This window comes from Bufo gargarizans, chromosome 2, assembly GCF_014858855.1.
Source record: "Bufo gargarizans isolate SCDJY-AF-19 chromosome 2, ASM1485885v1, whole genome shotgun sequence".
In the NCBI taxonomy this organism is placed as follows: Eukaryota; Metazoa; Chordata; class Amphibia; order Anura; family Bufonidae; genus Bufo; species Bufo gargarizans.
The window spans coordinates 591,961,458-592,089,324 of NC_058081.1; the positions used below are offsets into that span (position 1 = coordinate 591,961,458).

General features: G+C 44.6%; 1 protein-coding gene across 2 annotated transcripts; it reads right to left on the reverse strand.

Annotated features, from left to right (window-relative positions):
- Nucleotides 1-10,518: 10,518 nt before the first annotated feature.
- Nucleotides 10,519-105,776, reverse strand: LOC122928721 (coiled-coil domain-containing protein 50-like). 2 transcript variants are annotated; one of them, XM_044281864.1, is made up of 13 exons: nucleotides 105,619-105,776; nucleotides 93,985-94,104; nucleotides 69,247-69,309; nucleotides 68,438-68,567; nucleotides 66,634-66,724; nucleotides 35,446-35,518; nucleotides 31,031-31,627; nucleotides 27,474-27,610; nucleotides 27,318-27,380; nucleotides 24,793-24,924; nucleotides 17,598-17,719; nucleotides 12,632-12,720; nucleotides 10,519-11,556 (listed from the first exon to the last, which is right to left on the reverse strand). In XM_044281864.1, exons 2-13 carry the CDS (start codon nucleotides 94,031-94,033, stop codon nucleotides 11,384-11,386), a joined length of 1,719 nt encoding a protein of 572 aa, XP_044137799.1. In that variant the 5' UTR covers nucleotides 94,034-94,104; nucleotides 105,619-105,776; the 3' UTR covers nucleotides 10,519-11,383. The 2 variants fall into 2 exon arrangements, with proteins under 2 accessions (XP_044137799.1, XP_044137800.1); XM_044281865.1 differs by lacking the exon at nucleotides 105,619-105,776 and adding an exon at nucleotides 105,442-105,459.
- Between the last annotated feature and the right edge of the window lie 22,091 nt (nucleotides 105,777-127,867).

A 127,867-nucleotide genomic window follows, 5' to 3' on the forward strand; every position in this document is an offset into this window, starting at 1 on the left:
TTAGGTTCCTACTTTTCCAACATCCTCCTACCTTCTTAACAACTCACCTGCCACCTTCAATAATAATAATAATAATGTGCACTAGTTCAAAAATGCTCCCATTCTGTGTGCCAGTACAAGAAAATTCCCTCAGTGCCCCCAGTTGAGCCAATGTCCCCATAGTGCCCCCATAATGTGTGCAAGTATAAAATACCCCTATATAATGTCCATAGTAAATGCCCACATAGTGCTCCTCTTCTCTTCCCCATAATGTGCCATTATAAGATTCCCCCATAGTGTCCCCCAGAATGTGCCAGTTTAATGCCCCTTCTTAGTGCCCCCATGTGCCTATATAATATGCCCCCAGTGTTCTTCCCCTCCTCCAACACCCGTGTCCCCATAATGTGCCAGTATAAGATGCCCCCATAAGTGTCCCCCATGTGCCAGTAATGCCCCCATATGGCAGCAATTCCCCCAGTAGATGCCCCCATATTGTCCCCATGTGTCAGCAATGCCCCCATGTGCCAGCAATGTCCCCAGTAGATGCCCACAGTGTCCCCCATATGCCAGCAATGCCCCAGTAGATACTCCCATAGTGTCCCCCATTTGCCAGCATGCCACCAGTAGATACCCCCATAGTGTGCCCCATGTGCCAACAATGCCCCCAGTGCGCCACAAAAAAAAACAACACTTACCTCCACGCTGTCACGATGCAATGCAGGCCTCTTCCGGCCTAGTGTCTGCAGCCTATCAGAGGAACAGGGAAGGGCAACGCCTCTCCCTTACCCTGGTGCTCAGGGCCGGTGCAACGATTTTTGCCAACACAAGTGAAACTACATTTTGCCCCCCCCCCCCCCCCCCCCCCCCCCGAACTCAGTGGGGGTGATGTGACATGGAGGGGGAGAAAAGCGACATGGAGAGGAAGAAATGTGACATAGGGCAGTGTGGTGACATGGAGGGTGAGAAATGTGACATAGGGGGAGAAATATGACATGGGGGGATGAAGTGCCATGGGGGGGGGGAAGAAATGTGACACAGAGGGGGAGAAATGTGACATGGGGGGGGAAGAAATGTGACACAGAGAGGGTGATGTAAAAAGGAGACACATTGCTGACACATGGGGACACTATGGGGGCATCTACTGGGGGAATTGCTGCCAAATGGGGGACACTATCGGGGCATTGCTGGCACATCATGGGGGACACTATGGGGGCATCTTATACTTGCACATTATGGGATGGAGAATGGATGGAGAGTGGGGCTGGATGAGAAATGGAACATAGAGGGGAGAGAAATGGGACATAGGGGGGTGATGTGACATGGAGGAGAAGAAATGTGACATGGAGGGGGAAAAATGTGACATTTCTCCCCCTCCATGTCACATTTCTCCCCCTCCATGTCACCCCCCTCTATTAATGTTGTGTAAAAAACATTACGCTCACCTGGCCCTGGTCCCGTCTGCAGCAGCTTTCCTTCTCCTATGTGTGGTCCTAATATCTTCTCTCTGGGCTCCCGACAAGTTTGAGGACCTTTCCCACTCAGCCAATCAGTGGCCGCAGCTGTGTCACGTGTCAGGCCAGTGATTGGCTCAGCGGGAAATCACTGGTCTGACACGCGACACAGCTGCGGCCACTGATTGGCTGGGTGGGAAAGGTCCTCAAACTTGTCAGGAGCCCAGAGAGAAAATACCAGGACCACACAGAGAAGAACAGCCGCGGGCGGGTGATACAGATACAGTGATACAGATGAATGTAGGGAGATGAGCGCTTCCACAATGCAAGCGCTCATCTCCCGCCGCACTGGATGGGGATTCAGCCGGTAACACAGTTCTCCGATCCGGCTGTAATTTTAACAACCGGATCTGGAGAACCGGCTGAATCCCATGCTTTTATGTTATTCGACATCACCACCTTCCTTCGTCTTCCTTTCTGGCACATTGTGGTCAGTATTGGCTCCTTAAATGAGAGATTATGGGGGAGATTTATCAAACTGGTGTAAAGTAGAACTGTCTTAGTTGCCCATAGCAACCAATCAGATTCCACCTTTCATTTTCCAAAGGAGCTGTGAAAAATGAAAGGTGGAATCTGATTGGTTCTACTTTACACCAGTTTGATAAATCTCCCCCTATGTGCCTAGGTTTACAGTTTGTGGTCTATTAAAATATTTACCAGGTTACATATAGGATACCAAATTAGTTATTCCAATTGGATAAAATCAAGTGGCACTCAGATTATCTGTTGATCACAGCAGATGTTCATTCTTTATATACCGTCATCCTGCATGATCTGGTAAATGAGGTGTTAAAGTGGTTCCTGGATCCGCAAAAAACGCTAGTGTTAAAGTTGCCTAATCTGCAAACGCCATAGGCACTAATACGAACCCATACCATCAGAGATGCAGGCTTTTCAATTGTGCACTGATAACAAGCTGGATGGTTCCTCTCCTCTTGAGTGCGCAGAACATGGCGTTTGTGGTTTCCAAAAAGAATTTCACATTTTGATTCATTTGACCACAGAAGAGTTTTCCATTTTGACTCAGTCCATTTTAACCGCCTCCGGACCGCCTAACGCAGATGTGCGGTCCGGAGGCGGCAGCGCTGCGCACAGTCACGCATATACGCGTCATCTCGCGAGACGCGAGATGACGCGAATATGCGCGCGCGCATGCGCAGTTCGCGCCGGCATTTCGTAGAGGGGGGTCGGGTCACCAGCCTGTCAGCCAATGATCGCGGCTGGCAGGCTGGCGATTTTTAAAAAAACCAATCAAAGGCCAGATATCAGATCATATTAGTAAATATGATCTGATATATGGCTGCCTGCTCCTCTGCTGGTTCTTTTCGTCGGTTGGATCCAGCAGAGGAGCAGGCTTCACAGTGAGTACACCAAACACTACACTATAGCCCCTGATCACCCCCCTGAACCCCAATTAACCCTTTGATCACCCCATTGTCAATCACTAGTGAAAGGAAAAAAGTGATCAGTGCAAACTGTCACTTTTTTTTTTCACTGTTATTGACCGTTAGGTTTTAGGTATAGTTTAGGTCCCTTGGTTAGGTAGTTAGCGATCAGTTAGCGCCCAGCCCACCGCACCGCAGTCCGTTATTCGCTGATTAGCGTATCGCTAATCAGCATTTGTACTTTTATAGTATCTGGAAGTGATCAAAACTGATCACGGTCAGATCTATAATTGTATTAGTGTCACTTTAGTTCGCCCTCCACCCAAAACGCAGTGTTTGCCCGATCAGGCCTGATCGGTCGCCCACACGTGCGTTCGCCCACACCCGCCCCACCGCCACAGTGACAAAAAAAAATTTTTTTTTGGTTCACTGCACAATCACTTTACACGCACTGCGGCGATAAAAAAAATCAGTTTTGATATTTTTTATCAACCGCAGCGGCCTCCGGTACTTCGCTAGCCTCCCCTTTGTAAGACAGGCTTGCTTTTTTTTTCTTGGGTAGTCTCAGGGAATACCCCTAAATTTAGTTGCCCAAATGTCTAACAGGGGGTATTCTTCTGAAGAGGCCTACAGGCTTCTGACCCAGTCAGATGAGGAGTGGGAACCCTCATCTGATGAATCCAGCGGGTCAGAATACGAACCTGTAGAAAGCAGTGGCTCTCTGACCCAAAGTTCAGACGAGGAGGCTGAGGTCCCTGATACCACCAGGCGTACCCGGCCCTGTTTCGCTAGACCACAGGTTGCGCAGGATCCGCTTCAAGAGCAGCAGAGTGGGGCTGGTGCTGTCGGATTACGTGGTGAGGCATACACCAGCAGCCCAGCCCTCCCTGGACCTAGTACCAGCACTGCCGTACAACCTGGTGAAGTAGCGAGCACCAGAAGGGCAGTTGAAGCTGGTACGGTGGCACGTGCAGTAGTGACCCCGTCGCAGCCACCGCAAAGACGTGCCCGTAGAGCCCCTAGAATCCCAGAGGTGCTGGCAAACCCTGATTGGCAGTCCCCAACTTCAGCCGCACCCGTAGTTTTCCCTTTCACTGCCCAGTCTGGAGTTCGGGTTGAGACAGCTCAGATCGGTTCGGCCCTGGGATTTTTTGAGCTGTTCTTGACTGCGGAGCTTTTAGACATAGTTGTGGCCGAAACAAACAGATATGCCACACAATTTATCACCGCTAACCCGGGAAGCTTTTATGCCCAGCCTTTCCGGTGGAAACCAGTCCAAGTTTCCGAAATTAAAACTTTTCTGGGCCTCCTCCTCAACATGGGCCTGACAAAAAAGCATGAATTGCGGTCATATTGGTCCACGAACCCGATTCATCACATGCCCATGTTCTCTGCTGCTATGTCCAGGGCACGTTTTGAGGCCATCCTGCGTTTCCTGCACTTTAGTGACAACACCGCCTCCCGTCCCAGGGGCCACCCTGCTTTTGACCGGCTCCACAAAATTCGGCCCCTCATAGACCATTTCAACCAGAAATTTGCAGATATTTATACCCCAGAGCAAAACATCTGCGTAGACGAGTCCCTGATACATTTTACCGGGCGCCTTGGCTTCAAACAATACATCCCAAGCAAGCGCGCCCGGTATGGGGTCAAATTGTATAAGCTCTGTGAAAGGGCCACAGGCTATACCCACAAATTTCGGATCTATGAGGGAAAAGATCAGACCCTGGAGCCGGTCGGTTGCCCTGACTACCTGGGGAGCAGTGGGAAGACAGTTTGGGACTTGGTGTCACCCTTATTCGGCAAGGGGTACCATCTTTATGTGGACAATTTTTACACAAGTGTGGCCCTCTTTAGGCATTTGTTTCTAGAACGGATTGGCGCCTGTGGTACCGCGTGAACTAGTCACGCGGGCTTCCCCCAACGGCTCGTTACCACCCGTCTTGCAAGGAGGCAGAGGGCCGCACTGTGTAACGAAGAACTGCTCGCGGTGAAATGGAGAGACAAGCGTGACGTTTACATGCTCTCCTCCATTCACGCAGACACGACAATACAAATTGAGCGAGCAACCCGTGTCATTGAAAAGCCCCTCTCAGTCCACGACTATAACCTCCACATGGGAGGGGTGGACTTCAATGACCAGATGTTGTCTCCGTATTTAGTTTCCCGCAGAACCAGACGCTGGTATAAGAAGGTGTCTGTATATTTAATTCAATTGGCTCTGTACAATAGTTTTGTTCTCTACAGTAAGGCTGGGAGAACTGGATCCTTCCTCAAATTTCAGGAAGAGATCATCGAGAACCTCCTGTACCCAGGAGGTTCCGTGGCCCCATCCACCAGTGTAGTTAGCCGTCTACACGAGCGACATTTCCCCAATGTCGTTCCTGGTACCTCAACCCAACCGTCACCCCGAAAAAGATGTCGTGTCTGTAGCAGGAGTGGAATAAGGCGTGACACCCGCTATTTCTGTCCTGACTGTCCCGACCACCCTGCCCTATGCTTTGGAGAGTGTTTCCGGAAGTACCACTCACAGGTACACTATTAGCATAGGGATCATCTCACCAGGATAGGCACACAGGGCTATTAGGGCCCATTCACTCACTGCTGCTGCAAACGTCTCCTTTCACATGGGACAAAGTGCATAACGCACTTCGCCACATCTTTGGGCGATTTGCGCTTTGCACATTGACCCATGGGGAAGGAGAGGTTTGTTCTATAAAGGTAAAAAAACAAAAAAAACAAAAAAAAAAACACCAGTAAGCAAAAAGGTTAATGTTCAGTTAAAAAGTTAAAGTTACATGTTCTGTTGCAAAGTTAATAAAATTATTGCGTTGCGGCCTGGTTTTTTCATTTATATTTTTTTTGTCTTTTTACCTTCCAGGTGGACCAACCGATCGACCAGCTGCAGCACCGATGTGCATTCTGACAGAAGCATTGCGCTGCTGTCAGATTACACGCAAGTCGGTGTATGCGGCGCTGCAAGACGGGATTTTCTCCTCTGCAGTAACAGATATGTTTGCCGAGGCATACAAGCTGAGGAGGAGGCGGCGTTCCTATGCTTTGGCAAACACTTTGTGTGTGTGTATATATATATATATATATATATATATATAAAAATATAAAAAATCCCGGCAATGATTTATTCATCCACATCGATTGATGTGAATGGAGAAATCTGGTTTGCCAGGGCATACGAGCTAAGTGGGTATGGATGTAGGGCGGAGCTCCTTTGTCCTGGCAGACGCCTTTCCCCTCCATCTTTTTTTTTTGGCAGAGATTTTTTCATCCACATTGATCGATGCGAATGAAGAAATCTGTGCCGTTCATTTTTTTCTTTCAGCCCAGAGGCTGAACGGAAAAAAAAATCTCATTACCTGTATGCTCAATATAAGGAGAATAGCAGAAACTCCTAATGCTGGCCATACATGTAATGATTGCGGAGACCCTCAAATGCCAGGGCAGTACAAACACCCCACAACTGACCCCATTTTGGAAAGAAGACACCCCAAGGTATTTGCTGAGGGGCATATTGAGTCCATGAAAGATTTAAATTTTTGTCCTAAGTTAGCGGAAAGTGAGACTTTGTGAGAAAAAACAAAAAAATAAAAATCAATTTCCGCTAACTTATGCGAAAAAAAAAAAATTCTATGAACTTGCCAGGCCCCTCATTGGATACCTTGGGGTGTCTTCTTTCCAAAGTGGGGTCACATGTGGGGTATTTATACTGCCCTGGCTTTTTAGGGGCCCTAAAGTGTGAGAAGAAGTCTGGGATCCAAATGTCTAAAAATGCCCTCCTAAAAGGAATTTGGACACCTTTGCGCATCTAGGCTGCAAAAAAGTGTCACACATCTGGTATCGCCGTACTCAGGAGAAGTTGGGGAATGTGTTTTGGGGTGTCATTTTACATATACCCATGCTGGATGAGAGAAATATCTTGGCAAAAGACAACTTTTCCCATTTTTTTATACAAAGTTGGCATTTGACCAAGATATATTTCTCACCCAGCATGGGTATATGTAAAATGACACCCCAAAACACATTCCCCAACTTCTCCTGAGTACGGCGATACCAGATGTGTCACACTTTTTTGCTGCCAAGGTGGGCAAAGGGGCACATATTCCAAAGTGCACCTTTTGGATTTCACCGGTCATTTTTTACACATTTTGATTGCAAAGTTCTTCTCACACATTTGGGCCCCTAAATTGCCAGGGCAGTATAACTACCCCACAAGTGACCCCATTTTGGAAAGAAGACACCCCAAGGTATTCTGTGAGGGGCATGGTGAGTTCCTAGAATTTTTTATTTTTTGTCGCAAGTTAGTGGAATATGAGACTTTGTAAGAAAAATAAAAAATAAAAAATCATCATCATTTTCCGCTAACTTGTGACAAAAAATAAAAAGTTCTATGAACTCACTATGCCCATCAGCGAATACCTTAGGGTGTCTACTTTCCGAAATGGGGTCATTTGTGGGGGTTTTCTACTGTTTGGGCATTGTAGAACCTCAGGAATCATGACAGGTGCTCAGAAAGTCAGAGCTGTTTCAAAAAGCGGAAATTCACATTTTTGTACCATAGTTTGTAAATGCTATAACTTTTACCCAAACCATTTTTTTTTTTTGCCCAAACATTTTTTTTTTATCAAAAAACAATATATTTGGCGAAAAATGTATATATGGATGTCGTTTTTTTTGAAAAATTTTACAGCTGAAAGTGAAAAATGTCATTTTTTTGCAAAAAAATCGTTACATTTTGATTAATAACAAAAAAAGTAAAAATGTCAGCAGCAATAAAATACCACCAAATGAAAGCTCCATTAGTGAGAAGAAAAGGAGGTAAAATTCATTTGGGTGGTAAGTTGCATGACCGAGCGATAAACGGTGAAAGGAGTGTAGTGCCAAAGTGTAAAAAGTGCTCTGGTCATTAAGGGGGTTTCACCTAGCGGGGCTGAAGTGGTTAAATTAACTCTGGCACAGAAAAGATAGCAGCGTTGCTCGATACAGCTTTAACTTGCATTTGTGGATTGGATAGCGAACTGTGTTCACAGACAGTGATTCTGGAAGTGTTCCTGAGCCCATGCAGTGATTTCCCGTACAGAGTCATACCTGTTTGTAATGCAGTGCCACCTGAGGGCCTTAAATCATGAACATTTAGGACTGTTTGTTCTCTTTAATGTTTTTAAAATATCAATAAAAACTATCTGATTTAAAAAAATAAATCACGAGCATCCAATATTGACTGCTGTCCTTATCCCTTGCGCACATGGATTTCTCCAGCTTCTCTGCATCTTTTGTGATAATGCGGATGGTGGAATATTTAAATTTTATGTTAAGGAACATTTTTCTGAAATCGTTCCACAATTTTAAAGACGATTTTCGTCAGATTGCTGAACCTATGACCATCTTTGCTTCTGAGAAACTCTGCCTCTCTTAAATGCTCTTTTTATACCCAGTCATTTGTCTTAGTATTGGATATGTGGTTCATGTTATTGCGTGATATACTGTAGAGTTACATTTTTGGTTGGTGCTTATTAGTAGCAAATTTCTCCTCCAGCTGTGTTTTATTAGTACCCCTTACTTTTCAAGCCTTTGTTGCTCCTAGCCCAACATTTTAAGACATGTTGCTGCCATGAAGATCTAAAAGGGTAAATTTTTTCATGAAATGGTAAAACATGTGATACGTGCTATGCTTTATTGTGAATAAAATGTAGGTTTATAAGATTTTAAAATCATTGCATTCTGCTTTGATTTATATTTCTTTACATTTTACACAGCACCCCACTTTTTTTTTTTTTTTTTAGAATAGGGGGTTGTATATTTTCTGTGATCTAATCCATATGTGGGATGTTCTGCCTGGTATGGCCGTTACATTGCCGATCTGCTTCCTATCAGGATTGCCAATGTAATGACTCTGTCTGCAGTTCAGCCTTATTTTAATTCTAAGTATATTAACTTACGTCTCTTTCACATAACATCCTTCCAAGACACAGTTCCTTGATCTCTCATTGTTAGGTCAATTTTCAGCCAGCTGTCTACATACTGATGTGCATCAAAGTAAACTGCTCGCACTACCATCTTACAGGCCACATCGTGCCACCCCCTACATACAGTAAAAAGTATTACAATTGGCGAACTTATTAGAGCCCAATGTAATTATTCTTCCACTCTCTTTTCATAAACAGAGTTGAAGGCAAAAATCGAGCTGATACGATTGACCCCATTATACAAAATGATACCAATGATGTCACTCAATCCACACCAGCTGTTTTCTCTACCACATATAGTTTCTCTTCTATTTGTAACTTCATAAAGAAGCATGTCCCTATGTTACATCAAGAACCACAATTCTCATGTGTATTGACTTCGGGATACAAATGTGAGGCTAATGCCGGGTTCACATCTGCGTTGTGAAGTCTGGCACTGTGATCTGGTCACTGTATGTGGTGTACATGCTTTCAGCCAGACAAAAAAAATAATATAAGCAGCATTTTTCAGTTTGGCCGAAAGCCAGCATATATTCTGGAAAGCTACTAGATCCCATTACAGTGAATGGGGACCCGGTAGTACGCGGTGGTATCTGGCTGTGCCGGACACTGTGAACTCCGGCAGTCTGTTTTGGCGGAGGAACAGACTGCTGGAGTTCACAGTGTGCGGCATAGCCAAATACCACCGTGTACTACCGGATCCCCATTCACTGTAATGGGATCTAGTCGCTTTCTGGAGTTCACAGCGCAGATGTGACCCCAGCCTAAATCAGCTCCAACACTGGGACAATTGTTATCCCCCGGCTTGTTTTTTTGCCTTCCTCTGGATCAACTTGCAGGATGACAGGCCGAACTGGATGGACAAATGTCTTTTTTCGGCCTTATGTACTACGTTACTTGTTTCATATGCAAGATTCCTCTTGTAAGTCCTGGCTCTCACAAAAGGGTACTTATAAATATGATCCTAATAAGTGTATTTCTTGTAATGTTATTCACACAACTAAGACTTTCTCCTCTTGCGTTAATGCACAGCAATGCAATATGCACGGATTCCAATATTATAGACATATTTCTGTAGTCTCTTTCCATGTGTCACATGTACATGATAGGAGTTCATCAGGTTATTGAGAACGTTTTGTGCCCCATCAAAAGAGGTGATTACCAACAAAAACTATTTAATAGTTTACTCCAGAAACTTTTTGGATGTCTATTCTGAAAACATGTGCTCCTATGGGTTTATATTGTAAATCAGATTTCATTTTGCATTATTAAAATCATTTGTTCCTTTCTTTATTCTTCAGATTTAATTTGTTGTAATCTTTGCTATAATGTTTGCATCTCTTGAAGCCAATTGTGATTAGGTAATCACATCTTCAGGAAACATTTTTTTTCCATGTATTTTAACCCCTGATTATTTTAATGTATTTTTATGCTATGACTAAGACTTTTTCATAGGTTGAAATGCGTCAGTGATACTATAATTTCTTTAATGGATTTGATGCTATTTTCAATAAAGTTCCCAAGTTTTAATGGACGCTGGATTCCTCCCTTTATCTGCTTGCATTGTGTTTCCTGCATGTCCGTGCATCCACATGTGGAGGTGAGCTAGTTACTTATCTAAAGGCTAGAACCTTAACCAAAACAGGACAGATTTTGGGCAACGCTCCCCTTTAATTCCAATAGTGCTTCCTGTTTTGTAAAATGAATCAGACCAACTGAAAATGCAAATAATACTTCTTGTATTTCATATATATATTTATATATAAAAAAAATCCTTTAAAGTAAAATTCTAAAGGCATTTGGGATCTATACACAAAAAGCACCAGAAATTATTATTGAAATTAAAAAGAACAAAAAAAATCATCAGTGCAAAAATCTTTAAAAAAATATTTGACTTCTATCAAACACTGCATTTTGCCACAATACAAAGTTTGATAAACACTTAACGTGTGTACAGTAAGTAAAACTAAAGAAAAAGATAAAAAAAAGTAAAAATTAATAAAACAAGCAAACTAGTGAAATCGATATGGGAATAACTGCAAATAATAATTAATTAGATTAGTAGTTGTAAGGAGTTGAAAGTCACCTCTGTAGATTAATACAATTTCAGAATTTATATTATTTTCATTTCAGTTCAACGGGCAAAAAAAATAATAATAAAAAAAAAAATCCACGTAGTCAATGAGTTAGATGAATAAGCCACGATGCTTGTCATACGCAGATTCAACAGCACACAGCTAATATTGTTCTAATAGACTGGACAATAGGTTACTAAAATGTGCTTTTCCATTGCCGAACCGGGACGTTCAGCTCTATATTATTAAAACAGCCATTCTCTAGAGTCAAAAAAATGCCTAAGGCACCTGAATGCGAGAAAATCAGATTATCGTCTTCATCCCTGAATGAGTTAATACCACTTGTGTTGACGCACGTTGAAGATCGTCCACAATGATGAGTTGACACTGAACACAAAACGTTTGGCAAGAAGATGACTGCTACAAATTATAATACGACTGGAGAACACAGGTCACTGCTGCTTGCATCCCTCCTTCTTGTCTTTGGGTTTACTGCGTCCCAATTTCTCCGGCTGCCGCTTAGTTGGTGGTATAAATATTGGTTCAGTGCCATCATCCATGAAGTCATAGAATCCGTCGACAGGGACAGGCTGGGTCTGAGTTGAGAGAGTTGATACTGGAAATTCTGGAATTATAAGAAGCAGTGTAGTGACTAGACTAAAATGACACTTTTAAAGACAACATGTCCATATCGGAACCAATGAGAAAGTTAGAGGTAGTTGGAGCATCCTTAAAAATTATTTTAGGGATTTAGGTCATAAGCTCAGGGCAAGGACCTCAAAAACGAGTGTTTTCCAAAATACTACCTGTACTAAGAGCCACACAAGAAAGGAAGCGGGAGGTTAGGGAGGTTAACAAGTGACTCAAGAACCTCCATGGCAACAGACTGCAATCAAGCCCTCCATGGCAACAGACTGCAATCAAGCCCTCCATGGCAACAGACTGCAATCAAGCCCTCCATGGCAACAGACTGCAATCAAGCCCTCCATGGCAACAGACTGCAATCAAGCCCTCCATGGCAACAGACTGCAATCAAGCCCTCCATGGCAACAGACTGCAATCAAGCCCTCCATAGTTACAGACTGCAATCAAGCCCTCCATGGCAACAGACTGCAATCAAGCCCTCCATGGCAACAGACTACAAACATGCCCTGTGTTGTCTGATCCCAGAGTCATACTATCAACAAAAAGAGAAAATCCGGCTGTTGAACAACAGGAGACACTTTATTTAGCGGTAAAACTTCCAATCCTCATAGGCAAGAGTATAGTCAACGCGCTTCGGACCTTCGTGTATCAGTCCTTAATCATGATTAAGGACTGATACACGAAGGTCTGAAACGCGTTTGACTATACCCTTGCCTATGAGGATTGGAAGTTTTACCGCTAAATAAAGTGTCTCCTGTTGTTCAACAGCCGGATTTTCTCTTTTTGTTGATTTGCTGCTACGGCTGTGTCCAGGCTGGTACCGTGCTCACCACAGGTGCAGCAGGTGAGAGCAGCTCAATCTCTTCATTTACTCCTTCTACCACAGTCATACTATGTTCTGTCTGTCCAGTACTTGTTATTAACATACATGTGTCAGGTGGGTGAGCAAAAACTAATGGACAGATGGAAGTATTTCAATCACTTTTGCCTAATACTATGATCGTTGGTTGCTCCTATGTGAAATTGCAGAGTGGGAAGCATAAGGCTGGTGGTACCTTGTGGGCAAACAGCAAACACTTCAGACTGGGACTCCTTCTTGAATGTGGGATCAAGTTCTTCGGCAATGTTCCTGGGTGAACAAAGTCTACAAAACAAAAATCATCTCAAAGTTAAGGTGGCATAAATAAAAATAAAAAAAATAAAATGACATTTAAAATAAAAATTATTATGTACTGCATACAACGAATATGCAATTAATTCGTCTAGTCTAAATAGTGGTAAGAAAACTAATCTGTGGAATTATTAATAATAATGAAAGGGGGTCACTGCTTTGTAGAATCCCTTTTTGTTAGAGAAGACCAACTGCAAAAAGAGAGAACACCAGAAGCCAACTGAAATCTAGGTGGGAACCTGACAAGTGTTCGATTCCCCTGCAGCGCCGCCACAGGTGACACAAAGCATTACAAAGTTTTCATTGAAATCAATCTGCTGTCTGTGAAATGCAGGGCTGTGCTGGGTCCAGCCGAGAGAGAAAGAATCTTACTCCAGCTAACAGATGAGGGCCTGGAAAGAGAGAGAAACATAGAATGTGTCTGCAGATAAGAACCATTTGGCCCATCTAGTCTGCCCAATATACTGAATACTATGGGTAGCCCCTGGCCCTATCTTATATGAAGGTTGGCCTTATGCCTATCCCATGCATGCTTAAACTCCTTCACTGTATTTGCAGCTACCACTTCTGCAGGAAGGCTATTCCATGCATCCACTACTCTCTCACTATTCTCTCCTCTTTTACCTTGTTGATTCCCTTTATGTATTTAAAAGTTTCTAAAATATCCCCTGTGTTTCGTCTTTCTTCCAAGCTATACATGTTAAGGTCCTTTAATCTTTCCTGGTAAGTTTTATCCTGCAATCCATGTACCAGTTTAGTAGGTCTTCTCTGAACTCTCTCTAGAGTATCTATATCCTTCTGGAGATATGGTCTCCAGTACTGAGCACAATACTCCAAATGAGGTCTCACTAGTGCTCTGTAGAGCGGCATGAGCACCTCCCTCTTTCTACTGTTAATGCTTCTCCCTATACACCCAAGCATTTTGCTAGCATTTCAGGCTGCTCTATGACATTGTCTGCCTACCTTTAAGTCTTCTGAAATAATGACCCCTAAATCCCTTTCCTCAGATACTGAGGTTAGGACTGTATCACTGATTTTATATTCTGCTCTTGGGTTTTTACGTCCCAGGTGCATTATCTTGCACTTATCAACATTAAATTTTAGTTGCCAGATTTTTGGAGACAAGCAACATGCAGTACAGATCACTTTGAGGCTGTCACCTAGCTTTTCAAGTCCTCTGCATTACAAGTCTGCCCATTTAACATAAGGACATGCCCCATTTCTTTATGACTGCTCAGCTAATATTTGCCAAGTTGTAACCACCTGCAGTGTCGGACTGGGGTACCTGAGGCCCAACAGTAAAATTTATTTTGGGGGCCCACCGTACGGATACATTCAAATATAATAAATAATGTAACAAGTTTTTTTATATGAACATCGGCTGGTTGAGGTGCTGCACGTTGAATATATGTATGTAGTGCAGTAAATCTAATGTTTTATGTACCACTTGAGCAGGGGGTGGGATACTAGGGGCCCAGCTTGCTCAGGGGCCCACCGGAGGATTCCCCTGTACCCCTGTGGGACAGTCCGACCCTGACCACAAGCATAATGATTGATATTTTCCTTGAGTTTCAGTCCATGCAGATGTACAATTTATGAAAAATCTGGGCAGAAATCTTAAGCGTCTCACGTCTTTGATGACTACCACAGCGTCACTCTGAGTGATTTGGGGAACACAGCCTACAACATGTGCGTCTACATCACCGTTATTTTTAGAACTTGATGAAAAGACAGTAAGCAATGCTGCGTGGTACAGAAGATACTAAAGCAAATCAGTCACCAATGGAAAAAGAAGAAGAAGCAGCAGCAGCAGATCTAAGATGATGAGAGGAGATAACAGACGTCAGAGATGGGGAAAACAGGAAACAGAGTCAGCACTGAAATACGACCACTACACCCAACGTGATCCAATCACAAATAAACTACAGTCATTACACAAGTTTACATTGACTACTGCACTGTGTAAGATTCAGACAAACTGACGTCAGTCTCAAAATGTTCCAGATTCATCACAATGGCTGATGCTGGATGATAAATCTGACACTTTGACTCTCTAGTCCAGGGATCAGCAAGCTCCGGCACTCCAGGTGTTCAGAAACTACAACTCCCAGAATGCTTCATTCACTTCTATGGAAGTAAGAAGAACAGCCAAGCATGTTTGCATGCATGGAGTTGTAGTTTCACAGCAGCTGGAGTGCTAGTTGCTGATCCCTGCTCTAGTCTAAGGCCTCATGCACACGACCGTTGTGTGCATCCGTGGCCGTTGTGCCGTTTTCCGTTTTTTTTCACGGACCCATTGACTTTCAATGGGTCCGTGGAAAAATCGGAAAATGCACCGTTTGGCAGCCGCATCCGTGAGCCGTGTTTCCTGGCCGTGAAAAAAATATGACCTGTCCTATTTTTTTCACGGCCAACGGTTCACGGACCCATTCAAGTCAATGGGTCCGTGAAAGAACACGGATGCACACAAGATTGGCATCCGTGTCCGTGATCCGTGGCCGTAGGTTAGTTTCATACAGACGGATCCGAAGATCCGTCTGCATAAAAGCTTTTTCAGAGCTGAGTTTTCACTTCGTGAAAACTCAGATCCGACAGTATATTCTAACACAGAGGCGTTCCCATGGTGATGGGACGCTTCTAGTTAGAATACACTACAAACTGTGTACAAGACTGCCCCCTGCTGCTTGGCAGCACCCGATCTCTTACAGGGGGATATGATAGTACAATTAACCCCATCATATCCCCCTGTAAGAGATCAGGGCTGCCAGGCAGCAGGGGGCAGACCCCCCCCCCTCCCCAGTTTGAATATCATTGTGCGGCCCCCCCTCCCCTGTTGTTAACTGTTGGTGGCACAGTGTGCGCACCCCCCTCCCTCCCTCCCTCTATTGTTTTAATACATTGGGGCCAGTGTGCGCGCGCCCCCCAACCCCCCCTCCCTCCCTCTATTGTTTTAATACATTGGGGCCAGTGTGCGCGCGCCCCCCCAACCCCCCCTCCCTCCCTCTATTGTTTTAATACATTGGGGCCAGTGTGCGCACCCCCCCCCAACCCCCCCCCCCCCCCCCCCCTCCCTCTATTGTAATCATCATCGGTGGCAGCGGAGTAGAAGATTTTCATACTTACCTGGCTGCTGGCTGCTGCGATGTCTGCGTCCGGCCGGGAGCTCCTCCTACTGGTAAGTGACAGGTCTGTGCGGCGCATTGCTGTCACTTACCAGTAGGAGGAGCTCCCGGCCGGACGCAGACATCGCAGCAGCCAGCAGCCAGGTAAGTATGAAAATCTTCTACTCCGCTGCCACCGATGATGATTACAATGGGGGGAGGGAGGGGGGTGGGGGCTTGCGCACACTGGCCCCAATGTATTAAAACAATAGAGGGAGGGAGGGGGGGTTGGGGGGGCGCGCGCACACTGGCCCCAATGTATTAAAACAATAGAGGGAGGGAGGGGGGTTGGGGGGGCGCGCGCACACTGGCCCCAATGTATTAAAACAAGAGAGGGAGGGAGGGAGGGGGGGTTGGGGGGCGCACGCACACTGGCCCCAATGTATTAAAACAATAGAGGGAGGGAGGGAGGGGGGTGCGCACACTGGCCACCAACGAGTTAACAACAGGGGAGGGGGGGCCCACTGGCCACCAATGAGTTAAAAACAGGGGGGGGGGGTCTGCCCCCTGCTGCCTGGCAGGGAGGCAGTCATGTACACAGTTTTTTTGTATATTCTAACCTGAAGCGTCTCCATCACCATGGGAACGCCTCTGTGTTAGAATATACTGTCGGAAATGAGTTTCACGATGTAGCTCATATCCGACAGTATATTCTAACATAGAGGCGTTCCCATGGTGATGGGGACGCTACAAGTTAAAATATACCATCGGATTGGAGAAAACTCCAATCCGATGGTATAACAGAACTCCAGACTTTACATTGAAAGTCAATGGGGACGGATCCGTTTGAAATGGCACCATATTGTGTCAACATCAAACGGATCCGTCCCCATTGACTTGCATTGTAATTCAGGACGGATCCGTTTGGCTCCGCACGGCCAGGCGGACACCAAAATGACTTTTTTTTCATGTCCGTGGATCCTCCAAAAATCAAGGAAGACCCACGGACGGAAAAACGGTCACGGATCACGGACCAACGGAACCCCGTTTTGCGGACCGTGAAAAAAAACGTCCGTGTGCATGAGGCCTAAGTTTAAGAATGTTGCGCAATATCATGGCACAATCTTGGCACAATCTTTAGCAACACCCTCTGCCAGAAAGCTATGCCCGTTCCTTGGGTGAGGCAAGGAAATCAAAAACTATGTCTAAGACACACAATAAATGCAGCACAGCTTGCGCTTGCAATAGTAAAGCTGCCAAATTGTGTTTCAACTTGTCACCAAGATCACAGCTTTCTGTCAATGAATTGAAGCACTATTTATTTACATTTATTTAAATCCAAAGTTGGAAAATCAATCTTCATCATGCCTAATGGATCCAGGTACTTAAAAGGGTGTGTCCGAGAGTCTGACATTTAGGACTTATCCTGTCCAACACTGAATGCTGGAATAAGTTCAGCTCTAAAGCATGCAGAACTGTAAATGCAGCTCTGGAGCATAATACAACAATGTAACTCAGGACAAGTAATGAAATGTATTTACCAAGTGACTCAACATTTTTGGGCAAGTCTTCAGGAGCAGAGGCTATATTTTAACAGAACCCATAAGCACTATTTGTCCTTCTCTATCGGATTATCTAGTGGTCTCCTGAAATAAGGGCAGACCTCAGACCAGAAGTCTCCTGCACATCCTGGAGTAAATGTCACCGTAAACTAGAACTAGAGAGAGTATGGTACAACTGATCATGTACTTAGTCTGGTCAAGAGTTCCTTCCAATGCTGAAAATTCCATTTTCTCAGGTGTGCGACACTCAGTTGGTGATGCTAGGCCCTCAGAGTCCAGTGGTCCTTGGTTAGAAGAAGGCACATCGTTCTAAGACAGTGGAAACAAATTTTGCTTAATTATATATTCAATAGCAGATTCACAGGCAGACATGGAATTGGTATGTTTGCTGTTGGCACCATTTAGTGGGCACATCGTTACATGTTGTAGTTGGAGTCAATGCAAACTAGGGGTGGGTTCTCTGCAAATATATCATCCAGCTCACCAACTTGCCACCCTTTGGCACAAGTGACTTATCACGCAACATTCACATGGGATGCGAATACCAGTAAGATCATGTGACACAGTGACTACAAATGCTGCCAAGAGGCGGGCAATTACAGCTACAGGTCTGAACTGTGTGCAAGTACATAAAGAATTTGGTATGGTTCATGAAATAAGTGCAGCCACCGCTTCATTTGCTTCTACAGGACTGCCGGAGATAAACCAGCACTTGGCTATTTTCTACAGTCACACAGAAATGAATGCGTGACCTCTTTCCACTCCCTTTGGGGGTCCCATTCTGGAGATAGGTACAGGTCTGAGAGGTGGGACCTGCCCTGAGCTAGGATATGCCTCCAATGTCTAAGATGAGAATACCCCGTTAAGTTGTTGTTCTTCCTGGAAATGTATAAATAACTAAGAGTTACCCTTGTCAATAGGGTGTGCCCCTCAGGGCCGTCTTTAACGCAAAAAGGACAGCTGCCCCAGGCCCAGTTGCTCTTGGGGGGCCCAAAGCAACTGCCTCTTGAGCCCAGCTGGCCACTGGTGACGTCGGAGGCGGTGGCAGGGCACACGGAGATGAGCGCTTCCATTATGGAAGCGCTCATCTCCATAGTCATCTGTATCGCCGTCCTCAGGACAGCAATACAGATGGCTGTGCTGTGGGGCAGGGGAGGGAGAGGTGTGTCCCTTCTTCGTTCCTCTGATAGGCTGCAGGCACTAGGCTTGCAGCCTATCAGAGGCCAGTGCAGGCGGCGCGATGATGTCATCACGCCTCCTGAGCCGTACAGCGCGGGACACAGGGCCGGAAGAGGCCTGCATTACATCACTGCCAGCCTTATGGAGGTAAGTATAAGTGTTTATTTTTTTATATGGTACTACTACTGGCACATGATGGGGGGGCATCTATGGGGGCACCCTTGTTACTGGCACATGATTGAAGGGCATCTATGGGGCACCCTTGTTACTGGCACATGATTGGGGGGCATCTATGGGCGCACATCTTACTGGCACATTATTGGTGGCACTTTTTACTGGCACATTATTGGGTGGCACTATGGGGGCACTTCTTACTGGCACATTATTGGGTGGCACTATGGGGGCACTTCTTACTGGCACATTATTGGGGGCATCTACTGAGGCCACAAAGGAGGGGTATTTTATATGAGGGGGCTCCGTATAGGGATATTTTATACTGGGGCACATTATGGTGGGTACTATGGGGAAGGGGAGAGAGGAGTACTATGGGCTCATCTATGGGGGAGCACTAAGAAGGTGTATTTTATACTTGCAAATTATGGGGGACACTGAGGGCATCTACTGGGGCACTACATATGGGGCATTTTATACTGGTAACTTATAGGGGGGCACTAGGAAGAAGGAGAGGAGCACTATGGGGCATTTACGGGGGCACTATATAGGGGTATTTTATACTGGCACATTATAAGGATTATTACTACTACTGGGGGGCAATATGATGGCTTTATTACTACTGGGGGTCTATGGGAAACATGATTACTAGTATGGGCACTAAGGGAGCATTATTACTTCTGGGGCACAGTGGAGACATGTTGGGGGCACTCTAGGAGCATTATTACTACCATGTGTGCTCTAGCAAAGAATTATTCCTATTGGTGGGACATAAGGGAGCACTATTACTGTGGGGGCACCTTGGCACAGTATCAGCTTACCACAATTAATTTTGGGGGACGTTATGTTTACACTATTAGTGTTAGGGGCACTATTTACTAGGCGCAGTTATTTTAGGGCACTGTGTGCCAATAATTATTGAAGGGCAATATTTGCATGGTACTACTATTATCAGGGGGTTTATCTGTTTCTGCAGTATAGTATTGGGGAGCACAGCGGCACAGTATCGGGGGTGGTAGGATGATTTGTCCAGAGGATGGGAGGATGATGGAAAAGTAGTAAACTAAAATTTTGTTCGTCAAACTGCAGAGACGAGAAATGGCTGAAAAATGGTGGTCTGGTCTGAAGGTCTGAAAGGAGAAGATGAGAAAAGAACATCTACATCAAAGAGACGTCACTGGATGTAAGAGGTATGTGGCGCTATATTACCCTGTATGTAGGGGTGGATGGAGGGGTTAGTAGTACAGTACTATCTGCACATTGTAAAAATCTGCTAAATACTATATATTTGTTTCAGAAGTTGTGCTTTTTTAATTTTTTTGAATAATGATACAGCCATTTTATTTGATACTTTGGTGCTGATTCTCCCCCCCCCCCCCTCTATATTAAGGGACACTATAGTCACCAGAACCACAACAGCTAAACGTAGTAGTTCTGGTGTCTATAGAAAGCCTCTGCAAGCTTTTTAATGTAAGCACTGAAAAAAATTACTGCCAAGGAACTCCTCTAGTGGCCACTCATCATTATATAAGTTTACTACTCTACCAGATGTGTGGATTATTTTTTTGTGTGTGTGTTGTGGTGGAGGGTGAGATTGCATGCTAGGGTGTAGGAAGGCGGGATCCAGGGGGCCCAAGTAAATTCTTGCCTAGGGTCCAATCAATATTAAAGACGGCCCTGGTGCCCCTACATAGTGTAATATGGTCAAGCACTGACTGGACTATGTCAGACTGTGCAGGGACAAGTCTTATTGGCTTATTATAAGGGAATTATACCAGCCATTACAATTCAGGATTTGGGGAAAGCTATTCCTGTGGCAGTGGTAACTGTGGCCGTGTTGCTTACCATCCAGCTTTCCAAGAAACAGCTAAACGTAATATATACAACCTTAGGGGGGAAATTAAAAATGTAAAAAAAAAAAAAAAAAAAAAAAAAAAAAAAAAAGGACAACATATGGATCTCCAATTCTCATCAATGTTGAGGTGACCCTCATGTTTAGAATATTAGTTAGATTCATTGTAAGGATAAAAACCTAAAAAATATAAAATAAAATAAATGCAAGAAATATTAATAAGCAGGCATGTGTGCAGCTTTGCAGAGTCACAACTAGCTGCCTATCTCCGCTCAGCAATGTGGCCATTCAGTAATGTAACCACAGCAGAGTTCTTCACAACAACTCTGCCCCTGAAGATAAAGGCTGCTGAGAAAACAGTGGCGGCTTCTTCTGGTAAGGGAAGTAAATGTGCGCAATGACGAGGCTAGAAATAAATGCAAATGAGGAAATATTGAGGTATTTTTATACCACTGGCCAGTGCATCATATCATAGACAGTATATAGCCTCTGAAAGACGCAGCGCCAGGAAACAGAGACCCTCCCAAAAGCCACTGAGCCCACCATGATCACTACTGGATTAACTGCATCAAACATACTCCACACCACTGGATGATGAGCGACTAGGGAGATCTGTGTAGTCACATAGGGGAAATTTATCAAACCCTGTACTCTAGAAATCTGATTTCAAAAGTTAAAAAATTTGTAACATACAGTATTTACACCACTCACACCAGTTTTTAAAAGAGAGTTGGAAACCCGGCATGGTTAGCCTGTCGAGCTGATTTAAACCAGAAAATAATCTTACTCTTGTAAAGGGGTGTTACTAACATCTCAAGACAGAAGTGATGGACGTAAAGAGTTTTTTCCATAGTATAGTACAGTGATGGCTATCCTCCAGCTGTGGTGAAGCATACGACTCCCAGCATGTTCCATTCATTTCTATGGAGTTCTGAGAACAGCCAGGCAAGTGTGCATCTTGGGAGTTGTAGTTTTATCCAATCTGGAGTGACGGACGTTAGCCATCACAGGTATAGTATCATCATTATCAGATCGGTGGGATCCAACACCGGGTACCCTCACTGATCAGCTGTAACCTGCAGCTGCAGTCCCAGGAAGTGAACAGTGTACGAAGCCAGAACCCCACAGCTCTGTACACTGTATAGGGCATTCTCAAGTACAGAGGCTCAACGCCTATTCAAGTCAATAGTCCAATTCGCAGTGTATGGAGCTGTGTTCTTCCGGTTCGGTACACAGTTTACATGCTGGAATTATGGCTGCAGGTAACAGCTGATCAGTATGGGGGCAGGCGTTGGACCTCTAAAGATCCAATATTAGGAAAGGTTATCAACAGCTTAGCCCTGGATAAATCTTTTGCATCAAATTTATTCCCGGACAGTTGATACATTTGGCACAAATTACAGCAGTGCATGCTGCTGCAAAACGGACTTTAAAAATTCCCCTCATGATCAATCTCTCCCATAGGATTGTATAGTGTCTGTAATCTGTAGCTGGGATCCTTGAGCTTTACTCTATGGGACCTATATGCACAACAAGCATTAGTCATAGAACGCCCCTTTAAGGACAGCATTTTCGCATCTACATGGCTGGTTACACAGAAAACTAACATGTCATCAGCTAGATCACAAATACAATACAATCTGGTTTAAAAGGAAAACGCTATTTCCAGCAGTTACCCAGCAACTGACCGGCTGGCCAGAAGTATTCACACCCCATGTAGACTCAATAGCATTAAAATTAAGTTCCCTATGGGTCAATTTCATATCTGTTCAGAACGTGGCAGCAATAAATAGAGGTTTTCTTCAACCGGCTGTGGACACTAGGTTACTAATTTACAGTGGTATGCACCAGTCTGGACACCCACAGTCAAAATTACTGTTACTATTGTGACAAAGTGAGGGGTTGTGTCTGGCAAGGAAGGTATTTTCCTCCCAGCATGAGCGGCTGGGCTGGTTTCCAGCCAGGTGAGGTTAAATACCGGACCGCAGTTTAAGTGCCCGTCCGAGTTTTGGCAACACCTGGCTGTCCTTAAATAGGCAACTGGGCTCAGCAGAGATGTCTCTGTTTTGGGGAATCTGAGGCTTTGTGCCGTGCTGGAGGGCTGAGAGCCGCACACTGGGGAAACAGGCACCCTAAAGCCTGCTGTGGACTACTGGAGGCAGAATTGCCAGCAAGGTGACTTGTGCTATATGAACTTTCCATTGTGTGAATAAACACTGACGTTTTGAGTTAACAACTTGTATTTTGCCTCTGTACTGCGCCTGTTTACCATATCTACCCCACACTGTGAACAGATTGAATCATCTCCAAAAGACATACAGTTAAAGATTACACATTCCATTAGTATTTTAAGCAAAAACTTTTTTTTATTTTCATCTTTTACATTTTCAAAATAACAAAAAAGGAAGAGGCCTCAAAGCAAAAATGTGGGCATCCTGGATGGTTAGTATCACAGCTTGTAAACACATTTTGTAGCCAGTCAAGCATCTTTCAATTTTTGTGTGAGTTATTTTCATCCATTCTTCCTAGCAAAAGTCTTCCAGTTCTGTGAGATTCCTGGGCCGTCTTGCATGCACTTTTGAGGTCTATCCATAGATTTTCAATGATGTTCAGATCAGGGGACTGTCAGGGCCATGGTAAAATCTTCAGCTTGTGCCTTTTTGAGGTAGTTTCAGGTTGCCATTTCCGCAGTTTAAATTGCAATAGCAGTTAACAAGAACAGGGGAGGTCAAGAGAATGTCTGGAAGACTAAGAAAAGTGACAGAGACAGCTGCTCATAAGATTGCTGGAAGGGCAAAGGACAATCCCCACTTTACTGTAAAAGACCTTCAGGAAGATTTAGCAGACTCTTGAGTTGTGGTCCATTTTTCATGGCCTTCAATGAACAGTCATAGAAGAAAACCTCTCCTGCATCCTCACCACAAAATTCAGCGTCAGAAGTAAAAACATCTAAACAAGCCCGATGTATTTTGGAAACAAGTCCTGTTGGCTGATAAGGTTAAAATAGTACTCTTTGGGACAGTTTACACGGCTGATTTTTAAAAGGCAAGTGTAAATAATCAGCATTGAATCCAAGCAGATTTTTACGCCTCAAATTTTTACACTTTTTTTTTAGGCAGATCTTTACTTTATTAAATTCTATACTACTTTTCCCACAAGCATTCTCTGATGGGTTCCTTGGGCGTGTTTACACCCGAAAGAAACACACATATGCACATCTCAAATGGCACGTTTTTTTCTACTTCCCATTAATTTGAATGGGAAAATCAGTGCAAATTCTGCCCCGAAAATAGGACATGCTGCTTCTTTTTTTAACATGTGTGAAAAAAAAGCAAGTGCTGCTTCCCATTGAAATGAATGGGAGGCTGTTTTGAGGCGAAACACTCCAAAATCCGTGCAAAAAAACTGTGTGAACTGACCCTTTGGTCACAATCAGCAGAGGTATGTATGGAGAAAAACTGGCACAGAATTTCATGAAAAGAACACCTCTCCAACCATTAAGCGTGGGAGCGGATCAACACAACATGGGTTGTGTTGTAGCCAGTGGCACAAGGAACATTCCATTAACAGGGGAAAGAATGGATTCAATGAAATTCCAGAAAACATAACACCAACTGTAAAAAAGTTGAAGTTGAAAAAAGGATAGCTTCTACAAATGTATAATGATCCTAAACACACCTCAAAATCCACCACAGACTACCACAAAAGGTGAACGCTGAAGTTTTGACCATGCCCTCTGTGTACAGACCTCAAAAGAGCAGTGCATGCAAGACGGTCCAAGAATCTCAGAACTGAAATACTTTTGCAAAGAAGAATGGATGCAAATCCTTCAAACAAGAATTGAAAGATTCTTGGCTGGCTACAAAAAGCGTTTACAAGCTGTGATACTTACCAAAGGGGGTGCTACTAGGTAATAACCATGCGTGTCCAAATGTTTGTTTTGGGCCCTTTGGGTTATTTTGAAAATGTAACAGATGAATTTTTTATTTTATTTTAGTTTTTGCTTAAAATATAAAGGGAATGTGTCATCTTTAACTTTATGCCTTTTGGAGATCATTTCATCTCAACTTGCTTAACTGTTGGCAGTAACTAATTTTGTCCAGGCGTGCCCCAACTTTTGTATACCCACTGTATACAATGTATTTTAGATATAATTCCCCTTTAAGTCTGGTGTACTTGCCTTTATCCCTATGCTCCTCCTGTCAGTAAAGCTACAAACACTTCCATCATCATCGCTGTCTCCGGGCAGGTCCAGCTCCTCAGATCTCCTGTGAGCTCTCAGCTCCTGCTGCTGAATGTACTTGGCTATTTCCTGCAGTGAGTTGAGGACAGATAAGCAAAAGGATGAGTTGCTGCACATAAAAAGATGGTGTCATTAGTAATGTCAGCCACCGACGAGAAATACAGGGAATCATCATAAGAATATATGACAGTCCCATTACATGCTGTGCCCCAAAATCCATCAGAAGTTATTACAGGTCCACCTTGGCTTCTAGCGCTATTACTATGGAAGCCAAATACTTCAAACAAAAGATATGTTGACCACTCCCTTCTGTTGCAAACTCTCTCATCTCTTGGCATCACTGACCTGGCCCTCTCCTGGATCACATCATACCTCACAGACCGGATGCTTAGCGTCTCCTACTCCCGCACCACCTCCTCGTCTCATTCCCTCTCTGTTGGTGTCCCGCAAGGCTCTGTCCTAGGACCCCTGCTCTTCTCTATCTACACTTTTGGCCTGGGACAGCTCATAGAGTCCCATGGCTTTCAGTATCACTCCTACGCTGACGACACACAAATCTACCTCTCTGGTCCAGACATCACCACCTTACTATCAAGAATCCCACAATGTCTATCTTCTATATCATCCTTCTTCGCCTCTCGCTTTCTTAAACTTAACATGGATAAGACAGAATTCATAATCTTTCCCCATCTTGTTCAACCCCCCCAACAGACCTATCTATCATGATCAATGGCTGCACACTCTCCCCAGTCAACAAAGCCCGCTGCCTTGGAGTGACCTTGGATTCTGCCCTTTCCTTCTGACCGCACATCCAAGCCCTTTCCACCACCTGCCGCCTCCAACTCAAAAACATCTCCCGCATCCGTGCTTTCCTTAACTTTGAATCTGCGAAAATGCTTGTACATGGGGCAGGTATTATCTCCCGCCTAGACTACTGCAACATTCTCCTCTGTGGCCTTCCATCTAGCACTCTCGCACCCCTCCAATCTATCCTCAACTCTGCTGCCCGACTAATCCACCTTTCACCCTATTACTCCTCTGCCTCTCCCCTCTGCCAATCCCTTCACTGGCTCCCCATTGCCAAACAAATTCACTTCAAAGTACTAACAAATACATACAAGGCTGTCCATAACCTGTCCCCTCCCTACATCTCTGAGCTGCTTTCCTGATACACCCCCACACGCACGCACTCTCCGATCCTCACAAGACCTCCTTCGCTCCTCTCCTCTTATTGCCTCTTCCCACAATCGGCTCCAAGATTTCTCCCGCACATCCCCACACTCTGGAACTCGCTACCCCAACATATCAGACTCCCCCCTACAGTGGAATCCTTCAAAAGAAACCTGAAAACCCACCTCTTCAGACAAGCCTCCAATCAGTGACCCTGCTGCCTCTATACCGCCATGACCAACTTAACCCGCACCTACTGTGTCCTTCTCCCATACCATGTAGATTGTAAGCCCTCACAGGCAGTGCCCTCTCTCCTTCTGTACCAGTTTGTAACTCATCTTGTTTATGATTAGTGCAATTGTCTGTATTATGTATGTGCACCCCTTATCATATGTACAGCGCTATGGAATGAAGGGCGCTCTTAATAATAAAGTATATCTAACAAGAACCCCAAGGTCAGGGCTAGAAAGTAACTTCTGAACAGGCCTAGAGGAAAGCGCTAAATCACGTAGGGTACGACTGTTGACAGGACAGTTGCATTTAGTTCATCAGTTGCAGTAATAAAAATGATACATTTATTGTGGTATTGTACTTCATGCAGAGGTGTAACTTAAAAGGGAACCTGTCATCAACTTTATGCTGACCGCACTGAGGGCACCATAAAATAGTGACAGAAATGCTGATGTCAGCGGTGTGTCACCTATGAGCTACAAGTAAGTGGTTGCTGAGAACCAGCATCATAATCATTGCAGCCCAGGCCTTGAAAAGAGTCAAATCTACCTGAGAAGAGTCCTGGTTATACATAATCTCCTGCACTCTCGCCCATCTGCTGATGACTGGCAGTTCTCTCCTAGAGAGAAAGGTAGAAAACTAGGTAGAAGACCAGTCATCAGCAGGTGGGCAGGGAGAGCCGGAATTCATGAATAACCATGACTCTTCTCAGGTGGCCGTGACTCTTTTCCAGGCCCAGTCCGCAATGATTGTGATGTTGGTTCTCGGTAACAACTTACTTTTAACTTTTAAATGACAGATTGCTGAAACTCACCTGTCTCTACTTTATACTGCCGTTAGTATGGGCAGCATAAAGTTGATGACAGATTCCCTTTAAGGCTCCTGGGCCCCACCAACCACGTGCCATTTATGGTACTGTTGTCCTATGTGGTAGAGGGTGCCCAGTAGGCCATACCAGGGCCCAGGTGTGACTGCAGTCTCTAGTCTTCACCCTCTATAGTTACACCTCTGGGTATAAGATGTATCTAGTTGCTATATAGAGCCAGTTATCTTAATCTTACTTCATCTTGTGCAACCTGAGCTGCTCGGAAGTCCTCATTTTGGTCATGACGTTTCAGCTTGGCCTGTAGAAGAAATACATTAAGAACAAATCAAACTATCTATCTAATTTGGTCTCCCCATCAACCTTCTCAATATACAGGAACTGTTGAACTTACGATTCGTTTCTCCTCTTCTTCCTGAAGCCGGCGAGCTAACTCTTCATCCTTTACGAGCTGGTCAGAGCTTTGGACATGAAGTTCTGCCATCTTCCTGTCAAGTGGTTCTATACCATAGGTTGGCCTGGTTTCTTCACCTTGCCAAAAAAACAGAATAGCATCAGTATAAAAACTACTGGGTTCTGGGAGATACTAGTTAGGCAAGTCAAAGTAATGTAGTCGCGCAGTTATGCAATTAACTACGTTGGGTTTAAAGGAGTTTTCTCATCTCCCCACGATGTCCATATGGCAGTGTATGTGATCAGGGGTCATTTTCATGATTTTACACAGGACTGGCACATTCATCTCTTAAAAACTCTATGCTACTGGTGGAATATTGTTTCCAACAGAAGTCTGTGACCTCCAATTAATTTCAGTTCCCCTCTTCATATTATTACACTGCTTTACAAACAGCATTGTCTTCAGATATATATAGAACATAAATTAACTGGTCATTGCCACCCACTACAACAAAATTATATTGCCTTGATGTTAAGACCTTAACAGTCTTCTATGGGATGTTCTAATTAGATTAAAACGGCACATAATCAATCAACATATAAGCACATAGATGTCAGGAAAGTTTTTCAACCACACTTTCTACAACCTGGACCGCATATGGGATTATATGAGTGTAATTCACTGACAAAGAGCTGACTTTCTGGAAATGGCAATTGTCATACATCATTTCTCCTAAAGGGAAATCTCTTAGAATATTTCCATGACAAAACTCTCCCTAACCCTTAGCACTAACGTAGCAAATATTCACCCACAACAGACAAAAGTCAACTAATTGGTAAGGGTACATTCACACTTGCGTTTTTCCTTTCCGTCGCCGAGTTCCGTCCTAGGGGCTCTATACCGGAAAAGAACTGATCAGTTTTATCCCTATGCATTCTGAATGGGGAGAAATCCGTTCAGGATGCATCAGGATGTCTTCAGTTCAGTCCTTTTGACTAGTCTGGACAGAAATAATACCGCAATATGCTACGGTTTTATCTCCGGCCAAAAAAACGGAACACTTGCCTGAAATCCGGCATTTTTTTTCCATAGGAATGTATTAGTGCCGGATCCGGCATTCAAAATACCGGAATGCTGGATCCGTTCTTCCAGACCGAAAGATTATGTGAATTTTTTTTATGCCAGATATGTTTTTCCGGATGACACCGGAAAGACGGATCCAGTATTTCAATGCATTTGTAAGACGGATCAGGATCCTGATTAGTCTTACAAATGACATGAGTTGGCATACGTTTTGACGGATCCGGCAGGCAGTTCCGGCAACTGAACTGTTTGCGGGATCACTCTGCCGCAAGGGTGAAAGTACCCTAACAGAAAACTTTCTATTGGCTATGAGACAGGTGGTGGAAACATAGTGTACGAATTCAGCATGGCAGAGATCAATTTATGCCATTTTTAAAAGAACTCTGTTCACGCCATGGTCAGGGACTTGGTACGTAACTGAGCCATGAGTGGATTGATCCAGTTGATCACAGTGAAATATAATGGAGTTTATCAAGGATTCTGGCATTTTTATGTCTCTGAAGACCACTAAAACTACTGGAACCTGATGCGACACCGTTCAGGGTATATCTTAATGCGTATACATTTCACGGTGCACCATTAGAAACTAGAAGGGAGTGGACAATGAGACATAACTCACACTACCTGATAAAGACCTGTTGGGTATAGGGCCTAGACAACAATATGATGATGTATTAAAGAGGTCTTGGAGTCTAAGAAGAAGACCAAGAGACCACATGACAGTCCCATGATATATCAATTGTATAATTACTGTGGCCACAACATTCATGTAAGTGAATTAGGGATTTTGCTGGGTGCAAGTCTTTTGGGGGATCACTCTCCACCTCAGGATCCTTCAGAACATAAACTATTTATGACAGCCCATCAGAAGTGTTTGAGTTATTCAAGTCAGCCATGTGGCAGCCACTAACCCTGATTGAGGTGCTTGAAAAAGGGACCACACATTAAGGACCCAAAACGTTGCTATGTTTGCACCATACTGAATCTAATAAAGTATATATTGTCCAAGCAAAGGAATGTCTACACCTCTATACGGCTGACTGTTCTGAATAACTCAAATACTTCTGGTGTGCTTTCATAAGTAGTTTAAGTCCCATAAAATATCAAGTTTGACACACACATCAAAGTTTTGCATAACCAGACTTTGACAGGTCTTGGGGAAATTTTTTTTTAACTTTGAAACTACTTCAGATACATGTGTGGAATCAATAACAAACCACTTCACTTTTCTTGATGTAGGAACCCACCAGTGTGCCCTATAAGTTGAAAGATATGCCCGGCAGGCTCCAGTCAGACTCCCATCTAGAATTACTATCTTTGACAACTCTCTAACATGCCATCACGTTCATAAGACAATTCTGACTCATGTAATGTTGTATTAGCCAATGACAAGTCAATAACACACAAGGCTAATGTTTGGTATGTTGGCACTTTCCATAGTGTAGACACAGGTTATATTAAAGCGGTCAAGCTGGATTTATCTCAAGCAAACAACGTACAATGAGACTCACAAAATCCCTTCTATTTTGGATATATTTCAGTACTTGCTGTTTTCTCTGGAAATTCCACTGCTCAATTTCATGGAATTTATATTGTAAGGAGTTTGCAAAACAAAACCCAAAAAGGAATTAAAACAATCCTGCAAATGATGCACATATGAAGTCATTGCTATTACAAAAATAACAGACCAAAGATAACAAAAAAAAATAATTACAAAACATTTCAGTCCACCAGACAGCTGTCCAATGGAGACACCTATAAACAATAATGCCACATACACATCCGTGTAGACAAACTATTTTGGCAGATAGAAAAACTTAGAAACCCCCTGGTATTCTCTTGTATCATCCTAACAAGCTTTCTGTCTCACTTTACTAGAAAATCTTATCAGCTGCCTGGTAATGGGCAGGAAATACCCATTGCGTCTGAGGATCAATATGACAGATGCTTTGCCAAGTTCATCCCTCACAGTTGAGAAACATTGTTTGCGCCCAAAACGTCAAATTAGACACTTAGTCTGAATCATCAGTCATTTGATTATATTTCTATATAACATATGGGCATCCTAAGAGTACAAAAAAAAAAAAAAACTTTCAAGTGTATTTTCTACCACATCCCTGTTCCTTGTTTCTCATGCTACTTCCTCAGTCTCTTAGTGCTCGACAATATCTTCCTTGCACACTAATTTTTATCCCTGCTATCGCCTCCATATAAAGGGGTCTTCCATCTTCCAGTTACAAGTTATTGTCCTTCGCCTTCAGTTTACCAGAAGTGGTGGGAACTACTGGGCCCCATAGTTGATACCATAGCAGCTATGAAGTTGCTTCTATTGCACAAAGACTCTCCACATGAATCAATCACAATCAAATCACACACACAACATGCACTGTGTTGCAAGCCAAAAATTATGATATGGATGTACTGCCTCCCTAATTCCTAGTGATTATATAGGACCACCGAAAGTACCATTATACCTGTGCTCAGAACGTGACTTGGTATCCTACATGAAGGCTTGTTAGATGGTCGATGGTGGCGAAGATCATGGTTTTGGTTCCACTGTGAGCGTCGACTCCTCTTATCCCTAGCACAATGTTCTGGGCAGTCATCACTGTCTGAGCTGGAGCGTCTGCATCGGTCAGAGTGATGCCTGCAATGTTTATCTCGATGACCTCTTACTTTCTCCTCTTTTCGACCCATGTCACGCTCATGACTAGAAGTTCCCTCTGAGCTACTAGGATGACACGGACTTCTTTCTGAGGAACTTTTATGATTCCTGTAAGAAAACTGCACTTGCTGATCTTTACGGCTGGGCTCCTTCCAAACGTCTGGCGTTTTGGAATTTTTAGAGTTGTTACTGTCATAATAGACTTGGCCAAAGGAGACCCGGTTGGGGATCATTCTTCCAGGATGATCTTCTGGGTTTTTTGAGCTATGGTCCCTCTCAGAGCTTCTGTGCCCTCGCCTGTAATCTGAGGCATTATGGTGCTTAGAACTATCATTTCGGAAGGGATAGCCTTCCTCCTCCTCATTGTCCAAAGACGTCAGGTATTGCCGCTGCCGGCTGCTGTGTTCTTGTGTATACATGCAACAACACAAAGCCGAGGTTAGTAAGCGTGCACATAGAGTACAACAGGTACAACTGCTTAAGGCATATAAAGACCTATGCATCATCTAGTAACTTCTGACACAGAACAGGTTTGACTACACAGAAAAGCATTCAAGTGGGTGAGTGAGGCGAGCAGAAGACAAATCTCACTGCACAAGACACAAATTAAAGACATATATTTCAACGTATGTGTGTGCTGCCCAAAGGGGTTATGGTTGAAGAAGGTTAGAGCCTACTGGTAACACGGTTATGCTAAGACCTCCTTTAAAACTACATTATGCAACACAAGTACCTAAAGCTATATTGTTAATTGCATAGTTAGAGGAACTGAATTAGCCCTGACCACTGGAGAAAAGCAGACCACCCTTGCTTGCAGCTGGAACTTTACTTAGTCTTGCTTTGGAATTGAGGATTGATAGAACAGAACACCTGTTTGATGATTCTCAATACAATTCAATAGACCCCCAATGAATTGGTCACAGGACCCCCATTCTACTAAAAGGTAAGGGTCCAGGAATTGAGACTCAGACTTATCAAGCATTAATTACATATCTTGTGGAATGCCTATAATGGAAACACCCCCTTGATCCCCATTTATTTAAATGGAGACTGTCCACACATGTGCCACCTGTGCTCTACTGGGGGCTGAGGCTAAGAAATGTCAGACAAGATCCTCCAATTATTATGAAAATAAGGCCAAAAGTGCACATTATTTTGTGAGGAGAAGAGTGCAGCTACACAGGACAGCTACACTTTCCCAAGAGTTGATCCCGAAACCTATAGTCCAGAGAGGTATGCCAACTCATATAGATATTGCATAATTGGCAGATCGCAAGAGGCAGGAACTGCCAACTAACTTTGAAGGTCTATGGCCTACTTTAGCCACCATAGACCAGACTTTGATAGAGTAATGAGCCCCAAAATTCCAGCAGAAGACAACCCTATTTGGAGGTGACTTTGTAACAATCACCCATCAGGGTCTTTTTCTTACTGATGATCCGCCCCATGTGTACAATGATAAGAAGGATTACAATACAGTTAATAGTGGACCGTTCGAATCGTTTCATCTGGTGGGCCCAAGATGTGTCCACCAATGAACACAATTTCATAGCTTACATAAAGAAGAAATTTACTTACAAAGTTCAGTAACTTGTATAGGATGGCCCACAAAAAAGTAGCCTGCCTCCAACATCTCCAAATCAAATTGTCTAATAGTAAGTCTGTCCTGTAGGCAGTTTGATTTGGAGATACTGGAGGCGGGCTACTTTTTCGTGGGCCACCTTGTATAACTGACCTCGCTCTAGAGTTACAGCCTGTATTATACTCCAGAGCTGCTTTCACAATTCTGCTGGCTTCAGAACTGAAACCTCCCAGCAGTCCTTGATGGTTTAATGTTGAAACATAGCTTGCTTTGGTCATTTGCTTTATACAAGGTGTCCGAGGTGTCCACGTTACACAAAGCCCTGTATAGTGATCTGATTGGAGTGATCTGTCCCAATTACATTATAGGATCTCAGGTAAGCTGTTAGGACTTTGATGACCAACAGTATTGTGAATGCAGCTCTGGAGTATAATATATAGGCTGCAACTTAGGATCATTACAAGATAAGTAATGTGATGCACTTACAAAAGGTACTCAACCATTTATGTTTGCTCCAGTGGGTACCTGACTTACTATGCTGAACATAAAAGTGAAAATTTCACTTCTCGAGGTAGTATCACAGTCCTAAATATAGAGCCCAGGTAAAAATGGCATATACTCAATGGGAACTGTCCCACTGTATATATAGATATTTCCATCAAGGCTCGGTAACACTTACATGACACAGACCTCTTGTACTCTCTAATTATCTTGTAGAATTTTCCAGAGCCATGACCGCCTTTCATAACTTTTTTCTATTATTATGGCCTCGCCCTAACAGTAATATTATGTATAGACAAAGCAGAATAGGCAGATATAATATTATAAGTAACAAGACATTATAGGCAGCAACAGTGACATGCAAAGCAGACATTATTATGTGATGGGTGTGGGATACCTGAACACGTAGGGCCGGCCTTTATTACTCGTATGGACGCCTTGTCAATGGTGGCATATTATTAGGGAAAACTATAGTTAACCCTATGAGTTCTCATCTCTTATCACTATGTCTAATGCCACTGCAGATTCATAAGTTTCTAAATAATAAAATATCAAGCACAATGCGTTGGGCTGATGTACTGCAGCATTGCAATGGATGACTACCACAGAACTGCATAATCTTATGTATTCTGCTGTGGTGACTGAATCTCATCCAGTTGGTAAAGAAAGTCTAATGTCAACATTTCTCTCCCTCCCTCCAGCGAGTTTGTACACAGCTTGTGACATGCTGCATGCTGCTGCACTGAGCACAGTAAGTAGCCTCTCCTGTGCCTCTTCAGCTTTTTCCTCACAACTTGGAATGATCTATACAACTATAGATACGATACGATCAGGCCACAACTAACATGGGACCTGTAGTTACCAGAGCTACTGCTTGCAGTTATTTTTACACTCAAGATGGTGGACAGAAGCTGGACTGCACTCTTCTAAATAGAAAACTAGAAGTTTATTGGGGAGAAAAGAAAAACATTGCTATAATCTTGACAAGATTAGTGGATTAAGGGCATCATTTCTTGTCTCTGTCGGAGTTCTCTCTTTAAAGGGAGTCTGTCACCTCCATATGGCCATATACAGTGCTTACATGGCTCTGTAGCACACCTATACAGGGTTGTAACGGTACCTTTGTGCTTTTCTTTAGACTTGCACCGGCAGGAAAAACAAAGTTTAATTCATATGCAAATGAGCAATCGCAAGTACCCAGGGGCGGCGTTCAGTGTGTGGGTGCCCAGGGGCGGCGTTCAGTGTGTGGGTGCCCAGGGGCGGCGTTCAGTGTGTGGGTGCCCAGGGGCGGCGTTCAGTGTGTGGGTGCCCAGGGGCGGCGTTCAGTGTGTAAGTGCCCAGGCTGCTCTGCCTTCTTTTCACTTTACTCCTCCCCAGTCTCTGCCTTTGCCCTATCGATGAGGCAAGAGACTTGGAGGGCGGGCAAAGGAAGAGACTGGGGAGGAGTAAAGTGAAAAGAAGGCAGAGCAGCCTGGGCACCTACGAGTGCTCATTTGCATATGAATTAAACTTCGTTTTTCCTGCTGGTGCAAGTCTAAAGAAAAGCACAAAGGTACTGTTACAATCCTGTATAGGTGTGCTACAGAGCCATGTAAGCACTGTATATGGCCATCTGGAGGTGACAGACTCCCTTTAAAGCTCTGGCTTGAAAGGTCACCAACAGCATCCACCTCTTTCATCAAATACTCAGCACCCACCCAGATTCCTCCTACGAGCACGCATGTTGACTTCCACAGACTAGAATTCAAGTCCATGAGTGATAAAGCTGTGGAGCCCTCCAACAAGCGCTTTCGTTGCTACATTCTGGCAACTAGGAGGGGCCATAGAGCCCATTTAAAATGCTTAGGCTAAAGGCAGCATATACTATGTGCGTTAAAATTTAGGTTTTGCCCCACTTTTTTTTTCTGTAGGTGCAGTCGCGGTGTTACTTTTTTTTTATAAAATGGCACAAAACAAGGTGTTGCCACTTGTGAGAAATTCCAGTGAGTCAGTGCCGTACTTGCCTTCAGCACCCTCCTTCACAAAAACAGCTTGAATCTATATAATTACTGAAAGACGAACGCAGTTTGTACTAAGTTTCAGAACAAGTTGTCCTGTAAAGCCACCCTGAGGGCACTGTACAGATAGCGTAGGCTTCATACCTCCCCGGGTCCTCTCCTGTACATTTCTCTGCAGCTCTTCCTCCTCCAGCTGCTGTAACCGTTTAGCAATTTCCTATAAGAGAAGAAGAAAAGGAAAGATGGGACATTTCAATTACTGGAAATTAGTTGCCAAATTTCAATAGACTGTAAACTAGTGATGAGCAAACTTGTGTTTCAAGTTCGGCGTACAAGGTTCGGGTTATCTAACTTCTAGTCCGTGGTAGCGGAATCCATAACGGAATTCTTAGATAACCCGAACCTTGTGCACTGCACTTGAAACACAAGTTCGCTCATTCCTACTGTTGAGCTCAGAGAAAATCAGGAAGCAGCAACATTTTAGGGATGTTCCATTGCCCACAGATCAACCTCCAGATCCATAGACTACACAAAGTATAAAAAGTTGTAGCAACAGGTTTGAGAATAAATACAACACGCTCCATACTGCCCCTTGTGGCTGCTATGATAAACTGTGTTTATTGCAACCGTTTTTCATGTAATGAACTGGCAAATGCTAACTGGAAGCTCTCCAGGTGTTGGAAAAAAAAATATTTAAAATCTCACTTCCCGGCACACTGAGAGTTGTACTGTCACCTCAACAGGACAGCCACTTCCCTAGATACTATATACCAAACTAAGTGAAGGGGATTTAATTAAAACAAAGCATCTGGCAGAAGTAATAAAATACAGTAAATCCTGGAAAGCTCCCACTACTCATACTGCACTGCTCACTGTGTCATGGTCCCTCAGCCCTGTGGATCCTGCATAGGGAGTAGAATCATACGTAATCACCCATGTGGTGGCAATGTTTCAGTTCTTCCATAGAGTCTTTGTCAAGCTTGAGATTATATATATGATTATATATGCATAATGAATGCAGACCATAAGACTGCTATGTGGTCCATACAGAATTGGGGTCACAGCACAGGTAAGTTCATTATATCACTCAATGGGCATCTTGATCCCACCCTAAGAACTACATCTCCACAACAGTAACACACAAGTGTCTTTTCCCTTTTAGGCTGCCTGTACATGGTTAGGTTTTTATCAGGTTTTTAGACTCAGTAGTAAAGTTAGGTCATAAAGGAAGAGATGGTATAAGGGCTCACACACAAGGCCTTAAATGTTTTGAGGTCCGCAAATCACAGATCCGCAAAACATCGATCCTGGTCGAGGGCATACCACCATTTATTTTTTAACTTCTTTCGAAATGTCCTTTCCTTGTCTGCTAAACGGACAAGAATAGGACATGCTCTATCTTTTTTGTGGGGCTGTGGAACGGATCAGCACACTGTGTGCTGTCCACATCTTTTGTGGCCACATCCGAACTGCAAAACAAAAATGCATCTGAAAATCTGATCAAAACAGGGGTAGACTGGGAACCAAAAAAGTGATCATGGAAAAAAAAAAAAAAAAAGATAAAAGTGGCCCCAAGTCGTAGGCGGGTGCAAACTGACAGAATGCAGGACAATAGAGGTAGGTAGGCCAGCAATACCATAGTGCAGAATAAAATACAGCCCCAGCATAACCAAATACCACAGTGCAGCATTAAATACTACCTCAGCAGAACCAAATACCACAGTGCCGCACAAAATACTGCCTCAACAGAACCAAATACCACAGTGCCGCACAAAATACTGCCTCAACAGAACCAAATACCTCAGTGCAGCACACAATACTGCCCCAGTAGAACCAAATACCACAGTGCGGCAAATACACTGCTACCCACTACACAGTATGAAACTGCATCATCCTCCTTAGCATGGACATGCAGTAAAATTCAGGAGGGCACCTACGGCCGTTGCTCCTACATTAATGCTGAGAGCATCAGATCTTTCTGTACCTGGCTGGCGGCCATGCAGAGGGTTTGGGCGGCCCCCTGAGCATCGGCCCTCCAGGAAATTTCCCTGAAGGTTCTATGTCCAGTCTGCTTATGGATCAAAACCTGAACATGTACGGGCAGCCTTAGAGAAAAGGATAAGGGAGAGAGCACTCTTGGTCCTGTAGTCTTGGAAAGTCTCAAACTATAATTATAGGGTATCCCTATTTTGATCTTTTGCTATGGTGCCCCATCTCCTCCATTAAATACCCATCAGCCGAATTAAATACCATATACAGACAGCAGGCGCTGCTGGGAAATGTAGTACTACGTGGCAAGCATTTAAATGGGTTTTTGTCAGGCTAACAGCCGGCATTTGTGCCGAATCAGGCAGCCAGATCTGCTTGACGGAAATGTGAATCAGGACTTAGACATTCTACATTTGCTTATTGGTTGTCCATGGAATTTCTGACTCATCAAGTGGTGAATAACTATTTCAACCCAAGATCTCTGATGGACAAATAAACTTTCTGGAGTCACAAATAGTCATGTCATGGAGTACCTCAGAATATGTAGTAACTTGATTTCCCATACTCAGCATTTTCATACGCATTGGAAAGGTCAATGGGACTAAAAGGAGACATCTGTTATGGGTGCTATTTTTGTTGGGCCTAAAAGGTATAACCTAGCCCCCCCCCCCCCCCCCCATTCTTTATACTACTCACTGAGGGAAATCCTTCAAGATCTCAAAAAACAAACATACATAGAGAACATAACTTATATAAACCGGTGAACCTTTGTGTGCGTCGTTATTGATCTGCTACTAGGGAGGGTGCATGCCCGTTTGCTTTTTTCTTCTGTGCGGAAACTGACCTATCATGCATTTATTGAAATCTGCTGCATGTCAAGTATTTGTGCGATTTTTTAAAATGCGGATTTCAACCTTTGCAAAACATCAAATGCACACCAAAAACTGCAAGTAACACATACAGTTTTGGTGCGGTGTGCAATGGCTAGATATTGATGACCTATCTTCATGATAGGTTACCAATATCAGATAGGCGAGGGTCCGACACCCGACACTCCTGCCGCTCAGCTGTTTGAAGAGGAGGTGGCATTTGTGCAAGAGCTGCTTCCTCTTCAACATTACACTGCGCATTGTCTCGGTGGCGCAGAGTAATGGGAAGAGAATGTGAAGAACCGTTGTAATTATATCGTATGAGCGAGAGCGCTGCCTCCTCTTCAAACAGCTGATCGGCGGGAGTGTCGGGTGTCAGACCATTGCCTATCTGATATTGATGACCTATTATGAGAATAGCAAACGAAAAGAGGCAACAGCAGCATCTTCAGTGAATTCTTTATTGGACGAGCATGTAGCCAAAATGTTGCTGTCTGGTTTTTATGGTACACTTTCTGTGAAGCTCGTCCAATAAAGAATTAACTGAAGATGCTGCCGTTGTGTTTGTTGGATTGCTGAGGATCTGCAGTCGTGTGTGGTCACGAGGTCCGTGAGTGCTGCTCCACAATTGGTTTTTACACTATTCTGAGAATAGGTCAACAATATCTGCCCAACTCAACCTCTTTAATAAATGTATGATAGGTGTGAATGTCACTTCCCAAGCCACAAATGTTTGGCCATCCCTCCTTTAACCGCTATGGGACTTCCAAAAACAGCCAAATGTGCTGGGTGACTTACTGAAGAAAAAGGGGCCAATGTTCACCCCTTTCATTTGTCCTATGCCAATGGTGTTGGGAGTCAGACCAGCAACAATCAACTGATCAGCAGCTCCCATATGTAAGGGGGTGGTTCTGGTAAAATAACCCCTAGAAGAGAACAAGGACAACCAAGTCTAACGTTTATGGTGAAGATATAGAAGTCAAAGACTTGGTACAATCTAATTATACCAAACGGTCAAGCTGTAAGAAATATGAAGTAGAAATAAGAAGAAGTGGACTGACAAGCAGCAGGACAACATGAAAGAAATTCAGAGTAAGCATTTTTTTTTTAGCTTACAATTGAGTTGACAGATGAATAACACTATTGATGTCCATCGTCTTTGTCGGTTTGAGGTGACTTGAATTCGGTCTTTCACAAAATCCCTAATAAAGCTTTACAATATATTGGCTATAAATATAAACCTTTTTCTGCCTCACAGACATAGATTCCTCGCAACCCATGCAGATTTTTCATGAAGAGCGCCACCTATGGCTGTGTATCATATTGGGCTCTGGACCATAAACATTCCTAATGTACACTTTACTACAATAGTCATCTTATTACAAGACTCCAGGGGTGGATATCCCCTATAATTAGTGTGAAGAGCGTTTGTCATGCTGCGTTTATTCACCCAGTAACTTCCATGCTTTATCATACTACTGAGGAAAAGATGACTTGTTCATATGAGGAAGGGTCAAATGACCTTCTGCTTTTTAAACATCATCTTTTGTCAGCAGAACATGTAATAAAACCATATGAAAAGAGGAAACTGCAATTTCACGTGCACAAACGATATTCTAATGTTAGAGGTAACATCCTTTTCTATTGAGCAGTTCACGTCCAATAGGTTGAGATGATACTGGCCACAGCAGTGACCCAGTAAAGACTGCTGGAGGACCCAGGAAGTGTAGGAGAATAGCAGATCGGTGAGCAGAGTAGGACTTTTTTAATTTTAAGTCATTTTGTTTCTTTAAAAAATAAATAAATAAATTACTGGCTACACAACCCCTTTAACCCACTCTAGTGGTGGGTGCAGGTAGTCAAAATGTTTTAATTTTAATGGATTTTCTGAGATTTTTATACTGGTGACCTTTCCTTAGGATAGCTCATCAGTATCTGATCTATAGGAGTCCAACACCCGGGACCCCCACCGATTAGCTGTTTGAGGAGGTGGCGGCTCTCCCATGAGTGCCGTGGCCTTCTCTCAGCTTTTCCTAGGCTAGTGACAGCATGTTCATCAGTCACGTGGCCTAGGAGCAGCTCAGCCCCAGTCAAGTGAATAGGGATGAGCATGATACCAAGCACAGCCACTAAACAATGTATGACACTGTGCTTGGGTCAGCTGTGAGAAGGCAACGGCACGCACAGGAAAGCTGCTACCTTCTCAAACAGCTAATCGGCGGGGGTCTCTGGTGGAGGATGAGGATAGGTCCTCAGTAAAAAAAAAAAAAAAAAAAACTCAGAAAACCCTTTTAATGCTGAGGCCAAGTAGGGGATTTGGAGCTCTTGGAGCTATAAAGGTATAGAAACTGAATCAAACACAGAATCCGGCAACTGAACTTGAGATGGTTTAGTCTTCTAAGATTTTCACTGACCACACAAGAATGGGAAACACCTTCCTTGAGGTTATCTAAGCGCAGGCTGTAAGCTCATCACATGCAGCTCACATGTTACAACTGTATGATCTTGATCTACCACAAGACTATTATTGTATTTTCCAGTCACTTCCTCACAAGAAGGAAAAAAGGCCTGCTCCCCCCCCCCCCCAAAACAATACCGCATAAACGGATATCTAGAGAAAAAAAAGCATATTTTTTCTAACCTTGGACCATTTATTTACTTCTATAGGAGACTGTTGTGAGCATGCTCAGTGACATGTGAGGAGGACACAGTACAAGGAGACAAAGAAGGAGCTGGTGTTGGGCTGTCCCCATCATCTAATATCAATGTTGTCACCCTGCGTTATCTACTTTATACAACAATATGTCTCTGTTTGAGTAGACATTTTTATGTTCTAGGATGCCAGAATAATAAAACTTTACTGAACATTACCTTGCATCACCTCTTGATAAAGATAAGCAGCTGCCCCAATATATCTGTTTACTAACCAGCAATGCTAGCACTAATAAAAGAAATGTTATCACAGCTCTACCCCTGCAGCGGGAACCTCCCCCCATGGCCCTTTAATAGAAAAAAAAAAAAAAAAAAAAAAAAAGTAGTACTTGTTTCGCGACGCCAGTTGCAATGAAGCAACAAGGGCACAGGGCCCCTTTTAGTGATACTGTGGATGGTACCCAAGTGTAGGAATGCCAGAGTGGTATAGGGTAGCCTATAATGTCCCTTAATGTTGGTGCACGTGTCACGGTGCTCCTACCTGGACACGCTGGACCCTAGGCGTTGGCTTCGCAGCAATGAAAGGGGGTTTGTTGATGAAGGGGAGGAGGAAATAAATGGAGTCCAGACCTTGTGATGAAGTTGATAACAGCTGTACTTTGCATAAATATTTCTCCAAACATTTCCAGGCTTCATCTTGGTTCCCAGCAGGCTTTGGCATTAACTGTGGCAGGCAAACTCCTCTCTGCTACATCTGTTGCTCTTTGGCTCTGTTGTGCTGACAGGATAACTGTATAACTTAGCTTTAGCTGTAGGCTGCAACTTCTTTCTTGGTAGTCTGTCTCTAAACTGGTCCAGGGAACTTGACTCGTGGCTTCTGTGGCTTCAAGCTGTGGGGTGTTAGAATGGAATAGAAAGCCCTATTTTATGTACCTGTAGCTCTGCCATTTATGCTGCCACCTGCTGGTGAACCGGGCATATTAAATGTAAACATAACAGTTGCATAACATTAGAAACGCACAGTGTGAATGTCCTGCAATAAATACCCAGAAAGACAATTAGGTTAACCATAGGAGATACACCCCTATAACATTTTTTTTTCTTTAGGATGAGCCGTCTGGCTTAGAAAACACATCTACAAATACCATATTAGTGAATTCTGGGTTGACAGAGTAAAGAATAGGAACAAAGAGTGTCTATTGCTCTGGAGGACCCAACATGTCCATGCATTATATGAACAGCTCATTGACTTCAATAGGAACTGTGTAATGTTTCAATTCCCCTGTGGTGGCGCTGTGGGGTAACAGAACACCTGCTGCCAGGTTCCATCACAGACTACATATGATTAGTTGGGCTCAGTGTGACAATCTACAAGTATGATCAGCTTATTGTCAGGGGATCCTACTAACAAAATGGGATTGAGAACACATTTAATGTGTTCATGCGACAACAATACCATTTTTTCTATTTTGTAGTCAGCCTTTAAATATCTAAACGGGCCTTTAATTCTGAATTCTGGTTTCAAAAAGTCGCAAAATGGGGCTTTTACGACTTTTTGGATTTACTGGTGCAAAAATTTTGTTTTGAAATATGGGTGCGAAAGTGGGTGTGGTAACCTATGTTAATGAGTTTTCACTCCAGATTTATCACTGAGACTTTATTTTTTAGGAGGGTGGAGTAGACAAACTGGAGGAGCTTTTCTAGACAGAAGTGTTAGGTCTAACGATCAGCCAAATTTATCAAGTAACATGTGACATTAGATAAATGTGGCATAAAGTACACCAACACAGACTCAAGCCACACTGACTTCAAATATTCCCATGATAAATTCCCCTATATAAATGTAATATTTTTTCAATTTTTGTGGAGCAGAAGGCTGTCTATATTTGTTTACAATGGCTTAAGTAAAAATAAGAAAAAAAAAAAAGGTATACAAAAATTCCCATAAATGGTGTAAAAACGAAACCACCACAGAATAGTGGAGATGGTGTCATAAATAGTTATGCGATGCCCTCTAGTGGACAGCTGTCGCTTTCATAACAGGATGTAGTTCATGTTCTCATCTGAACTCTTGTTTCTGTTTCATTTCTAACTCGGCTTTAGGATCTAGAACTGTGCCAAGAATTAAGCGACTGCCCAGTTTAGACAACATAGTGCATTTCCATTTACCAATGGGAGTTTTTTTTTCCTTTAGCTATCTTACGTCTATACTGACATATGGTCATTTGACAATACAAACCCAAAGCTTGAGGCTGCACTACTGAAAAGAGTCTGATGACAACATGAACATGTCAGGTGCAGTATTGTCATGAAAACCTACATGTCAAGATAAATGCACAAGGTCTCCATGACAACAATAAGAAGGGACCACGGTGTCATCAGAATCTCTCAGTAGTGTAGCCTCAGGCTTTGGGTTTTTAACATCGAGTGATCATATCTCAGCTTAGATGATCATAAAAATGTTTACTGTATTTGCAATAAGCCCGTAAAGCCCTTTCATTTTCTGACGGTAAGCCTCCTTTTTGGGACTTTTTTTCTTAAAGTAAGCTCTACCTCAGTCAACGTTGCAAATTCAAACAATGTCTCTATACTCCTACTGATGACACGATTTTAGCAAAAGAAAGACCGATGTGAACTCATGTTTCCTGTGTTTGTACGTCGAAGCTGAAAGGCCCAACACCCCCGGTGGAATTTTAAAATGACCTTTGCAGTTTGCAAAAGGTGCACATGTAATACTGCATGAAGCGTGGCAAAATGTGATTATAATAGAATTAAATAAAAGCAAAACACCATGTAATTTTATATCTGACACCCTGGAAATTCCCCTGAAGACGCAAGCTGTCATTTAACTACTTCAACCCCGCTAGCTGAAACCCCCTTAATGACCAGGCCACTTTTTACACTTCTGCACTACACTACTTTCACCGTTTATTGCTCGGTCATGCAACTTACCACCCAAATGAATTTTACCTCCTTTTCTTCTCACTAATAGAGCTTTCATTTGGTGGTATTTCATTGCTGCTGACATTTTTACTTTTTTAGTTATTAATTGAAATTTAACGTTTTTTTTGCAAAAAAATGAAATTTTTCACTTTCAGTTGTAAAATTTTGCAAAAAAAAACGACATCCATATATAATTTTTTCGCTAAAATTATTGTTCTACATGTCTTTGATAAAAAAAAAATGTTTGGGTAAAAAAAAAAGAAAAATGGTTTGGGTAAACGTTAGAGCATTTACAAACTATGGTACAAAAATGTGACTTTCCGCTTTTTGAAGCAGCTCTGACTTTGAGCACCTGTCATGTTTCCTGAGGTTTTACAATGGCCAGACAGTACAAACACCCCACAAATGACCCCGTTTCGGAAAGTAGAAACCCCTAAGGTATTCACTGATGGGCATAGTGAGTTTATTTTTTGTCACAAGTTAGCGGAAAAAGATGATTTTTTTTTTTTTTTTTTACAAAGTCTCATATTCCACTAACTTGTGACAAAAAAATAAAAACTTCCATGAACTCACTATGCCCATCACAAAATACCTTGGGGTGTCTTCTTTCCAAAATGGGGTCACTTGTGGGGTAGTTATACTGCCCTGGCATTCTAGGGGCCCAGATGTGTGAGAAGAAGTTTGCAATCAAAATCTGTAAAAAATGACCGGTGAAATCCGAAAGGTGCACTTTGGAATGTGTGCCCCTTTGCCCACCTAGGCTGCAAAAAGGTGTCACACATGTGGTATCGCCGTACTCGGGAGAAGTTGGGGAATGTGTTTTGGGGTGTCATTTTACATATACCCATGCTGGGTGAGAGAAATATCATGGCAAAAGACAACTTTTCCCATTTTTTTATACAAAGTTGGCATTTGACCAAGATATTTATCTCACCCAGCATGGGTATATGTAAAATGACACCCCAAAACACATTTCCCAACTTCTCCTGAGTATGGCGATACCACATGTGTGACACTTTTTTGCAGACTAAATGCGCAAAGCGGCCCAAATTCCTTTTAGGTGGGCATTTTTAGACATTTGGATCCCAGACTTCTTCTCACGCTTTAGGGCCCCTAAAAAGCCAGGGCAGTATAAATACCCCACATGTGACCCCACTTTGGAAAGGAGACACCCCAAGGTATTCAATGAGGGGCATGGCGAGTTAATAGAAATTTTTTTTTTTGGGCATAAGTTAGCGGAAATTGATTTATTTTATTTTTTTCTCACAAAGTCTCACTTTCCGCTAACTTGGAACAAAAATGTCAATCTTTCATGGACTCAATATGCCCTCACGGAATACCTTGGGGTGTCTTCTTTCCGAAATGGGGTCACATGTGGGGTATTTATACTGCCCTGGCATTTTAGGGGCCCTAAAGCGTGAGAAGAAGTCTGGAATATAAATGTCTAAAAATTTTTACGCATTTGGATTCCGTGAGGGGTATGGTGCGTCCATGTGAGATTTTATTTTTTGACACAAGTTAGTGGAATATGAGACTTTGTAAGAAAAAACAAACAAAAAATAAATAAAAATATTTCCGCTAACTTGGGCCAAAAGAATGTCTGAATGGAGCCTTACAGGGGGTGATCAATGACAGGGGGGTGATCACCCATATAGACTCCCTGATCACCCCCCTGTCATTGATCACCCCCCTGTAAAGCTCCATTCAGATGTCCGTATGATTTTTACGGATCCACGGATCGGATCCGCAAAACACATACGGACGTCTGAATGGAGCCTTACAGGGGGGTGATCAATGACAGGGGGGTGATCAGGGAGTCTATATGGGTGATCACCCCCCGGTCATTGATCACCCCCCTGTAAGGCTCCATTCAGACGTCCGTATGTGTTTTGCGGATCCGATCCATGTATCCGTGGATCCGTAAAAATCATACGGACATCTGAATGGAGCCTTACAGGGGGGTGATCAATGACAGGGGGTGATCAGGAAGTCTATATGGGTGATCACCCCCTTGTCATTGATCACCCGCCTGTAAGGCTCCATTCAGACGTCCGTATGCGTTTTGCGGATCCGATCCATGTATCCGTGGATCCGTAAAAATCATACGGACGTCTGAATGGAGCCTTACAGGGGGGGGGGGTGATCAATGACAGGGGGGTGATCAATGACAGGGGGGTGATCAGGGAGTCTGTATGGGGTGATCAGTGGTTCATAAAGGGTTAATAAGTGACAGGAGGGGGGTGTAGTGTAGTGTAGTGGTGTTTGGTGCTACTTTACTGAGCTGCCTGTGTCCTCTGGTGGTCGATCCAAGCAAAAGGGACCACCAGAGGACCAGGTAGCAGGTATATTAGACGCTGTTATCAAAACAGCGTCTAATATACCTGTTAGGGGTTAAAAAAAATCTCCAGTCTGCCAGCGAACGATCGCCGCTGGCAGGCTGGAGATCCACTCGCTTATCTTCCGTTCCTGTGAACGCGCGCGCCTGTGTGCGCGCGCGTTCACAGGAAATCTCGGCTATCGCGGGAGGACGCGTATATGCGTCCACCCAGAAGAGCAGAGCCGCCGCCAGGACGCAATCATGCGTACAGCGGTCCTGTAGCGGTTGAAGGGCCACTGAACGCAGAATTAGGCCGAATGCACACGGCCGTGTGCGGTCCGTGGTATGCCAGCCTGGATTCCTGCTGACAGCAGGAGCGCACAGCGTCATTGGTTGCTATGGCTCATGCGCTTCATGCCGCCGTTGCACTACAGTAATACACTTGTATGATCTATACGAGTGTATTACTGTAGCGCAGCGGAGGCATGAAACGCATGGAGTCATAGCAACTAATGACGCCGTGCGCTCCTGCTGTCAGCAGGAATCCAGGCTGGCATACCACGGACGGCTCACAGGCGCGTGCATTCGGCCTTAAAGGGAACCTGTCACCGGGATTTTGGGTATAGAGCTGAGGACATGGGTTGCTAGATGGCCGCTAGCACATCCGCAATACCCAGTCCCCCTAGCTCTGTGTGCTTTTATTGTGTGAAAAAAACGATTTGATACATATGCAAATTAACCTGAGATGAGTCAGAGCTTGAAACTATGACTCTTCTCTGGTCACACAAGTAAGCCATCTCTTATGTTAATTTGCATCAAATCGTTTTTTTTACACAATAAAAGCACACAAAGCTATGGGGACTGGGGACTGGGTACTGCAGATGTGCTAGCGGCCATCTAGCAACCCATGTCCTCAGCTCTATACCCCAAATCCCGGTGACAGGTTCCCTTTAAGGAAAAATTTATAGGAAACATTCTTTCCTGTATATTTACTTGTATATAAAGTGCAAGTGCTGCCAAAAATTACAAGGAAAAGGGGCACTCCGATACAACCTGTATATCACATAAAGGAGGGCCTCATTTATATTGTGGTACAATTTATGAATGTAGGAGTCCCACTACATGAACAAGCCTAGGCACTAAGTGAAAGGCCTGCCAAAAATTACAATGAACCGGCACTCCAATACACCCTTTGTTACACATAAAGGAGGGCATCATAATCAGCCTTGAAAAATTATGATTATGATTGATGGCCTGCTGGTGACCCTCAAAAACATTTGGATCAAGGGATTGCTGATCTGACCATGTAAAACATTATGGATGAGGGCCTGCTGCCGCTTTGGTGACTCTAGTTAACTTGGGGCCGATTACACATCCCGCTTTCCTCTGGTGGAGTAGAGAAGTCAGGGGCAATCCAGGCCTTGTTCATTTTTATAAGAGTCAACCTGTCAGCATTTTCAGTTGACAGGCGGATACGCTTCTCATAATGCCACCAGCAGCACTAAATACCCGCTCAGATAAAACGCTGGAGCAGGGCAGGCCAGCACCTCCAAGGCGTAGAGCGCCAGTTCGTGCCACGTGTCCAGCTTGGACACCCAGTAGTTGTAAGGCACTGAGGGATCATTGAGGACGCTGACACGGTCTGCCATGTACTCCTTCACCATCTTCCAAAAATGTTCTCTCCTTGTGACAGTGGGCCGTGCATCAGGGTGAGGGTGTCATGAAAATGTCCCAGGCTTTGGAGAGTGTTGCCCTGCCTCTGTTGGTGAAACTGCTGTGTATTCCCCTTGTCTCCCCTCCTCGGTTGGCCAAAGAACTACGGACTCTGCCGCCAGCCTGGTCAGATTGAAATTTTTGGAGCAATTTTTCAACAAGGACTTTCTAGTATTGCACTGTTTTGCTCGTCCTCTCCACCAGAGGAATGAGATGAGAAGTTCTCTTTGTAGCAGGGGTCCAGAAGGGTGAACAACCAGTAATCCGTGTTGTCTAAAATGCGTATAACGTGCGGGTCGTGGGAAAGGCAGCCTAACATGAGGTCAGCCATGTGTGCAAGAGTACCAACAGCCAAGACTTCGCTGTTGTCATCAGGAGGATCACTCTCAATCTCCTCATCCTCTTCTGCCCACCCACGCTGAACAGATGGAATTAAACTTCCATGGGTACTACCCTCTGTAGCGGAGGCAACCGTCTCCTGCTACTCATCCTCTTCATCGTCCAATTCACGCTGAGAAGACGAACTGAGTGTGGTCTGGGTATCACCCTGCGTAATGTCTTCCCCCATTTCCACCTCTTCCACATGCAAAGCGTCGTCCTTAATTGTGAGCAGCGAGCGTTTGAGAAGACACAGAAGTAAGATGGTTACGCCGATAATAGCATTATCGCCGCTCACCATCTGGGTTGATTCCTCAAAGTTTCTTAAAACCTCACAGAGGTCAAACATCCATGCCCATCCTCACTTGTGAATAGCGGAAGCTGACTGGAAAGGCGACAACCATGTTGCAGCTGGTATTCCACTACTGCCCTTTGCTGCTCACAAAGCCTGGCCAATATGTGAAACATGGAGTTCCAGCGCATGCTCACGTCGCACAACAGCCGGTGAGCTGGCAATTTCAAGCGCTGCTGCAGCACAACAGACCAGCTGAAGCGGTCAGTGACTTGCGGAAATATGCACACAAGTGGCACACCTTCACCAGTAGCTCAGGAAATTTTTAGAAACCACTGAACCACAAAGGTTGAACACGTGGCCTAGGCATGGTCTAAGCTTGCCGAGCTCCAAAGCCCCTACCAAGTTACGGCCATTATCAGACACAACATGCCTGGTTCTAGGTTGAGTGGAGAGAGCCACAGCTCAGTCTGGTCTCCTATCCCCTGCCACAGCTCTGCGGCGGTGTGTGGTTTGTGCCCTAAGTATATCAGCTTCAGCACGGCCTATTGCCGCTTTCCCACTGCAGTGCTACACTGCTTCCAGCAACCGACTGATGACTGACTGGTGCTGCACGTAGATAATTCAGAGGTGGAAGTGGAGGAGAAGTGGGGGGTTGGAGCCACTAACGTAGGTGCTGGTGGAAACCCTGATCGACGTAGGGTCTGCAATCCTTGGCGCCGGATTGCAGCTTTCCCAGCTTTCCCAGACTGCAGAATGTCAGATCAGCCAGTTTATGAATCTGTAAATCCCCAGTCATGTATAATACCTAGCTGGATTTGCTAGCCAGGATCCTGGAAAAGCTGAATAAGCTTACCAGTGAAAAATCCTCCATACTGTAGCATTGCTAGACAGATTTGTCATTCAGGGTAATGTGAAATCTGAGTAACAAATTAATATTATATATATATATATATATATATATATATATATATATATATATATATATATACACACACATACATACATACATACATACATACATACATACATATACACATACACACATATACACACACACACACACAGTACAGACCAAAAGTTTGGACACCTTCTCATTCAAAGAGTTTTCTTTATTTTCATGACTATGAAAATTGTAGATTCACACTGAAGGCTTCAAAACTATGAATTAACACATGTGGAATTATATACATAACAAAAAAGTGTGAAACAACTGAAAATATGTCATATTCTAGGTTCTTCAAAGTAGCCATCTTTTGCTTCGATTACTGCTTTGCACACTCTTGGCATTCTCTTGATGAGCTTCAAGAGGTAGTCACCTGAAATGGTCTTCCAACAGACTTGAAGGAGTACCCAGAGATGCTTAGCACTTGTTGGCCCTTTTGCCTTCACTCTGCGGTCCAGCTCACCCCAAACCGTCTCGATTGGGTTCAGGTCCGGTGACTGGAGGCCAGGTCATCTGGCGCAGCACCCCATCACTCTCCTTCGTGGTCAAATAGCCCTTACACAGCCTGGAGGTGTGTTTGGGGTCATTGTCCTGTTGAAAAATAAAATGATGGTCCAACTAAACGCAAACCGGATGGAATAGCATGCCGCTGCAAGATGCTGTGGTAGCCATGCTGGTTCAGTATGCCTTCAATTTTAAATAAATCCCCAACAGTGTCAACAGCAAAGCACCCCCACACCATCACACCTCCTCCTCCATGCTTCACGGTGGGAACCAGGCATGTAGAGTCCATTCATTCACCTTTTCTGCGTCGCACAAAGACACGGTGGTTGGAACCAAAGATCTCAAATTTGGACTCATCAGACCAAAGCACAGATTTCCACTGGTCTAATGTCCATTCCTTGTGTTCTTTAGCCCAAACAAATCTCTTCTGCTTGTTGCCTGTCCTTAGTAGTGGTTTCCTAGCAGATATTCTACCATGAAGGCCTTATTCACACAGTCTCCTCTTAACAGTTGTTCTAGAGATGTGTCTGCTGCTAGAACTCTGTGTGGCATTGACCTGGTCTCTAATCAGAGCTGCTGTTAACCTGCGATTTCTGAGGCTGGTGACTCGGATGAATTTATCCTCCGCAGCAGAGGTGACTCTTGGTCTTCCTTTCCTGGGGCGGTCCGCATGTGAGCCAGTTTCTTTGTAGCGCTTGATGGTTTTTGTGACTGCACTTGGGGACACTTTCAAAGTTTTCCCAATTTTTCGGACTGACTGACCTTCATTTCTTAAAGTAATGATAGCCACTCGTTTTTCTTTACTTAGCTGCTTTTTTCTTGCCATTATACAAATTCGAACAGTCTATTCAGTAGGACTATCAGCTGTGTATCCACCTGACTTCTCCACAACGCAACTGATGGTCCCAACCCCAATTTATAAGGCAAGAAATCCCACTTATTAAACCTGACAGGGCACACCTGTGAAGTGAAAACCATTTCAGGTGACTACCTCTTGAAGCTCATCAAGAGAATGCCAAGAGTGTGCAAAGCAGTAATCAAAGCAAAAGGTGGCTACTTTGAAGAACCTAGAATATGACATATTTTCAGTTGTTTCACACTTTTTTGTTATGTATATAATTCCACATGTGTTAATTCATAGTTTTGATGCCTTCAGTGTGAATCTACAATTTTAATAGTCAGTCATGAAAATAAAGAAAACTCTTTGAATGAGAAGGTGTGTCCAAACTTTTGTATATATATGTAAAACAAATAAACGATATGGACTTGTAGTAGGGACTGCTAAATAACCGCAATGTTAGCTCCTGAAACAGGGAGCGCCGATGTGCTTAGCTGTTTCCCGGCCAGCTGGTGGTCGGGGCAGTGTCTCATTGCGCCTTAGTAACGGCTAGATGAGACAACCCGTTTAAGGTCTGCCTTAGCAACCCATGCTGAAAATGGGGCCTCAGGAGCACCTAATGGGTGTTTTTTATTACCTCCCCAAATCCTAATATTAAAATCTCTTAGAATTTTTCTTACGTTACTTTATGTATGCAGTTGTTATTTGGGCACTGTGTGTGTTGGTGTTACTTGAATACTGTGTGGTGGTAGCATGGTGTGGCACTGTATATATACTATTATAGGGTGTAGTGCTGGAGGTGTCAGCTCTCTATAGTATTGATATTTGGGCACCTGTAATACGTGATTTGTATATGATATAGCGGAGAGAGGGTGCCAACAGAGGGTATCACCAAGGCACCATCCAATGCAAGTCTCACAGCAGCTAGAAAACAAGCAGCTCATATAACTACGCAATATAATAGTAAAACTTCCCCATGACAGTCATTCAAAAGAATCAAACATTGTCCTAATTCCTAGCAGGAAGCAGGAAATATTTCACAATTAACCACATGGTGGTTTACGAGGGAATTGTACCGCTATGTCAGTGAGTGACAAGTGCTAGCGCAAGGTGATGCATTAGCTTTCTGGTGGACCAATCTCTATGTATGATATCCTGCATACCCTTGGCTTTGTGGTGGCAGTACAGGTACTCTACAGTGGCTCTGGCAACCTCAATAGCTATATAACAGTATAATAAGGCTGGGATTCATATATCGATGGCCAGTCTTCCGGGTAGCTCACCAATATCAAATTGGAGGGTGTCAAACTCCTGGCACACCTGCCGATCAGCTGGCTGAAGAAGCCACGGCACTCTGTGAGGTATATTGTAGAGCGGCTCTGCCTGATATTGCAGCTTAGGCCTGTTCAATGGGACCGAGCAGCAACTACAAGTTATGTGACCAATGAACATGACATCACTGACTTAGGAAGTGGCCGCAGCGCTCACCAGGGCACCACAGCCTCTTCACACAGCTCATCATGGGGGTGTCATAAGTCAGACCCCCACCTATCAGATATTGATGACCTATACCTATACTCCCTGTTAGGCATATGGACATTACAGAAGGGTTTCCTGTCCTTCTATGAGCCACAGTGGAAAACTACTGGCTCCCACTTTGGTATATCTGTACCATTTATGTATTAGGTTGGCCATTTATTTGGAAGGTCAACACTAAGGCTGGCCCTGACCGTATCAATGTATTGTTTGGGGACATGTGACCTCTATGGCCAGTTACTGGCTGCAGAGGCGCACCCTTGTCCATGGTGGAAAATGCTAAGCCTGTTGTACTTTCCACTAGTTTGATAAATGACCCAATATGTCTTTAGACATAGAAGTAACACATTACGACTGCTGCCCATGGCCATTTATGGAGAGGGATGGGGGAGGAGTGAACACCTGCTGAGTGAGAGAGGCACAGAGATGCCACTTGTGCTTCTATTACGTATTCCAATGTCTCACTCCAGTGCTGGAATCCCAGCTACTCTGTACTGTTGCATAATGCTCTTCATGTTGCTGCCGCTTCTGGGGCCATGCTACAGAAAGATAGGGGAGCAGGATTTACTCTTCTCTACGTGTGCTTTGTATGGGAGACATCATAGCAACTAGTGTATACCCACTAACTCAGACAAAACTGACAATTGGAGATGGAGAGGGGAAAACTTGGGAGAAATGGAGAATACAAAGTCATTTAAAGGGGTTGTCCGGGTTTAGAGCTGAACCCGGACAAACTTATATTTTCACCCAGGCAGCCCCCCTGACAAGAGCATCTGAGCATTTCATGCTCTGATGCTCTCCCTTGCCCTGCACAGGATCGTGCGACAACACACTGCTAGGTGGAGGCTATTGCCCAGCAGTGTGTTTGGTATCGGCACCGTCACCGTTTTACAGGCTAGGGCAGTGCTAAAGCCTGCCCATCGGTGACATCAGCCTCCGCCTGGCAGCCCTAAGGAGAGCCTGGGACGTCACCGGATCCCCATGAAAATGCCTTTACCCTATGCGATTCTGTGCAGGGCAAAGGAGAGCATCGGAGCTCTTTTCAGGGGGGCTGCCTGGGTGAAAATATGGGTAAGTCCAGGTTCAGAGCTTAAAGGGGTATTCTGGTTACATTAAGTTATCCCCTATCCACAGATCTTGGTCATTTCTATGGGAGATCCATATTCCCATAGAAATGAATGGAGTGGTCACACGCATGCCCAACCAGCTGCTCCGCTCATTTCAGGGGGCTGCAGGGAGTACTTGGCCCCTGTTCTCGTGATCAGTAGAAGTCCCAGTGGTAGGACCACCACTGATCTAATTGTTATCCTCTATTCCCAAACATGGAAGTCACTTTCAAATCAAAATGGAAGTCACAATCAAAATCAAAATGCAAAATCTGCCATGTGAACAAGCTCTAATTTTTTTCAGATATAGCGCTCCTCATTTACTCACATGACAAGTTTATTTCTAAAAGTCACCTGAAACTAGAGTTACACTTGAATAACACGGCAAAAGAAAGCTGGAAGGGAATGCTGCAGACAGCAAAGTGATATTACATGGTGCCCATTCAAACAGATGGCCGACCATGGTTTCCCCAATTTCTGCAGATCGGATGTAGCTTTTTGTTATCAGCGGTCCGCTTTGGCCAATAGAGGAGGGTCCTCTCCCCCACAGCGTCCATATGTTCCATTGAGGTGTATGCTCCGAGGTTTCGCTAATTGGACAATCCCTTTAACAGATGAAGAAAGAGTGCTTTGCCCACGGGCCATTCTTTTGCTTATTTTACCAAACCTTAAAGCCACAATATTTCTGTAAACTACAATTTGCAGACATTAGGAAGTGTGACTGAATACGACAATAAGAAAACTCGGCAACTCCAGTCTCACATCAGCGTAAGTCACAACTTCCAGAGTAATACAACTATTATCAGGTTTCGCAACCGTGAGTCATAATTTGGTTAACCATAGTGGTTATGTAGGACTACGGACAACCGCTGTGACTTGGCAAATGTGACTGGATTTTACATAGGACAAAAGTAAGAAAAAATAGTAACCAGAGAAGCTTTTATGTGATCGATGTTTTGAAATAAAATGCCAGAATTACAGTACAGACTGTCACATGTGAATAAATGCAGCAGGAGGGAAGAGTCCTCAGTGACCAGGTCTGGATGTCAACCGGTCTCTGAATAAGCACCACAATTTTAGAAGTTAATTTTCTTATACAATGTCCATGTATGTTGGAGACGTTAGACCGTTACTTTTAAAAACAATACTGCTTGTGACCACTAGGTGGCAATGCAGGCCTCATACAGTTTTTTCATAGCATACAAGGGCTCATGCACATGAACGTAAGGGCTCAGTGTCAGTACTACTGGCCGCGTGCACTCTGTGCTGCAGATGGGGACCCACTGACTTGAATGGGTCCGCGATCCGCAATATACGACGAAAGATAGGACTTCACCTATCTTTTGTGGAGCAGAGGCACGGATTAGAAGCCCACGGAAATACTACAAAGCTCTCCTGGGTCCGTGCCTCCATATGTTTTATCTTTGGCCATACCTTGCATATCACGGACCCATATAAGTCAGTGGGTCCGCACCGCAATACAGAGTGCACATGGCCGGTGCCCGAGCATTTTGGACCGCTGAGCCAGTACGGTCGTGTGCATGAGCCCTAAGGATAGAAATGGCTCGTTCTACTGTGCAGATAGGAATCCGAGAGAAGGTAAAGCTTGGCCACTACACTGACCTACAGTTACACTTCAGGAACAGGACTGTTACAGTTTTGCAGATTGCATAATAATAATATTAATAATAATAACAATAATAATAAGTGTTTTTAAAAAGGGGCTTCTTGTTTTATGGAAATATACTAGTCAGCCATAACATGCAGGCTGAGGGCTACATAGCCATGCTGACCGCTGTCTACTCTTAAATGAGCCTTCAAAAGGCATGTGGGCACCAGAAATGGAACAAGGAGCAATGAAAGTAGGTGGCACAGTCTTTTTCTTTTACATTATGGGTGTGTACGTTGCTTACCTAAGGAAGAGATGGCACCAGGATGCACTATGGGAAGAAGGCAAGCTGGCGGAGGCAGTGTGATGCTCTGGGCAATGTTTTTTAGGCTACTTTCACACTAGAATTTTTGCTGGATGCGGCAGTGTTCAGCAAAAACCCTTCCGTTACTGATAATACAACCATCTGCATCTGTTATGAACGGATCCGGTTGTATTATCTTTAACATACTCAAAACAGATCAGTCATGAGCTCTATTGAAAGTCAATGGGGGGCGGATCAGTTTTCTATTGTGTCAGAGAAAACGGATCCATCCCCATTGACTTGCATTGTGGGTCTTGCTCCGCACCCCAGGATGGAAAGCGAAACCGCAGCATGCTGCAGTTTGCTCTCCGGTATAAGAACGGAACGGAATGCATTTTGGAGCATTCCGTTCAGTTACGTTTTGTCCCCATTGACAATAAATGGGGACAAAGCGGAAGCGTTTTTTTCCGGTATTGAGACCCTCTGACGGATCTCAATACCGGAAAATATTAACGCTAGTGTGAAAGTAGCCTTACTGGGAAACCTTGGGTCTTGACATTCATCTGGATGTTACACAATGTTAGTTTTAATGTTATGGAGGATTGGGGTAGGTATTATGATGAATTCTGCAACGTCCTAACATATCATGGGATGTTAACGGTCATTATATAACAAAAGAGAGCTCAAGTGGAACGATTACTTTAAAAGAACCCTTTAAATTCTGTATACTGGGCAGAGCTGGAACTGGCTGCACAGTGACCGGGATGTGAGAGACAAGAATTCGGCTTCCTTTCACACCGTGCTCCAAAAACAACAACTGTTCAGGATGGAGGGTCCTGGGACAACGGTCACAGCCAGGATTATTAGAATATGTTCCCACAGCATATTCCGCCCTGAAATCCATGTGGAAACCATGGTAAATCAGTGTTCCACTGTTCCCAATAGGAATCACATTGTGGTTTATACACTAGCAGATTATGTCCCTTATTGGCACTGAAGCCGTGGTGGATATCCACACATGGTATGGTCGGATTCACGGGATAAATTACAAATCTGCAGCAGAAATCAGAGGGCAAATTTTCTGGCACCAAGCCCACTGCAAATATAATCCCATAATCCTGCACAGCTTGGTTTACATTTAGGAGTCTGGAAAAGTCGTGTCACGGCCACTTTGTGAAATAAAATGGCACATGCAGAGCCAGCATCTTCAGCAGGAAGACCTGGGCAGATCTTAGAGCCTACTGGACTTGAGGGACCCTATGGTGATTCGGGAAAATCTGGGGCTCACTGTGACTGTAACCCACAGGACTGCATATACTTGGAGCCAGCCGTGGTCATATTGGTGGTCCCCCACCACTAAAAAATTTCCCCCTCTGTAAAAATGCTTTTAACACCTCAATTTTATCATTAGATAAGACTGACTGAAGTTTAAGGCTTAACGTACTTGGCAATCTCAGTCCCATATACAGTGAATGGATCAGTAGTGCACAATTGCGTGATCATAACTCCAATCGGAGGGGTGAGGGACTCTGATTCTCCTGATCAGTGGTCAGACACTCAGCAATCAGACATTTATCAATCCAGCTGAAGCACATGGTTTGTGGGCCAAACCCTTTAAAACCACATCTACCAACAAAAGTTACGACAAGAAACTGGCAGCAGCAGGTTAGTCAATGCGGTAATGAATTCTCTCCTGCAAGGCAATAATATAATTACAAGGCATCTGGTAGAAGTTTTGACCATGCAAAACTGCTGACTACACCAGGTAGCTGCTGGGTTGAGAAGGGCAAACATACTTTTTTTGCAGAGTATTTATTATCAGGAGCAGTATGAATATGAACTTTTATTCCAGCAGGTTCTGCTTCTACAAGTGCACTGGAGATGGAGCTGTGAAGTCTTCTCTGCAGTGAGCTGCTTCACAGCCATGCCCATCTGGTTTGAGTGACAGCTGTAGCATCCAATCAGGAGACCAATACTCCTAACCAAGAGCAGACAGCAGAACCTGCCAGAATAAGTTTATATTCTCAATACTCCTGATAACCCCCCCCCGCACACACACACACACAGTACAGTTATCTCAGCATGGTTGGCTCTCCTGCTGTGACTCCTGTTGTTACTTCTGAACTTTTGCTGGGAGTAGTACTTCCATGGAGAACATGATAACATTCAAATCACCGCCCATATGAATGCACATATACAAACAAACCAAATAGGATGTAGATATTGATGGAGATGATGATTTGGATCCACACAAGGTCTCTATGACAGCACTGCAAATTACAAAAATTTTAAAATGGCATGTTGTCATCAGAACAAACTTCTGGAAAGTCCCCTGTAAAAAGAAAAACCACAATAATAATCTACAGCTTCATGAATATGACTTAAGAGCGCAAATAACTAAACACACCTTATGATCTATTTCAAGCAAAAAAATCCCAGTAAAACAATTACAGGAAACCAAAGCAAAATAAATAGTGAATCTCGTTCTCGAATCCTGCTGATAACGTCTCCAAAAGGGAAGGAGAGGAAGCATGCGACAGTCTGGCGGCACCTCTCACCGTTTTCAAGGAGACCGGTTATTAATAGTAGAGAATCGCTTGTTCCACTGCAGGTTATAAAAATATCTACAATAAGCGTTGATGTCTTTCCAGGTCCCTCAAAACTGTGCATTCCTAATAATGTTGTGTAACTGTTCATGTAATTTGCCTGGTTCACCAGCAGGTGGCAGGAAACACAGCAGAGCTATAGTTAGATAGAATGGAACTCACCATTCCATTCTCCATCCCTTTGGGCAGAAGTGGGACAGTCCTGCTTTCTACAAGAAAGAGGTGGAGCAGTTCTGGTTTGTTCTAGTTGAGACTCCATGTTGGAGCTGCCAGGATTTTAACCTACTTTTAGGCGGAACATAAGTCCGACTACAAGAGTGAAGTGCAGCATAAAGAGGAAATAAAGACACCAAGTTAGGCTACTTTCACACTAGCGTTTTGGCTTTCCGTTTCTGAGATCCGTCATGGGCTCTCAAAAGCAGTCCAAAACGGATCAGTTTTGACCTAATGCATTCGGAATGGAAAAGGATCCGGGCAGAATGCATCAGTTTGCCTCCGTTCAGTCACCATTCCACTCCTGCCTGCAGCGTTTTGTTGTCCGCTTGATAAAACTGAGCCAAACTGATACAATAGAAAACTGATCAGTCCCCCATTGACTTTCAGTGGTGTTCAAGACAGACCATCATGGCTATAAAAGACATAATACAACCGGATCCATTCATGACTGATGCATGCGGTTGTATTTTTGTAACTGAAGCGTTTTTGCAGATCCATGACGGATCCCAAAAAAATGCTAGTGTGAAAGTAGCCTTAGCTTGTCAGTACAGCACAGAGTGAGGGAAAGATATAGCAGAATTGAGTTTGCCTGCCAGTTTGATGCTAAAGCCTTCTGGGACTAAGACAAAGCTTGAAGACTGTTTCTGATGAATGTTTATTCAAGTAAAGCTGCTGTTCAACTACATACAAGGTCTGGACTCAATCTTTCTTTCTAATCCCTCAATTATTCCCTCTATTTATTGCTTCGGAGTCAAAGCCTGGGGTTCAGCCGTATCCAGGTAGGAGCACCATGACACACAGCGAGACATTTATGGCCACACTATACTACTTGGCATTTCCTAAACCTTGGACGTTATATAGATGGCCCTAGGGGGAGGTGCCCGGTGCAGACACCCGAGTCTGTAGAATAGTAACAAAATGTGTGCCCATACAAAGAGGAGGCAGCCAGGCTGAATTTTGACCAACGTGGTCTTATACATCACCAATGGCTCCACAAAAATGTGCCCTTGTTTATCAAAGCAAACAATGAGATGATGGCACACCCCCATAATACAGTGACTTTTTAATATACTCCAATAAAAAAAAATATATATATTATATATATTTTTTATTTATTTATGTTTTATATATGTTTCCTTGTTCTAAAAAAGTCTGAAAAGAAAGATTGTCTATAATCAGGATTTTTCCTATTAACGGGCTGTGCCTGGTATTGCAACTCATTCGATACAGTCAGATATCGGCCCCTTCCATGAGCTCAGATTTAAGATGTATAAATAATTAAAAAAACATGGTCATAAAACAGTCAACCCTTTGGGCCACGGCGCCAGTTGATGTACAATTAACTCTCCATTAACATTAATTAATTATCTCTGAAGCTCAGAACAAAGACCGCACAGTACAATCCTCCTAACAAGAGCAGAACTTCTGATGTGCATGGTAAATGGACCTGGAACAAACACTAGTCTGTGACGTGCCTAATGCCAATATAACTTCAGAGTTTTATTGCTTGAAATCATGCAGGGCACCATTATACCTAAAATCAGACACGAAGCTATAAAGTGACTTTAACCATTATTATAGTTGGCACCAATAATGGAACCAAGGTACTGAAAGCATTTGTCGCCCAGCTTTCCTCGAGTCTCCACCCAAACTAAAAGTGCATTTTCACTGGATGACTCTGTATGGAAGAGTGTAGTATGCTGCGCTATTCTATGCGGTAAAAAAAAAAAAAAAAGGCAGAAGTCCTGGCAGATGTTACCGACCACAAGCATTATTTTGACCCTCCGTTTGTATAATTGAGGCCTATGGGTCCATTAAACCTATGGGAGCTCTGTTGGAAAAGAGACCACTATTAGGTAGGCGGAGTTCTGACCACTGGGACCCCCACAATCATGAGAATGAATGAGTGAGCGGCAGGTTGAGCATCTGCTATGCTGCTCCATTTGTTCTCTGTGAGACTGTCGGGGATAGCTTAGTACAGCGCCGCCCAACTAGTTTAGGCAGTCCCATAGAGATGAATGAAGTGGCAGTGCGCATGCTCAACCTGCTGCTCCGTTCATTTCGGGAAGCCCATGTGGTGTATTGCCCCTATTCCCGTGATTTGTCTCATGGATAGGGGAAAAGCTGATATAACCAGACTACCCCATTAACTAAGTGTCCATTCTTGGCTGCCAGCAATATGGCTTTGACATCAGTGTAAAAAAGATCTCTGGTTTGCTCGCTGGCATTAGGAATGTCTCATGCATACTCCAATGATGCAATGAAACCTCAGGAATTAGGTCACAGTTATGACGAGACATGCTAAACTGCTGTCAGATTCCAAGAGCCGCCATAGAGAGAACATAAAAACACAAGACATATAGAAAACTAGAACGCTAAATAACTCCTTTTTGAAGAGATTAAGTCTTTGGTTTAAAGTGTTACCATCATTCCATCCATCATGCCATCATTATCAGACAGGTGCGGGTCCCAGACATGGGAGCCATCTCTAGAATGGGACCTCTGAACATACCCAAGTGCTTGCCCGTCTATTTCCAGCAGTCCTGTAATAGAGAGGTGGCTGCACATGCTTAGTGCGATCCCCTTCACTTCGGGAACCTTGTTCTCTAGCTTGGAGCAGGTCCCAGAAGTGGGATCCACACCTATTAGCCATTCATTGCATAGCCTAGCGATATGCCATCAATGTGCCAGATGGGCCAACCTCTTTAATGGTGAGTTTTTGTCATGGTAAAATCACGCCATTACTGTGGTGATGCTACTTCATTGTTCTCCTGCAAAAAACAAAGTCACAATAATACCGTGACTGTGGATCACCAAAACTCCCCGTGTAGCACTAACAGCATTACCATGTATTAATGCTATAATAGAAGTTCCGCCAAATGCCATTCGATTTTTTTGCAGGTAAACACGATAATCCCAGAACAGGGTGGCATTTCAAAAATGCAGCCTGACTCAGACGCTGGCAGCTGCTTGACCTACTCCATAGAGCAACACCCACGCTCTGCCAAGACTCATCCACCCTCAAAAAAATAAAATAAAGTTAACACTAAATTTGGAAAAATTTTCAAAATGTGCGTCTCGGAAGACTGAACACACAAAAGAGGAGACCGTACTCCTAAATCACAGCACAAACTCAATGTCCATCACTGCAGAAATAGCTACTGGCAGGCCTCAAAGGGCAAAAAAAAGTTAAGTTGGCCATTTTGTACCATTTGCTAAATTTTTGTTACGACTGTACTCAGGAAATGTAGAAGGACTCAACAGCTTTAAGGGGGGTTCCAACTAAATACACTTTCTGTTCTGATATACAGACACAGAGGGGGGTTGTCAATGACCAAATCCAAAAGGCTGCTATGCTTTATAGAACGTAGAACCCCTGCTAGTGCTGAGAATTCAGTTACTGGAAACCAGTAACCAAGTCCTTTAAATCCTAGTGCCTAGATGTTTGGCGCTCCTTAAAAAGGGATTTTTTAAAATCATATATTAAAGGAAATCTGTCACCAGGATAAATCGCTATTGAAGTAAAGCCATGGCCTAATAGCACTTAGTACCTTATTTCCAGATGTGTCTTTGTTCCAGCAATAGATGTTTTTATCCTCTGAAAATCCAGTTTATTTGGTATGCAAATGAGCCAGTAAGGTGCCCAGAGGGGCGTCACTCTTTCAGGAAAGAGCCCAGACACACCCCCTGCCGCAATGTGTCCACCCACCCCTCCTACATCACATTCAAGCCATAACTCCGCCCCCCTTTTCCCTGCTCCCAGTATGAGGACGGGCTTGGCACTAGCAGGGGGCGTGCCTGGGCTCCTTCCTGCAAGAGTGACGTCCCTCTGGGCACCTTACTGGATCATTTGCATAAAAAATTAGGCTACTTTCACACTTGCGTTTTGGCTTTCCGTTTGTGAGATCCGTTCAGGGCTCTCACAAGCGGTCCTAAATGGATCAGTTTTGACCTAATGCATTCTGAATGGAGAAGGATCCGCTCAGAATACATCAGTTTGCCTCCGTTCCGTCTCCATTCCGCTTTGGAGGCGGACACTGCCTGCAGCGTTTTGGTGTCCGTCTGATGAAACTGAGCCACAATGGCACACAATGTAAGTCAATGAGGACGGATCCGTTTTCTGTGACACAATCTGGCACAATAGAAACGGATCCGTCCTCCATTGACTTTCAATGGTGTTGACGACGGATCCGTCTTGGCTATGTTAAAGATAATACAAACGGATCTGTTCTAAACGGATGCAGACGGTTGTATTATCTGAACGGATCTCGCACAAAACGCGAGTGTGAAAGTAGCCTAAACTGGATTTTCAGAAGATAGAAAACATCTATTGTTGAAACAAAGGCACATCTACAAATAAGGTACTGAGTGCTATTAGGCTATGGCTTTACTAAATAGTGACAGCCTGTGTGTGAATACTCTATGTGTGTGTGTGTGTATATATATATATATATATATATATATATATATATAGTAAAAAGAGAGAGCAGCAGCACTACTTATGGATGAAGCCGGGTGCAAGATCCTCTGACCTTAGGCTGTTCGGTCAATGATTGTAGATATCTCAAAGAAGAGGCAGCACTCCAGGATAAAATGAAACAGTGGCCCGCTTTATTTCCCCTGTGCAACGTTTCAACTGCTCATTGCAGTCTTTCTCAAGATCTGTGTGTGTATGTATATATATATAAATAATTTATTTTTTTCATAAAAAACAGGTGGTTTTCTGGATATCATTTTATGAAGTCACTCCATGTATTCTACTTCCTATATTGGCTCTTTAACTTCCTCTTTGTTGGAACTTTTAGCATGGCAAACAGCCTCTCCTAACTTTTCCACTCAAACCATCGGTGAGACCAAAGAGGGAAAGGGATGAGTGAATTAAGTAGAGCCTCATACCTTATTACACTGATAAGTGCAATGCTCTTCTGTGTTCATCTATATCTAGGCCTATTGAGAGAACAATAGAGCTGTCATACTGTTATCCCAACTGTACACCTACTATTATCATGAGGATTACCCTTCAGATAACAGCTTCCCCTAGCAGCAATGATAAACTGACAATAGATTTCCTGTCTATATAGGAGGTCTTATCATTTGCCTTGCCTGCTACAGAAGAACATTTTGTTTTTAGTTTTCAATGGCACAGTACTGACAAAATAAAAAAGAGAAACTGACAATATGGAGTTTAAAAAAATAAAATAAAATTCTGATGGAATTGCCTTTTTAAAGTTTATCTCAGCACCTATGTAGGGGGTCCGGATGAAATATCCCCCACCAATATTATCTTCTTGCTTGTACAAATGACAGGGAAGCAATCGAACCAGAACCCAGCATCTGGGATCAGGCAAATACGATTCCCTTTTTCTAAAATTTGTGTCCCCTCCCATCCCTTGGCTGAACTTGATAGACTTATGTCTTTTTTTTTTCAACCGTATTAACTATGATAAATATTCGGCCACACTGTGGGGTCTGTAGAAAAGCTCTACAAAAGCAAGCAACCCCTTTAAAAAAAAATATTGTGGTTATCCCCCAATAAACTGTAGGGAAATAGCAATGGGAATAATCCAACCAAGAATGCAACATTTATAAAGAGATCTGCTAATGAGTCATGTGTTGGATTTCATGAACACATTCCATGCTTGGTAATCTATTCATTCAGAGATTTGGATACCGATTATAGCAAACAAAACTGTATTTGTCGCAGTGAACAGTGTTTGTAATTAAAGGGAATCCGTTACACCGATTTTGGACTATTATCTAGAGCAATACATGAGTAGTCCTGCAGATATGGAATCCGGATCACTATTTATTTTTTTCCTACTGCCCCCTGTTCCCCTCCACTGTCAGCATTCAAAGCTGCACTGAAACACACATTCTGAACTGCTGTGCTAACATAATGGAGGGGACTCATGCGCATGCACAGCAGTCCTGGCAATGTACTTCAATGTAGCTCTGGGCGCTGACAATGGAAGGGGAACAGGGGGCAGTAGGAAAATAAAAAGTAGCAATCTGGACTCCACACCTGCAGTACAACTGATTTATTACTGTAGATGATGGTCCAAAATTGGAGTGACAGATTCCCTTTAAAAAGAGAGTCTATCACCAGTTCCCCTTACATTGGGGCATCAATAATGGTTTCGAACAGATCCACCAAAAGCCACAAGAAAGCATGTTCTAGAGTTGCAAACCAATCACAGAGCATCTTACTGTGCTATTCCATCTGGAACGCCACAAAAATGCCACGAAATGCCTCTTTGGGCTAAATGAGCATAAAACCGCCTGGTTGGTGGGATTGTTGGCAACTATGCTGTATGTTACAGGATTAAAAAAAAAAAAAAAGGGTACTTTCATACTTGCGGCAGAGGATTCCGGCAATCTGGACGCAAACGGATGCATTTGTGAGACTGATCCGGATGCGGATCCATCTCACGAATGCATTGCAATACCGGATCCGTCTTTCCAGTTGTCATCTGGAAAAACGGATCCGGTATTACGGTATAAATTTTGTTTTTACAAATTTAATGGTCTGCGCTTGCGCGGACGGAAAAAACTGATCCGTTTTGCCAGAACACTTGGGGCTGGATCCGGCATTAATACGTTTAAATGAAAATTAATGCCGGATCCGGCATTCCGGCAAGTGTTCAGGACTTTTGGCCAGAGAGAAAACTGCAGCATGCTGTGGTATTTTCTCCGGCCAAAAAACGTAAGAGGGACTGAACTGATGCATCCTGATACATACTGAACGGATTGCTCTCCATTCAGAATGCATTAGGATAAAACTGATCAGTTCTTTTCTGGTATTAAGCCCCTAGGACGGAACTCAATACCGGAAAACTACACGCTAGTGTGAAAGTACCCTAAATAAATAAAAACCAACCACAGGCTGTATGTGGTAATACATCTCAGCTTAATTCATTTCAGTGGAGCTTAGCTGCAATGCCAACACCTCTCTGTGGGGCGATTGACCGAGAGGAGTCATAAGACCAGCAGAGTCCATCATTATAAGATCAGAGTTGTATTACAAAGGGATTTATTCCTTAGAGTAAAGAAGCATCTACAGTAACAAATGAAAAGCTCTGTTGCATAGAGATAGAGCCAACCATGATGCCATGTTGTCAATGTACCCAACTCACATTATTGAGAAGAAGCCTCAGCAATAAAATTGACCAAACAAATGACTGTTTAGCCATAGTCTCATGATGGGGGTGTAAAATATGGACATCACTGCTTCTCTGTTTTCTACACCTTACGTACGTATATACACAGCTATTGGTTTGGGGCATTTTGAGGATGGACAACTTGTTGAAAGTTGCAGTACAAGTATGTTCCTTCAAGAAAAAAAAAAAAAGACATACAACTTTATATTTTCTTGGCTCACAATTAAGAAACACGATCATTCGAGAAGAACATGCTTAATTTCATATGGACTTCAGGATGGGCAGAAACCAATGATATGATGGTGGCCCAAAAAAAAAAAGAAAAAAAGTCTTAACCCATTATTTCTCTAGCATCTCTGTTTTGGAGAACCTCCAGCAAGATTTACATCCATGTGTGTAGCTGCTCTTTTTCACAGTTTGTACTTTAAAGGGGTTGTCTCACCTAAAACATTGGTGGAATATCACTTGGATATTCCACCAATGTCAGATAGGTTCACGTCCTAGAGGTGGGACCCTCTCTTATCTCCAGAACAGGACACCTCGAAGTGAACAGCGGACAGCCATGCATGTGCGGCCACCCTCCATTTATTTCTATGGGAGTATGGGTCTGCTTTCCCATAGAGGTGAATGAAGCAGTGGCCGCGCTTGCTCAGTGCACTCTCCATTTATGTCTATGGGAATTCCAAAAATAGCCAAGCGAATTTGCTTGGATATTTTCGTAACTCCCACAGAAATTAATGAAGAGCACTCTGTGCATGCCCGTGCATATGGGTGGGCATTTCAGGGGTGGGATAACCCCTTTAACTGTAAAGCTTCACATCAGCAACTGGTATTCATCATGTAGATGCAGTAAAAAGAAGGCACTTACTAATGTATTGTGATTGTCCATATTGCCTCCTTTACTTTTTCCCATCCCATGGCATTTTATACCGCTCGTTTCCAGGGATTATGGCCACTCTGCAATCCAGCAACAGTGGCTGTGCTTACACACTCTAGGAAAAAGCACCGGCCTATAGTCTGCAAGCACGACCACCGCTGCTAGATTACAGGGTGGTCATAACCCCAGGATACGAAAAGTGTATGATGTAATGGAAAAATGAATAAAGCCAGCAAAGGAAATATGGACAATCACAATACATTAGTAAGTGTCTTGTATTGCCTTTGTCTACATGATAAATGCCATTTACTGAAGTGAGACAACCCCTTTAAGGTTGACTGGCCCTTTAATTAGTCCTCTTAATAACAGATCTGTCATTAGTTAATGGGGAAACGGAATGTGTTCCTTTGTATTCTTTATCAAACCTGCTGCACAAGGACAACAAATACATGGTTTGTGTGCAGCTCCTGCGGGGGTTACCTTGTCTTGCTCTTCCCTCTGCAGGCACTCCTGAGCCTTCCTCTGCAGCTCTTCCTGAACAGCCCGGGCGTATTCAGAATCTAACTCCTCTCTACAGCCACAAAAACAAAACCAATGATTCATCCACAGCAAAGTATCAAAAGTATCTCCATCGGTGGAAAACTTTAAAAATCAACTACTGAACTTATTCAACAAAGTCACGTGCGACTTCATAAACAACTTACTTCGGCTCATCAGAGCCCGTACATTCTAACACTATACAGAGACGAATCTTTGTACAGTATTATTCCAAAGTTTTGAACGAAGCGACTTTGTATTGAGCATCCGAAGCTCACTTCGCTCAACTCTAGAATTAACCCACAAGTAAATAACTGTGTACTCAGAAGACAGAGCATTTCTTTCAGATGGAATCATTTAAATAAATGCCGCCCTGTATATACAGTACATTTTATGTGTACACTGTTTATGGTTTTCTAGGGCATAAAGGCTGAAACTGAGTGTGGATCAATAAGTGGACATTACTTATTAGGGGGGTATGCAGAGGCATTATTACTGTGTAGAGCACTATCACTCTGTGGGCTGCAAAACCTGGCACTTTTACTATGTGGTGCACTGTAACCATCTGGGCAATTATAGTTATGACCTTATTTATAAAGCACAGTTTATAGTGGCATCTTGCCACACAGCAGTAGGTACAGTAAAAGGCAATGGAAACATGCAGGAGAGAGAGCATGTGTAGTTTAGGGAAAGTTATGGTGGGTGCTGACATAGTGAAGAGCCTCTGCTGCAAACTCTGCAGAAGTCATGGATGGAAGAAGTCATCATGGTGGTCTGGGCCAGATGGAAAAGAAGGGAAACGTGAATGACTCCAGTCAGAGAACATGTGAATCAAATGTAAGTCACTGTACTGTAATCCCATATATGGTGTGCTGAGCTCTGTATAACCTGTATCTACCACTATATGGTCACTGTGTAGTGGCAATACTGGTCTTTGTATGGTATGTTTTTCAGTAAAAGCATGGTAATATTAAGTCCATATTTAGTGATAATGGTAGTGGTGATACTTTGTTGGGGCCCATTCAGGCCACTGATATGTTTAGCTGTCCATTTCACATAACCCCTAGCTATGCCTTTGGGTATATACTTTTATCCATAAACAGCACCACGTGTGTCTATAGGCTGCGCCTGGTATTGCAGCTGAGCCCAATAACTTTAATGCTGCAATATCATAAAAGGCCTATGAACACAAGTGGCACTAAAAAGCCCTTTCTTCTGATTTTATAAAACTCCTTTAAAGGGAACCCATCAACTTTATGCTGACCTCACTGAGGGAAGCATAAAATAGTGACAGAAATGCTGATTTCAGCGATGTGTCAATGATGAGCTACAAGTAAGTGGTTGCTGAGAACCAGCATCATAATCGCTGCAGCCCAGGCCTTGAAAAGAGTCAAATCTACCTGAGAAGAGTCCTGGTTATACATAATCTCCTGCTCTCTCGCCCATCTGCTGATGGTTGGCAGTTCTCTCCTAGAGAGAAAGGGAGAAAACTAGGTAGAAGACTGTCAGTCATCAGCAGGTGGCAGGAGAGCAGGAATCCATGAATAACCAGGACTCTTCTCAGGCGGCTGGGACTCTTTGCCAGGGCCAGTCTGCAATCATTGTGATGTTGGTTCTCGGCAACCACTTACTGTTAACTTATAAATGACAGACCGCTGAAATCAACTCACCTGTCTGTACTTTATACTGCCGTTAGTATGGGCAGCATTAAGTTGATGACAGGTTCCCTTTAAAGTTATCAACTCACATTTGCTTCTGTTGTTCGAGGCTGAAGACTTTGCTCTGTTGATCTTCTTCATCCTGAAGCTTCTTAGCTATTCGGATGTCCTTTTGCACCAGCTTATTCTTCCGGACGTTGAAGGCATAGTGCTGCTCAACTGAGAATTATACAGACATGTACAGAGGTGAGGCGAGAGGCATCACTCCAAAATAAAAATACAGTTCTAATGTGTAGTCGTCATGAGGCAACTAATTAGAGGGGGGATTTAAAAGTAATTTGCCCAGCCCCCCGAGGATAGGAACCCCAGGATCTACTTCAAACTACTCAGCATAACTTTATATGGGAATTCACATACACATAGTAAACTAAAAATTATGTAATTTAATATTTTTTTCTACATACTACTATATATTACTCTATAATATGTGACTTCAAATATCTGCTTGTGCCTTGAGAGCCAACATTGTAGCGATTTCGTTTTGTACTTTACTTTTATCCCAGTGGGTATAGGTGCGGGTTCAGTGCACGCGACACAATTGCATTGCTGGCTGAGAATTTTATATATTTTTTATATTATATGGGAATAGAAACTTATGTGGTTTCCCCTCTATGGTGACGATAGGAGTCTTGTATATGTCAGTACCATCTTGTAACTATATGTCGGTATTATGTGGGCTGAAATGATAAGAAAAACAAGCAGGGAGGAGGGCACCATGCTTCTTGCCTTGGGCGAAATTTTGTTTAAAACCTGCCCTGAACACGGACAGTCAGGATTAGTTAATTTGTGCAAGATATCTGATTTTATTACCGAACTATCTTGGTTTCTTACAACTTACTTTCTTGTTCTTGCAGGCAATGAGCCAGTGCACCATCTTCAAGAACGGCAAAATCCCGGCAAACTAAAACAATACAAAAGAGAGGAAAAACAAAATCAGAATAATACACTATTCCACAAAAGAGGATTATGAAACAAAAAGCCTCTAAATCTAAATGAGCAGCCTCGATGACTGGCCACAGACTAGTCTGCATATCAGATTGAGCCTTTAAAGTCAGCCTATAGTGCCTACACCAATCTGCAATACAGTGCAGAGCTGGCTGGTATTGGAAACAATCAACAAGCTTGCTGTCAGACACTATGCAGTGGAACAGTTGCTTTTTTCCCCCATACATTCTAGCTCCGTAAAGACAATGCAGAGAATGTTGGGAGTTTCAGCTCTGACACCGGCAGAATTGGGAATGGTGTCTGGAGTGTAATACCGGCTGCAGATCATAAGTAACCTATTTACAAAGAGAGGCTTTACCTACCTATCCTTCTGTCGCACCACTGATTCCGCAATCTCGGTTGTGATCAAGTGACTGTTCGACTGACTAATGTACAAGCAGCTGAACAGGAAGAAACAGGAGCACATTCGGTTGGGACGGGTGGTCACACGATCACGGAATCGGAAGAACGTCGGAAAGGCAAATACCGCCGAAACTATCTCCCTTACACAGGTTAGCTGAAACAGATTAATTAGGTAAAACCCAGGAGGACCTCTTGAACCCCATGTTCAAACTGTTGCCTAAAGATGAAGATTCACTTTAATACCAAGGGTCAGGAATACAATGGCCAAGTGCAGCGATCAAGAGTGGAAAAAACATGCAAGAGATAAATGTGGCTCATATGCCATGTGAGAACCCAGGTCAAGTCTATCATCAATGGTGGTGTTAGGAGGTCTTACCAGCTGATGTGAAACTACAGCTCAGTATGTCCAGACAGGCTTGGAGTTGTAGTTTCCCCAACTGCTGGAAACCACTGTTGCAGATCTACAGCTTTACTTTAACCAAAGTTTTTTTTTTGAGAAATTCGGACTACAGAAAAAAAAAAAGTCTAAGTTGGTTTCTATGGTGTAGTACACACAACTTCAAGCAATGTTAGTGGCCTGCGCCCTGGCACAAAAAGAAAAAAAACTTGCAATGGAGTTGGAATGAAAACAAGCAGAAGCAAAGGAGGAATGTTCCCACTGTGCTCAAACAATGGAGAAGATAAAATACAAGAGCAGGCAAGCGATCTCCTGCGGTGTTAAAGGCCATTTATAGGACGGTGTGAAGGTCCGCACTGCACGTATTGGCTCCACTACATACAGCTGCTTAGTCAAGGACATAATAATGTTATATATATATATATATATATATATATATATATGTGTAGAGAGAGATAGATAGATAGATAGATAGATAGATAGATGTCCAGTGGGAGCACCAGGTTATGACCACCCAACAATCCAGCAGCGGTGGTCGTGCATGCACACTATAGGAAAAAGCACCAGCCTCTCTGGTGGCCAGGAGTGTGCATAGGCCGGCACCTTTTCCTATAGTGTACAAACAGGAGGACCACGCTGCTGGATTTCTGGGTGGTCGCAGCTCCTAGATATGAACAGTGTATAATGTGATGGAAAAATGAATCCAGCCATCAAAGGAGGCAATATGGATAATTATACGTAGGTAAGTGGCTTGTATTAACTTAACTGCCTTCATGATAAGTGTCTTCTGCTGAAGTGACACAACCCCTTTAAGGCTAGGTTCAAATCTGTGTTGAGTAAATCGGATAGTCTGTTCCGGAAGAGGAGCAGATTACCAGAATTACCGTATCCAGTATAGCCAGACATCGCCAGGGCCCACTGGATCTCCTTTCACTATAATGGGATGCTGAAGTCACACCGGAAAAGGGGCGGATTATAGTGAATGGGGGTTAGGACGGGCCCTAGCAGTGTTCAGCGATTTGGTAATTCCAATTGTCAGCTCCTCTGCTGGAACCAGGGGCGGAATGGCCATAGACCGCCTGAGCCCTCCTTGCGCCCAGCCAGTGGAAGTTTTTGGGGATGTATTTTGTGCTTTTGGCCTCAGTATTTTGTGATGGACTGTGGTATTTGGCTCTGTTGGGGTGGTATAATGTGCCACAATAAAGGTATTGCTGGCCCTGCTTTCCATCAATTTGGACAAGGCTACAAAACAGGGCCACTTTTAGTATTTTTTTCAGGGCCACTTTAAATTCCCAGTCCACCCCTGGCCAGAACAGACTACCAGATTTACAGAACGCAGATGTAGGCTTAATCCCAATTGTAACTGAACCTCATTTAACATATCAAAAGGTCTTGATAAGTGGGTGTGCAAATGCTGAGACCCCCCTCCCTTCCCCGGACAATCGCTAAAAGCCCTCACATGAAGTGCTTGTTGCTGAAGACTATCAACAGAAAGTTTAGGAGCCCATCTCCATTCTTCAGCAGCAAAGAGAGACAGTGCCCTATCTGAGCCCTTCCAACTCCATAGTTTAGCGATCAGTGGGGACCTCTGCACTCAGACCCTCACCGATCATAACCTTTGATCTGTCACTATGATATTTAAAATTTTAAGAGGACTTTTCACAACTCCTGACATGTCTGTTTTAATAGCTTCATGCATTCCCCACATATTAACAGTTCTGCATCATCTATTCTTATGTCTGTATGTTGTCCCATTCCTCCCATTATTTTTACTAGAAGTTAAGAATAATTGCTAGCAGTCTGCAGTAAGGGTACAGAGGGGAGGTAACCAGTTGGGGGTGTGAACCTGCACAGTCTGAAAATGGCAGCACTGATTGGATAGAGCGAGTCTGTGCAGGTTCAAAACCCCAACTTGTTACCTCCCCTTTGTACCCTTACTAAAGGCTAATAGCAATTCAGTCATAACTTCTAGTAGAAATAATAAAGAAATGGCACAACATAGAGCCATAAGAACAGAGGCTCCAGAATTGTTATTGCATGGGGAATGCATGGAGCTATTAAAACAGACATGTCAGGAGAGGTGAAAGGTGCTCTTTAACCTCCTCAGGACCGCTGTACGCAGGATTGCGTCCTGGCGGCGGCCCTGCTATTCTGGGTGGACGCATATACGCGTCCTCTCGCGAGAACCGGGATTTCCTGTGAACGCGCACACACAGGCGCGCGCGTTCACAGGATCGGAAGGTAAGCGAGTGGATCTCCAACCTGCCAGCGGCGATCGTTCGCTGGCAGGCTGGAGATGCGATTTTTTTTTAACCCTTAACAGGTATATTAGACGCTGTTTTGATAACAGCGTCTAATATACCTGCTACCTGGTCCTCTGGTGGTCCCTTTTGTTTGGATCGACCACCAGAGGACACAGGTAGCTGTGTAAAGTAGCACCAAACACCACTACACTACACCCCCCCTGTCACTTATTAACCCCTTATTCACCCCTGATCACCCCATATAGACTCCCTGATCACCCCCCTGTCATTGATCACCCCCCAGTAAGGCTCCATTCAGACGTCCGTATGTTTTTTACGGATCAACGGATACATGGATCGGATCCGCAAAACACATACGGACATCTGAATGGAGCCTTACAGGGGGGTGATCAATGACAGGGGGGTGATCAGGGAGTCTATATGGGGTGATCACCCCCTTGTCATTGATCACCCCCTTGTAAGGCTCCATTCAGACGTCCGTATGTGTTTTGCGGATCCGATCCATGTATCCGTGGACCCGTAAAAATCATATGGATGTCTGAATGGAGCCTTACAGGGGGGGGGTGATCAATGACAGGGGGGTGATCAGGAAGTCTATATGGGTGATCATTCAGCCTGTAAGGCTCCATTCAGACTTTTTTTGGCCCAAGTTAGCGGAAATAGTTTCATATTCCACTAACTTGTGTCAAAAAATAAAATCTCACATGAACTCACCATACCCCTCACGGAATCCCAATGCGTAAAAATTTTTTGACATTTATATTCCAGACTTCTTCTCACGCTTTAGGGCCCCTAAAATGCCAGGGCAGTATAAATACCCCACATGTGACCCCCATTTCAGAAAGAAGACACCCCAAGGTATTCGCTGAGGGGCATATTGAGTCCATGAAAGATTGAAATTTTTGTCCCAAGTTAGCGGAAAGGGAGACTTTGTGAGAAAATACAAAAAAATCAATTTCTGCTAACTTGTGCCAAAAAAAATAAAAAATGCGATGAACTCGCCATGCCCTTCATTGAATACCTTGGGGTGTCTTCTTTCCAAAATGGGGTCACATGTGGGGTATTTATACTGCCCTGGCATTTTAGGGGCCCGAAAGCGTAAGAAGTCTGGGATCCAAATGTCTAAAAATGCCCTCCTAAAAGGAATTTGGGCCGCTTTGCGCATCTAGGCTGCAAAAAAGTGTCACACAAGTAGTATCGCCGTACTCGGGAGAAGTTGAGGAATGTGTTTTGGGGTGTCATTTTACATATACCCATGCTGGGTGAGAGAAATATCTTGGTCAAATGCCAACTTTGTATAAAAAATAAATAAAAAAAAAGGGAAAAGTTGTCTTTTGCCAAGATATTTCTCTCACCCAGCATGGGTATATGTAAAATGACACCCCAAAACACATTGCCCAACTTCTCCTGAGTACGGCGATACCAGATGTGTCACACTTTTTTGCAGCCTAGGTGGGCAAAGGGGCACACATTCCAAAGAGCACCTTTCGGATTTCACCGGTCATTTTTTACAGATTTTGATTTCAAACTACTTTGCACGCATTTGGGCCCCTAAAATGCCAGGGCAGTATAACTTCCCAACAAGTGACCCCATTTTGGAAAGAAGACACCCCAAGGTATTTCGTGCTGGGCATAGTGAGTTCATGGAAGTTTTTATTTTTTGTCGTCACAAGTTAGTGGAATATGAGACTTTGTAAGAAAAAAAAAGAAATCATTTTCCGCTAACTTGTGACAAAAAATAAAAAGTTCTATGAACTCACTATGCCCATCAGTGAATACCTTAGGGTGTCTACTTTCCGAAATGGGGTCATTTGTGGGGTGTTTCTACTGTCTGGGCATTGTAGAACCTCAGGAACATGACAGGTGCTCAGAAAGTCAGAGCTGCTTCAAAAAGCGGAAATTCACATTTTTGTACCATAGTTTGTAAACGCTATAACTTTTACCCAAACATTTTTTTTTTAATCAAAGACATGTAGAACAATAAATTTAGCGAAAAATTTATATATGGATGTCGTTTTTTTGCTAAATTTTACAACTGAAAGTGAAAAGTGTTTTTTTTTGCAAAAAAATCGTTAAATTTAGATTAATAACAAAAAAAGTAAAAATGTCAGCAGCAATGAAATACCACCAAATGAAAGCTCTATTAGTGAGAAGAAAAGGAGGTAAAATTCATTTGGGTGGTAAGTTGTATGACCGAGCAATAAACGGTGAAAGTAGTGTAGTGCAGAAGTGTAAAAAGTGGTCTGGTCATTAAGGGTGTTTAAGCTAGGGGGGCTGAGGTGGTTAAGAAGGTACAGATACAATTCAGGCAGACATCTTACTGCAAATTTAGACAACCTCTTTAAGACCCCTATACAAATTATATGAATATCAGCCGAACCCACCAATTTTTAAAGAGCCCCACAACCAGCTACTGTGTATAGGGGTGTCCCAATGCTCCCCCAAAGCCAGATGTCAAGGGAAAGAAGGAACTAGTGTGCTGAATTTCAACATGCCCGACCCTTTTGTTCTCACAGGAGATATGTTGCCTCCAGAGGTGTCTGTAAGCGGCTTTCTCCTCTCTCCCTATGTAGAACACCTACACATTTAGCTGAAGCATGAGCAGATATTGTATGACAGGCGTGGAGTCAGAAAGAACAGCCTCTGCTACACCAGAATCCAGCCGCCAGCTCTACCCTGGGAACAGATCAAGGCCATACTTCCAGAATCTATGTTGTCTACATGTTTAGATCTGTATCGGAAAAACCTCGAAAGTTATCGGTATGTACATAGCATGTGACTAATAATCCCTCAGGTGTTCCTCCTATGTGCGGCATAATGCACTATTCACACTTAGGTAGGTGACTAAAGCAGACATTACGGTGTCATAGGGGTTGTTACTTAGCTGTCCACAGAAGCTGAATGACATACTACACTACAGACTACAGACATGAGAGCTAAAGTGGTATTCAGGGGACTTGAAGAGGTTGCCTGGGATATGAAAAATAAGGGGTATAATATTTTTTCCAGACACAGCACCACTCTTGTTTAATGGTTATGTTTGGTATTGCAGCTTAGTCTCAGTCAATGTGGATGAGCTTTAAAGGGCATCTGTCAGCAGTTTTGTACCTATGAAACTGGCTGACCTGTTACATGTGCACTTGGCAGCTAACGGCATCTGTGTTGGTCCCATTTTCATATGTGCCCTCAATACTGAGAAAAATGATGTTTACATATATGCAAATGAGGCTCTAGGAGCAATGGGGGCGTTGCCTTTACACCTAGAGGCTCTGTTCTCTCTGCAACTGTCGCGCCCTCTGCACCTTGAATGATAGGTGCATGCGCGATGATGCATTCCCTGCCTGGCCCTGTCCATGAAAGTGCAAAGGGAGCGGCAGTTGAAGAGAGAGCAGAGTCTCTAGGTGTAAAGGCAATGCCCCCGCTGCGCCTAGAGCAGTGGTTCTCAACCTTTCTAAAGCCGTGACCCCTTAATACAGTTCCTCATGTTGTGGTGACCCCCAACCATTACATTTTTTTCCTTGCTACGTCATAACTAATTTTGCTACTCTTATGAATTGTAATGTAAATATCTGATATGCAGGATGTGTTTTTATTGCTAATTGAACATAATTAAAGCCGAGTAATTAATCACAAAGACAAAATGTTGGGTACCCCTCAAATAAATAAAATCAGTGGTGCTTCAAGTCCCCCCCAAATAAATAAGGCCTCTTTCACGCTTGCGTTGTCCGGATCCGGCGTGTACTCCACTTGCCGGAATTACACGCCGGATCCGGAAAAACGCAAGTGAACTGAAAGCATTTTAAGATGGATCCGTCTTCAAAAAGCTTTCAGTATTACTATGGCAGCCAGGACGCTATTAAAGTCCTGGTTGCCATAGTAGGAGCGGGGAGCGGTATACTTACAGTCCGCGCGGCTCCCGGGGCGCTCCAGAGTGACGTCAGAGCGCCCCAGGCGCATGGATGACGTGCCATGCGATCACGTCATCCATGCGCCTGGGGCGCCCTGACGTCACTCTGGAGCGCCCCGGGAGCCGCACGGATGGTAAGTATGCTGCTCCCCCGCTCCCCACTACACTTTACCATGGCTGCCAGGACTTTAGCGTCCCGGCAGCCAAGGTAACCACTCTAAAAAAGCTAAACGTCGGATCCGGCAATGCGCCGAAACGACGTTTAGCTTCAATGCCTTTAAATGGGCATTCATTCTGGATCCGGCCTTGCGGCAAGTCTTCTGTTTTTTTGGCCGGAGCAAAAAACGCAGCATGCTGCGGTATTTTCTCCGGCCAAAAAACGTTCCGTTCCGGAACTGAAGACATCCTGATGCATCCTGAACGGATTTCACTCTATTCAGAATGCATTAGGATAAAACTGATCAGGATTCTTCCGGCATAGAGCCCCGACGACGGAACTCTATGCCGGAAGACAATAACGCAGGTGTGAAAGAGCCCTAAATCAGAAGTGCTCAGGGTCCCCCAAATAAATAAATCAGCGGGGCTTCAGGTCTCCCCCAAATAAATAAATCAATGGTGCTCAGGGTCCCCCAAATAAATAAATCAGTGGTGCTTCAGGTCTGCTTAAAATTTAAGCAGACCTGAAGCACCGCTGATTTATTTATATGGGGGGACATGAAGCACCGCTGATTTATTTATTTGGGGGACCCTGAGCACTTCTGATTTATTTATTTATTTATTTAAAGAGGACCTTTCACCAGAATTAAACTTCTAAAGTAACTATACAGACATGTAGAGCGGCGCCCAGGGACCCCCCTGCACTTACTGTTATACCTGGGCGCCGCTCCGTTCTCCCGTAATTGCCTCCGGTATCTTTACAGTTAGGCTCCACCCAGGGGAACCTGCCGGCGCCTCCTTCTCCCATGCTGCAGCGCTGGCCAATCACAGCGCTCAGCTCATAGCATGAGAGGCTTTTTTCTCTCTCAGGCTATGAGCTGAGTGCTGCGATTGGCCAACGCTACAACATGGGAGAATGAGCCGACGGCAGGTACCCCTGGGTGGAGCCTAACTGTAAAGATACCGGAGGCTATAAACGGGAGAACGGAGCGGCGCCCAGGTATAACAGTAAGTGCAGGGGGGTCTCTGGGTGCCGCTCTACATGTCTGTATAGTTACTTTAGAAGTTTAATTCTGGTGAAAGGTCCTCTTTAAGCCTTAAATAAATAAATCAGCGGTGCTTCATGTCCCCCCAAATAAATTAAGCCTTGTTCAGCCAAATAATTTAAATAAAATTAGCCAGGCTCAATTAAATCATTGGTGGCAGTGGTGCTCAGCGGTGGTGTCATTAACGAAAAAACTCGGACCCTGAGCAGACAGGCGGCCCGACTTACCAGTCCAGACGTCAGGCTCCTTCAAACACAGGCAGTGATAGGACGTCACTTCCTGCGCGCGAGGATAAGGGGCTGCTGCCGTTGTGCGGGCGACCCACAATAGGAAGCCTCAGGCGACCCACCGGAAAGGGCCGAACGACCCCCAAAGGGGTCGCGACCCCTAGGTTGAGAACCACTGGCCTAGAGGTTCATTTAGATATAATAAAACATAATTTCTTTTCAGCAACATGGGACCAACACAGATGCCTTCAGCTGCCAAGCACACATGTGTCACGGCCATGGCTATGACCGTGACTCTTCAACCGCATGCGATTGTCAGCGGTTTGGTTTTGTTGTCAATCACAGGTGAGGGCAGTGGTATTTGCCTCACCTGTGGTTGCCGCTGACAACGCTAGTTATGTGGCAGCTTTCCGGCTGTGCATGCGGTTGCACCTAGCAACCTCTATGTTAGGTGTCTGTGTGCACTTCTGTTTATGTATTGTGTGCACTTCCCCTTTAAGTTGGTAGTTTCCCTTCTGTGGTGCTGGAAGGGTTAACTCCCTTCCCAGTGTGTGTGTGATGTCACTGGGTGTGTCCGACTGTGGGGTGTGGCTTCTTGGCCTATATAGCTTGAGTGTCTGGCATGGCTCAGTAGGTTGCTTCAGTCATCCATGGCTGGAGCAGCCTCCTGTGCTTATGACCTGCCAGTGAGAGCCACCCCTGTGGTCATAAAAATAATTGTCGTTATGTTTGATGTCTTTATGCGTGTGTGGTTGTATGTTGTTCTGTTGGGACCTTCTTATGTTTGGTGCAGCTCACGGTTCTGGTTTCCTGTCTGCTCAGGGATCCAGTCAGCAAGGCTGTGGCAGGTTGGTGGAACGGTGTGTTCGCCTGCCATTCCCGTGAGGCTGTTCATGTCCCCCTTTCCCCAACAGCTTGGCCATTGAGACTCCTGCTCCTCCCTGCCAAGGAGGAGTAGGTCGTCTTACCCAGCTCCTAGCTCAGGGATCTGCGGAGGGTAGGACAGGGCTCCGAGGTTCCTGCGCATGGGTCCTCCTACCTTAAAGGTCGGCCCATGCAGGTTAGGAGTTAGGGTCAGGGTAGGGATGCGTGAGGAGGTGACCTGCTCCCTATCCTGTTCTCATGGCCGAGTAGCCACTACACCACCTGGCATCGCACAGCTGAACGTTTCCCCCATCCTCAGCCGTGACAACATGTCAGAGGTACAAATCTGCTGACAGATGCCCTTTAATGCCATACACAAACCAGGGACAAGTACAAACTCTTCTCCTAATCTCAGATAACACCTTCAAACATTGATGGCCTAGCCTTACTACTATCCAATTGGCAGATCCTTGGGATCTCCAGCGATCAGCCTAAGAGGCGATGGTGCTCCTTCACTGTCCACACTGGTACAGCCTTGCATGCAAGACCGCCCCTGTGTTGCTGACCTATAGAAGTACGCACAGTCTCCAATATGGACAATTGATGGTACTGATCCTCACCGGTCAAACACTGATGGCCTATGCTAAGCATACATCAACAGTATTTAAAAAGGTGTACAAAAAGGGGGTTCCTCCAAAAAGGGCACCACACCTGTCAGAATCTGGGTATTGCAGCTCAGCGCCATTATAGTAAAAAGCGCTGAGCTGCAATATCTGACACGTGTGGTAGTGTTTTGGGAGGAATACAGCCATGGTGTGCAAATCTTTTAAAATCCCTAAAAATTTCACTACACTATAGTTCTGGCATTACCTTCTTGAACAAGAAAGAAAATTGCATTGTGAAGAGTTACAAACTACTGGAGCAGATGCAGAAATCATTATATCAGAGGTGCCGAGGAGCAGACACTAGGGTTATGGTGAGGGGTCCTGTTCTGGACAGATGCAGAAATCATTCTATCAGAGGAGCAGACACTAGGGTTATGGTTAGGGGTCTTGTTATGGACAGATGCAGAAATCATTTTATCGGAGGTGCAGAGGGTCAGACACTAGGGTTATGGTGAGGGGTCCTGTTATAGATGCAGAAATCATCCCATCAGAGGAGCAGACACTAGGGTTATGGTGAGTGGTCCTGTTATGGAGCAGATGCAGGAATCATTCTATCAGAGGTGCAGAGGAGCAGACACTAGGGTTATGGTGAGAGGTCCTGTTATGCAGCAGATGCAGATATCATTCTATCGGAGGTGCAGAGGGTCAGACACTACGGTTATGGTGAGGGGTCCTGTTATGCAGCAGATGCAGATATCATTCTATCAGAGGTGCAGAGGGTCAGACACTATGGTTATGGTGAGGGGTATTGTTATGGACAGATGCAGAAATCATTCTATCAGAGGAGCAGACACTAAGGTTATGGTGAGGGGTCCTGTTATGCAGCAGATGCAGATATCATTCTATCGGAGGTGCAGAGGGTCAGACACTACGGTTATGGTGAGGGGTATTGTTATGGACAGATGCAGAAATCATTCTATCAGAGGAGCAGACACTAAGGTTATGGTGAGGGGTCTTGTTATAGAGCAGATGCAGAAATCATTCTATCAGAGGAGCAGACACTAGGGTTATGGTGAGGGGTCCTGTTAGAATGATTTCTGCATCTGCTCCATAACAGGACCCCTCACCATAACCCTAGTGTCTGCTCCTCTGATGGGATGATTTCTGCATCTATAACAGGACCTCTCACCATAACCCTAGTGTCTGACCCTCTGCACCTCCGATAGAATGATTTCTGCATCTGCTCCATATCGGAGGTGCAGAGGGTCAGACACTAGGGTTATGGTGAGAGGTCCTGTTATAGATGCAGAAATCATCCCATCAGAGGAGCAGACACTAGGGTTATGGTGAGAGGTCCTGTTATAGATGCAGAAATCATCCCATCAGAGGAGCAGACACTAGGGTTATGGTGAGGGGTCCTGTTATAGATGCAGAAATCATCCCATCAGAGGAGCAGGCACTAGGGTTATGGTGAGGGGTCCTGTTATGGAGCAGATGCAGATATCATTCTATCAGAGGTGCAGAGGAGCAGACACTAGGGTTATGGTGAGGGGTCCTGTTAAAGATGCAGAAATCATCCCATCAGAGGAGCAGACACTAGGGTTATGGTGAGGGGTCCTGTTAAAGATGCAGATATCATTCTATCGGAGGTGCAGAGGGTCAGACACTAGGGTTATGGTGAGGGGTCCTGTTATAGATGCAGAAATCATCCCATCAGAGGAGCAGACACTAGGGTTATGGTGAGTGGTCCTGTTATAGATGCAGAAATCATCCCATCAGAGGAGCAGACACTAGGGTTATGGTGAGTGGTCCTGTTATAGATGCAGAAATCATCCCATCAGAGGAGCAGACACTAGGGTTATGGTGAGAGGTCCTGTTATGGAGCAGATGCAGAAATCATTCTATCGGAGGTGCAGATGGTCCGACTGTAAGGTAATGGTGAGGGGTCCTGTTACGGACAGATGCAAAGGATGAAGAGCTCGGTATGGCCTTGCCAAGGAGCAGCACACATAAACCTTTGTACCCTCCAGCAGATGTTCGGTGAGATCATGTTAAAAAGCATAAATGAAAGGACTTTAGAGATGGACGGACTGCCCGCTGCCCACGGGGACTGCAGTGAGGTCATGGAATCATCGCAAACTGCCAAACCACTCTATTACTCTGCCCGGTCCCCGGAGACAGGACTTCATTTTTAAAGTACTGCAGCAGGGGGAATTAACTCTCAACCTGCTGGCATAAATGACTGGCACATTTTTTCCCCCCCTCGGTTCAGCATATATGGATGTAGCAGACACACACACTTGGCGAGTTATCACGTCTAATTAATGCGTTATGACTGTTAAAGGTGGATTTAGACGAAGCAATAATCGTCCAGATTTGGCCATCTAAATGTGGCACCGCCACCGGTCACAAGATGAACGAGCAAAACGTTCATCCATCGGGTGATCCGGTCGTTCATGCAGGCACACCAATCATCTTCCTGGGGAGCAGATTGTGTGGTCTAAACGGCGATCTGCTGCTCAGAAACAATGGTTCTGTATGGTCCTCATACTGTGAAGGAGATCGCTGCATGTAAATGTCTCCTTCACTGAGCGAGCAGCTTCCCGACAATCAGCTGTATAATAGGGACGTGTAAACCCACCTTAAAGGGAGTCTGTCAGCAGATTTACCCCTTTTTAACAGTTGCCATTATGCTGTAGCCGCAAAACAGACTATTAACACAGTACCTTGATACGCTTTGGTGGACTTTTAAATCTGCCAAAAACGAACTTTGATGAGGGCTCGCAAGTGCCCAGGGCGGAGTCCACCGTGTTGGAGCCCAGGCAGCTCTGCCTCTTCGGCTCTTATCCCCGCCCAGCCTCCTCCTCTGCTCGCCTATCTGTTGTCTCTCCCCCTCAGCGAGATCCCGCGCCGACGCGATGACTTCCTTGGTCGGGGCATCTGGGGCAATCTGCTGACAGACTCCCTTTAACTCTGCTGCATCTGTACATCAGGAAATGCACCCCACATATACCCCAAACTAGTCCATACCATATAATGCATGTCCACAGCCCCGATTTTATTGGGACTCGCTTGTGGGATGGACCACAAAGGGGGCAGAGTTAATGCTAATTTGCACTATGAGGCCTCTTTCACACAGTTTTTTTTTTCATTTTTTTGCTGTAAAAACACCAGCTCCAGACAGCTGAAGGTCTGAAATACGAAATGCAGGACACACAATTGCTTTTCGCTAGTAGCTTTTTTTTGTTTCTTGCTTCTTTTCAAAAATGCAGCATGTGTTTTCCTTTATACCAGTTTTGATAAATCTCCCCATTGGTGGTAAAATAAAAACCAAAAACACTGCTAAATGTAACTTTTTTTTTTTTTTTTTTTAACCCATAAAAAAACTCCAGAGACAAATTCATGCGTACAAGGACCCTACCGGCGGTGCACCCTGACAAAATGGGGCAAGGCTTCAAACGTTCAGAGATTTGGGTTTCAAATGTTAGTAAGCATGAATAATCACACTTGCCAACAATTCAGAGGTTTGCGAACCAGACCACCAAGGAGGGGGTTATGCACATTTTATATAGAGGGGGAGTATCCAGGCTGACTAGGGTGAGGCTTAATATCTCCTACAATCTGGGATTCATTTATTGGCCCTCAGATTGGCCATAGACACTACAGGGAAATTTCCTGGTGGGCCTATGCCTTGGGGGGCCACCCAATCCGTCCTCACAGCCACCAGCCAGATACATAATGATCTGATCATCTCCTATGCACCTGGCCACCTGCGGTGCAGGTGGTAGTATGATGTGCTGCACTGTGGTATTTGCTTCTGCTGGGGCGGTATAGTGTTCTGCACTATGGTATTGCTGGCTTTGCCTACTTCTGTTGTCCCTGCCTACTTGTGTTTCCCCGCCTTCTCTCTTTGGACCTACCTACAACATGGGGCCACTTTTAGTTTCTTTTCCAGGGCGACTTTAAGTTACCAGTCTGCCCGGCACTGCGATTGGTTGGCAAGGGCACAGTGGTGTACTAAGGGGCGGCTTGGGGGGGTGGTCCGTCCCAGGTGCCGACTCCAGAAACAATGAGCGCTTCCATCAATACAGATGGAAGCGCTCATCGCTGGAGCGCTGGGAGCTGCGGTCCTGTCCCTCACCGCTCAGCTCCCCGCACTCCTCCCCTCCTTCAGGCCCGAGGGGTACAGAATGGTGGAAGCACAGTGGACATTACTACTATTAATGGGGCACAATGGTCATTATTACTGTGAAGGGGGCACAGTGGGCATTATGACTCTAAAGGGGGCACAGTGGGCATTATTACTGTGAAGGGAGCCCAATGGGGATTATTACTGTGAGGGGGGCACAAAGAGGGCATTGCAACTGTGAAAGGGCAAGGAGAGGGCATAACTACTTTGAGAGGGCACAATGTGGGCATAACTACTGTGTGGGGGCACACATCTGTACAAAACTACTGTGAAGGTTGTACAGTGAGGGCAATACTACTGTGAGGTGGTACCATTTTTTTAAAGTATGGTAAGGGGGGGGGGGTGCCAGAGAAAGGACCTGCCCTGGGTGCCAAACACCCTAGGCACGCCACTGCAAGGGCAACAAATGTTTTCTTTTATTCAGTTTCATGCATTTCATGCCAGTGCCATAGGTTCAGCGTATGTACCGAACGTAGTGACAACAAAATAAGTGATCCGATCCTGGGAAAGCTGTGTACCAGTCAATATGGCCATCATTTCAGCTCCCTCAGAGGTCGTCACTTAGCTTTCCTATAGTCCTGAATGTTAAATCCTATAGGTTATGCAGCCATACAGGGGTAGGGGTTGTATGAAGTTTTCAGGTATCGGATAAAATTGGGCGATTGTTGCTCCTGTGGGTTGAGCAATGTTGTCAGGCCCATTAGATGTAACTCTGGCTCTCACTGCAACGGCTGAGAATCTGTTACTGTTTGTTTTCTAGAAAAGCGCAGAGTAGTGAGCGTCCAGGCTGTTATTTTGGTGTCAGCTGTAGTTACAGATTCAGCCAACGCTTGGTATCAGCAGCTGGCGCCAAACCAAGCTAAACAGTCATAAGTGATAAATTCATCTTTTCCTCTTCGTTCTGGTACAAGTCTGATAGATATAATTAGTTTCTGCTGAACAGTAACAGAGACACTGTTGCAGGCTGCATACATGAGGCCGGGGGGGGGGGGCCTGCAGGCTGCATACATGAGGCCGGGGGGGGGGGCTGCAGGCTGCATACATGAGGCCGGGGGGGGGGGGGCTGCAGGCTGCATACATGAGGCCGGGGGGGGGGGGGGCTGCAGGCTGCATACATGAGGCCGGGGGGGGGGGCTGCAGGCTGCATACATGAGGCCGGGGGGGGGGGGCTGCAGGCTGCATACATGAGGCCGGGGGGGGGGGGGGCTGCAGGCTGCATACATGAGGCCGGGGGGGGGGGCTGCAGGCTGCATACATGAGGCCGGGGGGGGGGGCTGCAGGCTGCATACATGAGGCCGGGGGGGGGGGGGGGGCTGCAGGCTGCATACATGAGGCCGGGTGGGGGGGGGGCTGCAGGCTGCATACAGATATCATTTAGAAACATTTGAAAAAAACCTGTTTTTGGCGGAAGGTTTTAATTAAAGGACTACTTGGACCCTTACATTTTATGAGGGACTGTGCTTAGAGAGTCAATGGAGAAAGTTCACAAATAAGAATTGGACCTGGTCAACCTCAGATAGTTTGAGGTAAAAATGCCTCCTTGAAGGGTAGAAATAGTCCCAGGAGGCTGATGCATAAACTGATTCGAGAAATGACATTACCATCTTATTAAACCGATTCCACTTTTGTGAGGGGAGCGGGCATAATTTATTTTTTTATTTTTTCTGGAAATTTTCAGGATCCTTTGACATAATGCAGAAGATTTCTTAGATTTCCGACAGAACATTAACCCACTTAACAAAAGGCAGAAAAAAAGCGGAAAAAAAAAACAAAACTCCACACAACTCAATAGGGTCAGATCCTGGAATTTAAAGGGCAAGTTTCCTCTCTCTCGCTCTTTGACACCATTAAAAACATAAAGTGAAACGAAAATACACGAGGGGCCTTTAAATAAACAACAGTAAGAGGACACATACACTTTATTCACTTTTGGGCTTTTAACTGCTTCACAGTGAAAGATAGTCCTTTAAAGCGTGCATATGACTTTAAGAGAAAAAATAAACAAACCACAATGTACCTGCTAATAAAGGGAGTATTTCAATATCAGACTATATTGCTACAAATACTAGAAACAAATTCTGCGACATCACTGTCCACGACATCACTGTCCATAACCAAAAAGGACCACAAACTGGCGGCCACTCAAACTTTCCTGCCTCCGAGTGATGCAAATAAGAGGCTCCAATTTCCTGAGCATCTGGTACCATTCAGTAAAGGCCTGGAGTCAACGGCAATTATTCTGTCTTGTCCATATACAAATGGTCTGCGACATATGTCAGATCCAGAAAGGAAATGCGCCATTTATAATATACTGCGGATAAAGACATATAGATGTTGTATATATACACACATGAGTTACTATACTACCGCCACACTGTGCAAATGTTTGCCATACCCAAATGGTTGGATGTGTCTGGTCACTGGTCTCTAGTAACCTATCTAGATTATTTTGGCATATGCTTGCCCCAAGAAGTCTACGAAAAGCATCAACATAGTGACTGGTTCTACACTAAACATGGTTCCACAAAAACATTTGCGCAAATTGTAAGCAACTTGCTGTCACGTGGCTACTTTAGGGCTATGATTTGGCTGTAAAAACACCAACAAATTGCAGAAGTGTTGCAGGTTAGTCGCAGTCGTACACAACTCGCATTGTGGTCTAGGATGGTAAAGTTGTATTCAACTTGCGACGTTTTATGACGGCCGCAGCAGAGCCCCATCCTTAGATGCAACATTGAGATCTTCACGACACGTGCCGCCGTGCAGCCCCAGCCTTAGGGCTCATGCACAAACAGCAGGTCCGCTATATATGGTAACCGGCCGTGTGCTCACCTCATCACGGCTGCAGACCCATTCTCTTGAATGTGTCAGCAATCCGTAAGGTTTGGTGCGCAACGGAGGCACGGAACCACATGGAAGCACCACGGTGTGCTTCCGCGGGTTTTCTCTCTGTGCCTCCGAACAGCAAAAAAAAAAAAAATAGAACATGTTCTATTTTTTTTGCATTGTGGTCGGATCACGGACCCATTCGAGTTAAATGGGTCTGGATCCATCTGCGGAATCCTCAATGGCCGTGTGCATAAGGCCTTAATGTAGAGCTTACACAAAGTCAGCTCTGCTACATGTTAAGGTCTACATGAGTGACACCTTATGGTGCGTCAAGTGCTTCATGTTTTTTTCACTGAATCGTGCAGAGCATGAGAATGGGAGGTCCATTAAGTGAGTGGAAACAAAAGAAATTGATTTGGCCCAATAATGTAAAATTCTAAGTATTCTCCAATTACGCTACAGATTTTTCATACGTTTTCGGCTTCAGGTTATTTGCACGTCACGCCGATAAATTGCGGTGTAGCAGGGCAGCCATAGGAATAAATGGGGTCTAGGTGCGACTCGCATGTTCAACATTGCTGAATTTTTTTGTGATTCGGTGACAACAAATGTGCGTCTTGCACTGCAACCTCATTCATTCCTATAGCTGCCCTGCTACATGGCAATACTTGGGCGCGATACGTGTAACGCCCAAAATCACAGAGTAGCTGTACTCTTATTCTCAAGGATCTAGATGCATATTTTAAAAGACGCTGGCAGAGACACCGTGTCAGATTTGGCCTTAAACGAAGTGGAGGTGCGATTGGAAAAAGAGCAAGTCTGCCAGCATGTAACACGGGGACAGGGAACTGGACTCTGGGCCCAAGTGACAAAACAGGCTTTTTTCCACTTTAGAAGAAAGGAAAATCTCACAGCACAGGCGGTTTTTCTAAATTTCTCTGTAACAGTTCATTAGTACATAATAACAGAACAGAAAACCTGCAGATGTAGCAGAGAGGAGATTGTGATTTGGCGCTACGCATCATTGTAGTCCATTACCTATCGATGGCACTATCACTGCAGGTAAAGCTACTCATTACTGAGGCCTCTTGGCCCTTACTGCATCATCTCATGCATTCACACTGCAAAACCCAGAACCCCCTTGGATTAAAGTGAACTGAACGTGGAACACCGGACAATAATATGGCGATCTACGTTTGCTCACTAGAACTGGACATTTTTGTAGCTTCTTGCCCATTTCTGACCATGACCGGTGATGGCCTCCACACTATGGTATGTCTATTGTAGGACAACCAGAAGTAGGGCAAACAGCTGAGCGGTACACAATACTGCTTTCTGGCTTTTCTGTCACAGCTACAGAATATCGCATCCGCTTGTGGACAGGAGCAATACTATTTTTAAGCAATGGACCACGATGAGATACAGTGCTGATGTATGATGACTAGTGATGAAAGCCTCGGATCATAGATCCGAAGTCGCTTCGGTCAAAACTTAGTTTGAATACGGATACAGAGATCCGTCTCCGTACAGTATTCAAATGTATGAGCTCCGGTGCGTTGAAATGAGTTATCACCGAAGTCTTGCGAGACCTCGGTGAATAACTTCGGTATTCGATTTTTAAAAATGAAAACTATTTTAAAACAGGAATCCGAAGGCGGCTTCAGTACCGGCTTTGTAACCAAGTTTTAAAATGGTTTTCAAGTTGCTAAATCAAATCCCGAAGTTATTGTCATTCCCCTCGCCGGAGCCCATACATTTAATGCTGTACAGCAGGGGTGGGGAAACTTTTTGCTGCCGAGGGCCATTTGGATACTTGTAACATTATTCGGAGGCCATACAAAATTCTCATCTTAAAAATGTAACTGCTGTATTTGGTCAAACATATAACTGACTACGGGATAAGTTACGGAAATTGCGCTTCGATTAAAAAAATCTTTTAGCGCTGTATTTTTGTAGCACAAAATGGAATGGCGCCTGCACTAATTTTATATATATTTCTATTACATATAGTACAGGTGCAATTTTGACCATAATTTTTTAGTTCAGAATGTTACATATTAAGTTCTTCTTTTGGCATTAATGGAAGCTCATCCCAGAGGGGTCCAGAGAGGGGTTCACCCAGCTTTAACTCTCCCTGCCACTGTCCCTGCCTCTTCCTTTGCAACTGTCCCTGCCTTTGTCCCTTTCTGTACCTCAGATCTGCCCCCCAGCCTCAAATCACAACCCATCAGACCCCCCCCAGCCTCAGATCAGACCCCCCCAACCTCAGATCAGACCCCCCCCCCCCCCCAACCTCAGATCAGACCCCCCCCCCCCAACCTCAGATCAGACCCGCCCCCCAGCCTCAGATCAGACCCCTAACTTACCTCTCCAGCTCCGGACGGCGCTGCCTCTTTGGAGATTCACTTACCCTCCCTGGTCTTCTTCCCACCGCACTGTACTGTGACCCGACAGCGCACAGCGTCAGGTCATAGTGTGCATCTACGTGCACTACGTCCTGACGCTGTACGTGTCAGGACACAGTGCGGGGCTGGAAGATGACCAGGGAGGGTGAGGACAGACAGTGCAGTTCTCACCTTCCTGTGCCTCCCACATGCTAATTAGCATTTTCACAATATGTTCTGGCAGGGGGCCACATCAAATGATCCCACGTGCTGGAGGTTCCCCACCCCTGCTGTACGGAGACGGGTCTCCGTACAGCATTTAAACAAAGTTTAAGGGGGGAGTGTCCTGACTATGGCGGAGTGAACACGCATCTCAGAGAGCTCCTGCCACGACATTGCTCTAGCAAGCGTTCCTAGCTCACCGGTGCCTGGCTCTTGGGCTCAGATGGTCCGGACGAGAAGGGGTTCAACAGTCGGTCCCCCCAGAACTCCCACAGAAGTGAGACGCACGGGCGTTTTTTGCTCCGGAGGGGCAGAAGGTAACAGGCTGCAACTCCTGCGCGGCTGCTCTCCCGCAAGCAGCGTGCGAATTTAATATCGCAGCGCCCCCATACAAACCCTTACTAAGCCCGAAGCTTGCTGAAGACGACCTGCACCTCAACATGCACCAGTCTCAGTCGCCCGCCACAGGTTGGAAGAAAGGCTCACCGCCGCCTCCCCCGGCCCATGCTGTGAACGGAGGAGACACGAGGTACGAGCCATCTTGCCAGGCCGCACTAGATCCTGTGCCAGTGACACAAGCGTCGGTGCCTCTGCTTCCACAAGCCCCAACCCAGTCCTCTCTACAATTAGAGCCAGATGACCCATCCTGGGACTGAAGGGCCCATGTCCGGCAATTGCCGACCAGACAAGAAATGGAACAATTCATAGTACGACTGGAGACTTCATATAAGCAGGAACTCCATACCCTGTCTACCAACTTACAACTCATCGAGGAGAGGGTAGATGATGTCTCCTCTCACCAAGCTGAATTGTCCTCTCGTCTGGATGCAGTGGAAGACAAAGGTCTTCAGAGAGACCAACACATTAGCCAGCTATACCGGCTTCATGAAGATTCTGAAAACCGCAGCAGGCGTAATATCAGGTTGCGAGGCCTTCCTGAATCCCTATCTACTGCAGATCTCATCCACACCCTGCAGGATTTCTTCAAGATGATCTTAAACAGACCGGTCTCTGATGACCTGGAAATCGACAGGGCGCACAGGGCACTCGCCCCACCTAATCCTGATCCTTCTAGACCCAGGGATGTTATTTGCCGCTTACACTACTACTCCGTAAAGGAGGAAATCATGCGGAAATCGCATAACAAAGCTTCGATCGAGTACAAGGGAGCCCACATCTCGCTACTACAAGATCTAGCCCGCTCTACCCTACAACAACGTAGAGCTCTTCGCCCCCTGTTAGAGTGCCTACGTGAAAGAGACATTCCCTACATGTGGGGATATCCGTTCCAGCTGGTGGTCAGAAGAGGCGGCAAACGCCATGAACTGCGAGATCCCTCGGAGTTAGCAGATTTTCTAGCTGCGCTGGGACTACCTGATATTGAGCTCCCTGAATGGAGTACCATTCCTCCGATCCCGGCACGTTTCTCAGTCTGGAAGACTACGCCATCGGGACGCAATAGACGGTCTGATAATCGGAGGCCATCATCATGATCTCCCCATCGCATCACATTGCATGCTGTGTACAGTTTGTCACTTATAATGTGCTCTTATGTTTGAGGTCTCTTGTCAGTTGAGGTCCGGGCGCCCTTGGTTTGTGTTAGAGGTGCTACCCTGATTGACAAGACGGCTTAGTTATTTTGTCTTCAGCTAATGAGTAAGCAATTAGCTGGGTGTTCTCTGCTTCATAGTTCAGTTATGTTATTGAAATATATGTCGGCAGGTTCTACTCGCCCGTCACTCCTTCCCGTCCACTATCCTTATCTCTAGGACGCTCACTTTGATAACTAATGGTCAGTTATACTCTCGGGCAGGTCTCAATATCTGCTATTGGAAGACAGTCCCCAAATAACGCTCAACGTTACCCTCCTCACTTCCGAGGTCTCATTGATACACTCTGTGTACCACTCCTAATTTGTTGTCTTCGACTACTCTCCACTTTTCCCTCCTCTTCTTTTTCTTCCCCTTCCTTTCCCTTTTTCTGTTTGTCTCTGTGGTCTCTTTGCCCAAGTTTCACTCGTTGTCCCTTTGTGGTGTTTGTCTGTCCTGTCTCCCCCTCTCCTGGAGTTTTTTTCCTACCTCAATACCTTTCCCTGATCCCTTCCCGAGTCCTGCATTGCTGATTCATTCCTCTGTCAGAAATGAACCAACAGGCTGAAATCAAACTCGTCTCCCTAAATGTTAGAGGGTTTAATATCCCTGACAAAAGATCAAAGATTCTTGAGGGAATGCAAAAGGATAAAGCGCAGATCTTGCTCTTGCAAGAAACGCATTTTAAGACACACCACAACCCAAACTTTAGGTCAAGGGCCTATACCACCTGGTTTCACAGTACAAATCCAGAAGCTAAAGCTAAGGGGGTTTCTATCGCTCTGCATAAAAATCTTCCTTGCTCTGTTATAGATTCCAGGTCCTGCAGCAAGGGACGATACGTCTTTGTCAAGCTGGCCATCCATGGGAGAGCGTACACAATAGGTAACTTATACCTTCCAAACTCGGGGCAAGGTAAGACGTTTGCAGCTATTATGTCTGACTTTAACTTACCTCTTAACCCGTCACTAGACACATCCCTAGGACGATCTCTTGTTCCTAACTCAACAATCTCCAGGGTTCGCTCTGTCTTGCAGAACAATAGGCTCGTTGATGTATGGAGGATTTTAAATCTGGACAGTCGCGATTACACATACTACTCCCAAGCCCATAACACATACAGTAGAATTGACTTGTTTGCCATACCACCCTATAGGCTAACTCCCCTACTCCACCCCCGATGCCGAATGCCGTGCAGAATCAGAAGCGTTGCGGGTGCCGGGGGGCAAGGCAAGTATGATCTGTGTGAGGGGCTCGGGCATATGGGAGGGCATTATAGATCTTGGATAACCCCTTTAAGGAGACCAGCTGTGTAGGGAGACTTAGTGGCAATGCTCTATGGGAAAATAATATGCAGAGGCGTCTTCCAGGGAAAGAGAAAAGTCTTGCCAGTGCCGCCCTTTTTCTTCCAAAAAGGTGGCACTAGCAGGACAATTCTCTTTCTCTGGAAGATGCCTCTGCATATTTCTAACCTTGAACCCCTTTAAGTCCTCTTGCACACGACCGTATGGCTTTCATTTTTTTTCCGGTCCTCAAAAAATGGATCCGCAAAAAATACGGATGACATCTGCGTGCATTCTGTTTTTTGCGGAAAAGAACAGCTGGCCCCTGATAGAACAGTACTATCCTTGTCCGTTATGCGGACAATAATAGGACATGTTATATCTTTGAACGGAAAAACGGAAACGGAAGGCATACGGAGTATCTTTAGGTTTTTTTGTGGACCCATTGAAATGAATGGTTCCGTATACAGAACGCAAAAAAACGTAATGTAAACGCAAAAAAAATAAAAAAAATAAAAAATAAAAATAAAAAGAGGCCTAAGGCTACGTTTCCAGCAGGGAACAGCTGGCCAGCATTCACAATATCCGTACAGTTGGATCTCTTGACTATAACGGCATCAGGCGGCGATCCGGGATCAGACAGCTGGATCTGCTTGACAGAGACGTGAGCAACGTCTTACTCAAAAAAGTGGACATCTTGTATGCATGTTTCCTATCCTGCCCGAGAAAGCTGCCAAACGGATTGTCACCCCTCAAAGGCAAGCAATTTACTCATCAATATGGCTTCCTCCACCAGCACACAAGTAGTATATGCAGAGTGACGTATTGTGGCTGCCTAGTGGGATTTTGGCGTAAAAAAAAAAGGCCGCAATGAGAAAATAAATACGCTGCACATTCACTGTTCTACCATCGACTGATATGAGGCATCTGAAGTTTCTGTAGTCGTAAGAGCGGTATTCATGAAGTACAGCAAAAATAGCTCACACAAGACAGATGCGGCATGGCGATAAATTTTACACACACATCACACAATGCACCGCAGGTCAGGCTTTTCACCGGGGCCTGCTATAAATCCTTGTGACACGGTGGGAGAGGGGAGATCGCTTGCACAGGGAATGGAGAATGAGAGTTTTGTATCTTCCGTGTGACTTTCAAAAGAGCATCTATCATTTTGGCAATGAAAGACAGACAGGAATGCGCCATTCTGCATGAGGGACACCCCGACAGGGGCTCATCACCGACAAAGAAGCCAGTAAATATACAGGTCAAGACAATAAGTATGCTTAATGGAACAACATTTAGCAACTTTGCGTGTGCTTTGCTTCACTTTTGGCAAGATTTTCTACTTTTCTTCTCTACTCACACCCAAAGCTGCATTCAGAATCTGCCAATTTTCATTTCATCATAAGGGTAATGTGGGAGCTCACATGACATCCCACAGGTAAGGTTAGACTCTAGAGCCTCATTCCGTGCTCAAATCCGTGAGAAGGTGGTCAATGATGCATCCGTGAAGGATCCGTGTGTCATCCGTGTTTCACTGACCCTGCACAGCTGAACAATAATTTTCAAAGCATCTCTTCCTAATAATCCGTGAAACACGCATGCAACACGGATAGCATCCGTGGCTTTCACGGACCCATAGACTATAATGGGCAAAAATAGAGCATGCATCCTTTGTAAAAACACAGACTGGGCTAAAACACTGATGTCTGAATACACACATTTAAAATTAATGGGGATGTGAGCTGTGCGCGGAGAACACATACAGCACACGTGCGCGGAGAACACATACAGCACACGTGCGCGGAGAACACATACAGCACACGTGCGCGGAGAACACATACAGCACACGTGCGCGGAGAACACATACAGCACACGTGCGCGGAGAACACATACAGCACACGTGCGCGGAGAACACATACAGCACACGTGCGCGGAGAACACATACAGCACACGTGCGCGGAGAACACATACAGCACACGTGCGCGGAGAACACATACAGCACACGTGCGCGGAGAACACATACAGCACACGTGCGTGGAACACTGAGATGTGAATATGGCTTTACTGGAAAGAACAGGTAAACTGTGGTCTGTTTCCAAGGGAAAATAGAAGATGTTTGATAGCAGCTTTGGGTGTGAATGGAGTAAATCTATAGAAAGGAAAATATAACTATCCATACACATTCCAAAAGATAACAGTTTTCAGCAGGTGTTTGATGTTGCAAAGAAAAATAAAATGACAAGCAAACATGAGCTGTCACTAACCTTCGTTAACCCGTGGCAGATTTGATTTATCGATCGGAATATCGGTCATGATTTGTCTCTTGATTCAGCCCTCCTTTGATTCCAGCGTTTCAGTTCACGTTAAAGAACCATGGAAAGAAGCTGAAAAATGCAACACATATTTAAGATGTGGGATCTTAAAAGACAGAAGACAGAAACTATGGGGCATGAGTAATATGCTTCCCTGGCAATTAGGAAAAATATATTATACATCTGCTTCAAAGATCCAGAGTTTGGTGGCTGCGTACTGTGCCTGGCATTCAGCTAAAAGCAACAGCATTTCTGAGCTGCTGTCAGTCATCTGATTTCAGCCAATCAGCATTACTGGGAGTTTTACCAGCTGTTCTTATTGGCTAAGAAGAGTCGACATGTCCTGCTGACAATTCTCCTCCCAAGAGTCCTCTTCAGCTGGATGCCAGGCACAGAAAATCCAAGCAGGGAAGGTTGCAGATAAAAGCACTCACAAAGTTCTTATTCCTTTACTCCGTGGTAGTTTATTTTCCCTGAATTATGCAGTTTAAATAAAAACTCTCCCAAACTATTTTACAGACATGAGTAATGTCATGTAGTGGGTATAATGCGGTAATGTCATCTACATCACCATTAAGCGTCTTCATACATCTGGGAAAGCAATTTGGAAAATCTGTTAATACCGTATATCGTCCTCATGACTATATGTCAATGCAAGATCGCAGCCGTTCATCAGTCAAGGAAATTGCATCTGACTGCTGCCAGGACCCATGTTACATATGTAGCTCGCCTTTAAACGCAGACGTGTAGTATTACATGACAAGTGCATACAGTAACTGGTGTGCGGTATTAGATCATACCAGCATGGTGCGTTATCCGATACTGGAGTTATAAGTCGTGCCAAGACCAAGCTCCAAGTGCAGGATAGATGCAGATGAGGAGGCTGGAGAGACATCTATGGGACCACACATGGCGCAACTCACAGCCCGCTGAAACACGTAAGAGATAAATCTAAATGCACCTCCACCACTATGATCATAGGGAAAGAGACTGGTACCATAGGGAAGGACTGGTACCACAAAGTAAACTGGGTAATAGCTAAATAATAGGGACGTGCAATAGATGCAATGGTAAAAGTTTAAATGGGCCCTAATCTAGTTTAGTCCCTTATCAGAGCTTAAAGGGGCATCCCGGTTACAGAAAGTTATCCCCTATACCACGGATAGGGTATAACTATGAGATCGGCGGGAATCCTACCACTGGAACCCCCACCAATCCTGAGAACAGTGGCCCCATATCCTGTGGGGCCCCCCTGAAATGGACGGAGAGGCTGGGCGGAAAAGACGAGTACACAGCTCACCTGTCTCCGGTGCTCCCATAGAAATGAATGGAACGGTGGTGCGCATTTCCACCCAGCCGCTCTGTCCATTTCAAGGAGGCCCCACAGGGTACAGGTCCCCTGTTCTCATGATCGGTGGGGGTCCCATTGGTAGGACCACCACTGATCTAACAGTTATCACCTATTTGATGGACAAGGGCTCATGCACACGAGCGTGTGTGCCCCATGCTGTGGACCTCAAATGGAGGTCACAGAAGTTCGGGCTTGGGATCGGTGTTCTGTAGATTGTATTATTTTCCCTTATAAAACATGGCGTGAGGTAAACGCATTGCACCCGCACTTGTGCGTTGCGTGAAAACCGCAGCATGCTCTATATTCAGCGTTTTTCACGCAACGCAGGCCCCATAGAAGTGAATGGGGCCCATTTGTGTGTAAGGCCTCATGCACACGACCGCTGTTTTATTCCGTGTCCAATTCAGTGTCCGTTGTTCCGTTTTTCGTGAGGCACACAAGATTGTCTTCCGCGTACGTTTTTTCCCTATCATTTGCATGGCAAACTTGACACACGGAAACAAATAACGGAATCGGATCACGGAACCCCATTTTGCGGAACGGAACACAACAACGGTCATGTGCATGAGGCCCAAGGCCGCAATCACACATACGTGGTCCGTTAAAATCCGGCCGGCCGTCCTGCTGAGTGCAGGAGTGCACGGCGTCGTTGGTTGCTATGACACCATGCGCTTTGTTCCGCCGCTGCTGTACAGTAATACACTCATATGGTCTATATGACTGTATTACTGTACAGCGGCGACGGCACGAAGCGCACGATGTCATAGCAACCAACGACGCCGTGCACTCCTGCACTCAGCAGGACGGGTTTTCACGGACCACGTATGTGTGAATGCAGCCTAAAAGTGATATAACTGCATCTCAAATACAGCTTCAATGAGTTTTTAAATGGAATGTCCACCATCAGGCACCAGTCTACACATTACCTATAGAATGAAACTACATTAAAAATTTTTTTGCCATTTTATAAATACATAACGTCTCTTATCCTGTAGTGATCCTGAGTTACATCCTGTATAATACCCCAGAGCTGTACTCAATCTGCTGGTGGGGTCACTGTCTACATACATTACTTTTCCTGTACTGATCCTGAGTTATATCTTATATTATACTCCAGAGCTGCACTCACTGTTCTGCTGCTGCAGTCACTGTATATGTACATTACTTTACTTATCCTGTACTGATCCTGAGTTATATCTTATATTATACTCCAGAGCTGCACTCACTGTATATGTACATTACTTTACTTATCCTGTACTGATCCTGAGTTATATCTTATATTATACTCCAGAGCTGCACTCACTGTTCTGCTGCTGCAGTCACTGTATATGTACATTACTTTACTTATCCTGTACTGATCCTGAGTTATATCTTATATTATACTCCAGAGCTGCACTCACTGTATATGTACATTACTTTACTTATCCTGTACTGATCCTGAGTTATATCTTATATTATACTCCAGAGCTGCACTCACTGTTCTGCTGCTGCAGTCACTGTATATGTACATACATTACTTTTCCTGTACTGATCCTGAGTTATATTTTGTATTATATTCCAGAGCTGCATTCACTATTCGGCTGTTGGGTTCACTGGAGCAGACTTACTATTGAAAATCGCATTTCACGTCACAAAAACGGTATGCATGCTTCTGGCGCATTTTCGGAGTAAAACTACGCCAACTTATAAGTATGTGTTTTTTGGCACATGGACAGAATTTGGCGCAGGATTTACGATACTTCAAATTTATAAAGGTACATGCACCAGAATAGTAAAATTTGTCTAATATTAAAGAGGACCTTTCACCTGGAAAAACATTGTGAACTAAGTATCCTGACATATACAGCGGCGCCCGAGGATCTCACTGCACTTACTATTATCCCTGGGCGCCGCTCCGTTTTCCCGTTATGTCCTCAGGTATCTTCGCTCAGTAGGTTATAGTAGGCGGAGACTTAGGACTCTAGGTTATAGTAGGCGGAGTCTGCCCTTGTTCTACTGGGAGTCTCCTCCTCCCAGGCTGTAGCGCTGGCCAATTGCAGGGCACAACTCACAGCCTGGGAGAAAAAAACCTCCCAGGCTGTGAGCTCTGCGCTGCGATTGGCCAGTCCTCTTTAAGACTGGGATTCCTACTCTTAGTGCAGCGCTATTAGTACATCTTCCCCACTGTGTGCAAACATTAATTATTTTGCACTGATCCTGAATTACAGTCTGCATTACACTCCACAGCTGCATTCACAGTTCTGCTAGTCAATATTAAAAACAGTCCACAACATGTTGCTAGATGCACCCCCTAAGTTTCAGATTGCTGTACGCCTGGAAACTGCGCCAGCAAAGAATACCAAGAGATTGCAACTATGGCTCAGGAGTAAAAACGTATGGCTTGATCCCTTATGTCCTTTTAAAGAAATCCAACAAGATCATCACTCCTATTATGGGGAGAGGTTTAAGATGTCAAGATCCACACAGGGCAAACCACCAAGAAATGCATGGGAACAAAAACACACATTTCTAGTAGAAGGAATTACTCAAGGTGAACTCCCTGCCACCAAGAAAGCGAGACACAGCACAAGACACAACAGGAACACACACACCCTGCTGACATGTGCCGCCAAACGGAAAATACCTGCCTGAAAGGACACCTGTAGTCAGAATATGGCAGCGTTTATTAAAGGGGATTCTGTCAAATTCACAGAAGTGTCATATAAATAGGTTCATAGCGTGAGGAACACCATAACTGGCCAAAGTAGAGAGTTATTTCCTGTGTATTCGGGGGGGGGGCAAAAAAACTGTAACACACTATGAACCACATTTATTATTAAAACCTATGTGTGAACCCAACCGTAAAGGGGTTACGCCATCAAATGTCATTTTAATCTAGTTCTCTTTATTACAATGGTGCCCCCTGGTATGTAATCTATATAGAAATGTGCACATCCAGATACTGAGGTGGACACACATGCTCAGTTCCATTGTTCAACTGCCACCAGCCATATCTGTGGTTGGAAGCGGTCACAAGGAGTGAGCTGCAGCAGAAAGGACACCCCCCTGAGCGGTGATGAGGGAATAAAACTGCTGCAGCAGAAAGGACACACACCCTGAGCGGTGATGAGGAAATAAAACTGCTGCAGCAGAAAGGACACACACCCTGAGCGGTGATGAGGGAATAAAACTGCTGCAGCAGAAAGGACACACACCCTGAGCGGTGATGAGGAAATAAAACTGCTGCAGCAGAAAGGACACACACCCTGAGCGGTGATGAGGAAATAAAACTGCTGCAGCAGAAAGGACACACACCCTGAGCGGTGATGAGGGAATAAAACTGCTGCAGCAGAAAGGACACACACCCTAAGGCTGGGTTCACACCTGAGCGTTTTACAGCGCGTTCCTACGCGCTGTAAAACGCTCAACAAGGAGAAACCAATGCTTCCCTATTGGCATGATTCTCACCTGGGCGTTTTACAGCGCGTACAATCGCGCTGTAAAACGCCCGACGCCCCAAGAAGTACATGAGCTTCTTTGGGGCGTCTTGTCGCGCGTTCCCGTACATAGACTTTCGGGAACGCGCGACAATGGGTGTTCGCTTGTCTCTGTATGCGTGATTACAAATGCCCGTACAAGCGCGCATACAGAGCGCTCCATCGCGAACGCTCAGGTGTGAACCCAGCGTAAGCGGTGATGAGGGAATAAAACTGCTGCAGCAGAAAGGACACACCCCCCGAGCGGTGATGAGGGAATAAAACTGCTGCAGGAGAAGGGACACACCTCTTGAGCTCTGGTAGGGAATAAGCTGCAATAAAAAGGACACACCCCGAGCTGTCGTAGGAGAAAAGATACACCGCGTGAGCTGTGACAGGGAGATAGCTGCAGCAGAAGCATATACTGAGCTGCCAGACTGAAGAGAATCTAGCAGAGCAATGAATGGGGAGATCTCTGGATCCATGTGAGGTACAGGGCTGGTTCTAGCTTTGTTAGAAAGAGACTGGCATGTAATATGTGATGTCCGATTTTTATTTTTTACATCAATCATGGCACAAAATAGTTTGGCCAACAAAGAGCTAAAGATGTCAACTGGCGCAAATCAGACTTTTGAGAAAGTGACATTTAAAAAATGTTGAAGGAGTTTGATGGAGTTCCCGAAGAAGGCCGACTGTCCTGAGAGGAGTGATCACGCCGTCGTGTGGCCTTAAGGCCCCTTGCAGACGAGCGTGTCCAGATTAGGTCCGGATGCGTTGCGTCTGCGATTAGGGAAAATCATGAGAGTGCGTAAGCAATTTCAGTCAGTTTTGAATGCGATTGCATTACGTTGCTCAGTTTTTTGTGGGACCCAGACCCGAACCCGGACTTCTTCACAGAAGTTCGGGTTTGGGTTAGGTGTTCTATTTATTTTATTATGTTCCCTTATAACATGGTTATAAGGGAAAAGAATAGAATTCTTAATACAGAATGCTTACAAAAATGTGGCTTGAGGGTTTAAAAAATTAGAATTAAAATTAACTCCCCTCATCCGCTTGTTCGCGCAGCCGGCATCATCATCTTTCTTCTTCTTTCAGGACCTGCAAAAGGACCTTTGAATTTTCTATCTTCATTCAGCAGGACCTGCGCTGATGTCACAGCACTCACCACGTGGTGAGCGCAATGACGTCATCAAAGGTCCTTTGGCAGGTCCTGAAAGAAGACGATGCCGGCTGCGCAAACAAGCGGATGAGGTGAATTATTTTATTATTATTTTTAACCCCTCATGCCACATTTTAGTAAGCATTCTGCATTAAGAATGCTATTATTTACTAACATGGTTATAAGGGAAAATAATACAGTAAATTGACTTTAAATGGGGTTGCTCATCCCGATCATCTCCTAGCAACCGTGCGTGAAAAATCGCACTGTATCCGCTCTTGCTTGCGATTTTCACGCATCCCCATTCATTTCTATGGGGCCTACGTTGCGTGAAAAACGCAGAATATAGAACATGCTGCGATTTTTACGCAACGTACAAGTGATGCGTGAAAATCAACGCTCATCTGAACAGCGCCATTGAAGTGAATGGGTCCGGATTCAGTGCGGGTGCAATGCGTTCACCCCATGCATTGCACCCGCATGAGATTCTCGCCCGTGTGAAAGGGGCCTAAGGCCTCTATCACAAATGAGTTTTCCGCACGGGTGCGGTGCGTTTTGTGAACGCATAGCACCCGCACTGAATCCTGACCCAGTCATTTCAATGGGTCTGTGTACAATGAGTCTGTGAAAAAACATTTTTTTCATGCATCAGTTCTGCGTTGGGTGAACAACGCAGCACGTTCTATATTCTGCGCAGCGCTGGCCCAATAGAAGTGAATGGAGCTTCAGTGAAAAACGCATTGCACCCGTGCGGAAAAAAAAAATGAACAACTGAATGCAATTGCAGATAAAACTGACTGAACTTGCTTTCAAAATAGTGCGAGTTTCACTGAACACACTCTGAACGCATCCGGACCTAATCCGTATCGTCCGTGCGAAAGAGGCCTAAAGGGTGTATTAGACAGTCCGATTTAACAGGCGATTGTTGGGAAGGAAGTGTTCCCTACCAGGAATCGCCTGCTCGCTAGCGGAGCAGACCACTGCTACTACATGCAGCGATCTCCTCCTCAGTATAGGCAGGAGCAGTGGTTACACCATCGCTGTTCCCTATGCTGAATCATCGTTTGCCGGCAGCAGAGAGTGATTAGACACCACAATCTGCCGCCAGCAAACAATGTTTTTTTTTTTAAATGTCAAAAGATTTGGATTGCCCGATGAAATCATTTGCTCGTTCATGGGGCAATTGGCGACAGTATTAGGCACCTTTCACACGAGCGAGTATTCCGCGCAGGTGCAATGCGTGATGCAAACGCATTGCGCCCGCACGGAATCCGGAGCCATTCATTGCAATAGGGCTGTGTACATTAAAGTGTTGGTTTTCACGCATCACTTGTGCGTTGTGTGAAAATCGCAGCATGTTCTTTATTCTGCGATTTTAACGCAACGCTGGCCCCGTAGAAGTGAATGTAGCTGCGTGAAAATCGCATTGCATCTGCAATCAAGTGAGGATGTGATGCGTTTTTTTATGGATGGTTGCTAAGAGATGTTGTTTGTATACATTCCGTTTTTTAGCACGCGTGCAAAACGCATTGCACCTGCACGATAAAAACTGAACAACTGAACGTGATCGCAGGCAAAACTGAATGACTTTGCCTGCGAAATCTGGCATTTTTCACTGAATGCATTCGCAACGCATCCGGACCTAATCCGGACACGCTTGTCTGCAAGGGGCCTTACACTGCCAGATGATCGCTAACCAGCGTTACTGTGTGAAAAATCGGCAGATGTAATACACCCTTAAAGGGAACCTGTCACCAGGATTTTGTGTATAGAGCTGAGGACATGGGTTGGTAGATGTCCGCTAGCACATCCACAATATCCAGTCCCCATAGCTCTGTGTGCTTTTATTGTGTAAAAAAACTGATTTGATACATATGCAAATTAACCTGAGATGAGTCCTGTACATGAGAAGAGTCAGGGACAGGACTCATCTCAGATTAATTTGCATACGTATCAAATAGTTTTTTTTAGACAATAAAAGCACACAGAGCTATGGGGACTGGGTATTGAGGATGTGCTAGCGGCCATCTAGCAACCCATGTCCTCAGCTCTATACACAAAATCCTGGTGACAGGTTCCCTTTAAGTGTTCCTCAGTGACATGCGTCCCTCCCTGGTTTTTGCGGACGCAGGACCCATTCACTTAAATGAGCAAGCAGTACTTGCATGCGGCACTTTTTTGTGGTGCGGAGGCACGTTCAGAAAACCCACGGAAGCACTTTGTAGTGCTTCCGTGAGCTTCCGATCCATGCCTTTGTTCTGCACTGCATCGTATCTCCCGGTGAATGGGTCCGCATCCATGATACAGTGTGCACATGGCGATGCCCGTATACTGTGGACCCGCTGTTTTCAGGGCGCAATACGGGCACGGCAGGGCAACGGCCGGGTGCATGAGCCCTAACAGTGGCCCAGACAGACACTAATGGCGACCTAAGTATAAATTTACACCACCTTTCCGAAAATTCTAGAGACCCTAGTGACCATTTTATTTGAGATACAACATTATGTTATGTAACCCGGGCGTGCTGCCTTCATTACAAAGGGGGATTACTCTGTGTGTTTAGTCACTGACACACTGTGCAGGTTCTGTAGCAGATCATGACGTAATGGACACAAAGACGATTCATTATTTACTACAATGCTTTCCTCGTAGGAAAAAAAATTATGAAACCAGCAACAAGTTAAATATTGATATCTGCAAATGAATTCGGATGACACCCTGCCAGCGACCAGGACAGAATTGTAAGGCAGGTCACTTGTCAGGTCCAAAAGTTGGGAAATTCCAACACTTTCTGGACCAGAACATGACAGCTATTGTTTTCTAATTCTGCCTGAGAGCTTACGATTCATTTCCAGGATGGGGGGGGGGGGGTGTTTAGTGACGGCTGCAGAAGTTGATGAACTGTACTGAGTGATATGTGGAAAAAGTCCCTTTTATGATTAGAGAAAAGAATGGAACCTGATCTGCAGTGTGTACATGGGGTTCAACTGGCTAGATTGTATGAACACAGCTCCATGAGAGGAGATGGAGAGGAAAACACACACACATAGATAGAAGTGTACCGTTGTCTGATATATTTCCATGGTAACAGACTACAAACAACCCCTATAAGTAGTCTGATCCTGCAGTGCTACTCGCTGCCCCTCTTATTTTGTCAGATGGAAGGGATTACTCTATTGCAGGTTTCAGGGGAGCATGTTCAACACACCACAGTGGACTCTGCTCCTTAGGCCCCTTTCACACGAGCGAGTTTTCCGCGCGGGTGCAATGCGTGACGTGAACGCATAGCACCCGCACTGGATCCGGACCCATTCATTTCAATGGGTCTGTGTACATGTTTTTTTTTTCATGCATCACTTCTGCGTGTTCTATATTCTGCATTTTTTCACGCAGCCCTGGCCCCATAGAAGTGAGTGGGGCTTCAGTGAAAAACGCATTTCGTCCAGAAGCAAGTGCGGATGCAATGCGCTTTTCACTGATGGTTGCTAAAGCTACTTTCACACTTCCATTGTTGGATTCCGGCATGCAGTTTCGTTGCCGAAACTGCCTGCCGGATCCGGAAATCCGTATGCAAACGGATAGCATTTGTTTCCGGATCCAGTTGACAAATGCATTTGAAACAACGGATCCGTCTCTCCGGTGTCATCCGGAAAAACCGACCCGGTATTTATTTTTTTCACATTTTTAAAGGTCTGGTTTTCCGGAACACTTGGTACCGGATCCGGCATTAATACATTTCAATGGAAATGAATGCCGGATCCGGCATTCTGGTAAGTGTTCCGGAATTTTTGCCGGAGAAAATACCATAAGAGTGACTGAACTGAAGACATCCTGATGCATCCTGAACGGAATGCTCTCCATTCAGAATGCATTCGGATAAAACTGAAGCGGTTTTTTTTCGGTATTGAGCTTCTGTGACGGAACTCAACACCGGAAAACTTTAACGCTGGTGTGAAAGTACCCTAAGAGATGTTGTTTGCAAACCTTCAGTTTTTTATCACACGCGTGAAAAACGCATTGCACCCGCGTAGAAAAAAAACTGAACAACTGAACGCAATTGCAGACAAAACTGACTGAACCTGCTTGCAAAATGGTGCGAGTTTCCCTGAGCCAATCCGTCACGCTCGTGTGAAAGAGGCCTCAGACCGGACCGCAGGGCACTAGAAGGATTTCTAATGCTGTGTGTCTCTGCATGACCTCAAGTGTAATGATTTGTACTCTCATAATGCCATCAGTACAAATCTTTACAGTTGAGCTCGGGCAGAGACACACAGCATCTGGTCAGAGGAGTTCACTACAGGAATTCACGCTCCCACGCGCAGAATGCGTCACGCAGGGAACACGCTCGTCTGAGACTGGCCTATGACTACACAACAGGGTGAGTTTGTAGCTTTTTTTTGTGTATACCGATAAATATCTACATTTTTAGGCGTTCTATTCTGGCTGAACATGTTTGTAGTCTAGAACCATGGAAATACATAGGTTTGCACAGGAGCTGTATACAATATCAAAATGGCATTATGACCAGATAGATAGATCCGATTTAAGGCCCATTCACAGGACCGTATTTTTTCTGTCTGCATCTGTTCCGCAATTTTGAAGATCGGATAAGAACACATTCATTACAATGAGGCAGCAAAAGATGGGTGTGCTCTCCGCATCTGCGCTTCCAATCGCCCGCCAAAAAAAATATGCATTTGCGGACGAGAATAGGCATTTCTATCAGGGAGCAGGACGTTCCCATCTGCAAAATGCGGACCGCACCCGGGCGGTATCCGTGTTTTGCGGTCAGTAAAAATGGATACGGTCATGTGATTGAGGCCTTACAAGTGATGGAAGGCTAAGGCTGCACCACTTACAACGCGGCGGGTTATCCAACTCCTGTACTGAACCACGCAAACCCTGGGCCGGAAAGGCTTGACAACTCTTGTTCTAAAAGGGTTAACCACCTATGTCGATGCCCGTCCTGTGGATATATGATTAACCCTTTCAGAACCAGACAACGCACGGGGGGGACTAGATATGAACACAGACATTTTAGGACAAGACCCATAATAATATTAGTATATCGTCCAGGGGACGGGACAAACATATAAAATATAAACAGCAAATATCTATGGACGGGGACACAAAAGGAGAAAGGACCCCGCTGATAGGTGGATAATTACAACCCCCCTCATTCTGTATTATAACCCCCCTCATTCTGCGCAGGAGTTTGGAAGACTCTGAGATTAGAAATTCTGATTAGATAGATAGATAGATAAATGAATGAATGGAGGGATAGAGAGAGAGATATTGTCTGCAAACAATGATACTCAGAATTATTAACCTTTTCAGTGCCAGGGTGCAGTACCCTTTGTTTGCAAAAATGAAGACAGAGATAGATGATAGAAGATAGATGATAGAAGATAGATAGATGACCATTGCTGCCACATCACACAGACCTGCCTGATTGCCAGTGATGAGAGGTCAATGTTTAACCCTGTCAGCACCAGGCTCCCTCAGTGCAGGTCTACAGACATCCACTGTTAACCCTTTCCGTGCCAGCCTGCAGCTGCCGCATTTCCAGGCTGCAGGATTGCGGTGAGCCCCCCGGACAATGGTGCAGCGCCCCCCTGTACCTGCACAGATGCGGGGCTCCCCCGGCCGGCTGCTGCCTGTGTGCTGCTGGGCGGACAGCTCTTCTCTCCTCCCTCCTTCTCCCACACAGCTGTATCTGCAACAATGTAACAAGCTGGAGAGACGGAGGCCGCGGGGGGACAATCTTCCCACTCTCCTACAGCTCAGTATCCAGAGGGCTCTGTATCTCCAGTGAAGGTGTCAGCTCCACCTCACAGGACCTGCCATCCATTCCTGGAGGTCTCAGCAGTGCCACAGATGAATGCAAATGTCTCCCAAATAATTGTTATGAAATGCTTTCTGCATAGGTTACAGTGTGAGGATGGCACAAGGCCTGCAACTGGATCAGAACATCTGACCTGAGGGGAAAAAGTGGAGTCAGAGTCCAAAACAGCCAATCAGATTGCATCTCTCATTTTACAAAGTTTTTATTTAATTAAAGATGGAATCTGATTGGCTGCTGTGGGCACACGCTCCAATTTGCACCAGTTTTTATACATCTGCCCCTTTGCACCATCATCTGCCATTTTGCACCATAGGTTGACTTTATCATGAGGCCTCCCAAGTGTCCCTCTTTTTGACCCAAGTCCCTCTGTCCCCCTTTGCTCCTTAAAGGGATTGTCCGGGCTTTTAATATTGATTACCTATTCTCAGGATAGGTCATCAGTATCAGATCGGTGGGAGTCCGACACCCGGCTGCAGGAGGAGACGGCGAGCGCAGTGCTCACGTGCCGTCTCCCTTCTCTCTTCCTACTCCCCGCTGTATGTCTATGGGACAGCAGCAGCGCGCGCCGTCTCCTCAAACAGCTGATCGGCAGGGTGCTGGGTGTCAGACCGCCGCCGATCTGATATTGATGACCTATACGGAGGATAGGAAAAAGGCCGGAAAACCCCTTTAAATGCTGTATAGATTTGCATTATTGCATTGACAATATTTTGTCTGGTCCTCTCTGTATATTAGAGCCCGCTTTGTATATTTTGTATATATTTTGTATATTATTAGATGTAATTAGGATTTTAGAGATTTCTATATTCAGATAATTTTTGTGCTATTGTGTAAAAAGAAAATGATTGAAGTGTATAAATATGCAGGAAAAATGGATCCTTCACACAGTGAACCATAAGTGTCCCTCTTTGACCGTCCAAAATGTTGGGAGGTTTGCATTAGCAAGGGCGATCGGATGCAGGAACGGGCCCCTGTGCCAGAACCGTAAAAGGGCCCCTTGTTCTCTCTCTAACAGGTCATCATTAGTGTTGAGCGAACTTGTGTTTTAAGTTCGGCGTCTAAAGTTCAGGTTCGGGTTATCGAAGAATCACGTTATGGATTTTATGGACCATAACGGAATTTAGAATCCATAACGCGATTCTTCGATAACCCGAACCCGAACTTTAGACGCCGAACTTAAAACACAAGTTCGCTCAACACTAGTCATCATGTACAGGTCCTTCTCAAAAAATTAGCATATTGTGATAAAGTTCATTATTTTCTGTAATGTACTGATAAACATTAGACTTTCATATATTTTAGATTCATTACACACCAACTGAAGTAGTTCAAGCCTTTTATTGTTTTACTATTGATGATTTTGGCATACAGCTCATGAAAACCCAAAATTCCTATCTAAAAAAATTAGCATATTTCATCCGACCAATAAAAGAAAAGTGTTTTTAATACAAAAAAAGTCAATCTTCAAATAATTATGTTCAGTTATGCACTCAATACTTGGTCAGGAATCCTTTTGCAGAAATCACTGCTTCAATGCGGCGTGGCATGGGGGCAATCAGCCTGTGGCACTGCTGAGGTGTTATGGAGGCCCAGGATGCTTCGATAGCGGCCTTAAGCTCATCCAGAGTGTTGGGTCTTGTGTCTCTCAACTTTCTCTTCCCAATATCCCACAGATTCTCTATGGGGTACAGGTCAGGAGAGTTGGCAGGCCAATTGAGCACAGTAATACCATGGTCAGTAAACCATTTGCCAGTGGTTTTGGCACTGTGAGCAGGTGCCAGGTCGTGCTGAAAAATGAAATCTTCATCTCCATAAAGCTTTTCAGCAGATGGAAGCATGAAGTGCTCCAAAATCTCCTGATAGCTAGCTGCATTGACTTTGCCCTTGATAAAACACAGTGGACCAACACCAGCAGCTGACATGGCACCCCAGACCATCACTGACTGTGGGTACTTGACACTGGACTTCAGGCATTTTGGCATTTCCCTCTCCCCAGTGTTCCTCCAGACTCTGGCACCTTGATTTCCGAATGACATGCAACAGTCCAGTGCTGCTTCTCTGTAGCCCAGGTCAGGCGCTTCTGCCGCTGTTTCTGGTTCAAAAGTGGCTTGACATGGGGAATGCGGCACCTGTAGCCCATTTCCTGCACACGCCTGTACACGGTGGCTCTGGATGTTTCTACTCCAGACTCAGTCCACTGCTTCCGCAGGTCCCTCAAGGTCTGGAATCGGTCCTTCTCCACAATCTTCCTCAGGGTCCGGTCACCTCTTCTCGTTGTGCAGCGTTTTCTGCCACACTTTTTCCTTCCCACAGACTTCCCACTGAGGTGCCTTGATACAGCACTCTGGGAACAGCCTATTCGTTCAGAAATTTCTTTCTGTGTCTTACCCTCTTGCTTGAGGGTGTCAATGATGGCCTTCTGGACAGCAGTCAGGTCGGCAGTCTTACCCATGATTGCGGTTTTGAGTAATGAACCAGGCTGGGAGTTTTTAAAAGCCTCAGGAATCTTTTGCAGGTGTTTAGAGATAATTAGTTGATTCAGATGATTAGGTTAATAGCTCGTTTAGAGAACCTTTTCATGATATGCAAATTTTTTTAGATAGGAATTTTGGGTTTTCATGAGCTGTATGCCAAAATCATCAATATTAAAACAATAAAAGGCTTGAACTACTTCAGTTGTGTGTAATGAATCTAAAATATATGAAAGTCTAATGTTTATCAGTACATTACAGAAAATAATGAACTTTATCACAATATGCTAATTTTTTTAGAAGGACCTGTAACATCCCCCTTATAGCTCGCTTAGGCCGTCTGCACACAAGTGCGGGTGAACGCACACAAGATCTGTACAAATTTCCGTGCAGATTGCTGTGCGTTTCTGTACCATATCCAAACCAAAATCCCCAATTTCTAAGAATGCTTTTCGTGTGGAAAAGGGTGAAATCGGCAGCTAAAACCGCATAAAATTAGCACGTTGCAGATTTGGAAATCAACACTGCAGGTCAATTTTCTCACAGAAAAAAATCTGCAAAGTGGACATGAAATTTGTGTATTCTCATACACGGTTGCTGGTACTGTAATACGCCGCGGTTTTTTCTAATGGCAATCCACGCGGAAAAACTCACGTATTCCATAACATGTAGCAGGTGGCCTTAGGATCCACCAGTTAGGCCTCATGCACACGACTGTTGTGTGTTTTGCGGTCCGCAAATTGCAGATCCGCAAAACACGGATGGCGTCCGTGTGGGTTCCGCAATTTGCGGAACGGCACAGACAGCCATTGATATACCTGCCTATTCTTGTCCGCAAAACGGACAAGAATAGTCTAGAGAAGTCTATGGGGAAAATGTCTGGAAACACCCAAAGCATGCTTAAATAAAAAAATAAAAAATGTTTGCGGTCCGCAATACGGGCACTGAGCTATTATGCTTGTGTGCATGAGCCCTTATCAGTAAGATAAAAATTGGGATATAATGAGTGTGTAAGAGGTCATAGATCAGGAGCCATCAGGTGAGCTGCCTGACGGAACAGAGTAAAAATTCAGAGTCTGCTATTAGAGAAACCTTAAGGCCCCTTTCACACGGGCGTTGCGGAAAAATGTGCGGGTGCGTTGCGGAAACACCCGCGATTTTTCCGCGCGAGTGCAAAACATTGTAATGCGTTTTGCACTCGCGTGAGCAAAATCGCGCATGTTTGGTACCCAAACCCGAACTTCTTCACAGAAGTTCGGGCTTGGGATTGATGTTCTGAAGATTCTATTATTTTCCCTTATAACATGGTTATAAGGGAAAATAATAGCATTCTGAATACAGAATGCTTAGTATAATAGCGCTGGAAGGGTTAAAAAAAAATAAAAACGTTAACTCACCTTATCCCCATGATCGTGTAGTTCCCGGTCGGTCTCTTCTTTAGCTGTGGGCTTGGGCTGAATGACCTTTGGTGATGTCAGATCACATGCTCCAATCACATGGTCCATCACCGTGGTGATGGAGCATGTGATCTGACGTCACCACAGGTCCTTTAGTCACAGCTAAAGAAGAGACCGGCCGGGAACTAGGCGATCATGGGGATAAGGTGAGTTAACTTTTTTATTTTTTTTAACCCTCCCAGCACTATTATACTATGCATTCTGTATTCAGAATGCTATTATTTTCCCTTATAACCATGTTATAAGGGAAAATAATACAGTGAATAGACTGTCACCTAGCAACCGTGCGTGAAAATCGCACCGCATCCGCACTTGCTTGCGGATGCTTGCGATTTTCACGCAACCCCATTCATTTCTATGGGGCCTGCGTTACGTGAAAAACGCAGAATATAGAACATGCTGCGATTTTCACGCAACGCATAAGTGATGCGTGAAAATCACCGCTCATGTGAACAGCCCCATAGAAATGAATGGGTCAGGATTCAGTGCGGGTGCAATGCGTTCAACTCACGCATCGCACCCGCACGGAAATCTCGCCCGTGTGAAAGGGGCCTAAGGGGTTTTGCCATCACATACAATAGCGGCATATCGCTAGGATATGCCCCCATTGTCTGATAGCTGCGGGTCCCACCTCTGGGATCCACACCTACAACGAGAACGGGGCGGGGAAATTAATGGAGGGCGCACTGCGCATATGCAGCAGCCCTCCATTCATTTCTATGGGGTTGCCGAAAATAGCCGAGCGGGTCGTTTATGTCCGACGTGGACATCCCCTTATATTCCCATGTAACTATAGGGTGGGTCCCCAGAATCAGTTCCTCTGGTGGGCCGTAAACCCCCAGTGCAACACTGGATTTAGCAGCAGAAAACTTCCATATTCTGCCGCTGAATCCACATTCAAAACTCAATTGACTTCAATGTCAAAAACTCGACCTTGTGCGAACAGTGTAAAAATAAAACGGTAGAGGGTTTTTTCAGTAGCTGATTTCAGTAGCAGATGTGATTGTGGATTCCATAGAAGTCAAAAACTCTTTTAAAACACTTGTAAAAACTACTTTAAAACCAACACCAAAATACAAATCTGCCAAAAATGGCCTGCGTTTTTCAGGGCAAATTAATAAAATGCCCATTTTAGTGTTTTTTGTAGTGCTTTTTAGCACCTGGAGTTTTTTGTTGTTTTTTGCATGCCTAGTATTTATATAGAGGAAAGTATATACATTAAAAGCATGTAGCACCCTGTGCTGTCATTTCCTCTGTAGAGCTGTACGGGAAAAATACATTGGTACAAAACACGCCATCTAAGGGTAATTTCACACTAGCGTTAAAGTTTTCCGGTATTGAGTTCACTCCTAGGGTCTCAATACCGGAAAAAAAACGCTTCAGTTTTGTCCTAATGCATTCTGAATGGAGAGCAATCCGTTCAGGATGCATCAGGATGTCTTCAGTTCAGTCACTTTTACGGTATTTTGCCGGAGAAAATACTGCAGCATGCTGCGGTATTTTCTCCGGCCATAATTCCGGAACACTTCCATTGAAATGTATTAATGCCGGATCCGGTACCAAGTATTCGCAGACCTTTAAAAATGTGAAAAAAATAAATACCAGATCAGTTTTTCCGGATGACACCGGAGAGACGGGTCCGGTATTTCAATGCATTTGTCAAACGGATCCGCATTTAGATCCGGAAACAAATGGTATCCGTTTGCACACGGATTACCGGATCCGGTAGGCAGTTTGGCAGCAGAACTGCCTGCCAGATTCTTCTAATGCAAGTGTGAAAGTACCCTAAAAAACACTGACACACATTGCACATGCAAAAAAAAAACAAAAACTATGGATGGCTATGGGAGAAAAATTCCAGGCAATGAGGGTAAAACATCACAAAAAAAACGCCATTGATCAAAAAAACGCACCTCATGGGTGTAAAAACAATATTCCCCCCCCAAAATACTCAATTTATAAAAATGTATAGCACATTCACCTATACAAGTCTATGGGGCTATAAACACGTCAGATTTTTTTAACGGACCCGTGCGCTTGATCCGAGAATCTCACCGCACACAAAAGCTATACGTTTCTCAAGGATCTAATATTTAGTGGAACGAAAATCTGGCTTCCTGTTCTGTAATGGTAACGGTACAACACTGCAGCTTATGGAAGTCATCTCAGTCGTATTAAATATTCTGTGGTTGTGATCATTGCTGTGACAACCCAAACGGAGAGGAACGTCGTCCTAATTGAATATCCTATAAGGTGTTCTAGACTCAAGCCAAAGATGACATGTCAAAGAAAGACATTTGAGCGCCACCTGCTGGTCAGAAGCTGCACGCCACTATGAATTTTCACAATCTTGGTACCTGGTGTTAGGGGCTATTCCCACCAAATGACACAGATTTTGCTGCAGATATTATCAGGTTTGTTACAGATTTCACTCTCTGCATTGCAAAGGATAAAATCCGTGGCAGAAACCTGCAATGTAAATTGACATTTTGTGGATTTAAAATCCATACCATATGTCATTATGTGGCGATATTGGTCTGGAAGATTTCCAAGGTGTGTGGATGAGACATTTTAAAATCTCATCCGCTTCTTTCCTTCTGTAAATGCCATGGATTTCCCACACACAATTCAGTTGTCTCACTTCAGCAAATGGCATTTATCATGTAGATAAAGTTGATACAAGTCACTTACTAATGTATTGTAAATCTCCGTATTGCTTTCTTTCCTGGTTTGATTCCTTTTTCCCTTCCATCATACACTGCTTATATCCAGGGGTTACGACTAGGGATGAGCGAATCGACTTCAGATGGTACATCCGAAGTCTATTTGCTTAAAAATGTGTTCTAATACTGTACGGAGATCCTTCTCTGCACAGTATTACAATGCATGGGCTCCGATGAGCCAAAGTTATTTCTTCGCGAAGGCTCACGAGACTTTGTATAATAACTTCGGGAATCAGGGGTGCACCGCCAATGAGGCCAGGTGAGGCGATCACCTCAGGCAGCACCAGGTAGGGGCAAGAGGGAAGCAGTGGAAGGGCCATGGGCAATGAGCACTTTTTTTTAATCACAAATGGGTTAGGTTAAGAAATTGGCATTGGGGGGGGGGGGGGGGGGGGGCACATTTTAGTTTTTGCCTCAGGCAGCAGAAAGGCTAGGTGCACCCCTGTCGGGAATTAATTATTACTATAAAAAACTTTGGAACCGAACTCTGGTTTGGTTCAAAGGTTTCCAAGCCCATACATTCTAATACTGTACAGAGAAGGATCTCTGTACAGTATTAGAACAAATCATTAATCAAATTGACTTGATGTCGATTCACTCATATTTAGTTACGACTGTAACACCCCAGGGTTGTGTTACTACACACCTCTACCCCCGCTACTATCTTCCAAGAGCCTATATATTGTCATCTGATGTAATTTATGTCTTCACAAATCCATGCTAAATAAAATTGTTCCTTGTAATTTTCCAGGTTCGCCAGCAGGTGGCAGCAACTCCATTAGCAATGTACTAGTCCTAGTTTAGTGTTTCTAGGCTGGAATGGATTATTCCAGCTTAGCTCCCCCTCTTTGAGAGAAGTGGGCTGTTCCCACATCCTGCAGCATGGGTGGAGAAGGAAGTTAGTCAGTGTAGCCCACCCCCTGCTAGGGGTAGGGTGTGTGTGTAGGAGATCCCAGAATAGGGAAGACAGCAAGGATCTTGTCTCGGCTGAGACCTGATCATATTCCCAGGCTGAGCACCTGCAGCCTCAGCTGGATGAAAAGAAGCAGAAAGCCACAGACAACCTCCAGAGTTCAAGGAAGAAAACATCCCCTGAGAAATCATCTGTGAGTAAAGTCCAGAGACCTAGGAGAAGCAATTCCTCCTCAGCTAGTCTGTCCCCATACAGCAGAAGGTACAGAAAAGTGCAGAAGATTGATTCCTGCCACAATTATAGAGCCCCAAAGCAGACGTCCTATCCTGCAAGCTCCCCACATAGCAAGCAGAAGCATTTATTCCTGCCAATGATTGCCAAAACCTGCTGGCACCAGAGACCAAAGCTGTATACTGCTTGGATAGAAGTTATCTTCAGTAAAGAAATGTTTGAACTGCATCTAAAGGTCTGGACATCATTTCTGCTGCAAAATTCCTCTATTACTCCTACTATCACTTGCAAGTGAGCCAGGAGCCAGGAGTCCAGCCGTATCCAGGTAGGAGACACCGTTGACACAATTATCACCACCCTATAGAGACATTATAGGCCATTACACCATTCTGGCATTCCTAATCTGGGACGTGCGTCATAACACCTAGGAAGGGCCCTGGGGTAGTACCCTGCGCACGCTTCAATTGGCATCACAAACAAATACAGACTATTAAGTGAAAAGAAGTGGCGCACTGGATTGGTGCTAACAGCTGGAGAGGTGCTCTCAGTAAAAAGGACTCACCCTTCCTTTGATAAAATAGAAAAATATAAAACAGATACTGGGCACTCTCTTAATATAGGAACCTCATAGTTTATTGATAATACCACACATAAACAATTAATACTTCACTATTAAAGATAATAAAACATGCAAGTTTTATTATCTTTAATAGTGAAGTATTAATTGTTTATGTGTGGTATTATCAATAAACTATGAGGTTCCTATATTAAGAGAGTGCCCAGTATCTGTTTTATAAATACAGACTATTATCTACCCATATCCTGGTCACTGCACGACCACCGCTGCGGTGCAGATACGAGGTGGCCGGGACAGGAGCTGCTGGCCATGTGTGCCTATGTGCACTCCCATGATCCCGGCCACCAGAGAGGCTTTTTCCTATAGTGTGCAAGCGGTTGGATTGCAGGGTGGTCATAACCCCGAGCAGTGTGTAACGCGATAGAAAAATGAATTAAGCCAACAGAGGAGGCAATATGGCCAATCACAGTACATTAGTAAGTGCCTTGTATTGCGGTAACTTTGTCTACATGATCAATGTTATTTGCTGAAGTGAGACAACCCCTTTAGACTGCACAGTCTGACCATTTGTGAGCGCAAGCTGTACCAGATGGTCCAATGCCAACTTGGTATTCAGTATAGAGCAAATGAACAAATCTCCCGTACACTTTTTTGTCTGTGCGGAAATTGTACAGATTTTGAAATGAACAGCATGTCAATTTTTTGCGTGCAGTTATTTTGTGCGGGTTTCACCCTTTTCATTTAAAGGGTTAGATCTTCAACAAGACATATTGGGGGAGATTGATCAAAACTGGTCTAATAAAAATTTGGCTTAGCTGCCCATAGCAATCTGATTGGTTGCTATGGGCAACTGAGCCCGTTTTCCTTCACACCAGTTTGATAAATATCCCCAATCAAATCCACACCAAAAACTGCAAGTAAAACATGTGGGGCCTCATTTATCAAAACATGCCCATAGCAACCAATCAGAGGTCGCCTTTCAGATTTTCAGAACACTTTAAGAAATGAAAGATTTTCCTGTTAGACAGCATTGATAAATGAGCTCTGTGGTGTTTGATGCAGATTTGGAGCAATGGCTATTTCATAGGGCTCGCTGTTCCATTCTGCAAAATGTGGAACGCACACTGCCGGTATCCGTGTTTGGCGGATCCGTCATTTGCTGAACGAGCCTTAAAGGGGTTGTCCGGGTTCAGAGCTGAACCCGGACATACCCTTATTTTCACCCCGGCAGCCCCCCTGAGCCTAGCATCGGAGCATCTCATGCTCCGATGCGCTCCCGTGCCCTGCGCTAGATCGCGCAGGGCACAGGCTCTTGTGTTTACAATAACACACTGCCGGGCGGTAACTTCCGCCCAGCAGTGTGTTCGGTGACGTCACCGGCTCTGAGGGGCGGGCTTTAGCTCTGCCCTAGCCGTTTTACTGGCTAGGGCAGCGCTAAATCCCGCCCATCAGTGCCGGTGACGTCACCGGGGTTCCTGTCAGCCCCATGGAGAGCCCGGTACGTCACCGGAACTCTGAAAAATGCCTTTGCCCTGCGCGATTTAGCGCAGGGCAAAGGAGAGCATCGGAGCATGAACTGCTCCGATGCTCATGTCAGGGGGGCTGCTGGGGTGAAAATGGAGGGATGTCCAGGTTCAGCTCTGAACCTGGACAACCCCTTTAAGGACTCATACACTCAACTGTTGCCTGTTTGCGATCCGTGTGCGTTCTGCATTTTGCACGTCGGGCCCATAATAGAACAGTCCTATCCTTGTCCATAATGCGGACAAGAATAGGACATGTTGTAAATTTTTGTGGACGCCACGGAACAGACATACGGATGTGGACAGCACACAGTGTGTTGTCCGCATCTTTTGCAGCCCCACTGAAGTGAATGGGTTCGCATCCGACCCGCAAAAATGCAGATTAGATGCGGACGTGAAATACATTTGTGTGCATGAGCCCTAAATCAGGTTTTTCTTTTTTGGTTTAAGGGAAAACTGACTGTGATGTTCGCGACAAAAAAAATATAAAAATCTCAAATTCAACAAGTCACTCCTGTGCACATAGAGGTTGCTCTACACAGGTGCGTGATTGTATATACAGACGTGGACAAAATTGTTGGTACCCTTTGGTCAATGAAAGAAAAAGTCACAATGGTCACAGAAATAACTTTAATCTGACAAAAGTAATAATAAATTAAAATTCTATAAATGTTAACCAATGAAAGTCAGACATTGTTTTTCAACCATGCTTCAACAGAATTATGTAAAAAAATAAACTCATGAAACAGGCATGGACAAAAATGATGGTACCCCTAGAAAACACAGAACATAATGTGACCAAAGGGACATGTTAATTCAAGGTGTGTCCACTAATTAGCATCACAGGTGTCTACAACCTTGTAATCAGCCATTGGGCCTATATATATGGCTCCAGGTAATCACTGTGTTGTTTGGTGATATGGTGTGTACCACACTCGACATGGACCAGAGGAAGCAAAGGAAAGAGCTGTCTCAAGAGATCAGAAAGAAAATTATAGACAAGCATGTTAAAGGTAAAGGCTATAAGACCATCTCCAAGCAACTAGATGTTCCTGTGAGTACAGTTGCACATATTATTCATAAGTTTAAGATCCATGGGACTGTAGCCAACCTCCCTGGACGTGGCCGCAGGAGGAAAATTGATGACAAATCTAAGAGACGGATAATCCGAATGGTAACAAAAGAGCCTAGAAAGACTTCTAAAGAGATTCAAGGTGAACTTCATGCTCAAGGAACATCAGTGTCAGATCGCACCATCCGTCGTTGTTTGAGCCAAAGTGGACTACATGGGAGACGACCAAGGAGGACACCATTGTTGAAAACGAATCATAAAAAAGCAAGACTGGAATATGCCAAACTACATGTTGACAAGCCACAAAGCTTCTGGGAGAATGTCCTGTGGACAGATGAGACAAAAATCGAAGTTTTTGCCAAGGCACATCAGCTGTATGTTCACAGACGAAAAAATGAAGCATATCAAGAAAAGAACACTGTCCCTACTGTGAAACATGGAGGAGGCTCTGTTATGTTCTGGGGCTGCTTTGCTGCGTCTGGCACAGGGTGTCTTGAATCTGTGCAGGGTACAATGAAATCTCAAGACTATCAAGGAATTCTAGAGAGAAATGTACTAGCCAGTGTCAGAAAGCTTGGTCTCAGTCGCAGGTCATGGGTCTTGCAACAGGACAATGACCCAAAACACACCGCTAAAAACACCCAAGAATGGCTAAGAGGAAAAAATTGGACTATTCTAAAGTGGCCTTCTATGAGCCCTGACCTCAATCCTATTGAGCATCTTTGGAAGGAGCTGAAACATGCAGTCTGGAAAAGGCACCCTTCAAACCGGACACAACTGGAGCAGTTTGCTCATGAGGAGTGGGCCAAAATACCTGCTGAGAGGTGCAGATGTCTCATTGACAGTTACAGGAAGCGTTTGATTGCAGTGATTGCCTCAAAAGGTTGCGCAACAAAATATTAAGTTAGGGGTACCATCATTTTTGTCCATGCCTGTTTCATGAGTTTATTTTTTTACATAATTCTGTTGAAGCATGGTTGAAAAACAATGTCTGACTTTCATTGGTTAACATTTATAGAATTTTAATTTATTATTACTTTTGTCAGATTAAAGTTATTTCTGTGACCATTGTGACTTTTTCTTTCATTGACCAAAGGGTACCAACAATTTTGTCCACGTCTGTAGCTGACTTTTGAAACGCCACAGAAGTCCTTATTTGCATAAAGAATCAAAAGTCTTTGGGGCACATTTACTAAGAAAAGTCTGTCTTCAATTTGCGTCTTTATCCTTTCATAAACCTTTTTTTTATTTTTTAGTCTGACCTCTAGTGGTCATTTTCTTGTAGGACAGGTTCAAATCACTAAACTGGTCTAAGGGTGGGTTCACACTAGCGTTAGGGATTCCGTTATGGCTTTCCGTTGTAACATGGTTATAACGGAATCCCCAGACAGAATGCAAAACGGAAGCCTTTAAAAGGTATTCTGTTTGCTTTCCGTCCTAATAGAAGTCTATGGGAAAGTATAACGGATCCGTCTGGGTCCCGTTATGCAAGATGGAAAACAAAGCCCTGTCGACAGGACTTGTTTTTCCGTCTTGAATAATAGGAACCAGACTGATCCGTTTTGATTCCCAAAGACTTCTATTAGGACGGAAAGCAAACGGCTTCCGTTTTGCATTCCGTCATAATACAAGTCTATGGGCAGAAGAACGAATCCGTCCTTCCGTCTTATGGATTACGTTATTTTCCCTAACGCTAGTGTGAACCCACCCTAAATAGTATGCGCGTGAAAATGTGGTGCAAGTGAGCTGAATTTTGGAACACATCTTCATGAAAGTAGGCAAACTGTGGCGCAACTCACCACTCAAAACAGAGACAGAAAAGTATGCCAGCCCTGGGGTGGTGTAGAAATTAGACTGTTTTTATGACAAAATCTGGCACAAAGTAAGGCCCAACTACAGGTCCTTCTAAAAAAATTAGCATATTGTGATAAAGTTCATTATTTTCGTTAATGTACTGATAAACATTAGACTTTCATATATTTTAGATTCATTACACACAACTGAAGTAGTTCAAGCCTTTTATTGTTTTAATATTGATGATTTTGGCATACAGCTCATGAAAACCCAAAATTCCTATCTAAAAGATTAGCATATTTCATCCGACCAATAAAAGAAAAGTGTTTTTAATACAAAAAAAGTCAACCTTCAAATAATTATGTTCAGTTATGCACTCAATACTTGGTCGGGAATCCTTTTGCAGAAATGACTGCTTCAATGCGGCGTGGCATGGAGGCAATCAGCCTGTGGCACTGCTGAGGTGTTATGGAGGCCCAGGATGCTTCGATAGCGGCCTTAAGCTCATCCAGAGTGTTGGGTCTTGCGTCTCTCAACTTTCTCTTCCCAATATCCCACAGATTCTCTATGGGGTTCAGGTCAGGAGAGTTGGCAGGCCAATTGAGCACAGTAATACCATGGTCAGTAAACCATTTGCCAGTGGTTTTGGCACTGTGAGCAGGTGCCAGGTCGTGCTGAAAAATGAAATCTTCATCTCCATAAAGCTTTTCAGCAGATGGAAGCATGAAGTGCTCCAAAATCTCCTGCTAGCTAGCTGCATTGCCCCTGCCCTTGATAAAACACAGTGGACCAACACCAGCAGCTGACATGGCACCCCAGACCATCACTGACTGTGGGTACTTGACAATGGACTTCAGGCATTTTGGCATTTCCCTCTCCCCTGTCTTCCTCCAGACTCTGGCACCTTGATTTCCTAATGACATGCAAAATTTGCTTTCATCCGAAAAAAGTACTTTGGACCACTGAGCAACAGTCCAGTGCTGCTTCTCTGTAGCCCAGGTCAGGCGCTTCTGCCGCTGTTTCTGGTTCACAAATGGCTTGACCTGGGGAATGCGGCACCTGTAGCCCATTTCCTGCACACGCCTGTACACGGTGGCTCTGGATGTTTCTACTCCAGACTCAGTCCACTGCTTCCGCAGGTCCCCAAGGTCTGGAATCGGTCCTTCTCCACAATCTTCCTCAGTGTCCGGTCACCTCTTCTCGTTGTGCAGCGTTTTCTGCCACACTTTTTCCTTCCCACAGACTTCCCACTGAGGTGCCTTGATACAGCACTCTGGGAACAGCCTATTCCTTCAGAAATTTATTTCTGTGTCTTACCCTCTTGCTTGAGGGTGTCAATGATGGCCTTCTGGACAGCAGTCAGGTCGGCAGTCTTACCCATGATTGCGGTTTTGAGTAATGAACCAGGCTGGGAGTTTTTAAAATCCTCAGGAATCTTTTGCAGGTGTTTAGAGTTAATTAGTTGATTCAGATGATTAGGTTAATAGCTCGCTTAGAGAACCTTTTCATGATATGCTAATTTTTTTAGGTAGGAATTTGGGGTTTTCATGAGCTGTATGCCAAAATCATCAATATTAAAACAATAAAAGGCTTGAACTACTTTAGTTGTGTGTAATGAATCTAAAATATATGAAAGTCTAATGTTTATCAGTACATTACAGAAAATAATGAACTTTATCACAATATGCAAATTTTTTTAGAAGAACCTGTATATAAATAGGATGGAAATTAGGCACAAAATTTAGAAAACTTCAGAATTTGTCTTAAAACTCAAAATAGGCACAAATGCCTCCAAAACAGGCACAAAAACAATTGGTAAATGAGACTTAAAAAAATAACACAGGCTTTTTACTCATGAAAATAGGCAGCGACACTTTAGTAAATGTGCCCCTTTATTCTCAGGAACCCTGCATTCGGGTTTCACAAGACAGGTATAATTTTAATTGGCAGGATCAACCCTACCAGGCATTATGCTCAGTTTAAGGCCTCATGCACACGACCGTTGTGTGTTTTGCGGTCCGCAAAACACAGATGGCGTCCATGTGCGTTCCACAATTTGCAGAACGGCACGGACAGCTTTTAATATAACTGCCTATTCTTGTCCGCAAAGCGCGGACAAGAATAGGACAGGTTATATATATTTTTTTGCGGACCACGGAACGGAGCAACGGATGCGGACAGCACACGGAGTGCTGTCCACATCTTTTGCAGCCCCATTAAAGTGAATGGGTCCGCATCCGAGCCGCCAAAACTGCGGCTGGGATGCGGACCAAAACAACGGTCGTGTGCATGAGGCCTAATAGGGTTGATCCTGCTGAAATGTGCTCATTATTATATACAAGTTGGAAAGGGGTCTGCTGGGGTGAGATGTACAAATCAAAGTGTAGGAGAATTTAAAGGAAAACTCCACTTTTGAGCAAATATTTATAAAATGGTCAGAAGAAGCAGAGTAGCCACATAAATACCTATGCTTTATGCACAACCTAGATTTCAAATCAGTTCCATTCACTGGAATGTGGCAGCAAGCACATGGTTTTCTACAACCCCCGTTCAGGTAAATTGAGGTTTTTTTCAGTCACGGAAAGTTCTGCAATGAAATCTGCAGCATGTGAAGGCCCCCTTTCTGCTAGGAATGTGCAGCAAAAAACCTGCACAAATGGCGCATTTTTGTAGCGTATCTCGTTGCAGGAATGCTCATGATTTGATGTAGATTTCACTATTTACATTGCAAAGGATGAAATCCACAATGATCGTCTGCAGCAAAAGTTGACATCAGCACCACAGGTCAATTTCCTCTGCGGATTTTTTTCAGCAGCGGGTGAATGAGAATAGCTAAAAACTCATTGGGGGTCATTTACTATCAGCACTTCACCTAATGGGGGGCAGACTCAGCGTTCCACTCCACTGCAAGTTAGTTAGTAGTAGTCCGGCTGGCCTACTTACCAGTGCTAGGTTCACCTTAGCAGTTAGACACGGTATCAAAACCGTGACCGTTCCTACCGCAGTGTTTACTATTAATATGATAGATGCAAATTAGATAGCACATGGGAAGTTTAATGTGCTGCGTTCACAGTGGGCTGACGGCTCTCCGCTCCCACAACTCAGTCTAGTTGATAGTGGCACTGCAAGCGGCATGATGGCAGCACATAGCCTGTAAAGTGACAGGGGTGAGAGATAGTGCACTTTGATACAACAGTGGAGTGGTGACTGCATTTTTAACTTTTTTCCGTTTTTGGTTCATTAAAGGGCTTCTGTCACCCCACTAAACCTGCGATTTATGGCTACATGATCAAATTAATCATTTTGGTCCTGTAGATTTAGTTTAAAACAAGCTTTTAAAATATGCTAATTACCTTGCTACCAGCAAGTAGGGCGGCTACTTGCTGGTAGCAGCCGCCTCCTCCGATCGTAAAGACGCCCCCTCCGCATTGTGATTGACAGGGCCAGGGAACGGAATCGTTCTCTGCTGGCCCTGCCTGTTTGCATTTAAAATCTTGCGCCTGCGCCGCGGCCGTACCTGTCTTCAATTGGCGCAGGCGCACTGAGAGGCGGCCGTTTGCTCGGCCGCTCTATCCTCAATGCGCCTGCGCCGATGACGTCACATCTACACCCGGCGCAGGCGCTTTGAGGATGGAGCGGCCGCCTCTCAGTGCGCCTGCGCCAATTGAAGACAGGTACGGCCGCGGCGCAGGCGCAAGATTTTAAATGCAAACAGGCAGGGCCAGCAGAGAACGATTCCGTTCCCTGGCCCTGTCAATCACAATGCGGAGGGGGCGTCATTAGGATCGGAGGATGCGGCGGCTACCAGCAAGTAGCTGCCCTACTTGCTGGTAGCAAGGTAATTTACATATTTTAAAAGCTTGTTTTAAACTAAATCTACAGGACCAAAATTATTAATTTGATCATGTAGCCATAAATCGCAGTGTAGAGATTATAAGTAAGCAAAAAAAAAAAAAAAAGGTTTAGTGGGGTGACAGAAGCCCTTTAAGTAAAATTAAAATAAAGGTATCAAGTACACGTTTAGCTTTTTAATTTAAATAATAATAAAAGTGAAGTATTCATTTTCACCTGGGGCAAGATAGGTTCAACGCCTGTATAGGCATTTGTAAATAAACTATGCTTGCAACTTGGGAGTGGCAGGGGCCCAGGACATCGGGCCCAACACGTTTTATATCTTTTACACCTGAAAAGAAAAACAGCGGTGGTGTGCATGAGGCCTCAGTGTGCAGATTGGACCCAGTTCTCACTGGATCCCTGATAAGCCATAGTGTGTTTTTTTGAGGAAAAATAAATATAAGACTCTTATTTTCGGGGAAACACGGTATATATAATGCTCCCTCCTATAGTTCCATTATATAATGCTCTTTCACCGTAATGCCTATATATATATATATATATATATATATATAAAAATATATATATGCAGTATATGTATATATATAATGCTCCCTCCTGTAGTGCCAATATATAAATCTTCCTCCAGGAGTGCCATAATTATTATGCCCCTCTCTGTAGTGACATGTACAGGGAGTGCAGAATTATTAGGCAAATGAGTATTTTGACCACATCATCCTCTTTATGCATGTTGTCTTACTCCAAGCTGTATAGGCTCGAAAGCCTACTACCAATTAAGCATATTAGGTGATGTGCATCTCTGTAATGAGAAGGGGTGTGGTCTAATGACATCAACACCCTATATCAGGTGTGCATAATTATTAGGCAACTTCCTTTCCTTTGGCAAAATGGGTCAAAAGAAGGACTTGACAGGCTCAGAGAAGTCAGAAATAGTGATGTATCTTGCAGAGGGATGCAGCACTCTTAAAATTGCAAAGCTTCTGAAGCGTGATCATCGAACAATCAAGCGTTTCATTCAAAATAGTCAACAGGGTCGCAAGAAGCGTGTGGAAAAACCAAGGCGCAAAATAACTGCCCATGAACTGAGAAAAGTCAAGCGTGCAGCTGCCAAGATGCCACTTGCCACCAGTTTGGCCATATTTCAGAGCTGCAACATCACTGGAGTGCCCAAAAGCACAAGGTGTGCAATACTCAGAGACATGGCCAAGGTAAGAAAGGCTGAAAGACGACCACCAACTGAACAAGACACACAAGCTGAAACGTCAAGACTGGGCCAAGAAATATCTCAAGACTGATTTTTCTAAGGTTTTATGGACTGATGAAATGAGAGTGAGTCTTGATGGGCCAGATGGATGGGCCCGTGGCTGGATTGGTAAAGGGCAGAGAGCTCCAGTCCGACTCAGACGCCAGCAAGGTGGAGGTGGAGTACTGGTTTGGGCTGGTATCATCAAAGATGAGCTTGTGGGGCCTTTTCGGGTTGAGGATGGAGTCAAGCTCAACTCCCAGTCCTACTGCCAGTTTCTGGAAGACACCTTCTTCAAGCAGTGGTACAGGAAGAAGTCTGCATCCTTCAAGAAAAACATGATTTTCATGCAGGACAATGCTCCATCACACACGTCCAAGTACTCCACAGCGTGGCTGGCAAGAAAGGGTATAAAAGAAGAAAATCTAATGACATGGCCTCCTTGTTCACCTGATCTGAACCCCATTGAGAACCTGTGGTCCATCATCAAATGTGAGATTTACAAGGAGGGAAAACAGTACACCTCTCTGAACAGTGTCTGGGAGGCTGTGGTTGCTGCTGCACGCAATGTTGATGGTGAACAGATCAAAACACTGACAGAATCCATGGATGGCAGGCTTTTGAGTGTCCTTGCAAAGAAAGGTGGCTATATTGGTCACAGATTTTTTTTGTTTTGTTTTTGAATGTCAGAAATGTATATTTGTGAATGTTGAGATGTTATATTGGTTTCACTGGTAAAAATAAATAATTGAAATGGGTATATATTTGTTTTTTGTTAAGTTGCCTAATAATTATGCACAGTAATAGTCACCTGCACACACAGATATCCCCCTAAAATAGCTAAAACTAAAAACAAACTAAAAACTACTTCCAAAAATATTCAGCTTTGATATTAATGAGTTTTTTGGGTTCATTGAGAACATGGTTGTTGTTCAATAATAAAATTAATCCTCAAAAATACAACTTGCCTAATAATTCTGCACTCCCTGTATATAATGCCCCCCTCTTTAGTGAGTGACATGTATTTAATGCCCCCCTCTGTAGTGAGTGACATGTATATAATTCCCCCCTCTGTAGTGCCAGGTATATAATTTCCCCCTCTGTAGTGCCAGGTATATAATTCCCCCTCTGTAGTGCCATGTATATAATGCCCCCCTCTTTAGTGAGTGACATGTATATAATGCCCCCTCCAGGGCCGGGCTGGGATGGGGTGCAGGGAGGCATTTCCCCCCCAGGCCACCCTAAAAAAATGGCCGCTGGCCCTCTTTAACAAATAATTTTTTATTTATTTTTTATTCCTCAGGGCCGCACCGCCGATCACCACTCTGCAGCGCGGCCCTGGATGTAATTGTGGTGGCGGCAGCGGGCAGTAGGAGATGAGCACTTCCATTGTGGAAGCACTCATCTCCATATTCATCTGTATCGCCGTCCTCGGGACAGCGATACAGATGCCTGTGCTGCGGCAGGGGAGGGAGAGGCGTCTCCCTTCCCTGTTCTTCTGATAGGCCGCAGGCACTAATGCCTGCGGCCTATCAGAGGCCGGCTCAGGCGGCACGATGACGTCATTATCATCCCGCCCCCTGAGCCGGGCAGCATACAGCGGGGGACACAGGCTGTTTTTTCTTTGCAGGGGGAACTGGCACTATGGGGGGAGCTGGCATTTCTTACAGCCCCATTTTTTTTGAGGTGGCATTCTGGGGGCATTTCTTGCCCATTTTGGGGGGCCACTATGGGGCCATTTCTTACTGGCACATTATTGGGGGGGGGCACCATGGGGGAGAGGAGCATTATGGGGGCTCTAAAGGGGCTTTATTTTATTGGCACATTATGGGGACACTATAGGGGAGAGCGGCACTATGGGGCATCTGTTGGCACTATAGGGGCATTATTTGGGGGCACTATGGGGAAGTGGGGGCTCTAATGGGGCCTTTTTTATTGGCACATAATGGGGGGCACTATGGCATCTGGTGGCACTAAAGGGGCATTTTTTACTGGCACATTATGGGAGGCATTATAGGGGAGAGGGGCACTATGGGGGAGTGGAGCACTATTGGGGCATCTGGTGGCACTAAGAAGGGGCATTTTTTTACTGGCACATTATGGGGGAGAGGAGCACTATAGGAGCATCTGCTGGGGGGCACTAAGAATGGGCTTTTTTTACTGGCATATTATGGGGGACACTATGGGGAAGGGGGAGAGGAGCACTATGAGAGCATTTACTGGGGCACTATATAGGGGTATTTTATACTGGCATACATTATGGTGACATTAGCTCAACTGTGGGCACTAAGCGGGGGTATTTCATGTACTGTCATATTATAGGGAGAATTATTACTACTAGGGGGTATTATGGGGAGCTTTACTACTACTGGGGGGCTATGAGGAACATGATTACTAGTATGGGCACTATAGGAGCATTATTACTACTATGTGTGCTCTGGCAGAGAATTATTTCTATTAGTGGGATTTTGGGGAGTACTGTTACTTTGGGGGGGGGGGGGGCACCCTGGCATAGTATCAGCTTAGCACAATTATTTTTGGGGGACATTATCTTTATACTATTAGTGTCTGGGTGCAGTTATTTTTTAGAGCACTGTGTGCCAATAATTGTTGACGGGGGCACTATCTGTGTGGTAGTAGTATTTCCAGGGGGACTGTTTCTGCAGTATAGTATTGGGGGCACAGCGGGCACAGTATTGGGGGCACATCTGTGTGGTAGTAGTATTTCCAGGGGGGCTGTTTCTGCAGTATAGTATTGGGGGTGGCAGGAAAGAGTGTTCAGAAGATGTGAAGATGATAGAAATGTGGGAAACTAATGTCTGTTTGTCATTCTCTGCAGGAAAATGGCTGAAAAATCATCATGGCGGTCTGGTGTGAATGAAGAAGACGCGGAAACAGAACGTCTACAACAAAGGGGACATCACTGGATGTAAGAGCTATGTGGTGCTATGTAGGAGAGGAGATGCTCCGGCTTCTCCTCCTGCCATTTGCAGAAGGAGGATTCAGAGCTGGGTGAGGACGGCCAAGGGGGGCAGCAGGCCACGGGCGGGTGACAGATGGTCGGGGGGAACCACAGGCCTTGAGCAGGATATGGGGAGGGAGGAGAGCGGAGGAGCTTCCTGGCTGTAGCTTGTTGTATAAGCAGGCAGTGCAGCCAGGACAGACCTCCCCTCTCTGTATGATGTGTAGAGACAGGCCTTAACTATAGAATTTCAGCTGTACAGTGTTTGTTGGGAGTGGCCTATTATATGCAGGAGGGGCTTTAAATAATGGGCGGGGCTAAAAATGGGCCACTTGACTGGATTTGCCCCCCAGGACTAAGGCTGCCAGCCCTCCCCTTGCCCCCTCTGTAGTGCCAGGTATATAATTCCCCCTCTGTAGTGCCAGGTATATAATTCCCCCCTCTGTAGTGCCATGTATATAATGCCTCTCTCTGTAGTGAGTGCCATGTATATAATGCCCCCCTCTGTAGTGACATGTAAATAATGCCCCCCTCCGTAGTACCAGGCATATAATTCCCCCTCTGTAGTGTCAGGTATATAGTGCTCCCCTCCCCCTTCCATGGTGTCCCCAGTAGTTGCGATGTTTAGTAATAAAAAACCCAAAACACTTCACTTCGGTTCCCAGCCACCATCTGCAATGCAGGCCACAGACCTCTTCCGATCCGTGACCTGAGTTTCTGTGTCTCTGTGCAGGTGGTCCCAATGATATCACATGAGGTCACGGTGATGTCTTTGCAACCTCTAGTGTCATTCTCAAAAGCCGCAGATGCAGCTTTGATTGTGCCCCCCTCCTTATGGGTAGCTAGGTGGCGCCCTAGGCGGGTGCCTACCTGTCGTCCCGGCCCTAAACACTACAATAAATGCAAGTAAATAATAAAGACAGCTGAAAAAAACTCCCCACACCAGACAAAAAAAGCCGCAAACAATGATGATAAATGACCCTGTCTGTTCTTTCTCATCTCTGAGCTACTTTCCTGATACACCCCCACACGTAATCTCCGATCCTCACAAGACCTCCTTCTCTCCTCTTATCACCTCTTCCCACAATCGCCTCCAGTATTTCTCCCGTGCATCCCCCACACTCTGGAACTCGCTACCCCAACACATCAGACTCTCGCCGACAGTGGAATCCTTCAAAAGACACCTAAAAACTCACCTCTTCAG

Coding starts and splice junctions, on each gene's coding strand:
- LOC122928721 (XM_044281864.1), bottom strand. CDS start 94,033: ATGACCGATATTCCGATCGATAAATCAAATCTGCCACGGGTTAACGAA. Junction 68,568..69,246: donor TTGCCTGCAAGAACAAGAAA/GTAAGTTGTAAG, acceptor TATAATTCTCAG/TTGAGCAGCACTATGCCTTC. Junction 66,725..68,437: donor CTCGAACAACAGAAGCAAAT/GTGAGTTGATAA, acceptor TTGTGGCTGTAG/AGAGGAGTTAGATTCTGAAT.